Source organism: Oncorhynchus mykiss, chromosome 28 (assembly GCF_013265735.2).
Source record: "Oncorhynchus mykiss isolate Arlee chromosome 28, USDA_OmykA_1.1, whole genome shotgun sequence".
NCBI lineage: Eukaryota > Metazoa > Chordata > Actinopteri > Salmoniformes > Salmonidae > Oncorhynchus > Oncorhynchus mykiss.
Genome location: NC_048592.1, coordinates 36,589,366 through 36,733,544, shown reverse-complemented (window position 1 = coordinate 36,733,544; position 144,179 = coordinate 36,589,366). Strand labels below are relative to the sequence as shown.

The following is a 144,179-nucleotide window of genomic DNA, read 5'->3' as shown; positions in this document are numbered from 1 at the left end:
TGTATAAGGGTAAGTTGACTAGACAGGATCAGGATATATGATTAACAGAGTAGCAGCAGCGTACAGTACATTCGGAAAGTATTCAGGCCCCTTGACTTTTTCCACATTTTGTTACATTACAGCCTTATTCTAATATGGATTAAATAAAACATGTTCCTCATCAATCTACACACAATACCCCATAATGGCATCACAATACCCCATAATGACATCACAATACCCCATAATGACATCACAATACCCCATAATGACAAAGTGAAAACAGGTGTTTAGAAATGTTTACTGAAATACCTTAGTTACATATCTATTCAGACCCTTTGCTATGAGACATTAAATTGAGCTCAAGTGCATCCATTTTTCATTGATCATCCTTGAGATGTTCCTACAACTTGATTGGAGTCTACCTGTGGCAAATTCAATTGATTGGATGTGATTTGGGAAGGTACACACCTGTCTATATAAGGTCCCCCAGTTGACAGTGCATGTCAGAGCAGAAATAAAGCCATGAGGTGGAAGGAATTGTCCCTGGAACTCCGAGACAGGATTGTGTTCAGTGTACAGATCTGGAGAAGGGTGCCAAAAAATGTTGGTAGCATTGAAGGTCCCCAAGAAGGCAGAGACCTCCATCATTATTAAATGGAAGAAGTTTGGAACTACCAACACTCTTCCTAGAGCTGGCCGTCCGGCCAAACTGAGCAACCGGGGGAGAAGGGCCTTGGTCAGGGAGGTCACCAAGAACCCGTTGGTCACTCTGACAGAGCTCTAGAGTTCCTCTGTGGAGATGGGAGAATCTCAGAAGGACAACCATCTCCCCAGCACTCCACCAATCAGGACTTCATGGTAGAGTGGCCAGATGGAAGCCACTCCTCAGTAAAAGGCACATGACAGCCCGCTTGGAGTTTGCCAAAAGGCACCTAAAGACTCTCAGAGACCAAGAGAAACAAGATTCTCTGGTCTGATGAAACCAAGATTGAACTATTTGGCCTGAATGCCAAGTGTCACATCTGGAGGAAACCTGGTGCCATCCCTACGGTGAAGAATGGTGGTGGCAGCACCATGCTGTGGGGATGTTTTTCAGCGACAGAGACTGGGAGACTAATCAGGATCGAGGGGAAGATGAACAGAGCAAAGTATAGAGAGATCCTTGATGAAAATCTGCCCAAAAAGCGCTCAGGATTTCAGACTCGAGCGAAGGCTCACCATCCATCAGAACAACGACCCTAAGCACACAACCAAAACAAGGAAGGAGTGGCTTCGGGACTTGTCTCTGAATGTCCTTGAACGGTCCAGACAGAGCTCGGACTTGAACCCGATCAAACATCTCTGGAGAGACCTGAAAATAGCTGTGCAGGGAGGCTTCTCATCCAACATGACAGAGCTTGAGAGGATCTGCAGAGAAGAATGGGAGAAACTCCACAATTATAGGCATGCCAAGCAAAATACTGAGTAAAGTGTCTGAATATCTATGTAAATGTAAATGTGAAAAGTTATTTTTTTGCAAACATTTAAAAATATATATTTTTGCTTCGTCATTATGTGGTATTTTGATTAGATTGATGAGGGAAAATACTATTTAATCCATTTTAGAATAAGGCTGTAACGTAACAAAATGTGTGTGTGTGTGTGTGTGTGTGTGTGTGTGTGTGTGTGTGTGTGTGTGTGTGTGTGTGTTGGAGTGTCATTGTGCGTGAGTGTGTAGAGTCCTGTGAGTGTAGGTAGATACAGTGCAAAAAAAATACAAGGGTCAACTCAGTCCTTGTTAGCTATTTAGCAATCTAAATAGCTAAAGAGAATAGTCTATGGGTAGTTGGAGTCTTTAACAATTTTCCGTGCCTTCCTTTATAGAGGTCCTGGATGTCAGGGAGCTCGGCCCCAGTGACATACTGGGCTGTTACCATACCAAGCAGTTATGCAGCCAGTCAAGAAGCTCTCAATGGTGCAGCTGTAGACATTTTTGAGGATTTGAGGGCCCACCTTTTCAGCCTCCTGACGGGAAAGAGGCGCCATCACACCTTCTTCACAACTGTGCGTATGTCTGTGGATCATTTTAAGTCCTTAAACAAGTCTACAAGTTGTGACCGGAAATTACATCTGATTGATGCCAATATTCCTCTTATCTAGGTGGGCGAGGGCAGTATGGAGTGCAATTGAGATTGCGTCATCTATATATCTGTTTGGGCGGTATGCGTCATTGGAGAGGGTCTAAGGTGTCTGGGTTGATGAAGTTGATGTGTGCCATAACCAGCCTTTCAAACCACTTCATGATTACAGATGTGAGTGCTACAGGGCAGTAGTCATTGTGGGGATTACACACCGGGACAAGGAGATTTTAAAATGACCTGGCAGCTGGTCTGCGCATGCTCTGAGAGCACGCCCTGGAATACCCCTTTGCGAGCGTTGACCTGATTTAAGACCTTAGTCACATAGGCCTCGCAGAGCGAAATCACCCAGTCCTCTAGATCAGTGGGGGGGAGGGGCCTTCACACTCAACACAGTGTTGTTATTGTCGAAGGGTGTATAAAATACATTGAGTTCGTCTGGTAGACAGGCATCGTTGGGCAGGTCCCGGATGGGTCTTCCTTTGTAATCTGTAATGGACTGTAGCCCTTGCCACATGCGGCGTGCTTCGGAGTCTGACTAATATGATTCCACCTTATTCCTATATTGTCCTTTTGCTCATTTGATGACTCTGTGGAGGACGTAGCGGGACTTCTTGAATTTGTTCCTGTCCTCAGCTATAGCCTCAGGGTTGTCTGCGTTACCCTGTGTGTGGTAGCCCTGTCCTTTAGTTTAGTGCCAACCACTGTGTTAATCCAGGGCTTTTCATTGGGGAAACAGTGAACCTTCACCGTGGGGGACCACGGCGCTGATGCATTTCCTAATGAAGCCGGTGATGGAGTTGTTTAGCGCGTCGATGTTATCGGTAGAGTCTCAGCGCTAGCAAAGTAGTCCTGTAGCATATTCTCTGATTTCGATGACCATTTTTCAACGGAGCGAGGAATCAGGAGTGCGGATTCATGATCTGATTTGTCGAATGGGGAAGAGGAAGGGGTTGCTCCCTTGTAAGGAACAGTGGTCTATGACTTTATCCCCCCTAGTGGTGAAGAAGACGTGTTGATGGAAGTAGGGCACCATGTGTCTTAAATCGCTGGCAGCAAGGAAAGCAGCCTCCGGGTGAGAGTTTTCCTGCTTCTTTATAGTCTTGTATAGTTTGCTTGATTTTTTTTCTTGTCCTGAGGTGATATGTATACAACGATAATAGCTGAAAACTCCCTCGGGAGTTTTCAGCATTGAAAGGTCAGCATTTGGCCATCAGGTATTCCAAGACAGGTGAACAATGGGTTGAGAATTCCACTGCGCTCGAGTCAGCATACCATTTATTGTTGATGAAGAGGCAAACCCATCCCCCTCTTGATTTGCCTGACTCCACTGCCTTGGTGAATGGAGAATCCATCAAGTTTCATCAAGCAAGGCGACACAGGCCAGCATTTTATCTTGTGATACCTCATCAGTAGACAACAATAGATTATACCAAGCACTGCGCATGGACGGATTCAAATGGCAATTTTCTGGTTCAGTATCAAATGTAACAGGGCAGGGCCTAATTATGTTGTAAATTGGTGGGCAGTATGGTGATGACTTCTGATTGGCTGGTTGGTTTTTATTGGATGTTCTTTCCCAATGGATAACCAGGTTGGCTAAGTGTGATAAAGTCACTAGATGCTGTACAATATCTGCCTTGCATGAACGCATCGAACATTCCACAAAAGGTTGTTGAATTTAACGATGTATTTATGCGTGGATTTTCATTTTAACGGAATGCACTACTACTCTCTGCTACACTGATGGCCTTTCTGTCGCTTTAACACTCTACAAGACATGCATACTGTAAGGGATTTCCTCCTCTTCTTCCGAAAAAGGAGAGGCGAGAAGGATCGGTGGACCAATATGCGGCGTGGTAAGTGTCCATGGTTCTTTTAATAAGAAGTAGTACACATGAACAACTTAATACAAAAACAATAAACATGGAATGACCAAAACCCAAAACAGTACAGTGTGGTGAAAAAACACAGACACAGAAACAAACACCCACCAACGCACAGTGAAACCCAGGCTACCTAAGTATGATTCTCAATCAGAGACAACTAATGACACCTGCCTCTGATTGAGAACCATACTAGGCCGAAACATAGAAATCCCCAAAATCGTAGAAAAACAAACATAGACTGCCTTCCCCAACTCACGCCCTGACCATACTAAATAATGACAAAACAAAGGAAATAAAGGTCAGAACGTGAATGGCGTAGAAAGAGAGCATTTATTTTTCTTTACCCACCCAAAAAATGTACATACAATTACAATTAACTTCAAAATTAAAAATATATATATATTGCTCACGTACACATTGTGTCATTGGCCATAGAGGCTTTTTATTCTCTATTTTGGTTAGGCCAGGGTGTGCGTTCTATGTTCTTTTTTTCTATGTTTTTGTTTTTGTTCTATGTTTTGTTCTATGTTTTGTATTCTATGTGTTTGGCCTGGTATGGTTCCCAATCAGAGGCAGCTGTTAATCGTTGTCTCTGATTGAGAACCATACTTAGGCAGCCTGTTTTCTCACTATGGGTTGTGGGTAGTTATTTTCTGTTTAGTGTGTTTTGCACCTGACTGAGCTGTTTTGGTTGTTTCTTTTTTGTTCTTTGTTGTAGTTGGTGTTCAGTTTATTAAAATAATGATGAACACTTACCCACGTTGCATCTTGGTCCTCACCTTCTTCCACCTACGGTCGGTACACATTGTTAGTAGATGTTAATGCGAGATGCTTGTGCTTCTAGTTCCGACGGTGCAGTAATATCTTATAGCAATCACCTTGCCATCTGTAGATCTCACCCTGGTCAAATCATGTAGACTAAACGGGGTAATTTGTTTTATTTATTTATTTGCACCAATGAAAAACAAGCGATAGACAATACAGATAAAAAAACACAAACATTTTGTTTTAAAGGTTTGTTAAAACATAACAAAACCTACTAATTATAAATGTATTGAGCAGTAATCACGATGACAAAAAAATCTACTTGTTTTGTTTAAATATGTGTGCATGTGAGTGTCAGACTGTATGAAGGAGATTACTGAGTAGTTTGGTTCATCAGGCTGACCCCCAGTCTACATGGATCAGATTACTGAGTAGTTTGGTTCATCAGGCTGACCCCCAGTCTTCATGGAGGAGATTACTGAGTAGTTTGGTTCATCAGGCTGACCCCCAGTCTACATGGATCAGATTACTGAGTAGTTTGGTTCATCAGGCTGACCCCCAGTCTTCATGGAGGAGATTACTGAGTAGTTTGGTTCATCAGGCTGACCCCCAGTCTTCATGGATCAGATTACTGAGTAGTTTGGTTCATCAGGCTGACCCCCAGTCTCCATGGAGGAGATTACTGAGTAGTTTGGTTCATCAGGCTGACCCCCAGTCTCCATGGAGGAGATTACTGAGTAGTTTGGTTCATCAGGCTGACCCCCAGTCTCCATGGAGGAGATTACTGAGTAGTTTGGTTCATCAGGCTGACCCCCAGTCTCCATGGAGGAGATTACTGAGTAGTTTGGTTCATCAGGCTGACCCCCAGTCTCCATGGAGGAGATTACTGAGTAGTTTGGTTCATCAGGCTGACCCCCAGTCTCCATGGAGGAGATTACTGAGTAGTTTGGTTCATCAGGCTGACCCCCAGTCTCCATGGAGGAGATTACTGAGTAGTTTGGTTCATCAGGCTGACCCCCAGTCTCCATGGAGGAGATTACTGAGTAGTTTGGTTCATCAGGCTGACCCCCAGTCTCCATGGATCAGATTACTGAGTAGTTTGGTTCATCAGGCTGATCCCCAGTCTCCATGGAGGAGATTACTGAGTAGTTTGGTTCATCAGGCTGACCCCCAGTCTCCATGGAGGAGATTACTGAGTAGTTTGGTTCATCAGGCTGACCCCCAGTCTTCATGGATCAGATTACTGAGTAGTTTGGTTCATCAGGCTGACCCCCAGTCTCCATGGATCAGATTACTGAGTAGTTTGGTTCATCAGGCTGACCCCCAGTCTCCATGGAGGAGATTACTGAGTAGTTTGGTTCATCAGGCTGATCCCCAGTCTCCATGGAGGAGATTACTGAGTAGTTTGGTTCATCAGGCTGACCCCCAGTCTACATGGAGGAGATTACTGAGTAGTTTGGTTCATCAGGCTGACCCCCAGTCTCCATGGAGGAGATTACTGAGTAGTTTGGTTCATCAGGCTGACCCCCAGTCTCCATGGATCAGATTACTGAGTAGTTTGGTTCATCAGGCTGACCCCCAGTCTACATGGAGGAGATTACTGAGTAGTTTGGTTCATCAGGCTGACCCCCAGTCTCCATGGAGGAGATTACTGAGTAGTTTGGTTCATCAGGCTGACCCCCAGTCTCCATGGAGGAGATTACTGAGTAGTTTGGTTCATCAGGCTGACCCCCAGTCTCCATGGATCAGATTACTGAGTAGTTTGGTTCATCAGGCTGACCCCCAGTCTACATGGAGGAGATTACTGAGTAGTTTGGTTCATCAGGCTGACCCCCTAGTCTTCATGGAGGAGATTACTGAGTAGTTTGGTTCATCAGGCTGACCCCCAGTCTCCATGGATCAGATTACTGAGTAGTTTGGTTCATCAGGCTGACCCCCAGTCTCCATGGATCAGATTACTGAGTAGTTTGGTTCATCAGGCTGACCCCCAGTCTCCATGGAGGAGATTACTGAGTAGTTTGGTTCATCAGGCTGACCCCCAGTCTCCATGGATCAGATTACTGAGTAGTTTGGTTCATCAGGCTGACCCCCAGTCTCCATGGATCAGATTACTGAGTAGTTTGGTTCATCAGGCTGACCCCCAGTCTCCATGGATCAGATTACTGAGTAGTTTGGTTCATCAGGCTGACCCCCAGTCTCCATGGAGGAGATTACTGAGTAGTTTGGTTCATCAGGCTGACCCCCAGTCTCCATGGATCAGATTACTGAGTAGTTTGGTTCATCAGGCTGACCCCCAGTCTCCATGGATCAGATTACTGAGTAGTTTGGTTCATCAGGCTGACCCCCAGTCTCCATGGAGGAGATTACTGAGTAGTTTGGTTCATCAGGCTGACCCCCAGTCTCCATGGATCAGATTACTGAGTAGTTTGGTTCATCAGGCTGACCCCCAGTCTACATGGATCAGATTACTGAGTAGTTTGGTTCATCAGGCTGACCCCCTAGTCTCCATGGAGGAGATTACTGAGTAGTTTGGTTCATCAGGCTGACCCCCAGTCTACATGGATCAGATTACTGAGTAGTTTGGTTCATCAGGCTGACCCCCAGTCTCCATGGATCAGATTACTGAGTAGTTTGGTTCATCAGGCTGACCCCCAGTCTCCATGGAGGAGATTACTGAGTAGTTTGGTTCATCAGGCTGACCCCCTAGTCTTCATGGTTCATCAGGCTGACCCCCAGTCTTCATGGATCAGATTACTGAGTAGTTTGGTTCATCAGGCTGACCCCCAGTCTCCATGGAGGAGATTACTGAGTAGTTTGGTTCATCAGGCTGACCCCCTAGTCTTCATGGTTCATCAGGCTGACCCCCAGTCTTCATGGATCAGATTACTGAGTAGTTTGGTTCATCAGGCTGACCCCCTAGTCTTCATGGTTCATCAGGCTGACCCCCAGTCTTCATGGATCAGATTACTGAGTAGTTTGGTTCATCAGGCTGACCCCCAGTCTTCATGGAGGAGATTACTGAGTAGTTTGGTTCATCAGGCTGACCCCCAGTCTCCATGGAGGAGATTACTGAGTAGTTTGGTTCATCAGGCTGACCCCCAGTCTCCATGGAGGAGATTACTGAGTAGTTTGGTTCATCAGGCTGACCCCCAGTCTACATGGAGGAGATTACTGAGTAGTTTGGTTCATCAGGCTGACCCCCAGTCTTCATGGAGGAGATTACTGAGTAGTTTGGTTCATCAGGCTGACCCCCAGTCTTCATGGAGGAGATTACTGAGTAGTTTGGTTCATCAGGCTGACCCCCAGTCTTCATGGAGGAGATTACTGAGTAGTTTGGTTCATCAGGCTGACCCCCAGTCTCCATGGAGGAGATTACTGAGTAGTTTGGTTCATCAGGCTGACCCCCTAGTCTCCATGGAGGAGATTACTGAGTAGTTTGGTTCATCAGGCTGACCCCCTAGTCTCCATGGAGGAGATTACTGAGTAGTTTGGTTCATCAGGCTGACCCCCAGTCTCCATGGAGGAGATTACTGAGTAGTTTGGTTCATCAGGCTGATCCCCTAGTCTCCATGGAGGAGATTACTGAGTAGTTTGGTTCATCAGGCTGACCCCCTAGTCTCCATGGAGGAGATTACTGAGTAGTTTGGTTCATCAGGCTGATCCCCTAGTCTCCATGGAGGAGATTACTGAGTAGTTTGGTTCATCAGGCTGACCCCCTAGTCTCCATGGAGGAGATTACTGAGTAGTTTGGTTCATCAGGCTGACCCCCAGTCTCCATGGAGGAGATTACTGAGTAGTTTGGTTCATCAGGCTGACCCCCAGTCTCCATGGATCAGATTACTGAGTAGTTTGGTTCATCAGGCTGACCCCCAGTCTCCATGGAGGAGATTACTGAGTAGTTTGGTTCATCAGGCTGACCCCCAGTCTCCATGGAGGAGATTACTGAGTAGTTTGGTTCATCAGGCTGACCCCCAGTCTCCATGGATCAGATTACTGAGTAGTTTGGTTCATCAGGCTGACCCCCAGTCTTCATGGATCAGATTACTGAGTAGTTTGGTTCATCAGGCTGACCCCCAGTCTCCATGGAGGAGATTACTGAGTAGTTTGGTTCATCAGGCTGACCCCCAGTCTCCATGGATCAGATTACTGAGTAGTTTGGTTCATCAGGCTGACCCCCAGTCTCCATGGATCAGATTACTGAGTAGTTTGGTTCATCAGGCTGACCCCCAGTCTCCATGGAGGAGATTACTGAGTAGTTTGGTTCATCAGGCTGACCCCCTAGTCTCCATGGATCAGATTACTGAGTAGTTTGGTTCATCAGGCTGACCCCCAGTCTTCATGGTTCATCAGGCTGACCCCCAGTCTCCATGGTTCATCAGGCTGATCCCCTAGTCTTCATGGATCAGATTACTGAGTAGTTTGGTTCATCAGGCTGACCCCCAGTCTCCATGGTTCATCAGGCTGACCCCCAGTCTTCATGGTTCATCAGGCTGACCCCCAGTCTTCATGGTTCATCAGGCTGACCCCCTAGTCTTCATGGTTCATCAGGCTGACCCCCAGTCTTCATGGTTCATCAGGCTGACCCCCTAGTCTTCATGGTTCATCAGGCTGACCCCCAGTCTTCATGGTTCATCAGGCTGACCCCCAGTCTTCATGGTTCATCAGGCTGACCCCCAGTCTTCATGGTTCATCAGGCTGACCCCCTAGTCTTCATGGTTCATCAGGCTGACCCCCAGTCTTCATGGTTCATCAGGCTGACCCCCAGTCTTCATGGATCAGATTACTGAGTAGTTTGGTTCATCAGGCTGACCCCCAGTCTCCATGGATCAGATTACTGAGTAGTTTGGTTCATCAGGCTGACCCCCTAGTCTTCATGGTTCATCAGGCTGACCCCCTAGTCTTCATGGATCAGATTACTGAGTAGTTTGGTTCATCAGGCTGACCCCCAGTCTACATGGATCAGATTACTGAGTAGTTTGGTTCATCAGGCTGACCCCCTAGTCTCCATGGAGGAGATTACTGAGTAGTTTGGTTCATCAGGCTGACCCCCAGTCTACATGGATCAGATTACTGAGTAGTTTGGTTCATCAGGCTGACCCCCAGTCTCCATGGATCAGATTACTGAGTAGTTTGGTTCATCAGGCTGACCCCCAGTCTCCATGGAGGAGATTACTGAGTAGTTTGGTTCATCAGGCTGATCCCCTAGTCTTCATGGTTCATCAGGCTGACCCCCAGTCTTCATGGATCAGATTACTGAGTAGTTTGGTTCATCAGGCTGACCCCCAGTCTCCATGGAGGAGATTACTGAGTAGTTTGGTTCATCAGGCTGACCCCCTAGTCTCCATGGATCAGATTACTGAGTAGTTTGGTTCATCAGGCTGACCCCCAGTCTTCATGGTTCATCAGGCTGACCCCCAGTCTCCATGGTTCATCAGGCTGACCCCCTAGTCTTCATGGATCAGATTACTGAGTAGTTTGGTTCATCAGGCTGACCCCCAGTCTCCATGGTTCATCAGGCTGACCCCCAGTCTTCATGGTTCATCAGGCTGACCCCCAGTCTTCATGGTTCATCAGGCTGACCCCCTAGTCTTCATGGTTCATCAGGCTGACCCCCAGTCTTCATGGTTCATCAGGCTGACCCCCTAGTCTTCATGGTTCATCAGGCTGACCCCCAGTCTTCATGGTTCATCAGGCTGACCCCGAGTCTTCATGGTTCATCAAGCTGACCCCCAGTCTTCATGGTTCATCAGGCTGACCCCCTAGTCTTCATGGTTCATCAGGCTGACCCCCAGTCTTCATGGTTCATCAGGCTGACCCCCAGTCTTCATGGATCAGATTACTGAGTAGTTTGGTTCATCAGGCTGACCCCCAGTCTCCATGGATCAGATTACTGAGTAGTTTGGTTCATCAGGCTGACCCCCTAGTCTTCATGGTTCATCAGGCTGACCCCCTAGTCTTCATGGATCAGATTACTGAGTAGTTTGGTTCATCAGGCTGACCCCCAGTCTACATGGATCAGATTACTGAGTAGTTTGGTTCATCAGGCTGACCCCCTAGTCTCCATGGAGGAGATTACTGAGTAGTTTGGTTCATCAGGCTGACCCCCTAGTCTTCATGGTTCATCAGGCTGACCCCCTAGTCTTCATGGTTCATCAGGCTGACCCCCAGTCTTCATGGATCAGATTACTGAGTAGTTTGGTTCATCAGGCTGACCCCCAGTCTTCATGGAGGAGATTACTGAGTAGTTTGGTTCATCAGGCTGACCCCCAGTCTACATGGAGGAGATTACTGAGTAGTTTGGTTCATCAGGCTGACCCCCAGTCTACATGGAGGAGATTACTGAGTAGTTTGGTTCATCAGGCTGACCCCCAGTCTCCATGGAGGAGATTACTGAGTAGTTTGGTTCATCAGGCTGACCCCCAGTCTACATGGAGGAGATTACTGAGTAGTTTGGTTCATCAGGCTGACCCCCAGTCTTCATGGAGGAGATTACTGAGTAGTTTGGTTCATCAGGCTGACCCCCAGTCTTCATGGAGGAGATTACTGAGTAGTTTGGTTCATCAGGCTGACCCCCAGTCTTCATGGAGGAGATTACTGAGTAGTTTGGTTCATCAGGCTGACCCCCAGTCTCCATGGAGGAGATTACTGAGTAGTTTGGTTCATCAGGCTGACCCCCTAGTCTCCATGGAGGAGATTACTGAGTAGTTTGGTTCATCAGGCTGACCCCCTAGTCTCCATGGAGGAGATTACTGAGTCGTTTGGTTCATCAGGCTGACCCCCAGTCTCCATGGAGGAGATTACTGAGTAGTTTGGTTCATCAGGCTGATCCCCTAGTCTCCATGGAGGAGATTACTGAGTAGTTTGGTTCATCAGGCTGACCCCCTAGTCTCCATGGAGGAGATTACTGAGTAGTTTGGTTCATCAGGCTGACCCCCTAGTCTCCATGGAGGAGATTACTGAGTAGTTTGGTTCATCAGGCTGACCCCCAGTCTCCATGGAGGAGATTACTGAGTAGTTTGGTTCATCAGGCTGACCCCCAGTCTCCATGGATCAGATTACTGAGTAGTTTGGTTCATCAGGCTGACCCCCAGTCTCCATGGAGGAGATTACTGAGTAGTTTGGTTCATCAGGCTGACCCCCAGTCTCCATGGAGGAGATTACTGAGTAGTTTGGTTCATCAGGCTGACCCCCAGTCTTCATGGTTCATCAGGCTGACCCCCAGTCTCCATGGTTCATCAGGCTGACCCCCTAGTCTTCATGGATCAGATTACTGAGTAGTTTGGTTCATCAGGCTGACCCCCAGTCTCCATGGTTCATCAGGCTGACCCCCAGTCTTCATGGTTCATCAGGCTGACCCCCAGTCTTCATGGTTCATCAGGCTGACCCCCTAGTCTTCATGGTTCATCAGGCTGACCCCCAGTCTTCATGGTTCATCAGGCTGACCCCCTAGTCTTCATGGTTCATCAGGCTGACCCCCAGTCTTCATGGTTCATCAGGCTGACCCCCAGTCTTCATGGTTCATCAGGCTGACCCCCAGTCTTCATGGTTCATCAGGCTGACCCCCTAGTCTTCATGGTTCATCAGGCTGACCCCCAGTCTTCATGGTTCATCAGGCTGACCCCCAGTCTTCATGGATCAGATTACTGAGTAGTTTGGTTCATCAGGCTGACCCCCAGTCTCCATGGATCAGATTACTGAGTAGTTTGGTTCATCAGGCTGACCCCCTAGTCTTCATGGTTCATCAGGCTGACCCCCTAGTCTTCATGGATCAGATTACTGAGTAGTTTGGTTCATCAGGCTGACCCCCAGTCTCCATGGATCAGATTACTGAGTAGTTTGGTTCATCAGGCTGACCCCCTAGTCTTCATGGTTCATCAGGCTGACCCCCTAGTCTTCATGGATCAGATTACTGAGTAGGTTGGTTCATCAGGCTGACCCCCAGTCTCCATGGATCAGATTACTGAGTAGTTTGGTTCATCAGGCTGACCCCCTAGTCTTCATGGTTCATCAGGCTGACCCCCTAGTCTTCTCTTGAAGTTATTGAGGGATGTGAAGATAAGAATTGCGGAGTATGGTACAGTACCTCTGTATCTGAAAGATAATTGACTATGTGAGGTGCGGCAGTGGGGAGGGTGAAGGTTATCACAGTGTCTTGTGTTATGTAGAAGGATTTAAGAATTAACCTGGAAGAATCTATTGAAGGGTTTAGGTCAACTGTCTGGCAGGTATGAGTACTTGTAGATGGAAAGTGCATAATTGGTGTACATTTATGTCATAATTACACAGGATATATATATTTGTCTTTACCTTCATTTAACTAGGCAAGTGAGTTTAAAACAAATTCTTATTTTCAATGATGGCCTAGGAATAGTGGGTTAACTGCCTTGTTCAAGGGCAGAACAACAGATAACCTTGTCAGCTCAGAGATTTGATCTTGCAACCTTTTCAGTTACTAGTCCAACACTCTGACCACTAGGCTACCTGCCACCCAATGGAGCCTGGTAATTAGAGGAGATGGTTAGTCTTGCAAATGTATTTTGTTTGAGTAATTTGTGTAGTTGGGAGAAAAATGTACTGGCCCAGACAATATTACAGTAAATGAGATATGGGCAAATGAAGCTATAGTATAGAGTTAGGAAGCAAGCTTGATGAACCAAACCACTAATCTTTCTGATGACACCAACAGATTTCATCACTTTGCTGCAGACAAATGTAATGTGATCTTTCCAGGATACCTTTTCAAATATTAGAACTCTAGTGGCTGTGACTTGTTCCATTTCATTCCCACCACTTGAGATTCTGGCTCTGCTTTTTTTTAAAAAATGTTTTACAATATTTCTCATTCTTACTAGTGAATACAATAAAGCGATAATTTGTTTATCTGGAACCATTCAGAAAATGTGTCTATGCCTGAGTTGGCTTCATTAATTAGTGAATCAAAATTATTGTGTGATAAAATCTAATTGGTTTCATCAGCAAAGAGAAGGGGAAGTACGGTAAATGACCCAGCAGTAAGGTTATTGATATAGATTAGTATGGTACGGTAGAAGACCCAGACAGCAGCAAGGTTATTGATATTGATTAGGGATAACAAAGGTCCAATTATCCAACCCTGTGGGACGCCACAGGATATCTTGGTCCTGGTAGATGCACCGCTGTTTGCATGAACAAATTGTTCTCTATCATAAACATAACTATAACTATATAGCCAATTATATGTATAATCATAAAAATGGGTTATTATACTTTTTGTAATATGTACTGTAGAATTCAGGGGAGATGGATTTGTGCGAAATTTTCCATACAACTTCTTTGGAAACCCGAGGTTTCCAGAACCCTTCTGCAACTCTCAGACGTGATTTAACTAAGGGAAAGCAGTGGTGAAATACAGAGTTGAAAGATGTGAGAAACGTTCGGTAAGCAGACTCCACATCGGCCATGAATATAAAAATGTTGCCATGAAATTTCATCAATCAACATCTTAAAGCCCTCATAATTACTTTTGTTAAATATTCTACATTTAATGCTTCTAATCATTTTTCATCTGTTCATTTCCAGCTGCTAAAGAGAAGTGGAACATTGGAAAGTGGTCAGAAATGTCAGTATAAAGTATACCTGTATTAGCCACATTATTCAAAGGATTTGTACCAAATATTATCAATAAGGGTGGCAGATGAACAGGGTCACTCTTGTGGGCTTATAGATGAGGGGACACAGATAGCTGGATAAGTTTATGTTCTAATCACCCAATAGAAAACACATTTTTATCATCATTATTAATTAAATCCAAGGTTGGTGCAAGGATATCAATAAAACTACTAGAATTGTCAGAATTGGATAGCCGATAGATGCATCCAATTACCATTATTTTAACCAACAAAAAATGAACAGGAGGGAATTTCTATGACAAAAAGTTTCAACGTCAATGTTAAAAGAAACATTGAATTTAAAACATTTATGAACAAAAATGGACCCTCCTATTCTACAGTGGTGAACAACATTAGACAAGTCAGAACAACTTATTATCAATGATGGTGTCGGAACAGGGAGTTAACAGGGGAAGAATACCAGATTTTCACCTTGTCAGCTAGTGGGTTCAATCTTGCAACCTTCCGGTTACGAGTCCAACGCTCTAACCACTACACTACCTGCCACCCCATGCCATAAAGCATGCTTGTCGCTTCAGTCATTCATGTTTCTGAAAGGGCAACAATGGAACGTTCATGATTAATTGATGTGTTGTTTTGTCTAAATTCTGTTAGCTGTACTGCACGATTACACCACACCTATTCAGAGACATGTTCTAGAACACATTGTACATGTCCTCAATAATCATTTCAAGTGAATTATTACACCACACCTATTCAGAGACATGTTCTAGAACACATTGTACATGTCCTCAATAATCATTTCAAGTGAATTATTACACCACACCTATTCAGAGACATGTTCTAGAACACATTGTACATGTCCTCCAATAATCATTTCAAGTGAATTATTACACCACACCTATTCAGAGACATGTTCTAGAACACATTGTACATGTCCTCCAATAATCATTTCAAGTGAATTATTACACCACACCTATTCAGAGACATGTTCTAGAACACATTGTACATGTCCTCCAATAATCATTTCAAGTGAATTATTACACCACACCTATTCAGAGACATGTTCTAGAACACATTGTACATGTCCTCCAATAATCATTTCAAGTGAATTATTACACCACACATTTGAACCTTTTCTAGTATGATCTCTTACATGCTGACCAGACTGGACACGTTGCGTGTGCGAGCGTCACAATATAAATGTAGAAATCCACGTTATTCAATTATTGCACCCACACTGCTCCTGCGCGCCAACGAGCGTCTGAGATGCCAAGGGCTAAATTAGAACTCCTTACTATTTTATGATGCAGATCGCGCTGAAAGTCCTGCCTCTCCCATCTCCTCATGGGTTTATAGAAGCAGGTACCCACGTGCCATCTCCTCATTGGTTATACCCACGTGGGTGATTGAAAGATGAACTGTTTTGCCGGTCATCGCGGTAATACTATGAAAGTGTAGATGCCGATCGCCATTTAAGTTCAAAGATGAAAAAGCCTGGAAAGAGGAGAGATGACTAGAAACGATTCGGTTGGCCGTTTTATGTGTGGATTAATTGTCGGAGTAGAGGACTTTGTGCATTTCAGGTAAAATAACAACTCAATTTATATCCCCAGGACAAATTAGCTAGCAACAGCAAGCTAGCTAAATAGAACAAATTAGCTAGGAAGTGCAAGCTAACGAGCTAAATTGCCATGCATGTTTAATGCTTTTCGACCTGTCCCCAAATTAATGTCATTGGTTCAGAGTTTGTTATGATATTTTAACCTGCGTGTAATGATCGCGTTTGGTGTAGGGGGACAAAATACATTTATGCACGATAGCGCAAGATAGCGCACGAGCGCAGCGGTTTGGGTCCGTGTTATTGGCTACTGTGCATTAAGTGGCCACTGCATGTACCCTGAAAAAACGAACAAAGTGCTTACGTTTTCTACTAACTATGTAGGCTACTAGTACCGAAAGATCATTTGTTGTTGGGACCATATCTGCAGTTACCTGCACAGCAGACCAATTGCGTTATACACTAAGTATTTACAACTACTTCCCATCCTTATTCAAATTCATCCCTTTAGTCAAATTCATTACAGGAAATATATTGAACTTCACAGATGATACTACACTGGGAAAAGAGAAAAACAGAGAAGAAGTCATTCTAATGGCTATCAATTATCCAGTTGGGAATTTCAGCTTGTCTAACTTGAGCGCAAGCCAACAAAGAAAATGACCCTATGGGACAGGTGCAGCACAAATCATCCACCATTATTACCCTATGGGACAGGTGCAGCACAAATCATCCATCGTTATTACCCTATGGGACAGGTGCAGCACGTATCATCCATCGTTATTACCCTATGGGACAGGTGCAGCACAAATCATCCATCATTATTACCCTATGGGACAGGTGCAGCACAAATCATCCATCATTATTACCCTATGGGACAGGTGCAGCACGTATCATCCATCGTTATTACCCTATGGGACAGGTGCAGCACAAATCATCCATCGTTATTACCCTATGGGACAGGTGCAGCACAAATCATCCATCGTTATTACCCTATGGGACAGGTGCAGCACAAATCATCCATCGTTATTACCCTATGGGACAGGTGCAGCACAAATCATCCATCGTTATTACCCTATGGGACAGGTGCAGCACGTATCATCCATCGTTATTACCCTATGGGACAGGTGCAGCACAAATCATCCATCGTTATTACCCTATGGGACAGGTGAAGCACGTATCATTCAACATTACCCTATGGGTAAGGGGAAGCGCGTATCATCCATTATTACCCTATGGGACGGGTGAAGCACGTATCATCCATTATTACCCTATGGGACGGGTGAAGCACGTATCATCCTACTAAACCATTTCTCTAATTCCGACTTGCCAAGAGAGAAGCCTCCTGGAAACAAACGAGTTTTAAAGCTGTGAACAATTTTTAAAAAAAGATAATCTAACAATCAGTATTAAACAGACATTTCTTATGACGTTTCAACTACATATTTAGAACAAATTGTCCCATATACTTTATTTAGACAGCATTTTGTTTACTTCTATTTGTTTGTTTTTTAGGCAGTGGATGTAAAACTGATTTGTGGTTCTGTTTTGAATGCTGACTGACAGTTCCTCTATTATAATAATAAACTATTGTTCTAATGAATACCAGATTATTTTATGAATATCACGTTATGATAAATATTGTATTCAATAAATGAAGTCCTCTGTATGTTTCAAAGGAATCCCAAGCAGGTGGGATACCTGATTTCTAAATTCTCTGCTGCACTTTTAGGGTCAGTTACCCGGACAGAGATTAAACCTAGTCCTGGACTAAGAAGCACTCTCAGTAAAGACTACTGTAGGTTTAATCTGTGTCTGGGAAACTGGCCCTTATAGTTAACCAAAAGGTAAGTGTATCTGATACATCAGTACACCAACACATCACCATCCATTCATTTTTCATGACCTATATCGTTCCTTTTTTTAAAATATATTTCAGTTTTTGGGAAATGTAAATTCTATTCACAATTATTCAGCATGTCCCTGTCGCTGCCACTGGCACAATGTTCTGTTGAAAAACAGTTCAACATTTTTGCTACACTGCATTTGAGCTGTTGGCCGTTGACGGTATGCCGATCTTGTTGGCAATCAAGAGTCTGGCAAAGCAACCGTCTATCACACAGTGTATTCAAAAAGCATTTTATTGAACTACAGTTGAAGTCGGAAGTTTACACACACCTTAGGCAAATACATTTAAACTCCGTATTTCACAATTCCTGACATTTAATCCTAGTAAAAACTCCCTGTTTTAGGTCAGTCAGGATCACCACTTTATTTTAAGAATGTGAAATGTCAGAATAATAGTAGAGAGAATTATTTATTTCAGCTTTTATTTCTTTCATCACATTCCAGGGGGGCAGAAGTCTACATACACTCAACTAGTATTTGGTAGCAGTGCCTTTAAATTGTTTAACTTGGGTCAAACGTTTCGGGTAGCCTCCACAAGCTTCCCACAATAAGTTGGGTGAATTTTGGCCCATTCCTCCTGACAGAGCTGGTGTAACTGAGTCAGGTTTATAGGCCTTGCTAGCACATGCTTCTTCAGTTCTGCCCACAAATGTTCTATAGGATTGAGGTCAGGGCTTTGTGATGGTCACTCCAATACCTTGACTTTGTTGTCCTTAAGCCATTTTGCCATAACTTTGGAAGTATGGTCATATGGTCAAATGGTCATTGTCCATTTGGACGACCCATTTGCGACCAAGCTTTAACTTCCTGACTGATGTCTTGAGATGCTGCTTCAATATATCCACATAAATGTCCATCCTCATGAGGCCATCTATTTTGTGAAGTGCACCAATCCCTCCTGCACAAAGCACCCTCACAGCATGATGCTGCCACCCCTGTGGTCAGCCAGGTCATTGTGGTGCAACAGGCAAAGTTGTATGGTTGTTACTGTTTTTAATTATGTTTTAATGGGCTCCAGAGTGGCACAGCGGTCTAAGGAACTGCATTTCAGTGCTAGAACCCCTCACGGTTGGGATGGTGTTCTTCGGCTTGCAAACCTCCCCCTTGTTCCTTCAAACATAATGATGGTCATTATGGCCAAACAGTTCTATTTTTGTTTTGTCAGACCAGAGGACATTTCTCCAAAAAGTACGATCTTTGTACCGATAACCATAGTCTGGCTTTTTAATGGCGGTTTTGGAGCAGTGGCTTCTTCCTTGCTGAGCGGCCTTTCAGGTTATGTCGATAAAGGACTCATTTTACTGTGGATATAGATACTTTTGTACCTGTTTCCTCCAGCATCTTCACAAGGTCCTTTGCTGTTGTTCTGGGATTGATTTGCACTTTTCGCACCAACGTATGTTCATCTCTAGGAGACAGAACGTGTCTCCTTCCTGAGCGGTATGATGGCTGCGTTGTCCCATGGAGTTAATACTTGGATAATATTGTTTGTTCAGATGAACGTGGAAACTTCAGGGGTTTGGAAATCACTCCCAAGGATGAACCAGACTTGTGAAGGTCCACAATTTGTTTCTGAGGTCTTGGCTGATTTCTTGTGATTTTCCCATTATGTCAAGCAAAGAGACACTGAGTTTGAAGGTAGGCCATGAAATACATCCACAGGTACAGCTCCAATTGAATCAAATGATGTCCATTAGCCTATCAGAAGCTTCTAAAGCCATGACATCCTTTTCTGGAATTTTCCAAGCTATTTAAAGGCACAGTCAACTAAGTGCATTTAAACTTCTGACCCACTGGAATTGTGATAGTGAATTATAAGTGAAATAATCTGTCTGTAAACAATTGTTGGAAAAATTACTTGTGTCATGGACATAAGTAGATGTCCTAACTGACTTGCCAAAACTATAGTTTGTTAATTAACAAGAAATTTGTGGAGTGGTTGAAAAACAAGTTTTAACGACTCCAACCTAACTTCAACTGTAGGTATTTATGGAATATGTCAACCAGCTGTATTGTGCCTCAGGACACACTTTGGTCCAGAGAAGTTCTACATGAACCACGCCGAAATCCCCTGAGTCTTTGGTCCAGGGAAGGTCTACAAGGACCAGACTGAGATATCCTGAGTCTAAGGCTATCACTTGTCCACACAAAGTTAAGTGTGATTGATCTCTGGCACATTCATAGATTTGTCAACCAATCAATACATTGGTTGTCCTAGTGCTGTCAGGGTGACAACATAATTTTTTATTTTTTTTACATTTTATTTAACTAGGCAAGTCAGTTAAGAACAAATTCTTATTTACAATGGCAGCCTACACAAACCTGTACGACGCTGGGCCAATTGTGGGCAGCCCTATTGGATTCAAAACAGGGTGTCTGTAGTGACACCTCTTGCACTGAAATGCAGTGCCTTAGACCGCTGTGCCACTCTGCAGCCCATTAAAACATAATTAAAAACAGTAACAACCATACAACTTTGCCTGTTGCACCACGATGACCTTGCTGACCACCTTTACGACCCTGTTTAACCTGTTCTTGTTGCCGATATGTAACAAAAACAAAATATACATTGATTTGCTAAAACTCCTGTAAAACATTTTAATGGAATCCAATGGGCTGCTTTAACATGATCTAGCCTAGGATGTTTGGCATTGTGGGATAATTAGGAGTACAGTGACACATTCCATGCTGGGATTGAGGTACGTTTTCATACCCGTTTGACCTATATTCGTTACGACTAGAAGCATTATTTACCATAACATACGCTGAATGTTCTGGATGGTCTTTCTCAACATCCTGTAGTGCACTGAGCAACATGCTATGAAGAGGTCAGTTGTGGACATTAGATTTCTCTGCTTGTTTTTTCATTTGAGTCATGAAGCTTTATGTAGGCTTGATGCAAGCTTTCAGTTATGATGCAATTTCTGTCATATTTGATTGTAATACAGTTAACTCAGTAGAGTCCCTGCACCAAGCAGAACCTAACTGGGAGTTTAGGGTTAAGTAAGTCAGGATTAGGGTTAGGTAGGTCAAAGCAGGGTTAGGGTTAGGTAGGTCAAAGCAGGGTTAGGGTTAGGTAGGTCAGAGTAGGGTTAGGGTTAGGTAGGTCAGAGTAGGGTTAGGGTTAAGTAAGTCAGAGCAGGATTAGGGTTAGGTAGGTCAAAGCAGGGTTAGGGTTAGGTAGGTCAGAGTAGGGTTAGGGTTAGGTAGGTCAAAGCAGGGTTAGGGTTAGGTAGGTCAGAGTAGGGTTAGGGTTAAGTAAGTCAGAGCAGGATTAGGGTTAGGTAGGTCAAAGCAGGGTTAGGGTTAGGTAGGTCAGAGTAGGGTTAGGGTTAGGTAGGTCAAAGCAGGGTTAGGCTTAAGTAAGTCAGAGCAGGGTTAGGGTTAGGTAGGTCAGAGCAGGGTTAGGGTTAAGTAAGTCAGATCAGGGTTAGGGTTAAGTAAGTCAGAGCAGGGTTAGGGTTAGGTAGGTCAGAGTAGGGTTAGGGTTAGGTAGGTCAAAGCAGGGTTAGGGTTAAGTAAGTCAGAGCAGGGTTAGGGTTAGGAAGGTGAGAGGCCTTAGGGTTAGGTGAACATTAAATAAAATTGATATTGGATGTGTTGTATAATGCTTTAAAAAAAACATTTTCAGTGGGAGCACCCTGCTTTCAAACTTTTAACAGAATAAAATACATATATGAACCACATAATGTGGTAAGGAAACCACAGAACGGCCTCTCTCTCATTTTACCGAGCAACGGGATTGTCAATTGATGTTAGTGGCAAGTGGATGACAAATTGTAATCCAATTAAAGGGGGAAATAACTATAATTATAACACTCCATACTGATCGATTTAATGGCTACACGTCTGGTCACCGTCATAGATCTGGGGATCAGCCTGATGAACCAAATTACTCAGTAATCTCCTCCAAGACTGGGGATCAGCCTGATGAACCAAACTACTCAGTAATCTCCTCCATATAGCCTAACTCTCACACACTCACATGCACACACATATTTAAACAAAACTAATATACATTTTTTTGTGATTACCGATGTCACGCCCTGACCTTAGTTATCTTTGTTTTCCTTATTATTTTGGTTAGGTCAGGGTGTGACAAGGGTGGTTTGTTTAGTCTTTGTATTGTCTAGGGGTTTTTGTATGTCTAGGGGTTTTTGTATTGTCTAGGGGTTTTTGTATGTCATGGGGTTTTTGTATTGTCTAAGGGTTTTTGTATTGTCTAGGGGTTTTTGTATTGTCTAGGGGTTTTTGTATTGTCTAGGGGTTTTTGTATTGTCTAGGGGTTTTTGTATGTCTAGGGGTTTTTGTATTGTCTAGGGGTTTTTGTATTGTCTAGGGGTTTTTGTATTGTCTAGGGGTTTTTGTATGTCTAGGGGTTTATATGTCTATGTTTGCCTAGATTGGTTCCCAATCAGAGGCAGCTGTTTATCGTTGTCTCTGATTGGGGACCATATTTAGGTAGCCATATTCCTTTGGTTATTTTGTGGGTTGTTATTCTATGTTAAGTTGCCTGTTCTGCACTAGCCATTTTGCGTCACGTTTTTGTTCAGTGTTCTCTCTTTCATTAAAGAGTTATGTAAGCTTACCACGCCGCTGCCTTGGTCTCCGGTTTATGACGACCGTGACAACCGATCTATACATTTATAATTAGTGGATTTTGTTATCTGTTTAAAAAAAAAACTTTTTTATTGTTTTACTTTATATCGCTTTTTTTGTGGTGTGGTTTTCATATCAACCCCTGGGCTTCCAACCACACCTGCACACATGTTTTTATATATTTTATCTGTTTTTGTTGGTGCAAGTAAATCAAAGAAATTAAAGATCAGTCATTGCAATGGAAGAAGTTACAAGTTGTGTGTGTGGGGGGTGCATCTATCATCGCATTTACGTAGCGGTATAGAGTTGAGCAGAGGCGTTTCTAGGATTTGCACATATGGTGAAAGACGTAAGAGGCGGAAAGTGAAAGTGTTTGGCCTTTTATAAACACATTTCATGCAATTCTTCGTAATTTTAGCAGAATATTTTTTTAATACCACACAAATAACCGTAATTACGGGCTGCTCTTGACAAACTGAGATCAATAAAAATGACCTCATCTTGAATGTATAGCCTAGGCCAACGAAAAGAGAGGAGACACACAGATTGTACGATATGAGGAGGAAATTATAGTCCGAAAATAACTTTACAATTTCCCTGACTCACCCAATGCACAGGTGTCGAACTTATTCTATGGAGGGCCAAGTGTCTGCACGTTTTCGCTAGTGATGGCCATTTTTTAGTATTTTCAGTGAAATATATCATTTTGCTCCGGTTACCTAAAAGAGCTGTTCATTTGGCTACTCATTGGCTCTTCGTTCAGAGGTGCTTTAAAAATAGACTTTAGAAACATGAAAAAAAAAAGCTCATCTCTAATGTAAGGCCTAAAAAGTAACCTACCGGTACACCAATATGTCAGATCGTTAAACGTGAGTTCATATACATTTTTACCTGGCCAAAGTATTAGATGCACTATTTGTGGAACAGATCTGAGACACTTTCCCCACTATGTATTGTTCCTGCACTGAGATTTCACCCTCTTCAGAGAATGTTTTAATCAGTGTCTGGAGCTCAAAATGCAATAGGAACAGTACACGAATCAGGGAGCCAAAATAAATGTCTCTTTCATGCCGTGCTTGATGGACACTCCCCTGTGAGGCTATATACTGTAGATGACTCACACCTTTTTCCTACCCAAGGCTCTGATGAAAGCGATTACTTCAAATCATAAGCCTCTTTGTAAATGAGTTTTGTCACTCAGTGTGGGCTGATAAAACAAATATATAAAAAAAATAAAAAAATACAGAAATGCAATTGAAATAACTTTTTTGAGCTTTAACTCTTTTAGGTGAACGGAGCACTGAAAAGACTCATCACTAAAGCCTGAGCAAAGCAGATCCATCAGTCGAATCGACATGTCACACAGACATGATTATTTACCCATGTCACAGGATTACCTATGTAACGACAGCTAAGTCTCACCCTCTGTCACATTCACTTCTAATAAACGTGACACAGAGAAGTCTTTCACCTGACAAAAAAAATGTAGTTTGCTATGACTGGTTTTGATTGTATTGATTGAAGGAAATGCCAGTTGCTACTTTCCTCCTCAGGGAGCGCATGAAACAGGACTCGACAGAGCCTTAAGTGGTTTTCTAATTATTGTTGTTTTTTTCAACCTGGTAGGTTCCATCCTCGACTAATAAGAGGTGGTTCTGTTGTGGCTCGGTTTTGCTTGGTCACATATCATAAAAGAGCCATTTGTCATGGCGATGGTCCAAGCAGTATCAATGAGAATGGCATGTTCAGGGTAATGTGTAATTAACACATGTTCAGGGTTGTGTGTAATTAACACATGTTCAGGGTAATGTGTATTTAACACATGTTCAGGGTAATGTGTAATTAACACATGTTTAGGGTAATGTGTATTTAACACATGTTCAGGGTAATGTGTAATTAACACATGTTCAGGGTCGTGTGTAATTAACACATGTTCAGGGTAATGTGTAATTAACACATGTTCAGGGTAATGTGTAATTAACACATGTTCAGGGTAATTGTTCAGGGTAATGTGTAATTAACACATGTTCAGGGTAATGTGTAATTAACACATGTTCAGGGTAATGTGTAATTAACACATGTTCAGGGTAATGTGTAATTAACACATGTTCAGGGCAATGTGTAATTAACACATGTTCAGGGTAATGTGTAATTAACACATGTTTAGGGTAATGTGTAATTAAGATATGTTCAGGGTAATGTGTAATTAACACATGTTCAGGGTAGTGTGTAATTAACACATGTTTAGGGTAATGTGTAATTAACACATGTTCAGGGTAATGTGTAATTGACACATGTTTAGGGTAATGTGTAATCAACACATGTTTAGGGTAATGTGTAATTAAGATATGTAATTAACACATGTTCAGGGTAATTGTTCAGGGTAATGTGTAATTAACACATGTTCAGGGTAATGTGTAATTAACACAGGTTCAGGGTAATGTGTAATTAACACATGTTCAGGGTAATGTGTAATTAACACATGTTCAGGGTAATGTGTAATCAACACATGTTTAGGGTAATGTGTAATTAAGATATGTTCAGGGTAATGTGTAATTAAGATATGTTCAGGGCAATGTGTAATTAACACATGTTCAGGGTAGTGTGTAATTAACACATGTTCAGGGTAATGTGTAATTAACACATGTTCAGGGTAATGTGTAATTAACACATGTTCAGGGAGTGTGTAATTAACACATGTTTAGGGTAATGTGTAATTAAGATATGTTCAGGGTAATGTGTAATTAACACATGTTCAGGGTAATGTGTAATTAACACATGTTCAGGGTAGTGTGTAATTAACACATGTTCAGGGTAATGTGTATTTAACACATGTTCAGGGTAATGTGTAATTAACACATGTTCAGGGAGTGTGTAATTAACACATGTTTAGGGTAATGTGTATTTAACACATGTTCAGGGTAATGTGTCATTAACACATGTTCAGGGTAATGTGTAATTAACACATGTTCAGGGTAATGTGTAATTAACACATGTTTAGGGTAATGTGTAATCAACACATGTTTAGGGTAATGTGTAATTAAGATATGTTCAGGGTAGTGTGTAATTAACACATGTTCAGGGTAGTGTGTAATTAAGATATGTTCAGGGTAGTGTGTAATTAACACATGTTCAGGGTAGTGTGTAATCAACACATGTTTAGGGTAATGTGTAATTAAGATATGTTCAGGGTAGTGTGTAATTAACACATGTTCAGGGTAGTGTGTAATTAACACATGTTCAGGGTAATGTGTAATTAAGATATGTTCAGGGTAGTGTGTAATTAAGTGGGCTGTACACTCAGCACAGAGCACAACAAGTCCAGCAGCCAGCGGCTAAAGACAACACAGCCGCGCAACAGCTTAGTGCTCTTAAACTCCAACCTCCTCATGCTGACCCTTTAGTTGAGTGGCTCACCTATATGTTTGTTTGGGAAAAGTACTGTCTGCATTGTCTGGGTTTGACCTCTAATGTCTGCATTTTCTGGATTTGACCTCTGTACTGTAACAAATATGACAAAGGAAAGAGACAGTGACTTGATACTCCTGTCAAATGTATTACCATGCCTCTCTTCCACACTAGCACTCTCCCACAAACATTTAAACAGCTGTAGCTCATTATCTAATTTAGTGGGAGGGGCCTACAACTGCCTCTTTAGCCAACACCAATTCAGACACAAACATTCAATTACTAGACACTTAACTGGTTCAGGTAAAATGGTGGAATGAGATCTCAACTATGGCATGATGATGGCAGATGGCTGCCGTTTTAAGGGCCACCAACAAATCATGCTAACCTGTGTGTTTTTTCAGGTTATGTGTAACATTTTTTGTACTGTTTATGCCACCATCTCTTATGACCGAAAAGAGCTTCTGGAAATCAGAACAGCGATTACTTACCTCGGACTGAACAAATGTTTTTTTCTTTAACCTATTGGAGACAAAAGATTTACGTCTCCTCCCGGACCAGGCCCACATCCCCGTCATTGGCAGGAAGAGGATACGCCGATACAGGGGGACCGGGTGACGGTGAGAATTTGTCGGTGAGTCGATAATCTGCCTCTACCATCCATCCTACTTGCGAACGTGCATTCGCTGGAGAATAAACTGGGTGAGCTCCGTTCGAGACTGTCTTACCAATGGGACATTAAAAACTAAAATATCTTATGTTTCACCGGGTCGTGGATGAACGAGGACATGGGCAATATACAGTTGGCTGGGTTTTCTGTGCATTGGCAAGACAGAAGAGCAAAGGCAAGGGGTGGTGGTCTGTGTCTATTTGTAAACAACAGCTGTGCGCAACCTCTAATATTAAGTAAGTCTCTAGGTTTTGCTCACCTGAGGTAGAGTACCTTATGATAAGCTGTAGGTCACACTATTTACCAAGAGAGTTTATCTATATTTTTCGTAGCTGTCTCTTTACCACCACAAACTGATGCAGGCCCTAAGACCGCAATCAACAAGCTGTATAAGGCCATAAGCAAACAAGAGATTGCTCACCCAGAAGCCTGCGCTCCTAGTGGCCAAGGACTTTAATGCAGGTAAACTTACATCCGTTATTCATCATTTCTACTAGCATGTCACATGTGCAACCAGAGGAGCGAAAACTCTAGACCACCTTTACTCCACAGAGAGTACTCCATAGAGACATGTACAAAGCTCTCCCTCGCCCTCCATGGGTCAAATCTGATCGTAATTCTATCCTCCTGATTCCTGCTTACAAGCAAAAACTCAAGCAGGAAGTACCAGTGACTCGCTCAATACGGAAGTGGTCTGATGACGTGGATGCTAAGCTACAGGACTGTTTTGCTAGCACAGACTGGAATTGAAGAAACTTCCACATCAGTCACCGGCTTCAACAATTAGTGCATCCACTTGTTATGGCAACTGTTAGGCATCCGACTCCAAGGCGCTACAGCGGGTAGTGCGTACGGCCCAGTACATCACTGGGGCCAAGCTTCCTGCCATCCAGGACCTCTATACCAGGAAGTGTCTGAGGAAGGCCCCTGACAATTGACAAAGAATCCAGCCACCCTAGTCATAAACTGTTCTCTCTGCTATTGCACTGCACATGATACAGGAGAGCCAAGTCTAGGTCCAAGAGGCTCCTTAATTTATGGATTGGATTGGATTTTTGACATACCCAAATCTTACTGCCTGTAGCTCAGGACCTGAAGCAAGGATATGCATATTCTTGATACCATTTGAAAGGAAACACTTTGCAGTTTGTGGAAATGTGAAATTAATGTAGGAGAATATAACACATTAGATCTGGTAAAATACAATACAAACAAAAAAACATGCGTTTTCTATATATATTATCTATATATTTTTTAGTTCCATCTTTGAAATGCAAGAGAAAGGCCATAATATAATATTGCAATTTAGGCACAATGTGGATTTTGGCCACTAGATGGCAGCAGTGTGTGTGCAAAGTTTAAGATTGATCCAGTCTGCCCAAATGTGGCGAATTGGTCAATTGATACATTTTCAAGTACATAACTATGATATGGTAAAACAAAATGTATGTTTACACACTCCCAGGAATGTCATACATGATGGATCATTAGCATTCACACATCTAAATGTGTTGGTGTGGAGACAGAGACAGCAGGGGTTCAAACTGAAGAACCTAGTTCCTACATTTGAATATAAAAATACATTTTATCAAACTATGCAACATTTTATCTCTGGGACCCTCAGGATGACAAATCAGAGCAAGATTACTGAATGTAAGTTCATTATTTACCTTCATAGGTGAATTTATCATACCAGTTGCCATGATATAGGTTTTTTGTTGTTGTGCACTCTCCTCAAACAATAGCATGGTATTTTTTCACTGTAATAGATACAGTAAATTGGACAGTGCAGTTAGCTTAACAAGAATTGAAGCTTTCTACCCATTTTAAGACATGTCTATGTCCCAGAAAGTTTGCTGTTACATTAGTCACGTTAGCGCACGTCAGCATCAACCGTCCACACACCTTGTCTAGATTATTTTCTGAGGGGGACAACTGAAACTGCAGTGTGAGACAGGGTTCAGATTGAGTCCTTGCTGGAATGTTTTATGGAAGCTATATAATCATTTATTACGGTGAACAGACAAAGGAATCGAACAAGGTACCGTTGTTTTACAAGACCAAGGTCTTTATTATGACAGGATTAGTATCCAATCCCTTCATCAGTCTTCTCTCAGGTGTATTTTTTATTCCAGGAATTCCGGTTGGATTTATAGGATCATTCAGGTGGAAAATATGCACTGTTAAGTTCTCTCTCAGGGGAATTCAATCACATTCCCAAATCCCTTCTCGGTCATCTTTCTCTTTGTGCACCGGTATATATCTCAATTCACAATGAGTTTTAATTCCTCTTCGGAATTGGCCAGGAGAAAATAACCTCCCCTGAAAATCATTACTTCCTGTAATCCCTTACCCGGCTTTCCGTATGTTTGTATTAGGAAAGGTGGATGTAGCTGGAGCGATAGGACAGTTGACCGTGAAATAAGATTAATTGGATTACAATAAGTGAAAAGGATACAGCCAAAGATTCAATTCCAGGTCCTTGCCGTTGAAGGTCTTTTTCACTGCCCAGCAATGTCTAGCACTATCATTGAGAGAGATTGAGAGGTTTTGGATCCCATTTCACCTGCAGTCATTTAACTACGCATCCTCAGAGACCAACAAACGGCTTGATGGCCTACTCTATACTATAGTAGGTCTGATATATCTGACTAAAGCCAGATGGGACCTGAACCTATTTTTTGGATAAAATTCCCTATCCTCATTCTGCTCACCCATTTTGCATTAGTAGTCTTAGATATAATCCATTCAATTGGCTGTCACGACAACCAGGAAATTGTATACATTCACATCCAAAATAATTTATACAGATGAGCAAAAAATACAACAAAATAAATAATACAAATACTGAGCTATATGCAAAATTATATTATTTTATACTAATACAATTTCTCTGAAAAATGTACTTTTATTCTGCATTAACATTCTACTTTTTAAAGTTAATCTCTTCCAAAGAAACTGTATTGTGGCCTTTCATGGCTTCCTGTTTCACTGGGGTATAAAAATGAGGCAACCGGCATGTAATATCCATTTGTCATCCATCACCATAGGGAAAGGCAAAGAACTCACAAATGAAAAGAGATACATAGTTGTTGACTATCGGGCAATGGGTACAAACCAAAAACAACATACAAACCACAAAATATATATATATATATATATATATATATATATATATATATATATATATATACCACTATTAGGGTAAGTGGCTGGTAGAGGACCCATGTGTATCTTGTTCCCACAGTGAGGAAGATTGTTCTGGAGGTAAAGAAAAGTCTAAGGAACACAATTGGAGAATTCCAGAACTTGGTAACTTCTTGGGGTCACCAAGTTTCCAAATCTACAATTAGACACCACCTATGCCAACATGCCATTTGGAAGGGTTGCCATAAAATAATGACTTTATTGAGAGAAACCCAAAAATGTTACTGCCTGGAGTTTGTTAAATGGCATTGGCACTTGAATTGGAACTAGGTGCTATGGTCAGATGAGACGAAAAATAGAGCTCTTTGGCAATGCAAACCAGCGGTGGGCTTGGCCTTCGAAAGAATGATGCATTCGCAGAGAAGAACCCCATACCTACACTGAAATCTGGTGGTGAATCGTTGATGTTATGGGGCTGTTTTGCATCCATTGGTCCATGAGCCCTTATTATTTTATTTAACTTGGCAAGTCAGTTAAGAACAAATTCTTAATAACAATGACGGCCCACAGCAGCCAAACGTCACTGGGCCAATTGTGCACCGCCCTATGGGACTCCCAATCACAGCCGGTTGTGATACAGTATGGAATCAAACCAGGGTCTGTAGTGACACCTCCAGCACTGAGAAGCCGTGCCTTAGACCACTGTGCCACTCGGGAGATTATTAAGGTCAACGGCATCATGAACTCTATCAAGTACCAAGACAACCTAGTTTCCTCTTCCAGGATGCTGAACTTGGCCGCAAGTGGATCTTCCAGCAAGACAATGACCTCATGCACATTTCAAAATCTACAAAGAAATGGTTAATTGAAAACAATCAATATTTTTCAATGGCCATCTCAGTCTCCGGACTTGAACCCCATTGAAAACCTGTGGTTTGATTGAGGAGAAGAGGGCAGTCCATAAGAGCAGACCGAAGGATACCAAGGATCTGGAAGTTTATGTATGGATGAATGGTCATAAGATCCCTTCCAATGTGTCCAGGCTCTGGCTGGGCCATTCAAGGACATTCAGATAATTATCCCGAAGCCCATCCTGCATTGTCTTGGCTGTGTGCTTCGGGTCGTTGTCCTATTGAAAAGTGAACCTTCGCCCCAGTCTGAGGTCCTGAGCACTCTGGAGCAGGTTTTCATCAAGGATCTCTCTGTACTTTGCTCTCCATCTCCAGCTCAGACACTCCATCTTTCCTTTGATCCTGACTAGTCTCCCAGTCCCTACCTCTGTAAAAAATCCCAACAGCATGATGCTGCCACCACCATGCTTCACCATTGGGATGGTGCCAGGATTCCTTCAGACGTGACGCTTGGCATTCGGGCCAAAGAGTTCAGTCTTGGTTTCATCAGACCAGAGAATCTTGTTTCTCATGGTCTGAGAGTCCTTCAGGTGCCTTTTGACAAACTCCAAGCGGGCTGTCATGTGCCTTTTACAGAGGAGTGGCTTCCGTCTGGCCACTCTATCATAAAGGCCTGATTGGTGGAGTGCTGCAGAGATGGTTGTCCTTCTGGAAGTTTCTCCTATCTCCACAGAGGAACTATCGAACTCTGTCAGAGTGACCATTGGGTTCTTGGTCAAATCAAATCAAATGTCACATACACATGGTTAGCAGATGTTAATGCGAGTGTAGCGAAATGCTTGTGCTTCTAGTTTTGACAATGCAGTAATATCTAACAAGTAATCTAACAATTTCACAACAACTACCTTATACACACAAGTGTAAAGGAATGAATATGAATATGTACATAAAGATATATGAATGAGCGATGGCCAAACGGCATAGGCAATATGCAGTAGATGGTATAGAGTACAGTATATACATGTGAGATGAGTAATGTAGGGTATGCTTAAAGTGGCTAGTGATACATTTATTACATAGATTTTTCATTATTAAAGTGGCTAGAGATGAGTCAGTATGTTGGCAGCAGACACTCAAAGTAAGTGGTGGCTGTTTAACAGTCTGATGGCCTTGAGATAGAAGCTGTTTTTCAGTCTCTCGGTCCCCACTTTGATGCACCTGTACTGACCTCGCCTTCTGGATGATAGCGGGGTGAACAGGCAGTGGCTCGGGTGGTTGTTAGCCTTGATGATATTTTGGCCTTCCTGTGAAATCGGGTGGTGTAGGTGTCCTGGAGGGCAGGTAGTTTGCCCCCGGTGATGCGTAGTGCAGACCTCACTACCCTCTGGAGAGCATCTGTAAAAGTTTGTGAGTGCTTTTTGTGACAAGCCAAATTTCTTCAGCCTCCTGAGGTGGAAGAGGAGCTGCTGCGCCTTCTTCACCATGCTGTCTGTATGGGTGGACCATTTCAGTTTGTCCATGATGTGTACGCCGAGGAACTTAAAACTTTCCACCTTCTCCACTACTGTCCCGTCAATGTTGATAGGGGCTGCTCCCTCTGCTGTTTCCTGAAGTCCACAATCATCTCCTTTGTTATGTTGACATTGAGTGTGAGTTTATTTTCCTGACACCACACTTCGAGGACCCTCACCTCCTCCCTGTAGGCCGTCTCGTCGTTGTTGGTAATCAAACCTACCACTGTAGTGTCGTCTGCAAACTTAATGATTGAGTTGGAGGCGTGCATGGCCATGCAGTCATGGGTGAACAGTGAGTACAGGAGAGGGCTGAGAACGCACCCTTGTGGGGCCCCAGTGTTGAGGATCAGCGGGGTGGAGATGTTGTTTCTTACCCTCACCACCTGGGGGCAGCCCGTCAGGAAGTCCAGGACCCAGTTGCACAGGGCGGGGTCAAGACCCAGGGTCTCAAGCTTAATGACGAGTTTGGAGGGTACCATGGTGTTGAATGCTGAGCTGTAGTCGATGAACCGCATTCTTACATAGGTATTCCTCTTGTCCAGATGGGTTAGGGCAGTGTGCAGTGTGATTGCGATTGCATAGTCTGTGGACCTATTGGGGCGGTAAACAAATTGGAGTTGGTCTAATGTGTCTCTCAAAGCACTTCACGATGACGGAAGTGAGTGATGACGGAAGTAGTCATTTAGCTCAGTTACCTTTGCTTTCTTGGGAACAGGAGCAATGGTGGTCCTCTTGAAGCATATGGGAACAGCAGACTGTGATAAGGAAATCTTGAAGCATGGAATCCGATTGGTCGGACCAGCGTTGAACAGAACTGAGCACGGGAGCTTCCTGTTTAAGTTTCTGTCTATAGGCTGGGAGCAACAAAATGGAGTTGTCGTTTCCGAAAGGAGGACGGGGTCACCTCCCTGATGCTGCCACCACCATGCTTCACCATAGGGATGGTGCCAGGTTTCCTCCAGACGTGACGCGTGGCATTCAGGCCAAAGAGTTCAATCTTGGTTTCATCAGACCAGAGAATCTTGTTTCCCATGGTCTGAGAGTCTTTAGGTGCCTAAACTCCAAGCGGGCTGTCATGTGCCTTTTACTGAAGAGTGGCTTTTGTCTTGTCTATTCTACCATAAAGGCCTGATTGGTGTAGTGCTACAGTGATGGTTGTCCTTCTGGAAAGCTCACCCATCTCAACAGAGGAATTCTTGAGCTCTGTCAGAGTGACCATAGTTTTTGGTCACCTCCCTGACCAAGGCCCTTCTCCCCCAATTGCTCAGTTTGGCCGGGCGGCCAGCTCTAGGAAGAGTGTTGGTGGTTCCAAAGTTCTTGCATTTAAGAATTATGGAGGCCATTGAGTTCTTGGGGACCTTCAATGCTACAGAAAGGTTTTGGTTACCCTTCCCCAGATCTGTGCCTCGACACAATCCTGTCTTGGAGCTCTATGGACAATTCCTTCCACCTCATGGCTTTATTTCTGCTCTAGAATGGCCTGTGAACTGTGGGACCTTATATAGGCAGGTGTGTACCTTTTCAAATCATGTCCAATCAATTGAATTTGCCACAGGTGGACTCCAATCAAGTTGTAGAAACATCTCAAGGATGATCAATGGAAACAGGACGCACCTGAGCTCAATTTCGAGTCTCAGCTCCATGACAAAATGTGTAGAATTGCAGGAAATTTGCTTTAAAACAGCAAAATGTCTCTTCAGCCAAGAGGGCCTCCAAAACTGTGCCATTGGCCACGTCTACTACCATCCTATTGGAAGCACTGTTCTGGGTATCTTGGTTAGCTATTTTAATCTAATTTTCAACTGACTGTGCCTTTAAACAGCTTGGGAAATTCCAAAAAATGATGTCATGGCTTTAGAAGCTTCTGATAGGGTAATTGACATCATTTTAGTCAATTGGAGGTGTACCTGTGAATGTATTTCAAGGCCTACCTTCAAACTCAGTGCCTCTTCGCTTGACATCATGGGAAAATCAAAAGAAATCAGCCAAGATCTCAGAAAAAAAATTGTAGACCTCCACAGGTCTGGTTCATCCTTGGGAGCAATTTCCAAACGCCTGAAGGTACCACGTTTATCTGTACAAACAATAGTACACAAGTATAAACAACATGGGACCCCACAGCCATCATACCGCTCAGGAGGGAGACGCGTTCTGTCTCCTAGAGATGAACGTACTTTGGTGCAAAAAGTGCAAATCAATCCCAGAACAACAGCAAAGGACCTTCTGAATATTCTGGAGGAAACAGGTACAAAAGTATCTATATTCACAGTCAAACGAGTCCTATATCGACATAACCTGAAAGGCCGCTCAGCAAGGAAGAAGCCACTGCTCCAAAACTGCCATAAAAAAGCCAGACTACGGTTTGCAACAGCACATGGGGACAAAGATCTTTCATTTTGGCCGTAATGACCATCGTTATGTTTGGAGGAAAAAGGGGGAGGCTTGCAAGCTGAAGAAAACCATCCCAACCGTGAAGCACAGGGGTGGAAGCATCATGTTGTGGGGGTGCTTTGCTGCAGGAGGGACTGGTGCACTTCACAAAATAGATGGCATCATGAGGTAGGAAAATGATGTTGATATGATGAAGCAACATCTCAAGACATCAGTCAGGAACTAGTATAGTAACACTAGTATAGTCACACTCACTCCTTTCTAAAACATTAATGACAGTTGCTCCAGTTACCTACGATGCATGGCTCTTCCTTACAGAACCGCTCATCCAAGAGAGACGTTGCTCGCCCTGTGACCAAAGACTGCCAGCGCCTAAAACAACATAGCGATTGAAATTGCATGAACTTAGAAGGTAGACTGATACCAGAAGACAGTAGGGAATTGGTCACAGAAAGGATTTTATCTCTCAACCTTTGTGGCAAAAGGTTACTGCAACGATCACAGCCATCCTAGAAATAGGCAGGTTTTTAGGTTATATGGGAATGTAGTTCCTCAACAGGTTAGATATCTGGGGTTGGGGGGCGGGGGTGTTTAAAGTGTCCACCGTACAATATATTTATGTCTGGGTCTCCTAACAGAGACCCACACGGTCACATTTTTAAAAAAAAAAGTGGTTTGGCCAGGATCGAACATCCAACCTTCTGACTTCAAAACAGAAACTCTTACCACAAAACGACAGGGTCAGGCTCAATATATGGGAGCAATACCAAAGTACAGGTTGGCTGTCTTCTCTGTTTCATTATTCACCTCCTGCATTTGTCTTTCTGTTCCACTGTCTGTTTCTTAGTGATCTGCCTGGCTTCATGTTAACACTAGGACTATAAGCCTCCTTCTGACCTGGGTATCTGTTGTGATCTGCCTTCGTGTTAACACTAGGACTATAAGCCTCCTTCTGACCTGGGTATCTGTTGTGATCTGCCTTCGTGTTAACACTAGGACTATAAGCCTCCTTCTGACCTGGGTATCTGTTGTGATCTGCCTTCATGTTAACACTAGGACTATAAGCCTCCTTCTGACCTGGGTATCTGTTGTGATCTGCCTTCGTGTTAACACTAGGACTATAAGCCTCCTTCTGACCTGGGTATCTGTTGTGATCTGCCTTCATGTTAACACTAGGACTATAAGCCTCCTTCTGACCTGGGTATCTGTTGTGCTTCCTGGGAAACAACGCAGCTGGAGACAACACAGATGGACAAGGCAGGGACATCAGAAATCAAGTCAGAGGACAAGGAGGGTGGGAGAAAAAAAGCTAAATCTATCCAAATGCAAAAAAAAAAAATGAAGATGAGTCTCTGCTCTCAATGCTCTGCTATGCTCTAAGACACACATCCAAAAAAGCTCTAAGGGATTTTTTGGACATTATACATCTCCATTGTCCAGAGGGGACAAAAGATGTTCCCAACAATCTTTTGACTGTAATGATATTTTTAAAATGCAGTACTTTTGTCCAACATGCCAGTATTTCTTTGGCAGTGAAGTGCCAGATCATTGCACATCGTGTGGTTGCCTCCCTGGGGACATGCCATCTCTTGTCAAGAGTGGATCAGTGTTCATTAAATTATCAGTCAAAACTAAAGGAAAAATTATCAGACCCCAAATTTGGTGAAGCATTAGAATGTAAGTGTTCTAGGTCCCAGATAGTACAAGGAACATTTATGATGGTGCACTATACTATACATTTATGATGGTGCACTATACTATACATTTATGATGGTACCCAATACTATGATGGTGGACTACACATTTATGATGGTGCACTATACTATACATTTATGATGGTACCCTATACTATGATGGTGGACTATACATTTATGATGGTACCCTATACTATACATTTATGATGGTACCCTATGCTATACATTTCTGATGGTACACTATACTATACATTTATGATGGTACCCTATACTATACATTTATGATGGTACCCTATACTATGATGGTGCACTATACTATACATTTATGATGGTGCACTATACTATGATGGTGCACTATACATTTATGATGGTACCCTATACTATACATTTATGATGGTACCCTATACTATACATTTATGATGGTGCACTATACTATACATTTATGATGGTGCACTATCCTATACATTTATGATGGTGGACTATACTATGATGGTGCCCTATACTATACATTTATGATGGTGCCCTATACATTTATGATGGTGGACTATACATTTATGATGGTGCACTATACATTTATGATGGTACCCTATACTATACATTTATGACGGTGCCCTATACTATACATTTATGATGGTACCCTATACTATACAATTATGATGGTGCACTATACTATACATTTATGATGGTGGACTATACTATACATTTATGATGGTACCCTATACTATATATTTATGATGGTACCCTATACTATACATTTATGATGGTGCACTATACTATACATTTATGATGGTGCACTATACTATGATGGTGCCCTATACTATACATTTATGATGGTGCACTATACTATGATGGTGGACTATACTATATATTTATGATGGTGCCCTATACTATACATTTATGATGGTGTACTATACTATACATTTATGATGGTGCACTATACTATACATTGATGATGGTACACTATACTATGATGGTGGACTATACTATACATTTATGATGGTGCCCTATACTATATATTTATGATGGTGCCCTATACTATACATTTATGATGGTGTACTATACTATACATTTATGATGGTGCACTATACATTTATGATGGTGCACTATACTATACATTGATGATGGTACACTATACTATACATTTATGATGGTACACTATACATTTATGATGGTGCACTATACATTTATGATGGTACACTATACTATACATTTATGATGGTGCACTATACTATGATGGTGCCCTATACTATACATTGATGATGGTGCACTATACATTTATGATGGTGGACTATACTATACATTTATGATGGTGCACTATGCTATACATTTATGATGGTGGACTATACATTTATGATGGTGCACTATACTATACATTTATAATGGTGCACTATACTATACATTTATGATGGTGCACTATACTATACATTTATGATGGTGCACTATACTATACATTTATGATGGTACCCTATACTATACATTTATGATGGTGCACTATACTATACATTTATGATGGTGCCCTGTACTATACATTTATGATGGTGCACTATACTATGATGGTGCACTATACATTTATGATGGTACACTATACTATACATTTATGATGGTGCACTATACTATACATTTATGATGGTACCCTATACTATACATTTATGATGGTGCCCTATACTATACATTTATGATGGTGCCCTATACTATACATTTATGATGGTGCACTATACATTTATGATGGTGCACTATACATTTATGATGGTACACTATACTATACATTTATGATGGTACACTATACTATACATTTATGATGGTGCACTATACTATACATTTATGATGGTGCACTATACTATACATTTATGATGGTACCCTATACTATACATTTATGATGGTGCCCTATACTATACATTTATGATGGTGCCCTATACTATACATTTATGATGGTGCACTATACATTTATGATGGTGCACTATACATTTATGATGGTACACTATACTATACATTTATGATGGTACACTATACTATACATTTATGATGGTGCACTATACATTTATAGTACACTATACTATACATTTATGATGGTATACTATACTATACATTTATGATGGTGCCCTATACTATACATTTATGATGGTGCACTATGCATTTATGATGGTGCACTATACATTTATGATGGTACCCTATACTATACATTTATGATGGTACCCTATACTATACATTTATGATGGTGCACTATACATTTATGATGGTACACTATACTATACATTTATGATGGTACACTATACTATACATTTATGATGGTGCACTATACTATACATTTATGATGGTGCACTATACATTTATGATGGTACACTATACTATACATTTATGATGGTACACTATACTATACATTTATGATGGTGTACTATACATTTATGATGGTGCACTATACATTTATGATGGTACACTATACTATACATTTATGATGGTGCACTATACTATACATTTATGATGGTGGACTGTACTATACATTTATGATGGTGGACTACACTATGATGGTGCAGTATACTATGATGGTGCACTATACTATGATGGTGCACTATACTATACATTTATGATGGTGCATTATACTATGATGGTACCCTATACTATACATTTATGATGGTGGACTATACTATGATGGTGCACTACACTATGATGGTGCAGTATACTATGATGGTGCACTATACTATGATGGTGCACTATACTATGATGGTGCACTATACTATGATGGGACCCTATACTATACATTTATGATGGTGCACTATACTATGACGGTGCACTATACTATGATGGTGCACTATACTATGATGGTGGACTATACTATGATGGTGGACTATTAATGTCAATACATGGCCTTATTGGCACTGATTTAATGAACCTTTAACTCTCATGTAATGTTCAAGTTCCAATATTCAAGTCCTCTCCCTTACAAGTCACAGATAATGAACTTGCCCCGAACCTAAGAGTGAAGCACCATCATTCCTGTGGGGCCAAAGAGCCCAAGAAATGAATTATATCCTTTGTGGATGATTGTGTTACGCTTGAGGGTGAGGGCTTGACATGCCAGTTGAGAGGGACACCCACAAATGTATGTGTTGTATACAGTTTACTATGTATTTGGGATTCCCCTGCTCGCTGGAAGAGGACAGAATATCTGTCACGTTGGTATGAATGATTCGGGAGACAGGCGCAGGTATGCATAATATTATTTTTTTATTACACCCAAATTACGGCGTGCCATGTAAAGGCACGGGGACGAAGACCAAACAAACGCGTACACAAAACACAGGGTTGAAACCCAAACAAAATAGTGAGGAGTAGCTCGAATAAGTACACAAGCGCATAATGATTAACACATGGGACGAGACCCGTAATCATCTGCACAATCCACTAGGGCACGAAAGCCCAAACCACACAGCACAGGTACTCACACGCACCAACGGACATTGTAACAATAATCGACCGCCCGATGGACACCAAAGGGCACACTTATACAAGTACTGATCAGTGGGAATTAGGGGACAAGTGTGCGTAATGAAAGTTCCGGAGGAATCCGTGACAATATCAAACAATGCAATGGTGAACAACTGGCGCTATCACAAAGGAGAAGTGGTAGAAAGGGGAAATGGGTTCAATAGAGTGTATATGCTTGAGAGAGCCAGAGCCACGCACAAACACTGAACAGCGCAGAGAGGTTGACCACGTGGTAGAGTCCACCCATCTCCATTCATGTTTATTACTGTTTTCAACATGATTGCAGGGTTTGCTTTTGATTACATGCATGGCATCTTACTTGGCAAATGACTACACTGTGTTTTGAGTCCAAATATCACCCCGAGTCCTTCTACCTTGGAAGAGAAATCGAGTGCGTAAACAAAAGGATGCTTGCCATAAAAACCACGATTAATGTGACAAGACCTCCATGTTCAATTCATTTACAAAAATATTTGAAAGCCACATAGTTCTGACACTTCCTGCTGTTCTATAGATTCCCCTGTTTACATTTTACACAGGCAGTACTTCCACCATTTACTGCTACTGGTGCCTCGCCTGGTTCACCAACTACTTCTTAGATAGAATTCCGTGTGACAAATCGGAGGGCCTGTTGACCTGACCTCTGGCAGGCTGTATGGGGGTATCACAGGGTTCAATTCTCGGGCCGACTCTTTTTTCTGTATATATCAACGATGTCACTCTTGTTGCGGGTGATTCCTTGATCCACCTCTAGGCAGACAACACCATTCGGTATAAATCTGGCCCTTCTTTGGACACTGTGTTAACAAACCTCCAAACGAGCTTCAATGCCATACAACACTCCTTCCGTGGCCTCCAACTGCTCTTTAGTAAAACTAAATGCATGCTCTTCAACCGATTGCTGCCCGCACCCGCCCACCCGACTAGCATCACTACTGTGGACAATTCTGACTTAGACTATTTGGACAATTACAAATACCTAGGTGTCTGGCTAAACTGTATACTCTCCTTACAGACTCATATTAAGCATCTCCAAACCAAAATTAAATCTAGAATGGCTTCATATTTTGCAACAAAGCCTCCTTCACTCACTCTGCCAAACATACCCTCGTCAAACTGACTATCCTACCGATCCTCGACTTCAGCGATGTAATTTACAAAATAGCCTCCAACACTCTACTCAGCAAACTGGATGCAGTCTATCACAGTGCCATCCGTTTTGTCACCAAAGCCCCATATACTACCCACCACTGCGACTTGTTCGGCTGGCCCTCGCTTCATATTCATCGCCAGACCCACTGGCTCCAGGTCATCTATAAGTCTTTGTTAGGTAAAGCTCCGTCTTATCTCAGCTCACTGGTCACCATAACAACACCCACCCGTAGCACGCGCTCCAGCAGGTATATCTCACTGGTCATCCACAAGGCCAAAACCTCATTTGTCCGCCTTTCCTTCCAGTTCTCTGCTGCCAATGACTGGAACAAATTGCACATTTTTTGTTAGAGGCTTATATCTCCCTCACTAACTTTAAGCACCAGCTGTCAGAGCAGCTTACCGATCTCTGCAACTGTACACAGCCCATCTGTAAATAGCCCATCCAACTACCTACCTTATCCCCATATTGTTTTTATTGACTTTTTTGCTCTTTTGCACACCAGTAGTTCTACTTGCACATCATTTTCTGCACATCTATCACTCCAATGTTAATTTACTAAATTGTAATTACTTCGCTACTATGGCCTATTTATTGCCTTACCTCCTTACTCCATTTGCACACACTGTAAAAAGCCCACTTGTGCTTTCTCCCGATTAGTTTCCTTGTATTCCCACGGCTACGATGGTCAAGTGGTTTAAGCGTTGAAATTGAAATCCAATGTAGTCTTCCCGTGCAGTTTTTTAACACTGCTTACAGCGCAATGATAAAATAGTCCTTTCAATATTTGAACTATTTCCTCCGAATTTAAATTGTCCTTATTTTATGGGCTCGTCCAATGATTGAAAGTGCTTAGAAAAAATGTTTATTTTAGTTCGCTTGAAAATTATTTTCAATTATGCTATTGAATTTGGATACTTTAGTTTTTGTGTGAGCTAATTCAGAAAGCTGTGATGGCTGAGTGGTTAAGTCTAGTGGTAGTCTCCCTGCGCCGGTTTGAACCCTGTTTGCATCTTCCTTTACAAACAGTCCAAATAGGCTATGCAGTACAGATACTCTTATTTTTGTCAAGCTGAGATAACCGACTGGTTAATAATACCTTGGACTTGAAATCCAATTAGGTCCCCCTGTGCATATTTGGATCTGACTCTCAGGACATAGCCCACTTTTACTTTCTCTGCACATTTTTTTGTGGACTTGAACAGTAAACTGGCCAACCTTCACAGCTTTGGAAAGGATCGAAATGATTTGGCGCACTTGTCCCATTTGCAATGTCTCACCTGAGCCCCACCACAACTCTTATTATGTCTTGTCCATTTATCAACCAGTATACCATCAACATGAGAAGCTTTGGAACGGATCTCTCTCCACGTGAACTTCTTTTGTACTCCTGAAAGAAAAGGCATGAGAGAATAGGCAGTTGATAGCTTCAACTAGATGCTCTACACCTGTTTCTGGCTTAGACTCTCTCGAAAGAAGTGATGCAGGCCATGTGAGTAATGTGTAAAAACAACACTGCAAATCAAATTCGAATTACTACCCTTAACTCCATCAAAATTGTACCCATAAATTGATTCAAGAAATAAATAAAAATAGACTAGAGACATTTCTATCCTTCTCGTGGTCCTATTAATTATACACTTCTCCGTAATTATCAGTATTTACAAATTACCTTCAAATCATCATCCAACCATCTCCCAGTGAGGGCTTTCAAACCACACTAGAAATTCAGGACAGAGGTCATTCAAACCTTTCAAATGAATGTTTCTTTTTTTTAAATATATTTATTTTACCTTTATTTAACAAGGCAAGTCAGTTAAGAACAAAATCTCATTTACAATGACGGCCTACCAAAAGACAAAAGGCCTCCTGCGGGGACGGGGGCCTGGGATTAAAAAATTTAAATAAAGACAATATAAATATAGGACAAAACATACATCACAACAAGAGACAACACTACATAAATATAGACCTAAGACAACAACATAGAAAGGCAGCAACACATGACCACACAAATTATAGTAGTAACACAACATGGTATCAGCACAAAACATGGTGAAAACATTATTGGGCACAGACAACAGCACAAAGGGCAAGAAGGTAAAGACAACAATACATCACACAAAGCAGCCACAACTGTCAGTAAGAGTGTCCATGATTGAGTCTCTGAATGAAGATATTGAGATAAAACTGTCCAGTTTGAGTGTTTGTTGCAGCTCGTTCCAGTCGCTAGCTGCAGCGAACTGAAAAGAGGAGCGACCCAGGGATGTGTATGCTTTGGGGACCTTTAACAGAATGTGACTGGCAGAAAGGATGTTGTATGTAGAGGATGAGGGCTGCAGTAGATATCTCAGATATGGGGGGTGAGGCCTAAGAGCATTTTATAAATAAGCATCAACCAGTGGCTATAGAGTGCAGTGATGTGTCCTATATGGAACATTGGTGGCAATTCTGATGGCCGAATGGTAAAGAACATCTAGCTGCTCAAGAGCACCCTTACCTGCCGATCTATAATGTATGTCTCCGTAATCTAGCATGGGTCGGATGGTCATCTGAATCAGGGTTAGTTTGGCAGCTGGGGTGAAAGAGGAGTGATTTACGATGGAGGAAACCAAGTCTAGATTTAACTTTAGCCTGCAGGTTTGATGTGTGCTGAGAGAAGGACAGTGAACCATCTAGCCATAATCCCAAATACTTGCATGAGGTGACAACCTCAAGCTCTAAACCCTCAGAGGTAGTAATAACACCTGTGGGAGGAGGGGCATTCTTCTTACCAAACCACATGGTCTTTGTTTTGGAGGTGTTCAGAACAAGGTTAAGGGTAGAGAAAGCTTGTTGGACACTAAGAAAGCTTTGTTGTAGAGCATAACTTCTTTGGGATCGGTGTCCCTTCCACTGGACAGTTGAGCTAACGTAGGCTAATGTGATTAGCATGAGGTTGTAAGTAACAAGAACATTTCCCAGTACATAGACATATCTGATATTGGCAGAATGGCAAAATTATTTTTTATCTAACTGCACTGTCCAATTTACATTAGCTATTAAAGAGAAAGAATACCATGCTATTGTTTGAGGAGAGTGCACAATTTTGAACAGGAAAAGTTATTAATAAACAAATTAGGCACATTTGGGCAGTCTTGATACAACATTTGAACAGAAATTAAATGGTTCATTGGATCAGTCTGAAACTTTGCAAATACACTGCTGCCATCTACTGGCCAAAATCTAAATTGCACCTGGGCTGGAATAATATATTATGGCCTTTCTCTTGCATTTCAAAGATGATGGTAAAAAAAAATACAAAAGAACGGTTGGTAAAGGTTGCAGGACTTTCTCTATTAGACAAATTATTTTAAAACAGTCAAACATTTCATACCTGAATACACTTACATTAAGTTTCTTCAGTACATTTCTTATCAACATAATTCACGTGTTTAATTAAAACTCAGAAAATAAAGACCTCCTGAAAATTCCATGTATGTGCCCCTTTAAAATACCTCACTAGTCTACATCTCTGTTTCCTTAAACTCAGAAATCCCTCTACTATACTCTTCCTCTGTCTTTCCGTCTAACATTACTATACCAGGTGAATTTATTTTCTTCATTATAGTCAAAACAAACAACTTCTGTTCACAGGAAGGCCACTTTAATTACTATGTTCTCTCTTTCCCATATGATGCCTTGTGACCCTGCACTACCAAATAGTTTACTAATGTGGTGATGTTTGGCATACGAGTGAATTTGTCTTTTTACGCCCCCCAAAAATTCACTCCATCTTGTATCAACACAGAACCCTCAAATGTACATCTTTAGCGATTTGTTTAAATGTGGCGTGATACAAAGTTTGACTATTTGTAAACATAATTCGTGCTCTCGCCCATATATACTGCCAATTTTAATATATTACCTAATATCAACTGTCCTTGATTCTGACAAAGATTATTCAACCCCAAAATCTGCTAAGGGGCATCGTTGATCCAAGCTTTCTGATTCATAACGCATAATACTTTTCTTGGCTCGCACAGGCAGTCAAGCATTCAAGCTAACTGGCTAAAGTTGGCTTGCTAACTGGCTAACGCTACTTCCAGACACAAGAGACACGAGAACGCATCTTTACTCTCCATTCTACTCATCCAGCAGAGCTGGTTAGAATTTTTATCATGTTATTCAAAGTGCTGGTGACTAACTGCTGCTGGCAATAATTTATATTATAATATTTTCCCTAACGTTTACTGACACCGGCCATATTCAATGGGTTGAGCATTGGTAAATTCATCAGTCACAACACTGGAGTTCATTTGCAAAGCTTAAACCACTTGGCCATCGCAGCAGTAGGAATCTAAGGAAAGTGATGAGGAGAAAGCAGAAGTGGGCTATACGCTTCGAGCAAGGTAAGAACATGGGTGGGGAGACCCCAGTGAAATTCAGGTCCAACGTCTAAAGAATCGGCCATTGCAGTTGTTGAAACAAGTAAAGGGATTGGGGATTTGGAAACAGACATCATTGGTGTAAAATGGTAAACTTGATGGCACGACATATTGATCTTATTGCGCCAAATCACGTATTAGCCACTCGGCCATCACAACTTTCTCAATTAGCTCACACAAAGACAAAAGTATTCTGAGCACTTGAATCACTGGACAAGTCCATGTCTTAAAGAGATTATCTATATCAAGTCACCAAGGATATGTTCAAAATACTGTTTTGTCATAGCACTGCGAGCAGATTTCAACCCTGCGCAGGAAGACAACATTGGATTTCAAGTCCACTCTGCCATCAAAACTTACTCTGTTACCTTGCAGTCCTTAACAGCTCGACTATCTCACAACCAACAGGATCTGTTCTGAAGAGCCTATTTGAACTCCTTTTTGTCTTGGAAGATATATTCTGAGCACCTGAATCAAAGGACAAGTCCACGGATTAAGGACATTATCCATATCAACTCCCAAATGACATGTTGCAAATAAAGACTTGTTTGTCAAAGCGCCGTGAGCAGGGTTCGAAAATGCGCGGGGAGACCCCATTGGATTTCGAATCCAACGCCTTAACCTCTCGGCCATCACAGCTTCTCCTGTTGGCTACTCTGCCTTAACCAGCCCGCTATCTCGTTCTGATATGTAAAAAAAGAAATGGTTTGTCATAGCGCTGTGAGCAGGGTTCGAACCTGCGCGGGGAGACCCCATTGGATTTCAAGTCCAACGCCTTAACCACTCGGCCATCACAGCTTGCTATGTTAACTACCAGGCCTTAACCAGTCGTTTATCTCATTCTGTCAATTTTACTTCTGTAAAGACGAGACTGTCTACTGAAGAGCCTATTTGAACTGTTATTCAAGGAATACATATTCTGAGCACTTGAATCAAAGGACAAGTCTATGCATTAAGCACTTCATCAATATCAAGTCACCAATGCTATTTTACAAATAAAGACTGGTTTGTCAATGCGATGCAAGCAGTTCTAAAAACTGTACAGGGAGACAACACTGGAGTTCATTTGCAAAGCTTAAACCACTTGGCCATCGCAGCAGTAGGAATCTAAGGAAAGTGATGAGGAGAAAGCAGAAGTGGGCTATACGCTTCGAGCAAGGTAAGAACATGGGTGGGGAGACCCCAGTGAAATTCAGGTCCAACGTCTAAAGAATCGGCCATTGCAGCTGTTGGAACAGTTATAGGGATTGGGGATTTGGAAACAGACATCATTGGTGTAAAATGGTAAACTTGATGGCACGACATATTGATCTTATTGCGCCAAATCACGTATTAACCACTCGGCCATCACAACTTTCTCAATTAGCTCACACAAAGACAAAGACAAAAAGTATTCCGAGCACTTGAATCACTGGACAAGTCCATGTCTTAGATTCCTATCAAGTCATATGTTCAAAATACTGGTTTGTCATAGCGAGCAGATTTCAACCCTGCGCAGGAAGACAACATTGGATTTCAAGTCCACTCCGCCATCAAAACTTACTCTGTTATCTTGCAGTCCTTAACAGCTCGACTATCTCACAACCAACAGGATCTGTTCTGAAGAGCCTATTCATTTTTGTCTTGGAAGATATATTCTGAGCACCTGAATGAAAGGACAAGTCCACGGATTAAGGACATTATCCATATCAACTCCCAAATGACATGTTGCAAATGAAGACTTGTTTGTCAAAGCGCTGTGAGCAGGGTTCGAACCTGCGCGGGGAGACCCCATTGGATTTCGAATCCAACGCCTTAACCTCTCGGCCATCACAGCTTCTCCTGTTGGCTACTCTGCCTTAACCAGCCCGCTATCTCGTTCTGTCCATTTTACCTCTAAAATGACCATATTATCGCTATTGAAGAGCCTACTTTAAATGTTTGTCATGGAAGATAAATTCTGAGCACTTGAATCAAAGGACATGTCCAAGCATTATCCATATCAAGTCCCCAATGATCAGTAACAAATAAAGACTGGATTGTTCAAAACTGCACTGGGCGAACCCAATGGATTTCGAGGTCAACGATTTAACCAGTCTGCAATCACAGCTTGCTGAGTTAGCTCACACAAGGACAAAAGTATCCAAATGCCTAGTTGAAATATTTTTCAAGTCAAATAAGCTATTTTCTGAGCACTTCAATCGTTAGACGAGCCCATAAAGTAAGGACAATTTAAATTCAGAGGAGACAGATCCAATTACTAAAGGTCTACTTTATCATCACCCTGTAAAAACTGTACAGGGAGAACATATTGGATTTTGATTCCAATGCTTAAACCACTTGGCCATCGCAGCAGTAGGAATCTAAGGAAAGTGATGAGGAGAAAGCAGAAGTGGGCTATACGCTTCGAGCAAGGTGAGAACATGGGTGGGGAGACCCCATTGAAATTCAGGTCCAACGTCTAAAGAACTCGGCCATTGCAGCTATTGGAATGCAAGTAAAGGGATTGAGATTTGGAAACAGACATCATTGGTGCAAAATGGTCAACTTGATGGCACGACATATTGATCTAGTAACCTCGGTCCTTTCCAAAGCTGTGAAGGTTGGAAGTTTAATGTGCAAGTCAAAAAACTATGTGCAGAGAAAGTACAAGTGGACTATTCACTGAGAATAAGATTTTAAAAAGAGCAGGGAGACGCAATTGGGTTTCAAGTTTGAAGACTTAACCACTTGGCTCTCAGATTTTCCATCGCAAATCTAACACAAACAACAGTATCTGTACTGAAGAGCCTATTTGAACTGTTTGTCAAGGCAGATATATTCTGAGCACTTGAATCAAAGTCGTTTATCTCATTCTGTCAATTTTACTTCTGTAAAGACGAGACTGTCTACTGAAGAGCCTATTTGAACTGTTATTCAAGGAATACATATTCTGAGCACTTGAATCAAAGGACAAGTCTATGCATTAAGCATTTCATCAATATCAAGTCACCAATGCTATTTTACAAATAAAGACTGGTTTGTCAATGCGATGCAAGCAGTTTTAAAAACTGTACAGGGAGACAACACTGGAGTTCATTTGCAAAGCTTAAACCACTTGGCCATCGCAGCAATAGGAATCTAAGGAAAGTGAAAGCAGAAGTGGGCTATACGCTTCGAGCAAGGTAAGAACATGGGTGGGGAGACCCCAGTGAAATTCAGGTCCAACGTCTTGAATCAAAGGACAAGTCTATGCATTAAGCACTTCATCAATATCAAGTCACCAATGCTATTTTACACTTGAATCAAAAGACAAGTCAAAGGACAACTCCCAAATGACATGTTGCAAATAAAGACTTGTTTGTCAAAGCGCTGTGAGCAGGGTTCGAACCTGCGCGGGGAGACCCCATTGGATTTCAAATCCAACGCCTTAACCTCTCGGCCATCACAGCTTCTCCTGTTGGCTACTCTGCCTTAACCAGCCCGCTATCTCGTTCTGTCCATTTTACCTCTAAAATATTATCGCTATTGAAGAGCCTACTTTAAATGTTTGTCATGGAAGATAAATTCTGAGCACTTCAATCAAAGGACATGTCCAAGCATTATCCATATCAAGTCCCCAATGATCAGTAACAAATAAAGACTGGATTGTTCAAAACTGCACTGGGCGAACCCAATGGATTTCGAGGTCAACGATTTAACCAGTCTGCAATCACAGCTTGCTGAGTTAGCTCACACAAGGACAAAAGTATCCAAATGCCTAGTTGAAATATTTTTCAAGTCAAATAAGCTATTTTCTGAGCACTTCAATCGTTAGACGAGCCCATAAAGTAAGGACAATTTAAATTCAGAGGAGACAGATCCAATTACTAAAGGTCTACTTTATCATCACCCTGTAAAAACTGTACAGGGAGAACATATTGGATTTTGATTCCAATGCTTAAACCACTTGGCCATCGCAGCAGTAGGAATCTAAGGAAAGTGATGAGGAGAAAGCAGAAGTGGGCTATACGCTTCGAGCAAGGTGAGAACATGGGTGGGGAGACCCCATTGAAATTCAGGTCCAACGTCTAAAGAACTCGGCCATTGCAGCTATTGGAATGCAAGTAAAGGGATTGAGATTTGGAAACAGACATCATTGGTGCAAAATGGTCAACTTGATGGCACGACATATTGATCTAGTAACCTCGGTCCTTTCCAAAGCTGTGAAGGTTGGAAGTTTAATGTGCAAGTCAAAAAACTATGTGCAGAGAAAGTACAAGTGGACTATTCACTGAGAATAAGATTTTAAAAAGAGCAGGGAGACGCAATTGGGTTTCAAGTTTGAAGACTTAACCACTTGGCTCTCAGATTTTCCATCGCAAATCTAACACAAACAACAGTATCTGTACTGAAGAGCCTATTTGAACTGTTTGTCAAGGCAGATATATTCTGAGCACTTGAATCAAAGTCGTTTATCTCATTCTGTCAATTTTACTTCTGTAAAGACGAGACTGTCTACTGAAGAGCCTATTTGAACTGTTATTCAAGGAATACATATTCTGAGCACTTGAATCAAAGGACAAGTCTATGCATTAAGCATTTCATCAATATCAAGTCACCAATGCTATTTTACAAATAAAGACTGGTTTGTCAATGCGATGCAAGCAGTTTTAAAAACTGTACAGGGAGACAACACTGGAGTTCATTTGCAAAGCTTAAACCACTTGGCCATCGCAGCAATAGGAATCTAAGGAAAGTGAAAGCAGAAGTGGGCTATACGCTTCGAGCAAGGTAAGAACATGGGTGGGGAGACCCCAGTGAAATTCAGGTCCAACGTCTTGAATCAAAGGACAAGTCTATGCATTAAGCACTTCATCAATATCAAGTCACCAATGCTATTTTACACTTGAATCAAAGGACAAGTCAAAGGACAACTCCCAAATGACATGTTGCAAATAAAGACTTGTTTGTCAAAGCGCTGTGAGCAGGGTTCGAACCTGCGCGGGGAGACCCCATTGGATTTCAAATCCAACGCCTTAACCTCTCGGCCATCACAGCTTCTCCTGTTGGCTACTCTGCCTTAACCAGCCCGCTATCTCGTTCTGTCCATTTTACCTCTAAAATATTATCGCTATTGAAGAGCCTACTTTAAATGTTTGTCATGGAAGATAAATTCTGAGCACTTCAATCAAAGGACATGTCCAAGCATTATCCATATCAAGTCCCCAATGATCAGTAACAAATAAAGACTGGATTGTTCAAAACTGCACTGGGCGAACCCAATGGATTTCGAGGTCAACGATTTAACCAGTCTGCAATCACAGCTTGCTGAGTTAGCTCACACAAGGACAAAAGTATCCAAATGCCTAGTTGAAATATTTTTCAAGTCAAATAAGCTATTTTCTGAGCACTTCAATCGTTAGACGAGCCCATAAAGTAAGGACAATTTAAATTCAGAGGAGACAGATCCAATTACTAAAGGTCTACTTTATCATCACCCTGTAAAAACTGTACAGGGAGAACATATTGGATTTTGATTCCAATGCTTAAACCACTTGGCCATCGCAGCAGTAGGAATCTAAGGAAAGTGATGAGGAGAAAGCAGAAGTGGGCTATACGCTTCGAGCAAGGTGAGAACATGGGTGGGGAGACCCCATTGAAATTCAGGTCCAACGTCTAAAGAACTCGGCCATTGCAGCTATTGGAATGCAAGTAAAGGGATTGAGATTTGGAAACAGACATCATTGGTGCAAAATGGTCAACTTGATGGCACGACATATTGATCTAGTAACCTCGGTCCTTTCCAAAGCTGTGAAGGTTGGAAGTTTAATGTGCAAGTCAAAAAACTATGTGCAGAGAAAGTACAAGTGGACTATTCACTGAGAATAAGATTTTAAAAAGAGCAGGGAGACGCAATTGGGTTTCAAATCGGAAGACTTAACCACTTGGCTCTCAGATTTTCCATCGCAAATCTAACACAAACAACAGTATCTGTACTGAAGAGCCTATTTGAACTGTTTGTCAAGGCAGATATATTCTGAGCACTTGAATCAAAGTCGTTTATCTCATTCTGTCAATTTTACTTCTGTAAAGACGAGACTGTCTACTGAAGAGCCTATTTGAACTGTTATTCAAGGAATACATATTCTGAGCACTTGAATCAAAGGACAAGTCTATGCATTAAGCATTTCATCAATATCAAGTCACCAATGCTATTTTACAAATAAAGACTGGTTTGTCAATGCGATGCAAGCAGTTTTAAAAACTGTACAGGGAGACAACACTGGAGTTCATTTGCAAAGCTTAAACCACTTGGCCATCGCAGCAATAGGAATCTAAGGAAAGTGAAAGCAGAAGTGGGCTATACGCTTCGAGCAAGGTAAGAACATGGGTGGGGAGACCCCAGTGAAATTCAGGTCCAACGTCTTGAATCAAAGGACAAGTCTATGCATTAAGCACTTCATCAATATCAAGTCACCAATGCTATTTTACACTTGAATCAAAGGACAAGTCAAAGGACAACTCCCAAATGACATGTTGCAAATAAAGACTTGTTTGTCAAAGCGCTGTGAGCAGGGTTCGAACCTGCGCAGGGAGACCCCATTGGATTTCAAATCCAACGCCTTAACCTCTCGGCCATCACAGCTTCTCCTGTTGGCTACTCTGCCTTAACCAGCCCGCTATCTCGTTCTGTCCATTTTACCTCTAAAATGACCATATTATCGCTATTGAAGAGCCTACTTTAAATGTTTGTCATGGAAGATAAATTCTGAGCACTTGAATCAAAGGACATGTCCAAGCATTATCCATATCAAGTCCCCAATGATCAGTAACAAATAAAGACTGGATTGTTCAAAACTGCACTGGGCGAACCCAATGCATTTCGAGGTCAACGATTTAACCAGTCTGCAATCACAGCTTGCTGAGTTAGCTCACACAAGGACAAAAGTATCCAAATGCCTAGTTGAAATATTTTTCAAGTCAAATAAGCTATTTTCTGAGCACTTCAATCGTTAGACGAGCCCATAAAGTAAGGACAATTTAAATTCAGAGGAGACAGATCCAATTACTAAAGGTCTACTTTATCATCACCCTGTAAAAACTGTACAGGGAGAACATATTGGATTTTGATTCCAATGCTTAAACCACTTGGCCATCGCAGCAGTAGGAATCTAAGGAAAGTGATGAGGAGAAAGCAGAAGTGGGCTATACGCTTCGAGCAAGGTGAGAACATGGGTGGGGAGACCCCATTGAAATTCAGGTCCAACGTCTAAAGAACTCGGCCATTGCAGCTATTGGAATGCAAGTAAAGGGATTGAGATTTGGAAACAGACATCATTGGTGCAAAATGGTCAACTTGATGGCACGACATATTGATCTAGTAACCTCGGTCCTTTCCAAAGCTGTGAAGGTTGGAAGTTTAATGTGCAAGTCAAAAAACTATGTGCAGAGAAAGTACAAGTGGACTATTCACTGAGAATAAGATTTTAAAAAGAGCAGGGAGACGCAATTGGGTTTCAAGTTTGAAGACTTAACCACTTGGCTCTCAGATTTTCCATCGCAAATCTAACACAAACAACAGTATCTGTACTGAAGAGCCTATTTGAACTGTTTGTCAAGGCAGATATATTCTGAGCACTTGAATCAAAGGACAAGTCCATGCATTAAGCACATTATCCATATCAAGTCACCAAGGATATGTAAAAAAAAGAAATGGTTTGTCATAGCGCTGTGAGCAGGGTTCGAACCTGCGCGGGGAGACCCCATTGGATTTCAAGTCCAACGCCTTAACCACTCGGCCATCACAGCTTGTTATGTTAACTACCAGTCGTTTATCTCATTCTGTCAATTTTACTTCTGTAAAGACGAGACTGTCTACTGAAGAGCCTGTTTGAACTGTTATTCAAGGAATACATATTCTGAGCACTTGAATCAAAGGATAAGTCTATGCATTAAGCACTTCATCAATATCAAGTCACCAATGCTATTTTACAAATAAAGACTGGTTTGTCAATGCGATGCAAGCAGTTCTAAAAACTGTACAGGGAGACAACACTGGAGTTCATTTGCAAAGCTTAAACCACTTGGCCATCGCAGCAGTAGGAATCTAAGGAAAGTGATGAGGAGAAAGCAGAAGTGGGCTATACGCTTCGAGCAAGGTAAGAACATGGGTGGGGAGACCCCAGTGAAATTCAGGTCCAACGTCTAAAGAATCGGCCATTGCAGCTGTTGGAACAGTTATAGGGATTGGGGATTTGGAAACAGACATCATTGGTGTAAAATGGTAAACTTGATGGCACGACATATTGATCTTATTGCGCCAAATCACGTATTAACCACTCGGCCATCACAACTTTCTCAATTAGCTCACACAAAGACAAAGACAAAAAGTATTCCGAGCACTTGAATCACTGGACAAGTCCATGTCTTAGATTCCTATCAAGTCATATGTTCAAAATACTGGTTTGTCATAGCGAGCAGATTTCAACCCTGCGCAGGAAGACAACATTGGATTTCAAGTCCACTCTGCCATCAAAACTTACTCTGTTATCTTGCAGTCCTTAACAGCTCGACTATCTCACAACCAACAGGATCTGTTCTGAAGAGCCTATTCATTTTTGTCATGGAAGATATATTCTGAGCACCTGAATCAAAGGACAAGTCCACGGATTAAGGACATTATCCATATCAACTCCCAAATAACATGTTGCAAATAAAGACTTGTTTGTCAAAGCGCTGTGAGCAGGGTTCGAACCTGCGCGGGGAGACCCCATTGGATTTCGAATCCAACGCCTTAACCTCTCGGCCATCACAGCTTCTCCTGTTGGCTACTCTGCCTTAACCAGCCCGCTATCTCGTTCTGTCCATTTTACCTCTAAAATGACCATATTATCGCTATTGAAGAGCCTACTTTAAATGTTTGTCATGGAAGATAAATTCTGAGCACTTGAATCAAAGGACATGTCCAAGCATTATCCATATCAAGTCCCCAATGATCAGTAACAAATAAAGACTGGATTGTTCAAAACTGCACTGGGCGAACCCAATGGATTTCGAGGTCAACGATTTAACCAGTCTGCAATCACAGCTTGCTGAGTTAGCTCACACAAGGACAAAAGTATCCAAATGCCTAGTTGAAATATTTTTCAAGTCAAATAAGCTATTTTCTGAGCACTTCAATCGTTAGACGAGCCCATAAAGTAAGGACAATTTAAATTCAGAGGAGACAGATCCAATTACTAAAGGTCTACTTTATCATCACCCTGTAAAAACTGTACAGGGAGAACATATTGGATTTTGATTCCAATGCTTAAACCACTTGGCCATCGCAGCAGTAGGAATCTAAGGAAAGTGATGAGGAGAAAGCAGAAGTGGGCTATACGCTTCGAGCAAGGTGAGAACATGGGTGGGGAGACCCCATTGAAATTCAGGTCCAACGTCTAAAGAACTCGGCCATTGCAGCTATTGGAATGCAAGTAAAGGGATTGAGATTTGGAAACAGACATCATTGGTGCAAAATGGTCAACTTGATGGCACGACATATTGATCTAGTAACCTCGGTCCTTTCCAAAGCTGTGAAGGTTGGAAGTTTAATGTGCAAGTCAAAAAACTATGTGCAGAGAAAGTACAAGTGGACTATTCACTGAGAATAAGATTTTAAAAAGAGCAGGGAGACGCAATTGGGTTTCAAATCGGAAGACTTAACCACTTGGCTCTCAGATTTTCCATCGCAAATCTAACACAAACAACAGTATCTGTACTGAAGAGCCTATTTGAACTGTTTGTCAAGGCAGATATATTCTGAGCACTTGAATCAAAGTCGTTTATCTCATTCTGTCAATTTTACTTCTGTAAAGACGAGACTGTCTACTGAAGAGCCTATTTGAACTGTTATTCAAGGAATACATATTCTGAGCACTTGAATCAAAGGACAAGTCTATGCATTAAGCATTTCATCAATATCAAGTCACCAATGCTATTTTACAAATAAAGACTGGTTTGTCAATGCGATGCAAGCAGTTTTAAAAACTGTACAGGGAGACAACACTGGAGTTCATTTGCAAAGCTTAAACCACTTGGCCATCGCAGCAATAGGAATCTAAGGAAAGTGAAAGCAGAAGTGGGCTATACGCTTCGAGCAAGGTAAGAACATGGGTGGGGAGACCCCAGTGAAATTCAGGTCCAACGTCTTGAATCAAAGGACAAGTCTATGCATTAAGCACTTCATCAATATCAAGTCACCAATGCTATTTTACACTTGAATCAAAGGACAACTCCCAAATGACATGTTGCAAATAAAGACTTGTTTGTCAAAGCGCTGTGAGCAGGGTTCGAACCTGCGCGGGGAGACCCCATTGGATTTCAAATCCAACGCCTTAACCTCTCGGCCATCACAGCTTCTCCTGTTGGCTACTCTGCCTTAACCAGCCCGCTATCTCGTTCTGTCCATTTTACCTCTAAAATATTATCGCTATTGAAGAGCCTACTTTAAATGTTTGTCATGGAAGATAAATTCTGAGCACTTCAATCAAAGGACATGTCCAAGCATTATCCATATCAAGTCCCCAATGATCAGTAACAAATAAAGACTGGATTGTTCAAAACTGCACTGGGCGAACCCAATGGATTTCGAGGTCAACGATTTAACCAGTCTGCAATCACAGCTTGCTGAGTTAGCTCACACAAGGACAAAAGTATCCAAATGCCTAGTTGAAATATTTTTCAAGTCAAATAAGCTATTTTCTGAGCACTTCAATCGTTAGACGAGCCCATAAAGTAAGGACAATTTAAATTCAGAGGAGACAGATCCAATTACTAAAGGTCTACTTTATCATCACCCTGTAAAAACTGTACAGGGAGAACATATTGGATTTTGATTCCAATGCTTAAACCACTTGGCCATCGCAGCAGTAGGAATCTAAGGAAAGTGATGAGGAGAAAGCAGAAGTGGGCTATACGCTTCGAGCAAGGTGAGAACATGGGTGGGGAGACCCCATTGAAATTCAGGTCCAACGTCTAAAGAACTCGGCCATTGCAGCTATTGGAATGCAAGTAAAGGGATTGAGATTTGGAAACAGACATCATTGGTGCAAAATGGTCAACTTGATGGCACGACATATTGATCTAGTAACCTCGGTCCTTTCCAAAGCTGTGAAGGTTGGAAGTTTAATGTGCAAGTCAAAAAACTATGTGCAGAGAAAGTACAAGTGGACTATTCACTGAGAATAAGATTTTAAAAAGAGCAGGGAGACGCAATTGGGTTTCAAATCGGAAGACTTAACCACTTGGCTCTCAGATTTTCCATCGCAAATCTAACACAAACAACAGTATCTGTACTGAAGAGCCTATTTGAACTGTTTGTCAAGGCAGATATATTCTGAGCACTTGAATCAAAGTCGTTTATCTCATTCTGTCAATTTTACTTCTGTAAAGACGAGACTGTCTACTGAAGAGCCTATTTGAACTGTTATTCAAGGAATACATATTCTGAGCACTTGAATCAAAGGACAAGTCTATGCATTAAGCATTTCATCAATATCAAGTCACCAATGCTATTTTACAAATAAAGACTGGTTTGTCAATGCGATGCAAGCAGTTTTAAAAACTGTACAGGGAGACAACACTGGAGTTCATTTGCAAAGCTTAAACCACTTGGCCATCGCAGCAATAGGAATCTAAGGAAAGTGAAAGCAGAAGTGGGCTATACGCTTCGAGCAAGGTAAGAACATGGGTGGGGAGACCCCAGTGAAATTCAGGTCCAACGTCTTGAATCAAAGGACAAGTCTATGCATTAAGCACTTCATCAATATCAAGTCACCAATGCTATTTTACACTTGAATCAAAGGACAAGTCAAAGGACAACTCCCAAATGACATGTTGCAAATAAAGACTTGTTTGTCAAAGCGCTGTGAGCAGGGTTCGAACCTGCGCAGGGAGACCCCATTGGATTTCAAATCCAACGCCTTAACCTCTCGGCCATCACAGCTTCTCCTGTTGGCTACTCTGCCTTAACCAGCCCGCTATCTCGTTCTGTCCATTTTACCTCTAAAATGACCATATTATCGCTATTGAAGAGCCTACTTTAAATGTTTGTCATGGAAGATAAATTCTGAGCACTTGAATCAAAGGACATGTCCAAGCATTATCCATATCAAGTCCCCAATGATCAGTAACAAATAAAGACTGGATTGTTCAAAACTGCACTGGGCGAACCCAATGCATTTCGAGGTCAACGATTTAACCAGTCTGCAATCACAGCTTGCTGAGTTAGCTCACACAAGGACAAAAGTATCCAAATGCCTAGTTGAAATATTTTTCAAGTCAAATAAGCTATTTTCTGAGCACTTCAATCGTTAGACGAGCCCATAAAGTAAGGACAATTTAAATTCAGAGGAGACAGATCCAATTACTAAAGGTCTACTTTATCATCACCCTGTAAAAACTGTACAGGGAGAACATATTGGATTTTGATTCCAATGCTTAAACCACTTGGCCATCGCAGCAGTAGGAATCTAAGGAAAGTGATGAGGAGAAAGCAGAAGTGGGCTATACGCTTCGAGCAAGGTGAGAACATGGGTGGGGAGACCCCATTGAAATTCAGGTCCAACGTCTAAAGAACTCGGCCATTGCAGCTATTGGAATGCAAGTAAAGGGATTGAGATTTGGAAACAGACATCATTGGTGCAAAATGGTCAACTTGATGGCACGACATATTGATCTAGTAACCTCGGTCCTTTCCAAAGCTGTGAAGGTTGGAAGTTTAATGTGCAAGTCAAAAAACTATGTGCAGAGAAAGTACAAGTGGACTATTCACTGAGAATAAGATTTTAAAAAGAGCAGGGAGACGCAATTGGGTTTCAAGTTTGAAGACTTAACCACTTGGCTCTCAGATTTTCCATCGCAAATCTAACACAAACAACAGTATCTGTACTGAAGAACCTATTTGAACTGTTTGTCAAGGCAGATATATTCTGAGCACTTGAATCAAAGGACAAGTCCATGCATTAAGCACATTATCCATATCAAGTCACCAAGGATATGTAAAAAAAAGAAATGGTTTGTCATAGCGCTGTGAGCAGGGTTCGAACCTGCGCGGGGAGACCCCATTGGATTTCAAGTCCAACGCCTTAACCACTCGGCCATCACAGCTTGTTATGTTAACTACCAGTCGTTTATCTCATTCTGTCAATTTTACTTCTGTAAAGACGAGACTGTCTACTGAAGAGCCTGTTTGAACTGTTATTCAAGGAATACATATTCTGAGCACTTGAATCAAAGGATAAGTCTATGCATTAAGCACTTCATCAATATCAAGTCACCAATGCTATTTTACAAATAAAGACTGGTTTGTCAATGCGATGCAAGCAGTTCTAAAAACTGTACAGGGAGACAACACTGGAGTTCATTTGCAAAGCTTAAACCACTTGGCCATCGCAGCAGTAGGAATCTAAGGAAAGTGATGAGGAGAAAGCAGAAGTGGGCTATACGCTTCGAGCAAGGTAAGAACATGGGTGGGGAGACCCCAGTGAAATTCAGGTCCAACGTCTAAAGAATCGGCCATTGCAGCTGTTGGAACAGTTATAGGGATTGGGGATTTGGAAACAGACATCATTGGTGTAAAATGGTAAACTTGATGGCACGACATATTGATCTTATTGCGCCAAATCACGTATTAACCACTCGGCCATCACAACTTTCTCAATTAGCTCACACAAAGACAAAGACAAAAAGTATTCCGAGCACTTGAATCACTGGACAAGTCCATGTCTTAGATTCCTATCAAGTCATATGTTCAAAATACTGGTTTGTCATAGCGAGCAGATTTCAACCCTGCGCAGGAAGACAACATTGGATTTCAAGTCCACTCTGCCATCAAAACTTACTCTGTTATCTTGCAGTCCTTAACAGCTCGACTATCTCACAACCAACAGGATCTGTTCTGAAGAGCCTATTCATTTTTGTCATGGAAGATATATTCTGAGCACCTGAATCAAAGGACAAGTCCACGGATTAAGGACATTATCCATATCAACTCCCAAATAACATGTTGCAAATAAAGACTTGTTTGTCAAAGCGCTGTGAGCAGGGTTCGAACCTGCGCGGGGAGACCCCATTGGATTTCGAATCCAACGCCTTAACCTCTCGGCCATCACAGCTTCTCCTGTTGGCTACTCTGCCTTAACCAGCCCGCTATCTCGTTCTGTCCATTTTACCTCTAAAATGACCATATTATCGCTATTGAAGAGCCTACTTTAAATGTTTGTCATGGAAGATAAATTCTGAGCACTTGAATCAAAGGACATGTCCAAGCATTATCCATATCAAGTCCCCAATGATCAGTAACAAATAAAGACTGGATTGTTCAAAACTGCACTGGGCGAACCCAATGGATTTCGAGGTCAACGATTTAACCAGTCTGCAATCACAGCTTGCTGAGTTAGCTCACACAAGGACAAAAGTATCCAAATGCCTAGTTGAAATATTTTTCAAGTCAAATAAGCTATTTTCTGAGCACTTCAATCGTTAGACGAGCCCATAAAGTAAGGACAATTTAAATTCAGAGGAGACAGATCCAATTACTAAAGGTCTACTTTATCATCACCCTGTAAAAACTGTACAGGGAGAACATATTGGATTTTGATTCCAATGCTTAAACCACTTGGCCATCGCAGCAGTAGGAATCTAAGGAAAGTGATGAGGAGAAAGCAGAAGTGGGCTATACGCTTCGAGCAAGGTGAGAACATGGGTGGGGAGACCCCATTGAAATTCAGGTCCAACGTCTAAAGAACTCGGCCATTGCAGCTATTGGAATGCAAGTAAAGGGATTGAGATTTGGAAACAGACATCATTGGTGCAAAATGGTCAACTTGATGGCACGACATATTGATCTAGTAACCTCGGTCCTTTCCAAAGCTGTGAAGGTTGGAAGTTTAATGTGCAAGTCAAAAAACTATGTGCAGAGAAAGTACAAGTGGACTATTCACTGAGAATAAGATTTTAAAAAGAGCAGGGAGACGCAATTGGGTTTCAAGTTTGAAGACTTAACCACTTGGCTCTCAGATTTTCCATCGCAAATCTAACACAAACAACAGTATCTGTACTGAAGAGCCTATTTGAACTGTTTGTCAAGGCAGATATATTCTGAGCACTTGAATCAAAGGACAAGTCCATGCATTAAGCACATTATCCATATCAAGTCACCAAGGATATGTAAAAAAAAGAAATGGTTTGTCATAGCGCTGTGAGCAGGGTTCGAACCTGCGCGGGGAGACCCCATTGGATTTCAAGTCCAACGCCTTAACCACTCGGCCATCACAGCTTGTTATGTTAACTACCAGTCGTTTATCTCATTCTGTCAATTTTACTTCTGTAAAGACGAGACTGTCTACTGAAGAGCCTGTTTGAACTGTTATTCAAGGAATACATATTCTGAGCACTTGAATCAAAGGATAAGTCTATGCATTAAGCACTTCATCAATATCAAGTCACCAATGCTATTTTACAAATAAAGACTGGTTTGTCAATGCGATGCAAGCAGTTCTAAAAACTGTACAGGGAGACAACACTGGAGTTCATTTGCAAAGCTTAAACCACTTGGCCATCGCAGCAGTAGGAATCTAAGGAAAGTGATGAGGAGAAAGCAGAAGTGGGCTATACGCTTCGAGCAAGGTAAGAACATGGGTGGGGAGACCCCAGTGAAATTCAGGTCCAACGTCTAAAGAATCGGCCATTGCAGCTGTTGGAACAGTTATAGGGATTGGGGATTTGGAAACAGACATCATTGGTGTAAAATGGTAAACTTGATGGCACGACATATTGATCTTATTGCGCCAAATCACGTATTAACCACTCGGCCATCACAACTTTCTCAATTAGCTCACACAAAGACAAAGACAAAAAGTATTCCGAGCACTTGAATCACTGGACAAGTCCATGTCTTAGATTCCTATCAAGTCATATGTTCAAAATACTGGTTTGTCATAGCGAGCAGATTTCAACCCTGCGCAGGAAGACAACATTGGATTTCAAGTCCACTCTGCCATCAAAACTTACTCTGTTATCTTGCAGTCCTTAACAGCTCGACTATCTCACAACCAACAGGATCTGTTCTGAAGAGCCTATTCATTTTTGTCATGGAAGATATATTCTGAGCACCTGAATCAAAGGACAAGTCCACGGATTAAGGACATTATCCATATCAACTCCCAAATAACATGTTGCAAATAAAGACTTGTTTGTCAAAGCGCTGTGAGCAGGGTTCGAACCTGCGCGGGGAGACCCCATTGGATTTCGAATCCAACGCCTTAACCTCTCGGCCATCACAGCTTCTCCTGTTGGCTACTCTGCCTTAACCAGCCCGCTATCTCGTTCTGTCCATTTTACCTCTAAAATGACCATATTATCGCTATTGAAGAGCCTACTTTAAATGTTTGTCATGGAAGATAAATTCTGAGCACTTGAATCAAAGGACATGTCCAAGCATTATCCATATCAAGTCCCCAATGATCAGTAACAAATAAAGACTGGATTGTTCAAAACTGCACTGGGCGAACCCAATGGATTTCGAGGTCAACGATTTAACCAGTCTGCAATCACAGCTTGCTGAGTTAGCTCACACAAGGACAAAAGTATCCAAATGCCTAGTTGAAATATTTTTCAAGTCAAATAAGCTATTTTCTGAGCACTTCAATCGTTAGACGAGCCCATAAAGTAAGGACAATTTAAATTCAGAGGAGACAGATCCAATTACTAAAGGTCTACTTTATCATCACCCTGTAAAAACTGTACAGGGAGAACATATTGGATTTTGATTCCAATGCTTAAACCACTTGGCCATCGCAGCAGTAGGAATCTAAGGAAAGTGATGAGGAGAAAGCAGAAGTGGGCTATACGCTTCGAGCAAGGTAAGAACATGGGTGGGGAGACCCCATTGAAATGCAGGTCCAACGTCTAAAGACCTCGGCCATTGCAGCTGTTGGAATGCAAGTAAAGGGATTGGGATTTGGAAACAGACATCGTTGGTGCAAAATGGTCAACTTGATGGCACGACATATTGATCTAGTAACCTCGGTCCTTTCCAAAGCTGTGAAGGTTGGAAGTTTAATGTGCAAGTCAAAAAACTATGTGCAGAGAAAGTACAAGTGGACTATTCACTGAGAATAAGATTTTAAAAAGAGCAGGGAGATGCAATTGGGTTTCAAGTCTGAAGACTTAACCACTTGGCTCTCAGATTTTCCATTGCAAATCTAACACAAACAACAGTATCTGTACTGAAGAGCCTATTTGAACTGTTTGTCAAGGCAGATATATTCTGCGCACTTGAATCAAAGGACAAGTCCATGCATTAAGCACATTATCCATATCAAGTCACCAAGGATATGTAAAAAAATAAATGGTTTGTCATAGCGCTGTGAGCAGGGTTCGAACCTGCGCGGGGAGACCCCATTGGATTTCAAGTCCAACGCCTTAACCACTCGGCCATCACAGCTTGTTATGTTAACTACCAGTCGTTTATCTCATTCTGTCAATTTTACTTCTGTAAAGACGAGACTGTCTACTGAAGAGCCTATTTGAACTGTTATTCAAGGAATACATATTCTGAGCACTTGAATCAAAGGACAAGTCTATGCATTAAGCACTTCATCAATATCAAGTCACCAATGCTATTTTACAAATAAAGACTGGTTTGTCAATGCGATGCAAGCAGTTTTAAAAACTGTACAGGGAGACAACACTGGAGTTCATTTGCAAAGCTTAAACCACTTGGCCATCGCAGCAGTAGGAATCTAAGGAAAGTGATGAGGAGAAAGCAGAAGTGGGCTATACGCTTCGAGCAAGGTAAGAACATGGGTGGGGAGACCCCAGTGAAATTCAGGTCCAACGTCTAAAGAATCAGCCATTGCAGCTGTTGGAACAAGTAAAGGGATTGGGGATTTGGAAACAGACATCATTGGTGTAAAATGGTAAACTTGATGGCACGACATATTGATCTTATTGCGCCAAATCATGTATTAACCACTCGGCCATCACAACTTTCTCAATTAGCTCACACAAAGACAAAGACAAAAAGTATTCCGAGCACTTGAATCATCGTTTATTTTTTATTTTTTTCCTACTCAACTTTTTCACTCCGGACGCTTTATCAGGACACGGTTCGTCAGGACCTCCAACAGCCGAAGCTAAGTAGTAACATTAACATGATGCCTTCTAATTGCAGTCGCTGTACTCGCCTTACGGCGAGGATAGCTGTGCTACAAGCCCAGCTTCAGACGCAATCGCTAGGCAAGGGTAATTTCAGTGTAGGAAAGGATGAGACCGCGTCTGTGCCACCAGTAAGTACAGATAGTAGTATAAATCCCCTGGCACAGTCCCCGCAGCCGGACAACTTTCTCACGGTTTCTGGAAGGAAATGCTGTAGGAACGCTCAACCGGTGTCGCTCATTCAGCTGACAGAAACTTTCAACCGGTTTTCCCCATTAAGCAGCGGGTCGGAGTCAGAGGCCGAGTCTTCTCTGGTCTCTACTCCTCCCGTTACGGGGTCTGAGACGCCGAAGCTTCCCACCATTAGCTCTGACAAATTGAAAACTCTAGTCATTGGCGACTCCATTACCCGCAGTATTAGACTTGAGAATCATCCAGCGATCATACACTGTTTACCGGGGGGCAGGGCTACCGACGTTAAGGCTAATCTGAAGATGGTGCTGGCTAAAGCTAAAACTGGCGAGTGTAGAGAGTATAGAGATATTGTTATCCACGTCGGCACCAACGATGTTAGGATGAAACAGTCAGAGATCACCAAGCGCAACATAGCTTCTGCGTGTAAATCAGCTAGAAAGATGTGTCGGCATCGAGTAATTGTCTCTATAGCCCCCTCCCAGTTAGGGGGAGTGATGAGCTCTACAGCAGAGTCTCACAACTCAATCGCTGGTTGAAAACTGTTTTCTGCCCCTCCCAAAAGATAGAATTTGTAGATAATTGGCCCTCTTTCTGGGACTCACCCACAAACAGGACCAAGCCTGACCTGCTGAGGAGTGACGGACTCCATCCTAGCTGGAGGGGTGCTATCATTTTATCTACCAACATAGACAGGGCTCTAACTCCTCTAGCTCCACAATGAAATAGGGTGCAGGCCAGGCAGCAGGCTGTTAGCCAGCCTGCCAGCATAGTGGAGTCTGCCACTAGCACAGTCAGTGTAGTCAGCTCAGCTATCACCATTGAGACCGTGTCTGTGCCTCGACCTGGGTTGGGCAAAACTAAACATGGCGGTGTTCGCCTTAGCAATCTCACTAGGATAAAGACCACCTCCATTCCTGTCATTATTGAAAGAGATCATGATACCTCACATCTCAAAATAGGGCTACTTAATGTTAGATCCCTTACTTCAAAGCCAATTATAGTCAATGAACTAATCACTGATCATAATCTTGATGTGATTGGCCTGACTGAAACATGGCTTAAGCCTGATGAATTTACTGTGAATTTACGTTTTCGTCTTTTGAGCTTCTAGTCATGAAATCTATGCAGCCTACTCAATCACTTTTTATAGCTACTGTTTACAGGCCTCCTGGGCCATATAACATTTTATCATATTACTCCAGTGCTAGCCTCTCTACACTGGCTTCCTGTCAAAGCAAGGGCTGATTTCAAGGTTTTACTGCTAACCTACAAAGCATTACATGGGCTTGCTCCTACCTATCTCTCTGATTTGGTCCTGCCGTACATACCTACACGTACGCTACGGTCACAAGACGCAGGCCTCCTAATTGTCCCTAGAATTTTTAAGCAAACAGCTGGAGGCAGGGCTTTCTCCTATAGAGCTCCATTTTTATGGAACGGTCTGCCTACCCATGTCAGAGACGCAAACTCGGTCTCAACCTTTAAGTCTCTACTGAAGACTCATCTCTTCAGTGGGTCATATGATTGAGTGTAGTCTGGCCCAGGAGTGGGAGGGTGAACGGAAAGGCTCTGGAGCAACGAACCGCCCTTGCTGTCTCTGCCTGGTCGGTTCCCCTCTTTCCACTGGGATTCTCTGCCTCTAACCCTATTACAGGGGCTGAGTCACTGGCTTTACTGGGGCTCTCTCATGCCGTCCCTGGAGGGGGTGCGTCAACTGAGTGGGTTGAGTCACTGATGTGGTCATCCTGTCTGGGTTGGCGCCCCCCCCCCCCCCCCCCCCCCCCCTTGGGTTGTGCCGTGGCGGAGGTCTTTGTGGGCTATACTCAGCCTTGTCTCAGGATGGTAAGTTGGTGGTTGAAGATATCCCTCTAGTGGTGTGGGGGCTGTGCTTTGGCAAAGTGGGTGGGGTTATATCCTTCCTGTTTGGCCCTGTCCGGGGGTGTCCTCGGAGTGGGCCACAGTGTCTCCTGACCCCTCCTGTCTCAGCCTCCAGTATTTATGCTGCAGTAGTTTATGTGTCGGGGGGCTAGGGTCAGTTTGTTATATCTGGAGTACTTCTCCTGTCCTATTCGGTGTCCTGCGTGAATCTAAGTGTGCGTTCTCTAATTCTCTCCTTCTCTCTTTCTCTCTCTCGGAGGACCTGAGCCCTAGGACCATGCCCCAGGACTACCTGACATGATGACTCCTTGCTGTCCCCAGTCCACCTGGCTGTGCTGCTGCTCCAGTTTCAACTGTTCTGCCTTATTATTTATTATTCGACCATGCTGGTCATTTATGAACATTTGAACATCTTGGCCATGTTCTGTTATAATCTCCACCCGGCACAGCCAGAAGAGGACTGGCCATCCCACATATGCTCTCTCTAATTCTCTCTTTCTTTCTCTCTCTCGGAGGACCTGAGCCCTAGGACCATGCCCCAGGAATACCTGACATGATGACTCCTTGCTGTCCCCAGTCCACCTGACTGTGCTGCTGCTCCAGTTTCAACTATTCTGCCTTATTATTATTCGACCATGCTGGTCATCTATGAACATTTGAACATCTTGACCATGTTTTGTTATAATCTCCACCCGGCACAGCCAGAAGAGGACTGGCATCCCAACATAGCCTGGTTCCTCTCTAGGTTTCTTCCTAGGTTTTTGGCCTTTCTAGGGAGTTTTTCCTAGCCACCGTGCTTCTACACCTGCATTGCTTGCTGTTTGGGGTTTTAGGCTGGGTTTCTGTACAGCACTTTGAGATATCAGCTGATGTACGAAGGGCTATATAAATAAATTTGATTTGATTTGATTTGAATCACTGGACAAGTCCATGTCTTAGATTCCTATCAAGTCATATGTTCAAAATACTGGTTTGTCATAGCAGTGCGAGCAGATTTCAACCCTGCGCAGGAAGACAACATTGGATTTCAAGTCCACTCTGCCATCTGCCATTTACTCTGTTATCTTACAGCTCGACTATCTCACAACCAACAGGATCTGTTCTGAAGAGCCTATTTGAACTCATTTTTGTCTTGGAAGATATATTCTGAGCACCTGAATCAAAGGACTAGTCCACAGATTAAGGACATTATCCATATCAACTCCCAAATGACATGTTGCAAATAAAGACTGGTTTGTCAATGCGCTGTGAGCAGGGTTCGAACCTGCGCGGGGGGAGACTCCATTGGATTTCAAATCCAACGCCTTAACCTCTCGGCCATCACAGCTTCTCCTGTTTGCTGTGATGCCTTAACCAGTCCGCTATCTCGTTCTGTCCATTTTACCTCTAAAATGACCATATTATCGCTATCGAAGAGCCTACTTTAAATGTTTGTCATGGAAGATAAATTCTGAGCACTTGAATCAAAGGACATGTCCAAGCATTATCCATATCAAGTCCCCAATGATCAGTAACAAATAAAGACTGGATTGTTCAAAACTGCACTGGGCGAACCCAATGGATTTCGAGGTCAACGATTTAACCAGTCTGCAATCACAGCTTGCTGAGTTAGCTCACACAAGGACAAAAGTATCCAAATGCCTAGTTGAAATATTTTTCAAGTCAAATAAGCTATTTTCTGAGCACTTCAATCGTTAGACGAGCCCATAAAGTAAGGACAATTTAAATTCAGGGGAGACAGATCCAATTACTAAAGGTCTACTTTATCATCACCCTGTAAAAACTGTACAGGGAGAACATATTGGATTTTGATTCCAATGCTTAAACCACTTGGCCATCGCAGCAGTAGGAATCTAAGGAAAGTGATGAGAAGAAAGCAGAAGTGGGCTATACGCTTCGACCAAGGTGAGAACATGGGTGGGGAGACCCCATTGAAATTCAGGTCCAACGTCTAAAGAACTCGGCCATTGCAGCTATTGGAATGCAAGTAAAGGGATTGAGATTTGGAAACAGACATCATTGGTGCAAAATGGTCAACTTGATGGCACGACATATTGATCTAGTAACCTCGGTCCTTTCCAAAGCTGTGAAGGTTGGAAGTTTAATGTGCAAGTCAAAAAACTATGTGCAGAGAAAGTACAAGTGGACTATTCACTGAGAATAAGATTTTAAAAAGAGCAGGGAGACGCAATTGGGTTTCAAGTCTGAAGACTTAACCACTTGGCTCTCAGATTTTCCATCGCAAATCTAACACAAACAACAGTATCTGTACTGAAGAGCCTATTTGAACTGTTTGTCAAGGCAGATATATTCTGAGCACTTGAATCAAAGGACAAGTCCATGCATTAAGCACATTATCCATATCAAGTCACCAAGGATATGTAAAGAAAATAAATGGTTTGTCATTGCGCTGTGAGCAGGGTTCGAACCTGCGCGGGGAGACCCCATTGGATTTCAAGTCCAACGCCTTAACCACTCGGCCATCACAGCTTGCTATGCTAACTACCAGTCGTTTATCTCATTCTGTCAATTTTACTTCTGTAAAGACGAGACTGTCTACTGAAGAGCCTATTTGAACTGTTATTCAAGGAATACATATTCTGAGCACTTGAATCAAAGGACAAGTCTATGCATAAAGCATTTCATCAATATCAAGTCACCAATGCTATTTTACAAATAAAGACTGGTTTGTCAATGCGATGCAAGCAGTTTTAAAAACTGTACAGGGAGACAACACTGGAGTTCATTTGCAAAGCTTAAACCACTTGGCCATCGCAGCAGTAGGAATCTAAGGAAAGTGATGAGGAGAAAGCAGAAGTGGGCTATACGCTTCGAGCAAGGTAAGAACATGGGTGGGGAGACCCCATTGAAATTCAGGTCCAACGTCTAAAGAACTCGACCATTGCAGCTGTTGGAATGCAAGTAAAGGGATTGAGATTTGGAAACAGACATCATTGGTGCAAAATGGTCAACTTGATGGCCCGACATATTGATCTTAAGTAACCTCGTGAACCTCGTAAGCTGTGAAGGTTGGAAGTCAAAAAACTATGTGCAGAGAAAGTACAAGTGGACTATTCACTGAGAATAAGATTTTAAAAAGAGCAGGGAGACGCAATTGGGTTTCAAGTCTGAAGACTTAACCACTTGGCTCTCAGATTTTCCATCGCAAATCTAACACAAACAACAGTATCTGTACTGAAGAGCCTATTTGAACTGTTTGTCAAGGCAGATATATTCTGAGCACTTGAATCAAAGGACAAGTCCATGCATTAAGCACATTATCCATATCAAGTCACCAAGGATATGTAAAAAAAATAAATGGTTTGTCATAACGCTGTGAGCAGGGTTCGAACCTGCGCGGGGAGACCCCATTGGATTTCAAGTCCAACGCCTTAACCACTCGGCCATCACAGCTTGCTATGCTAACTACCAGTCGTTTATCTCATTCTGTCAATTTTACTTCTGCAAAGACGAGACTGTCTACTGAAGAGCCTATTTGAACTGTTATTCAAGGAATACATATTCTGAGCACTTGAATCAAAGGACAAGTCTATGCATAAAGCATTTCATCAATATCAAGTCACCAATGCTATTTTACAAATAAAGACTGGTTTGTCAATGCGATGCAAGCAGTTTTAAAAACTGTACAGGGAGACAACACTGGAGTTCATTTGCAAAGCTTAAACCACTTGGCCATCGCAGCAGTAGGAATCTAAGGAAAGTGATGAGGAGAAAGCAGAAGTGGGCTATACGCTTCGAGCAAGGTAAGAACATGGGTGGGGAGACCCCATTGAAATTCAGGTCCAACGTCTAAAGAACTCGACCATTGCAGCTGTTGGAATGCAAGTAAAGGGATTGAGATTTGGAAACAGACATCATTGGTGCAAAATGGTCAACTTGATGGCCCGACATATTGATCTTAAGTAACCTCGTGAACCTCGTAAGCTGTGAAGGTTGGAAGTCAAAAAACTATGTGCAGAGAAAGTACAAGTGGACTATTCACTGAGAATAAGATTTTAAAAAGAGCAGGGAGACGCAATTGGGTTTCAAGTCTGAAGACTTAACCACTTGGCTCTCAGATTTTCCATCGCAAATCTAACACAAACAACAGTATCTGTACTGAAGAGCCTATTTGAACTGTTTGTCAAGGCAGATATATTCTGAGCACTTGAATCAAAGGACAAGTCCATGCATTAAGCACATTATCCATATCAAGTCACCAAGGATATGTAAAAAAAATAAATGGTTTGTCATAACGCTGTGAGCAGGGTTCGAACCTGCGCGGGGAGACCCCATTGGATTTCAAGTCCAACGCCTTAACCACTCGGCCATCACAGCTTGCTATGCTAACTACCAGTCGTTTATCTCATTCTGTCAATTTTACTTCTGCAAAGACGAGACTGTCTACTGAAGAGCCTATTTGAACTGTTATTCAAGGAATACATATTCTGAGCACTTGAATCAAAGGACAAGTCTATGCATTAAGCACTTCATCAATATCAAGTCACCAAAGCTATTTTACAAATAAAGACTGGTTTGTCAATGCGATGCAAGCAGTTCTAAAAACTGTACAGGGAGACAACACTGGAGTTCATTTGCAAAGCTTAAACCACTTGGCCATCGCAGCAGTAGGAATCTAAGGAAAGTGATGAGGAGAAAGCAGAAGTGGGCTATACGCTTCGAGCAAGGTAAGAACATGGGTGGGGAGACCCCAGTGAAATTCAGGTCCAACGTCTAAAGAATCGGCCATTGCAGTTGTTGAAACAAGTAAAGGGATTGGGGATTTGGAAACAGACATCATTGGTGTAAAATGGTAAACTTGATGGCACGACATATTGATCTTATTGCGCCAAATCACGTATTAACCACTCGGCCATCACAACTTTCTCAATTAGCTCACACAAAGACAAAAGTATTCTGAGCACTTGAATCACTGGACAAGTCCATGTCTTAAAGAGATTATCCATATCAAGTCACCAAGGATATCTTCAAAATACTGGTTTGTCATAGCACTGCGAGCAGATTTCAACCCTGCGCAGGAAGACAACATTGGATTTCAAGTCCACTCTGCCATCAAAACTTACTCTGTTATCTTGCAGTCCTTAACAGCTCGACTATCTCACAACCAACAGGATCTGTTCTGAAGAGCGTATTTGAACTCCTTTTTGTCTTGGAAGATATATTCTGAGCACCTGAATCAAAGGACAAGGAATACATATTCTGAGCACTTGAATCATTAAAGCATTAAGCACTTCATCAATATCAAGTCACCAATGCTATTTTACACTTGAATCAAAGGACAAGTCAAAGGACAACTCCCAAATGACATGTTGCAAATAAAGACTTGTTTGTCAAAGCGCTGTGAGCAGGGTTCAAACCTGCGCGGGGAGACCCCATTGGATTTCGAATCCAACGCCTTAACCTCTCGGCCATCACAGCTTCTCCTGTTGGCTACTCTGCCTTAACCAGCCCGCTATCTCGTTCTGTCCATTTTACCTCTAAAATGACCATATTATCGCTATTGAAGAGCCTACTTTAAATGTTTGTCATGGAAGATAAATTCTGAGCACTTGAATCAAAGGACATGTCCAAGCATTATCCATATCAAGTGCAAGGACAAGTCCATGCATTAAGCACATTATCCATATCAAGTATCAAGTAAAAAAAGAAATGGTTTGTCATAGCACTGTGAGCAGGGTTCAAACCTGCGCGGGGAGCACCCATTGGATTTCAAGTCCAACGCCTTAACCACTCGGCCATCACAGCTTGCTATGTTAACTACCAGGCCTTAACCAGTCGTTTATCTCATTCTGTCAATTTTACTTCTGTAAAGACTGGAGAGAGACTGTCTACTGAAGAGCCTATTTGAACTGTTATTCAAGGAATACATATTCTGAGCACTTGAATCAAAGGACAAGTCTATGCATTATCCATATCAAGTCCCCAATGATCAGTAACAAATAAAGACTGGATTGTTCAAAACTGCACTGGGCGAACCCAATGGATTTCGAGGTCAACGATTTAACCAGTCTGCAATCACAGCTTGCTGAGTTAGCTCACACAAGGACAAAAGTATCCAAATGCCTAGTTGAAATATTTTTCAAGTCAAATAAGCTATTTTCTGAGCACTTCAATCGTTAGACGAGCCCATAAAGTAAGGACAATTTAAATTCAGAGGAGACAGATCCAATTACTAAAGGTCTACTTTATCATCACCCTGTAAAAACTGTACAGGGAGAACATATTGGATTTTGATTCCAATGCTTAAACCACTTGGCCATCGCAGCAGTAGGAATCTAAGGAAAGTGATGAGAAGAAAGCAGAAGTGGGCTATACGCTTCGACCAAGGTGAGAACATGGGTGGGGAGACCCCATTGAAATTCAGGTCCAACGTCTAAAGAACTCAGCCATTGCAGCTATTGGAATGCAAGTAAAGGGATTGAGATTTGGAAACAGACATCATTGGTGCAAAATGGTCAACTTGATGGCACGACATATTGATCTAGTAACCTCGGTCCTTTCCAAAGCTGTGAAGGTTGGAAGTTTAATGTGCAAGTCAAAAAACTATGTGCAGAGAAAGTACAAGTGGACTATTCACTGAGAATAAGATTTTAAAAAGAGCAGGGAGACGCAATTGGGTTTCAAGTCTGAAGACTTAACCACTTGGCTCTCAGATTTTCCATCGCAAATCTAACACAAACAACAGTATCTGTACTGAAGAGCCTATTTGAACTGTTTGTCAATATTCTGAGCACTTGAATCAAAGGACAAGTCCATGCATTAAGCACATTATCCATATGTATGTAAAAAAAGAAATGGTTTGTCATAGCGCTGTGAGCAGGGATCGAACCTGCGCGGGGAGACCCCATTGGATCTCAAGTCCAACGCCTTAACCACTCGGCCATCACAGCTTGCTGTCTACTGAAGAGACTATTTGAACTGTTATTCAAGGAATACATATTCTGAGCACTTGAATCAAAGGACAAGTCTATGCATTAAGCACTTCATCAATATCAAGTCACCAATGCTATTTTACAAATAAAGACTGGTTTGTCAATGCGATGCAAGCAGTTTTAAAAACTGTACAGGGAGACAACACTGGAGTTCATTTGCAAAGCTTAAACCACTTGGCCATCGCAGCAGTAGGAATCTAAGGAAAGTGATGAGGAGAAAGCAGAAGTGGGCTATACGCTTCGAGCAAGGTAAGAACATGGGTGGGGAGACCCCATTGAAATTCAGGTCCAACGTCTAAAGAATCGGCCATTGCAGCTGTTGGAACAAGTAAAGGGATTGGGATTTGGAAACAGACATCATTGGTGTAAAATGGTAAACTTGATGGCACGACATATTGATCTTATTGCGCCAAATCACGTATTAACCATTCGGCCATCACAACTTTCTCAATTAGCTCACACAAAGACAAAAGTATTCTGAGCACTTGAATCACTGGACAAGTCCATGTCTTAAAGAGATTATCCATATCAAGTCACCAAGGATATGTTCAAAATACTGGTTTGTCATAGCACTGCGAGCAGATTTCAACCCTGCGCAGGAAGACAACATTGGATTTCAAGTCCACTCTGCCATCAAAACTTACTCTGTTATCTTGCAGTCATTAACAGCTCGACTATCTCACAACCAACAGGATCTGTTCTGAAGAGCCTATTTGAACTCCTTTTTGTCTTGGAAGATATATTCTGAGCACCTGAATCAAAGGACAAGTCCACTATCCATATCAACTCCCCAATGACATGTTGCAAATAAAGACTTGTTTGTCAATGCGCTATGAGCAGGGTTCGAACCTGCGCGGGGAGACCCCATCAGATTTCGAATCCAACGCCTTAACCTCTCGGCCATCACAGCTTCTCCTGTTAGCTGCAATGCCTTAACCAGTCCGCTATCTCGTTCTGTCCATTTTACCTCTAAAATGACCATATTATCGCTATTGAAGAGCCTACTTTAAATGTTTGTCATGGAAGATAAATTCTGAGCACTTGAATCAAAGGACATGTCCAAGCATTATCCATATCAAGTACCCAATGATCAGTAACAAATAAAGACTGGTTTGTCAATGCGATGCAAGCAGTTCTAAAAACTGTACAGGGAGACAACACTGGAGTTCATTTGCAAAGCTTAAACCACTTGGCCATCGCTGCAGTAGGAATCTAAGGAAAGTGATGAGGAGAAAGCAGAAGTGGGCTATACGCTTCGAGCAAGGTAAGAACATGGGTGGGGAGACCCCAGTGAAATTCAGGTCCAACGTCTAAAGAATCGGCCATTGCAGCTGTTGGAACAGTTATAGGGATTGGGGATTTGGAAACAGACATCATTGGTGTAAAATGGTAAACTTGATGGCACGACATATTGATCTAGTAACCTCGGTCCTTTCCAAAGCTGTGAAGGTTGGAAGTTTAATGTGCAAGTCAAAAAACTATGTGCAGAGAAAGTACAAGTGGACTATTCACTGAGAATAAGATTTTAAAAAGAGCAGGGAGACGCAATTGGGCTTCAAGTCTGAAGACTTAACCACTTGGCTCTCAGATTTTCCATCGCAAATCTAACACAAACAACAGTATCTGTACTGAAGAGCCTATTTGAACTGTTTGTCAAGGCAGATATATTCTGAGCACTTGAATCAAAGGACAAGTCCATGCATTAAGCACATTATCCATATCAAGTATCAAGTAAAAAAATAAATGGTTTGTCATAGCGCTGTGAGCAGGGTTCGAACCTGCGCGGGGAGACCCCATTGGATTTCAAGTCCAACGCCTTAACCACTCGGCCATCACAGCTTGCTATGTTATCTACCAGGCCTTAACCAGTCGTTTATCTCATTCTGTCAATTTTACTTCTGTAAAGACGAGACTGTCTACTGAAGAGCCTATTTGAACTGTTATTCAAGGAATACATATTCTGAGCACTTGAATCAAAGGACAAGTCTATGCATTAAGCACTTCATCAATATCAAGTCACCAATGCTATTTTACAAATAAAGACTGGTTTGTCAATGCGATGCAAGCAGTTTTAAAAACTGTACAGGGAGACAACACTGGAGTTCATTTGCAAAGATTAAACCACTTGGCCATCGCAGCAGTAGGAATCTAAGGAAAGTGATGAGGAGAAAGCAGAAGTGGGCTATACGCTTCGAGCAAGGTAAGAACATGGGTGGGGAGACCCCAGTGAAATTCAGGTCCAACGTCTAAAGAATCGGCCATTGCAGCTGTTGGAACAGGTAAAGGGATTGGGGATTTGGAAACAGACATCATTGGTGTAAAATGGTAAACTTGATGGCACAACATATTAATCTTATTGCGCCAAATCACGTATTAACCACTCGGCCAACACAACTTTCTCAATTAGCTCACACAAAGACAAAGACAAAAAGTATTCCGAGCACTTGAATCACTGGACAAGTCCATGTCTTAGATTCCTATCAAGTCATATGTTCAAAATACTGGTTTGTCATAGCACTGCGAGCAGATTTCAACCCTGCGCAGTAAGACAAGATTTCAAGTCCACTCTGCCATCAAGACTTACTCTGTTATCTTGCAGTCCTTAACAGCTCGACTATCTCACAACCAACAGGATCTGTTCTGAAGAGCCTATTTGAACTCCTTTTTGTCTTGGAAGATATATTCTGAGCACCTGAATCAAAGGACAAGTCCACGGATTAAGGACATTATCCATATCAACTCCCAAATGACATGTTGCAAATAAAGACTGGTTTGTCAATGCGATGCAAGCAGTTTTAAAAACTGTACAGGGAGACAACACTGGAGTTCATTTGTAAAGTTTAAACCACTTGGCCATCGCAGCAGTAGGAATCTAAGGAAAGTGATGAGGAGAAAGCAGAAGTGGGCTATACGCTTCGAGCAAGGTAAGAACATGGGTGGGGAGACCCCATTGAAGTTCAGGTCCAACGTCTAAAGAATCGGCCATTGCAGCTGTTGGAACAAGTAAAGGGATTGGGATTTGGAAACAGACAGGGTTCGAACCTGCACGGGGAGACCCCATTGGATTTCGAATCCAACGCCTTAACCTCTCGGCCATCACAGCTTCTCCTGTTAGCTACGATGCCTTAACCAGCCCACTATCTCGTTCTGTCCATTTTACCTCTAAAATGACCATATTATCGCTATTGAAGAGCCTACTTTAAATGTTTGTCATGGAAGATAAATTCTGAGCACTTGAATCAAAGGACATGTCCAAGCATTATCCATATCAAGTCCCCAATGATCAGTAACAAATAAAGACTGGATTGTCAAAGCGCTGCGCGCAGGGTTCAAAATTGAACTGGGCGAACCCAATGGATTTCGAGGTCAACAATTTAACCACTCTGCAATCACAGCTTGCTGAGTTAGCTCACACAAGGACAAAAGTATCCAAATGCCTAGTTGAAATATTTTTCAAGTCAAATAAGCTATTTTCTGAGCACTTCAATCGTTAGACGAGCCCATAAAGTAAGGACAATTTAAATTCAGAGGAGACAGATCCAATTACTAAAGGTCTACTTTATCATCACCCTGTAATAACTGTACAGGGAGAACATATTGGATTTTGATTCCCATGCTTAAACCACTTGGCCATCGCAGCAGTAGGAATCTAAGGAAAGTGATGAGGAGAAAGCAGAAGTGGGCTATACGCTTCGAGCAAGGTAAGAAGATGGTGGTGGGGAGACCCCATTGAAATTCAGGTCCAACGTCTAAAGAACTCGGCCATTGCAGCTGTTGGAATGCAAGTAAAGGGATTGAGATTTGGAAACAGACATCATTGGTGCAAAATGGTCAACTTGATGGCACGACATATTGATCTAGTAACCTCGGTCCTTTCCAAAGCTGTGAAGGTTGGAAGTTTAATGTGCAAGTCAAAAAACTATGTGCAGAGAAAGTACAAGTGGACTATTCACTGAGAATAAGATTTTAAAAAGAGCAGGGAGACGCAATTGGGTTTCAAGTCTGAGGACTTAACCACTTGGCTCTCAGATTTTCCATCGCAAATCTAACACAAACAACAGTATCTGTACTGAAGAGCCTATTTGAACTGTTTGTCAAGGCAGATATATTCTGAGCACTTGAAACAAAGGACAAGTCCATGCATTAAGCACATTATCCATATCAAGTCACCAAGGATATGTAAAAAAAATCAATGGTTTGTCATAGCGCTGTGAGCAGGGTTCGAACCTGCGCGGGGAGACCCCATTAAGGAAAGTGATGAGGAGAAAGCAGAAGTGGGCTATACGCTTCGAGCAAGGTAAGAACATGGGTGGGGAGACCCCAGTGAAATTCAGATCCAACGTCTAAATAATCGGCCATTGCAGCTGTTGGAACAGTTATAGGGATTGGGGATTTGGAAACAGTTGGTGTAAAATGGTAAACTTGATGGCACGACATATTGATCTTATTGCGCCAAATCAATTAGCTCACACAAAGACAAAGACAAAAAGTATTCCGAGCACTTGAATCACTGGACAAGTCCATGTCTTAGATTCCTATCAAGTCATATGTTCAAAATACTGGTTTGTCATAGCACTGCGAGCAGATTTCAACCCTGCGCAGGAAGACAACATTGGATTTCAAGTCTACTCTGCCATCAAAACTTACTCTGTTATCTTGCAGTCCTTAACAGCTCGACTATCTCACAACCAACAGGATCTGTTCTGAAGAGCGTATTTGAACTCCTTTTTGTCTTGGAAGATATATTCTGAGCACCTGAATCAAAGGACAAGTCCACAGATTAAGGACATTATCCATATCAACTCCCCAATGATCAGTAACAATTAAAGACTGGATTGTCAAAGCGCTGCGCGCAGGGTTCAAAACTGCACTGGGCGAACCCAATGGATTTCGAGGTCAACGATTTAACCACTCTGCAATCACAGCTTGCTGAGTTAGCTCACACAAGGACAAAAGTATCCAAATGCCTAGTTGAAATATTTTTCAAGTATAATAAGCTATTTTCTGAGCACTTCAATCGTTAGACGAGCCCATAAAGTAAGGACAATTTAAATTCAGAGGAGACAGATCCATTTACTAAAGGTCTACTTTATCATCACCCTGTAAAAACTGTCCAGGGAGAACATATTGGATTTTGATTCCAATGCTTAAACCACTTGGCCATCGCAGCAGTAGGAATCTAAGGAAAGTGATGAGGAGAAAGCAGAAGTGGGCTATACGCTTCGAGCAAGGTAAGAACATGGGTGGGGAGACCCCATTGAAATTCAGGTCCAACGTCTAAAGAACTCGGCCATTGCAGCTGTTGGAATGCAAGTAAAGTGATTGGGATTTGGAAACAGACATCATTGGTGTAAAGTGGTCAACTTGATGGCACGACATAATGATCTTATTGCGCCAAGTAACCTCGGTCCTTTCCAAAGCTGTGAAGGTTGGAAGTTTAATGTGCAAGTCAAAAAACTATGTGCAGAGAAAGTACAAGTGAACTATTCACTGAGAATAAGATTTTAAAAAGAGCAGGGAGTCAAGTCTGAGGACTTAACCACTTGACTCTCAGATTTTCCATCGCAAATCTAACACAAACAGCAGTATCTGTACTGAAGAGCCTATTTGAACTGCTTGTAAAGGCAGATATATTCTGAGCACTTGAATCAAAGGACAAGTCCATGCATTAAGCACATTATCCATATCAAGTCACCAAGGATATGTAAAAAAAGAAATGGTTTGTCATAGCGCTGTGAGCAGGATTCGAACCAGCGCGGGGAGACCCCATTGGATTTCAAGTCCAACGCCTTAACCACTCGGCCATCACAGCTTGCTCTATTAACTACCAGGCCTTAACCAGTCGTTTATCTCATTCTGTCAATTTTAGTTCTGTAAAGACGAGACTGTCTACTGAAGAGCCTATTTGAACTGTTATTCAAGGAATACATATTCTGAGCACTTGAATCAAAGGACAAGTCTATGCATAAAGCATTTCATCAATATCAAGTCACCAATGCTATTTTACAAATAAAGACTGGTTTGTCAATGCGATGCAAGCAGTTTTAAAAACTGTACAGGGAGACAACACTGGAGTTCATTTGCAAAGTTTAAACCACTTGGCCATCGCAGCAGTAGGAATCTAAGGAAAGTGATGAGGAGAAAGCAGAAGTGGGCTATACGCTTCGAGCAAGGTAAGAACATGGGTGGGGAGACCCCATTGAAATTCAGGTCCAACGTCTAAAGAACTCGACCATTGCAGCTGTTGGAATGCAAGTAAAGGGATTGAGATTTGGAAACAGACATCATTGGTGCAAAATGGTCAACTTGATGGCCCGACATATTGATCTTAAGTAACCTCGGTCCTTTCCAAAGCTGTGAAGGTTGGAAGTCAAAAAACTATGTGCAGAGAAAGTACAAGTGAACTATTCACTGAGAATAAGATTTTAAAAAGAGCAGGGAGACGCAATTGGGTTTCAAGTCTGAGGACTTGGCTCTCAGTCTATGCATTAAGCACTTCATCAATATCAATATCAATATCAAGTCACCAATGCTATTTTACAAATAAAGACTGGTTTGTCAATGCGATGCAAGCAGTTTTAAAAACTGTACAGGGAGACAAAACTGGAGTTCATTTGCAAAGCTTAAACCACTTGGCCATCGCAGCAGTAGGAATCTAAGGAAAGTGATGAGGAGAAAGCAGAAGTGGGCTATACGCTTCGAGCAAGGTAAGAACATGGGTGGGGAGACCCCATTGAAATTCAGGTCCAACGAACAAGTAAAGGGATTGGGATTTGGAAACAGACATCATTGGTGTAAAATGGTAAACTTGATGGCACGACATATTGATCTTATTGCGCCAAATCACGTATTAACCATTCGGCCATCACAACTTTCTCAATTAGCTCACACAAAGACAAAAGTATTCCTTTTTGTCTTGGAAGATATATTCTGAGCACCTGAATCAAAGGACAAGTCCACGGATTAAGGACATTATCCATATCAACTCCCCAATGACATGTTGCAATTAAAGACTGGTTTGTCAATGCGCTATGAGCAGGGTTCAAACCTGCGCGGGGAGACCCCATCGGATTTCGAATCCAACGCCTTAACCTCTCGGCCATCACAGCTTTCTCAACTAGCTCACAAAAAGACAAAAGTATTCTGAGCACTTGAATCACTGGACAAGTCCATGTCTTAAAGAGATTATCCATATCAAGTCACCAAGGATATGTTCAAAATACTGGTTTGTCATAGCACTGCGAGCAGATTTCAACCCTGCGCAGGAAGACAACATTGGATTTCAAGTCTACTCTGCCATCAAAACTTACTCTGTTATCTTGCAGTCCTTAACAGCTCGACTATCTCACAACCAACAGGATCTGTTCTGAAGAGCGTATTTGAACTCCTTTTTGTCTTGGAAGATATATTCTGAGCACCTGAATCAAAGGACAAGTCCACAGATTAAGGACATTATCCATATCAACTCCCCAATGATCAGTAACAATTAAAGACTGGATTGTCAAAGCGCTGCGCGCAGGGTTCAAAACTGCACTGGGCGAACCCAATGGATTTCGAGGTCAACGATTTAACCACTCTGCAATCACAGCTTGCTGAGTTAGCTCACACAAGGACAAAAGTATCCAAATGCCTAGTTGAAATATTTTTCAAGTATAATAAGCTATTTTCTGAGCACTTCAATCGTTAGACGAGCCCATAAAGTAAGGACAATTTAAATTCAGAGGAGACAGATCCATTTACTAAAGGTCTACTTTATCATCACCCTGTAAAAACTGTCCAGGGAGAACATATTGGATTTTGATTCCAATGCTTAAACCACTTGGCCATCGCAGCAGTAGGAATCTAAGGAAAGTGATGAGGAGAAAGCAGAAGTGGGCTATACGCTTCGAGCAAGGTAAGAACATGGGTGGGGAGACCCCATTGAAATTCAGGTCCAACGTCTAAAGAACTCGGCCATTGCAGCTATTGGAATGCAAGTAAAGGGATTGAGATTTGGAAACAGACATCATTGGTGCAAAATGGTCAACTTGATGGCACGACATATTGATCTTATTTCGCCAAGTAACCTCGGTCCTTTCCAAAGCTGTGAAGGTTGGAAGTTTAATGTGCAAGTCAAAAAACTATGTGCAGAGAAAGTACAAGTGGACTATTCACTGAGAATAAGATTTTAAAAAGAGCAGGGAGACGCAATTGGGTTTCAAGTCTGAGGACTTAACCACTTGGCTCTCAGATTTTCCATCGCAAATCTAACACAAACAGCAGTATCTGTACTGAAGAGCCTATTTGAACTGCTTGTAAAGGCAGATATATTCTGAGCACTTGAATCAAAGGACAAGTCCATGCATTAAGCACATTATCCATATCAAGTCACCAAGGATATGTAAAAAAAGAAATGGTTTGTCATAGCGCTGTGAGCAGGATTCGAACCTGCGCGGGGAGACCCCATTGGATTTCAAGTCCAACGCCTTAACCACTCGGCCATCACAGCTTGCTCTATTAACTACCAGGCCTTAACCAGTCGTTTATCTCATTCTGTCAATTTTACTTCTGTAAAGACGAGACTGTCTACTGAAGAGCCTATTTGAACTGTTATTCAAGGAATACATATTCTGAGCACTTGAATCAAAGGACAAGTCTATGCATAAAGCATTTCATCAATATCAAGTCACCAATGCTATTTTACAAATAAAGACTGGTTTGTCAATGCGATGCAAGCAGTTTTAAAAACTGTACAGGGAGACAACACTGGAGTTCATTTGCAAAGTTTAAACCACTTGGCCATCGCAGCAGTAGGAATCTAAGGAAAGTGTTGAGGAGAAAGCAGAAGTGGGCTATACGCTTCGAGCAAGGTAAGAACATGGGTGGGGAGACCCCATTGAAATTCAGGTCCAACGTCTAAAGAACTCGACCATTGCAGCTGTTGGAATGCAAGTAAAGGGATTGAGATTTGGAAACAGACATCATTGGTGCAAAATGGTCAACTTGATGGCCCGACATATTGATCTTAAGTAACCTCGGTCCTTTCCAAAGCTGTGAAGGTTGGAAGGCAAAAAACTATGTGCAGAGAAAGTACAAGTGAACTATTCACTGAGAATAAGATTTTAAAAAGAGCAGGGAGACGCAATTGGGTTTCAAGTCTGAGGACTTAACCACTTGGCTCTCAGATTTTCCAACGCAAATCTAACACAAACAACAGTATCTGTACTGAAGAGCCTATTTGAACTGTTTGTCAAGGAATATATATTCTGAGCACTTGAATCAAAGGACAAGACCATGCATTAAGTACATTATCCATATCAAGTCACCAAGGATATGTAAAAAAAGAAATGGTTTGTCATAGCGCTGTGAGCAGGATTCGAACCTGCGCGGGGAGACCCCATTGGATTTCAAGTCCAACGCCTTAACCACTCGGCCATCACAGCTTGCTCTATTAACTGCCAGTCGTTTATCTCATTCTGTCAATTTTACTTCTGTAAAGACGAGACTGTCTACTGAAGAGCCTATTTGAACTGTTATTCAAGGAATACATATTCTGAGCACTTGAATCAAAGGACAAGTCTATGCATAAAGCATTTCATCAATATCAAGTCACCAATGCTATTTTACAAATAAGGACTGGTTTGTCAATGCGATGCCAGCAGTTTTAAAAACTGTACAGGGAGACAACACTGGAGTTCATTTGCAAAGTTTAAACCACTTGGCCATCGCAGCAGTAGGAATCTAAGGAAAGTGATGAGGAGAAAGCAGAAGTGGGCTATACGCTTCGAGCAAGGTAAGAACATGGGTGGGGAGACCCCATTGAAGTTCAGGTCCAACGTCTAAAGAACTCGACCATTGCAGCTGTTGGAATGCAAGTAAAGGGATTGAGATTTGGAAACAGACATCATTGGTGTAAAATGGTAAACTTGATGGCACGACATATTGATCTTATTGCGCCAAATCACGTATTAACCATTCGGCCATCACAACTTTCTCAATTAGCTCACACAAAGACAAAAGTATTCTGAGCACTTGAATCACTGGACAAGTCCATATCTTAAAGAGATTATCCATATCAAGTCACCAAGGATATGTTCAAAATACTGGTTTGTCATAGCACTGCGAGCAGATTTCAACCCTGCGCAGGAAGACAACATTGGATTTCAAGTCTACTCTGCCATCAAAACTTACTCTGTTATCTTGCAGTCCTTAACAGCTCGACTATCTCACAACCAACAGGATCTGTTCTGAAGAGCGTATTTGAACTCCCTTTTGTCTTGGAAGATATATTCTGAGCACAAGTCCACAGATTAAGGACATTATCCATATCAACTCCCCAATGACATGTTGCAAATAAAGACTGGTTTGTCAATGCGCTGTGAGCAGGGTTCGAACCTGCGCGGGGAGACCCCATTGGATTTCGAATCCAACGCCTTAACCTCTCGGCCATCACAGCTTGCTGAATTAGCTCACACAAGGACAAAAGTATCCAATTGCCTAGTTGAAATATTTTTCAAGTATAATAAGCTATTTTCTGAGCACTTCAATCGTTAGACGAGCCCATAAAGTAAGGACAATTTAAATTCAGAGGAGGCAGATCCATTTACTAAAGGTCTACTTTATCATCACCCTGTAAAAACTGTCCAGGGAGAACATATTGGATTTTGATTCCAATGCTTAAACCACTTGGCCATCGCAGCAGTAGGAATCTAAGGAAAGTGATGAGGAGAAAGCAGAAGTGGGCTATACGCTTCGAGCAAGGTAAGAACATGGGTGGGGAGACCCCATTGAAATTCAGGTCCAACGTCTAAAGAACTCGGCCATTGCAGCTGTTGGAATGCAAGTAAAGGGATTGAGATTTGGAAACAGACAACATTGGTGCAAAATGGTCAACTTGATGGCACGACATATTGATCTTATTGCGCCAAGTAACCTCGGTCCTTTCCAAAGCTGTGAAGGTTGGAAGTTTAATGTGCAAGTCAAAAAACTATGTGCAGAGAAAGTACAAGTGAACTATTCACTGAGAATAATATTTTAAAAAGAGCAGGGAGACGCAATTGGGTTTCAAGTCTGAGGACTTAACCACTTGGCTCTCAGATTTTCCAACGCAAATCTAACACAAACAACAGTATCTGTACTGAAGAGCCTATTTGAACTGCTTGTCAAGGCAGATATATTCTGAGCACTTGAATCAAAGGACAAGTTCATGCATTAAGTACGTTATCCATATCAAGTCACCAAGGATATGTAAAAAAAAGCAATGGTTTGTCATAGCGCTGTGAGCAGGGTTCGAACCTGCGCGGGGAGACCACATTTGATTTCAAGTCCAACGCCTTAACCACTCTGCCATCACAGCTTGCTATGTTAACTACCAGGCCTTAACCAGTCGTTTATCTCATTCTGTCAATTTTACTTCTGTAAAGACGAGACTGTCTACTGAAGAGCCTATTTGAACTGTTATTCAAGGAATACATATTCTGAGCACTTGAATCAAAGGACAAGTCTATGCATTAAGCACTTCATCAATATCAAGTCACCAATGCTATTTTACAAATAAAGACTGGTTTGTCAATGCGATGCAAGCAGTTTTAAAAACTGTACAGGGAGACAACACTGGAGTTCATTTGCAAAGCTTAAACCACTTGGCCATCGCAGCAGTAGGAATCTAAGGAAAGTGATGAGGAGAAAGCAGAAGTGGGCTATACGCTTCGAGCAAGGTAAGAACATGGGTGGGGAGACCCCATTGAAATTCAGGTCCAACGTCTAAAGAATCGGCCATTGCAGCTGTTGGAACAAGTAAAGGGATTGGGATTTGGAAACAGACATCATTGGTGTAAAATGGTAAACTTGATGGCACGACATATTGATCTTATTGCGCCAAATCACGTATTAACCATTCGGCCATCACAACTTTCTCAATTAGCTCACACAAAGACAAAAGTATTCCTTTTTGTCTTGGAAGATATATTCTGAGCACCTGAATCAAAGGACAAGTCCACGGATTAAGGACATTATCCATATCAACTCCCCAATGACATGTTGCAAATAAAGACTGGTTTGTCAATGCGCTATGAGCAGGGTTCGAACCTGCGCGGGGAGACCCCATCGGATTTCGAATCCAACGCCTTAACCTCTCGGCCATCACAGCTTTCTCAACTAGCTCACAAAAAGACAAAAGTATTCTGAGCACTTGAATCACTGGACAAGTCCATGTCTTAAAGAGATTATCCATATCAAGTCACCAAGGATATGTTCAAAATACTGGTTTGTCATAGCACTGCGAGCAGATTTCAACCCTGCGCAGGAAGACAACATTGGATTTCAAGTCTACTCTGCCATCAAAACTTACTCTGTTATCTTGCAGTCCTTAACAGCTCGACTATCTCACAACCAACAGGATCTGTTCTGAAGAGCGTATTTGAACTCCTTTTTGTCTTGGAAGATATATTCTGAGCACCTGAATCAAAGGACAAGTCCACAGATTAAGGACATTATCCATATCAACTCCCCAATGATCAGTAACAATTAAAGACTGGATTGTCAAAGCGCTGCGCGCAGGGTTCAAAACTGCACTGGGCGAACCCAATGGATTTCGAGGTCAACGATTTAACCACTCTGCAATCACAGCTTGCTGAGTTAGCTCACACAAGGACAAAAGTATCCAAATGCCTAGTTGAAATATTTTTCAAGTATAATAAGCTATTTTCTGAGCACTTCAATCGTTAGACGAGCCCATAAAGTAAGGACAATTTAAATTCAGAGGAGACAGATCCATTTACTAAAGGTCTACTTTATCATCACCCTGTAAAAACTGTCCAGGGAGAACATATTGGATTTTGATTCCAATGCTTAAACCACTTGGCCATCGCAGCAGTAGGAATCTAAGGAAAGTGATGAGGAGAAAGCAGAAGTGGGCTATACGCTTCGAGCAAGGTAAGAACATGGGTGGGGAGACCCCATTGAAATTCAGGTCCAACGTCTAAAGAACTCGGCCATTGCAGCTGTTGGAATGCAAGTAAAGGGATTGGGATTTGGAAACAGAAGTGGGCTATACGCTTCGAGCAAGGTAAGAACATGGGTGGGGAGACCCCATTGAAATTCAGGTCCAACGTCTAAAGAATCGGCCATTGCAGCTGTTGGAATAAGTAAAGGGATTGGGATTTGGAAACAGACATCATTGGTGTAAAATGGTAAAGTTGATGGCACGACATATTGATCTTATTGCGCCAAATCACGTATTAACCATTCGGCCATCACAACTTTCTCAATTAGCTCACACAAAGACAAAAGTATTCCTTTTTGTCTTGGAAGATATATTCTGAGCACCTGAATCAAAGGACAAGTCCACGGATTAAGGACATTATCCATATCAACTCCCCAATGACATGTTGCAAATAAAGACTGGTTTGTCAATGCGCTATGAGCAGGGTTCGAACCTGCGCGGGGAGACCCCATCGGATTTCAAATCCAACGCCTTAACCTCTCGGCCATCACAGCTTTCTCAACTAGCTCACAAAAAGACAAAAGTATTCTGAGTACTTGAATCACTGGACAAGTCCATGTCTTAAAGAGATTATCCATATCAAGTCACCAAGGATATGTTCAAAATACTGGTTTGTCATAGCACTGCGAGCAGATTTCAACCCTGCGCAGGAAGACAACATTGGATTTCAAGTCTACTCTGCCATCAAAACTTACTCTGTTATCTTGCAGTCCTTAACAGCTCGACTATCTCACAACCAACAGGATCTGTTCTGAAGAGCGTATTTGAACTCCTTTTTGTCTTGGAAGATATATTCTGAGCACCTGAATCAAAGGACAAGTCCACAGATTAAGGACATTATCCATATCAACTCCCCAATGATCAGTAACAATTAAAGACTGGATTGTCAAAGCGCTGCGCGCAGGGTTCAAAACTGCACTGGGCGAACCCAATGGATTTCGAGGTCAACGATTTAACCACTCTGCAATCACAGCTTGCTGAGTTAGCTCACACAAGGACAAAAGTATCCAAATGCCTAGTTGAAATATTTTTCAAGTATAATAAGCTATTTTCTGAGCACTTCAATCGTTAGACGAGCCCATAAAGTAAGGACAATTTAAATTCAGAGGAGACAGATCCATTTACTAAAGGTCTACTTTATCATCACCCTGTAAAAACTGTCCAGGGAGAACATATTGGATTTTGATTCCAATGCTTAAACCACTTGGCCATCGCAGCAGTAGGAATCTAAGGAAAGTGATGAGGAGAAAGCAGAAGTGGGCTATACGCTTCGAGCAAGGTAAGAACATGGGTGGGGAGACCCCATTGAAATTCAGGTCCAACGTCTAAAGAACTCGGCCATTGCAGCTGTTGGAATGCAAGTAAAGGGATTGGGATTTGGAAACAGACATCATTGGTGCAAAATGGTCAACTTGATGGCACGACATATCGATGTTATTGCGCCAAGTAACCTCGGTCCTTTCCAAAGCTGTGAAGGTTGGAAGTTTAATGTGCAAGTCAAAAAACTATGTGCAGAGAAAGTACAAGTGAACTATTCACTGAGAATAAGATTTTAAAAAGAGCAGGGAGACGCAATTGGGTTTCAAGTCTGAGGACTTAACCACTTGGCTCTCAGATTTTCCATCGCAAATCTAACACAAACAGCAGTATCTGTACTGAAGAGCCTATTTGAACTGCTTGTCAAGGCAGATATATTCTGAGCACTTGAATCAAAGGACAAGTCCATGCATTAAGAACATTATCCATATCAAGTCACCAAGGATATGTAAAAAAAGAAATGGTTTGTCATAGCGCTGTGAGCAGGGTTCAAACCTGCGCGGGGAGACCCCATTGGATTTCAAGTCCAACGCCTTAACCACTCGGCCATCACAGCTTGCTATATTAACTGTCAGGCCTTAACCAGTCGTTTATCTCATTCTGTCAATTTTACTTCTGTAAAGACGAGACTGTCTACTGAAGAGCCTATTTGAACTGTTATTCAAGGAATACATATTCTGAGCACTTGAATCAAAGGACAAGTCTATGCATTAAGCACTTCATCAATATCAAGTCACCAATGCTATTTTACAAATAAAGACTGGTTTGTCAATGCGATGCAAGCAGTTTTAAAAACTGTACAGGGAGACAACACTGGAGTTCATTTGCAAAGCTTAAACCACTTGGCCATCGCAGCAGTAGGAATCTAAGGAAAGTGATGAGGAGAAAGCAGAAGTGGGCTATACGCTTCGAGCAAGGTAAGAACATGGGTGGGGAGACCCCATTGAAATTCAGGTCCAACGTCTAAAGAATCGGCCATTGCAGCTGTTGGAACAAGTAAAGGGATTGGGATTTGGAAACAGACATCATTGGTGTAAAATGGTAAACTTGATGGCACGACATATTGATCTTATTGCGCCAAATCACGTATTAACCATTCGGCCATCACAACTTTCTCAATTAGCTCACACAAAGACATAAGTATTCCTTTTTGTCTTGGAAGATATATTCTGAGCACCTGAATCAAAGGACACGTCCACGGATTAAGGACATTATCCATATCAACTCCCCAATGACATGTTGCAAATAAAGACTGGTTTGTCAATGCGCTGTGAGCAGGGTTCGAACCTGCGCGGGGAGACCCCATTGGATTTCGAATCCAACGCCTTAACCTCTCGGCCATCACAGCTTGCTGAGTTAGCTCACACAAGGACAAAAGTATCCAAATGCCTAGTTGAAATATTTTTCAAGTATAATAAGCTATTTTCTGAGCACTTCAATCGTTAGACGAGCCCATAAAGTAAGGACAATTTAAATTCAGAGGAGGCAGATCCATTTACTAAAGGTCTACTTTATCATCACCCTGTAAAAACTGTCCAGGGAGAACATATTGGATTTTGATTCCAATGCTTAAACCACTTGGCCATCGCAGCAGTAGGAATCTAAGGAAAGTGATGAGGAGAAAGCAGAAGTGGGCTATACGCTTCGAGCAAGGTAAGAACATGGGTGGGGAGACCCCATTGAAATTCAGGTCCAACGTCTAAAGAACTCGGCCATTGCAGCTGTTGGAATGCAAGTAAAGGGATTGAGATTTGGAAACAGACATCATTGGTGCAAAATGGTCAACTTGATGGCACGACATATCGATGTTATTGCGCCAAGTAACCTCGGTCCTTTCCAAAGCTGTGAAGGTTGGAAGTTTAATGTGCAAGTCAAAAAACTATGTGCAGAGAAAGTACAAGTGAACTATTCACTGAGAATAAGATTTTAAAAAGAGCAGGGAGACGCAATTGGGTTTCAAGTCTGAGGACTTAACCACTTGGCTCTCAGATTTTCCATCGCAAATCTAACACAAACAGCAGTATCTGTACTGAAGAGCCTATTTGAACTGCTTGTCAAGGCAGATATATTCTGAGCACTTGAATCAAAGGACAAGTCCATGCATTAAGAACATTATCCATATCAAGTCACCAAGGATATGTAAAAAAAGAAATGGTTTGTCATAGCGCTGTGAGCAGGGTTCAAACCTGCGCGGGGAGACCCCATTGGATTTCAAGTCCAACGCCTTAACCACTCGGCCATCACAGCTTGCTATATTAACTGTCAGGCCTTAACCAGTCGTTTATCTCATTCTGTCAATTTTACTTCTGTAAAGACGAGACTGTCTACTGAAGAGCCTATTTGAACTGTTATTCAAGGAATACATATTCTGAGCACTTGAATCAAAGGACAAGTCTATGCATTAAGCACTTCATCAATATCAAGTCACCAATGCTATTTTACAAATAAAGACTGGTTTGTCAATGCGATGCAAGCAGTTTTAAAAACTGTACAGGGAGACAACACTGGAGTTCATTTGCAAAGCTTAAACCACTTGGCCATCGCAGCAGTAGGAATCTAAGGAAAGTGATGAGGAGAAAGCAGAAGTGGGCTATACGCTTCGAGCAAGGTAAGAACATGGGTGGGGAGACCCCATTGAAATTCAGGTCCAACGTCTAAAGAATCGGCCATTGCAGCTGTTGGAACAAGTAAAGGGATTGGGATTTGGAAACAGACATCATTGGTGTAAAATGGTAAACTTGATGGCACGACATATTGATCTTATTGCGCCAAATCACGTATTAACCATTCGGCCATCACAACTTTCTCAATTAGCTCACACAAAGACAAAAGTATTCTGAGCACTTGAATCACTGGACAAGTCCATATCTTAAAGAGATTATCCATATCAAGTCACCAAGGATATGTTCAAAATACTGGTTTGTCATAGCACTGCGAGCAGATTTCAACCCTGCGCAGGAAGACAACATTGGATTTCAAGTCTACTCTGCCATCAAAACTTACTCTGTTATCTTGCAGTCCTTAACAGCTCGACTATCTCACAACCAACAGGATCTGTTCTGAAGAGCGTATTTGAACTCCTTTTTGTCTTGGAAGATATATTCTGAGCACCTGAATCAAAGGACAAGTCCACAGATTAAGGACATTATCCATATCAACTCCCCAATGACATGTTGCAAATAAAGACTGGTTTGTCAATGCGCTGTGAGCAGGGTTCAAACCTGCGCGGGGAGACCCCATTGGATTTCGAATCCAACGCCTTAACCTCTCGGCCATCACAGCTTGCTGAGTTAGCTCACACAAGGACAAAAGTATCCAAATGCCTAGTTGAAATATTTTTCAAGTATAATAAGCTATTTTCTGAGCACTTCAATCGTTAGACGAGCCCATAAAGTAAGGACAATTTAAATTCAGAGGAGGCAGATCCATTTACTAAAGGTCTACTTTATCATCACCCTGTAAAAACTGTCCAGGGAGAACATATTGGATTTTGATTCCAATGCTTAAACCACTTGGCCATCGCAGCAGTAGGAATCTAAGGAAAGTGATGAGGAGAAAGCAGAAGTGGGCTATACGCTTCGAGCAAGGTAAGAACATGGGTGGGGAGACCCCATTGAAATTCAGGTCCAACGTCTAAAGAACTCGGCCATTGCAGCTGTTGGAATGCAAGTAAAGGGATTGAGATTTGGAAACAGACATCATTGGTGCAAAATGGTCAACTTGATGGCACGACATATCGATGTTATTGCGCCAAGTAACCTCGGTCCTTTCCAAAGCTGTGAAGGTTGGAAGTTTAATGGGCAAGTCAAAAAACTATGTGCAGAGAAAGTACAAGTGAACTATTCACTGAGAATAAGATTTTAAAAAGAGCAGGGAGACGCAATTGGGTTTCAAGTCTGAGGACTTAACCACTTGGCTCTCAGATTTTCCATCGCAAATCTAACACAAACAGCAGTATCTGTACTGAAGAGCCTATTTGAACTGCTTGTCAAGGCAGATATATTCTGAGCACTTGAATCAAAGGACAAGTCCATGCATTAAGAACATTATCCATATCAAGTCACCAAGGATATGTAAAAAAAGAAATGGTTTGTCATAGCGCTGTGAGCAGGGTTCAAACCTGCGCGGGGAGACCCCATTGGATTTCAAGTCCAACGCCTTAACCACTCGGCCATCACAGCTTGCTATATTAACTGTCAGGCCTTAACCAGTCGTTTATCTCATTCTGTCAATTTTACTTCTGTAAAGACGAGACTGTCTACTGAAGAGCCTATTTGAACTGTTATTCAAGGAATACATATTCTGAGCACTTGAATCAAAGGACAAGTCTATGCATTAAGCACTTCATCAATATCAAGTCACCAATGCTATTTTACAAATAAAGACTGGTTTGTCAATGCGATGCAAGCAGTTTTAAAAACTGTACAGGGAGACAACACTGGAGTTCATTTGCAAAGTTTAAACCACTTGGCCATCGCAGCAGTAGGAATCTAAGGAAAGTGATGAGGAGAAAGCAGAAGTGGGCTATACGCTTCGAGCAAGGTAAGAACATGGGTGGGGAGACCCCATTGAAATTCAGGTCCAACGTCTAAAGAATCGGCCATTGCAGCTGTTGGAACAAGTAAAGGGATTGGGATTTGGAAACAGACATCATTGGTGTAAAATGGTAAACTTGATGGCACGACATATTGATCTTATTGCGCCAAATCACGTATTAACCATTCGGCCATCACAACTTTCTCAATTAGCTCACACAAAGACAAAAGTATTCCTTTTTGTCTTGGAAGATATATTCTGAGCACCTGAATCAAAGGACAAGTCCACGGATTAAGGACATTATCCATATCAACTCCCCAATGACATGTTGCAAATAAAGACTGGCTTGTCAATGCGCTGTGAGCAGGGTTCGAACCTGCGCGGGGAGACCCCATTGGATTTCGAATCCAACGCCTTAACCTCTCGGCCATCACAGCTTGCTGAGTTAGCTCACACAAGGACAAAAGTATCCAAATGCCTAGTTGAAATATTTTTCAAGTATAATAAGCTATTTTCTGAGCACTTCAATCGTTAGACGAGCCCATAAAGTAAGGACAATTTAAATTCAGAGGAGGCAGATCCATTTACTAAAGGTCTACTTTATCATCACCCTGTAAAAACTGTCCAGGGAGAACATATTGGATTTTGATTCCAATGCTTAAACCACTTGGCCATCGCAGCAGTAGGAATCTAAGGAAAGTGATGAGGAGAAAGCAGAAGTGGGCTATGCGCTTCGAGCAAGGTAAGAACATGGGTGGGGAGACCCCATTGAAATTCAGGTCCAACGTCTAAAGAACTCGGCCATTGCAGCTGTTGGAATGCAAGTAAAGGGATTGAGATTTGGAAACAGACATCATTGGTGCAAAATGGTCAACTTGATGGCACGACATATCGATGTTATTGCGCCAAGTAACCTCGGTCCTTTCCAAAGCTGTGAAGGTTGGAAGTTTAATGGGCAAGTCAAAAAACTATGTGCAGAGAAAGTACAAGTGAACTATTCACTGAGAATAAGATTTTAAAAAGAGCAGGGAGACGCAATTGGGTTTCAAGTCTGAGGACTTAACCACTTGGCTCTCAGATTTTCCATCGCAAATCTAACACAAACAGCAGTATCTGTACTGAAGAGCCTATTTGAACTGCTTGTCAAGGCAGATATATTCTGAGCACTTGAATCAAAGGACAAGTCCATGCATTAAGAACATTATCCATATCAAGTCACCAAGGATATGTAAAAAAAGAAATGGTTTGTCATAGCGCTGTGAGCAGGGTTCAAACCTGCGCGGGGAGACCCCATTGGATTTCAAGTCCAACGCCTTAACCACTCGGCCATCACAGCTTGCTATATTAACTGTCAGGCCTTAACCAGTCGTTTATCTCATTCTGTCAATTTTACTTCTGTAAAGACGAGACTGTCTACTGAAGAGCCTATTTGAACTGTTATTCAAGGAATACATATTCTGAGCACTTGAATCAAAGGACAAGTCCATGCATTAAGCACATTATCCATATCAAGTCACCAAGGATATGTTAAAAATAAAAAATGGTTTGTCATAGAATGGCTTACTGAATAGCTCAGTGACTTTCAACGTGGTACCGTCACAGGATGTCACCTTTCCAACAATTCAGTTCGTCAAATTTCTGCCCTGCTGTCAACCGTATGTCCTGTTATTGTGAAGTGGAAACATCTAGGAGCAACAACGCCTCAGCTGCGATGTGGTAGGCAACACAAGCTCACAGAATGTGACCGCCAAGTGCTGAAGCGCATAGTGCATAAAAATTGTCTGTAACACTCACTACCGAGTTCCAAACTGCCTCTGAAAGCAATTTCAGGACAATAACTGTTTGTTGGGAGCTTCATGAAATGGGTTTCCATGGCCGAGCAGCTGCACACAAGCTTAAGATCACCATACACAATACCAAGCATCGGCTGGTGTGGTGTAAAGCTCACTGCCATTGGACTCTGGAGCCGTGGAAATTAATTATCTGGAGTGATGAATCACGCTTTACCATCTGGCAGTCCAACGGACGAATCTGGGTTTGGCGGATGCCAGGATAACTCTACTTGCCTGAATGCATAGTGTCATTTGAAAAGTTTGGTGGAGGAGGAATAATGATCTGTTTTTCATGGATCGGGCCCCTTAGTTCCAGTGAAGATAAATCTTAACACTGCAGCATAAAATTACATTCTAGATATTCAGTTATTGCAGCTTGTTTGGTAAATATTTCACACGGCTGTGTTGGCTGAATGGTTCATGTGTTGGACTTGAATCACTGAAAATTTGGAAACTTGACGGCATCACATGTTGAGCCTATCACTACAAAATCTATAAATTCTATACAAAGCTGTGAAGGTTGGCCGGATTAAACTTCCAGTCAAAAAACAAGGTGTGGAGAAGTGCTCAAAACTAATGCACTACTGCACAGAATTCCTGCAATTTTTCAGACATTGACAGTGACTTTATATCTACAATTTTTTGGATCACAATGGGGCACTTTTTCGGGTTTGAACTCTGTGTGAACTCAATGTGACCTTATCACAATCTCAGTGCCTTCACAACAGACCCCCTGGAACACACCTAGTGTCTTCCCGCATCCTATGCTTCTTACCCTTTGGCAGATAGATCTGTACCTTGGAGAGTAAAAAACATTGCTACTGAAATGAAAACCAACTGCTCCCCCAGAATTACAACCATCTTCCACCACCTAGGGGAGTCTCGCCTCAAGCTTCCTGAACTCCTGCAGAGACAAAGTGGCTGCATCTGGACACAAGCACCTTGGCTAACTCATCAAACCCTGCAAACTAGACAACTCAAATGTCAGCATGTCCGGCCAAGGATTGAGGTTAGGCCTGTCAGCAACCATTCATCTCCCCCTCAATCCCACCTCCTAAATAGCAACCCCAGTCACACAGTCGAAAACAGAATGGTATTATGTTCAGTAAATACTATTACAAGACTAAATACATTTTTATTCTGTGCGAGTTATTATTTTGTTTACCTTTTTTTGTATTATGAATCATCAGTTTAATGGTTTATGGTTTTTGTTGTTGTAATTGTCATAACACACCAACATATCCCCAGTTCCTGTTGTATTAAATGCCATAATCCTAACTTTAATTAAATAATCATGACTTAACATATCAGAGGTACAGTATTTCTTTACTTAAACTCAGCCTCCCCTAACCGGAGAATGTACTGAACTCACACTATGGATGTGCAAAGTACAAGGTAAGCAGCTTTTAAAAAAGAATAATAATTTCAAAGTGCTAGGGATACAGTTTTGCACAGTTTTATGATGGATGTTTTTAATGTTTCACTGATGATAAGAGGCAAAGGGAAATCATGTCTTAGTCTTCACAGGAACCCAAGCAATTATTTCTGCAATATGATGATAGCCGGTATGATGGGCAGGGTGTGAAATGAAATCATTAGAAGCCATAGTCCCCACTGTGCACTCAAAGATTTGCTGGAGACAGACAAGTCACAATTATTCCACTCCAACCTCTGTCGCAACTCTTGTTAAAACATGTTAATACTTCTATTCATTAAATGCAATACTGAAGTAGTGGTTGAACTGGTGTTGTGGGATTACTATTCTGCCCTACCAAGCAAAAAGACAGTAACTGCTCGTAGCGTGGAACTGAGAAAAAAATGGCTTTTATTTACCTTGGTTTCACAGTAACTTTATACAGTTACTGCTAACATGACCCACATTTTCTCCAAATCACAATACGATAGAGGCAGGATACTTGTCCACATGATTTAGCATGTATTTAATGTAGCAAAAATGACATGAACTAATTTTCGACCAAATGAGGAGTTACTGCCTTTTTGCTTGGTAGGACAGTATTGCTGTGCTAGTTGTGTGATAATACTAGTGATTGTAGTAGTAGGTAAAACTACGTAGCGTGGTAATAATGATGAAAAATATTGGAAGAGTATCTGTGTAGTAAATTGACCTCATCCACAGGAGAAAATCTGTGAAGTAAAGACAGAGATAATAAACTCTTCCTATGCACACGTTCAACTCAAAGTGCAGCAATCCCCAAAGTAGCTTCACTTTTAAAATCAGTCGGAGCAACAGTCTTAAATTCGTAACTGGGTCATTGTGAGTTTTTGTTTTGTGGGCACTTCATCACTCTGTGGGGAGCGTGACAATGATGACCATAGGGCCTGCGTCACATGATTTACAAGGATGATAGCGGTGCATGTGATAATACTAATAATACCGTTTTATTGGACATTTAAGTAGGTCAACCTGAACAGAGTTATTCCGTGTCAGACAAAGGGAGGCCTTCAGAGAGCACAAACAAACACACTCATCCATCAAACCCATACACCCTGAAGTTGAGCCGCTGTCTTCCGCTGTGGAGATATAATTTAGGTGCGGAAATGGCTATTGACTTGGCATGAATGCATTTTCATCCAATTCAACTTTTCACTGTCAGTGTGAAGGTGCCGTTGTCAGATCTTAACTTGACCACTCTTTTGTTGCGTATAATTTTCCTGATGCATCAAGAAATTCAAATGAGCCTTGTGATTTGCCAAAAATGTGCCCGTTTTCTTTCTCTCCGTTCGGGGGCAATTAAGTCATTGGGATCAGGGCTCGCTATCTTAAAATAATGTTCTCTCTCGCTCGCTCAAACGCTATAGACCAGGGTCCTATTACTGCAACATTCAAATGTACAAAAATGTATTTGAAATTCATCCATACACATCAACAACCATCGTTATATATGAAGTTGAAGTTGGAAATTTGCATACACCTTAGCCAAATACATTTAACTTGTTTTTAAACTACATTTAAACTAAGTTTTTCACAATTTCTGACATTTAATCCTAGTAAAAAATTCCCTGTCTTAGGTCAGTTAGGATCATCACTTTATTTTAAGAATGTGAAACGTCAGAATAATAGTAGAGATAATGATATATTTCAGCTTTTATTTCTTTCATCACATTCCCAGTGGGTCAGAAGTTTACATACACTCAATTAGTATTTGGTAGCATTGCCTTTAAATTGTTTAACGTGGGTCAAACGTTTCGTGTAGCCTTCCACAAGCTTCCGACAATAAGTTGGGTGAGTTCCTTTGGGCCCATTCCTCCTGACAGAGCTGGTGAAACTGAGTCGGATTTGTAGGCCTCCTTGCTCGCATACACTTTTTCAGTTCTGCACACACATTTTCTATAGGATTGAAGTCAGGGCTTTGTGATGGCCACTCCAATACCTTGACTTTGTTGTCCTTAAGCCATTTGGAAGTATGCTTGGGGTCATTGTCCATTTGGAAGACCCATTTGCGACCATGCTTTAACTTCCTGACTGATGTCTTGAAATGTTGCTTCAATATATCCACATAATTTTCCTCCCTCATGATGCCATCTATTTTTGAAGTGCACCAGTCCCTCCTGCAGCAGGTGTTCTTTGGCTTGCAAGTCTCCCCCTTTTTCCTCCAAACATAACAATGGTCATTATAGCCAAACAGTTCTATTTTTGTTTCATCAGACCAGAGGGCATTTCTCCAAAAAGTGCTATCTTTGTCACCATGTGCAGTTGCAAACTGTAGTCTGGCTATTTTATGGCGGTTTTGGAGCAGTGGCTTATTCCTTACTGAGTGGCTATTCAGGTTATGTCGATATAGGACTCGTTTTTACTGTGGATATAGATACCTTTGTACCTATTTCCTCCAGCATCTTCACAAGGTCCTTTGCTGTTGTTTCTGGGATTGATTTGCACTTTTCCACCAAAGTACGTTCATCTCTAGGAGACAGAACGCGTCTCCTTCCTGAGCGGTATGGTGTGTATACTTGCGTACTATTGTTTGTACAGATGAACATGGTACCTTCAGGCGTTTGGAAATTGCTCCCAAGGATGAACCAGACTTGAGGAGGTCTACATTTTTTGCGCTGATTTCTTTTTATTTTCCCATGATGTCAAGGTAGGCCTTGAAATACATCTTCAAGTACACCTCCAATTGACTCAAAAGTTTCAGAATGAACAGGTAAGTGTTCCAACAGTCGAACAATGAAAACCAACATGTCACTATCAATCATGGTACTAGTATGCTAGTATGCAAATCTGACACATTTCATCATAGAATGTAATTGACGTCAAAAGTACATTTTTTGTTGTTGAATTTTAGCTAATCTGAACCCTTTTCCTAACCTTAACCTACTCCTCCTGACTTAAATCACCTAACCTGCTACGAAAAGCCATTTTTGACAAAAAGCTGTATCCCTTCTAGACAAAACCAGATTTACATTCCATCCTCCTTCTCTTCTGAACCTCTCCTTTCCAATTTGAAGGGTGTTTTATTTACATCCCCTCCCCCTCAGTTGTGTAGCTACATGCTGTAACTAAAAAGAGACACACACAATTTTTTTGTTGATTTTTAGTATGTGGCACAAAACGCTTACTGAGATTGTACACTGACAGTATGACAGATGTACTTATAGGCCTTGTCATAAAAACAGAATGACATTTAGACACACAAATCCAGAATGAGAGAGAGCAATGGAATGGGAGGATACTGCACTGGACTAACCGGTTTATTTAGCTAAAGTTAGCTAGCTATATAGTTGACACTGCAGCTACTTAGATAGCTTATCCAGCCTATCTAGTGGCAATAAAATGTGATAGCTAGCTATTGCCACACACATCTGATTAATATATTTACTCTTTATGCCAATGGCAAGGTGGCTAGTTGGCCAACAAACAGAAATCATATGGGGAGCTAAAATCAGGAATATTTCTAAGGCTTGTGCTCGGCCATGGAAACCCATTTCATGAAGATCTGGACAAACGGTTATTGTGCTGACGTTGCAATTTGGAACTCGGTAATGAGTGTTACAACTGAGGACTTTTTACGTGCTACGCACTTCACCACTCGGCAGTCTCGTTCTGTGAGTTTGTCTGGCCTACCAATTCGAGCCGTTTGTAATGCTCCGGGTGTCGTGGGTGTGGAGTCAAATGCAGGAGACAGAGAGTTCAATGCTGCGCGTCTTTTAATCGCACCAATGCACCACAGGGTGCTCACAAAAACGTTACGTTCCCAAAACACAGGGAATCAAAATGTACAATGGGAAACAATCCCGACCGGACACTAACACGTGCCTATACCACAGAGCCGAAGGTTTACATAGAAATAATCCCGCACAACAACCAGGCGGGCCGGCTGTCTAATAAAGACAAACTAATTAAACATCCACAGGTGCTCCCACTCAGCATACAAGGAGGGGAAGGAAAAACAATCAGTGGCAGCTAATAGGCCGGTGACGACGACCGCCGAGCGCCACCTGCCCGGGAAAGGGAAACACCCTCGGTCGGACTCGTGACACCGTTGCTGCTCCTAGACGTTTCCACTTTACAATAACAGCACTTACAGTTGACCGGGGCAGCTCTAGCAGATCAGATTGCAGCCCAAAAAAAGTAACAGACACATCTCAACATATACTGTTACACTTAGTGGGAGTACATTTTGGTGTGTTTAAACTTCTGACTGGTATTGTACATTTGCATAAATTTGCATAAACTGTTCCATAAACTCTTGAGCTGTTTAAGCTAGAGACACCAAACCAACTTTCAAATGTTCAAGCAATCCTAACTTCAAATTCTTAAAAATATTTTGATCCACTATAACTATATAAATGTGCATACATTAGCATAAATTAACTCACTAGCAAACGTTCACATGTTCAGGCAAACCCAACTTCAAATTCTTAAAAACTTGTATCAACTATAAATCACCAACAGTAACTTTTGAACAGTAACTCTTCAAGCTTGAGACACCGAACCAACTTTCACATGTTCAGGCTGTCCTATCTTAACATATCCAATCAACCAATCAATCAATCTTTCCATCTACATCTACATACTATTTAAACTATAACCAGTACCATTACTAGTGCAGTCACTACCACAACAATAATTTATTTCACAAATGATAAATACTTTAAAACAAGCTAGCAAGCACACCATATTTTCTTCAGGAAATGTACTTTCCTTGTTTTCAATTACTTTCTTATCTGCCTTAAAGGCAGAGTTTGCCAGCCCAAGACAGAAAATAGAATTGTTCAGACATAATAACACAATGATAACCCTAAATTACAATGCATGAGATTGTTGTGTGATGTGGCCCTCACTGTTTGAATGCTAAAGAGGGTCCTCAACATCAAAACGACAACTTAGAGAGGCCTCTTTAGAGGTGTGGTTGAGAATAACTAAATCTCGAGAGTTCCTTGTAAAAGTTATGTAGTGCACTATTTTTGACCAGGGACCATAAAGCTCTGGTCATAAATTGTGCCCTACATAGGAAACAGGATGCCATTTTGGTGCCAAAGTCTCTGCAATAGTGTGTGATTTCATATTTTTATGTTTGAATCATTTTCATTTAGATTTTTAAGGTTAACCACATTACAATGGTTTTGAGATGCAAAGATGATATTGTAATATTTGTAGAAATATATATTTTTTCTTCTTCACGAGTTTGGAAATTCTCCCATTTTCATATCAGGCGACCCCACGTGGGGCCACTTCCCCTAGTTTGGGAACCGCTGGTTTAGGCTGGCATTCTGTAGGTTGTTTGGAAGGTAAGCAAAGATACTGTATAACTTGGCGTTGCACATACATTGTATAGGCCTACAGTGACAGAAACAAAGGAGTATGCTCTTAGGAATACGTGTCAGTGTTACAAATAATCCACTGAGAAACAAATGGAAACCCTTTCTACTCAGTCGACGCACTTTCCACACCGTCAATTATTTATTCATACCATGGGGCAGCCTACATATTTCAGGTTCAGCAAGAATTGTTTCGCAAATCGAAGGAGACATATTCTATTTCCACCCCTGAGTCCCCCACAACACATTAATTTCATTTTGTGGCTAGGCTCCTAGGCTTCTGCAGTGATAAATCTAATTAACAGGTCTCGGAGCCAATGTCCGCAACCATTTTTCCCGCGGTTAAACTTGCACTCTGACAGGACATCCGCCTGAACACGGCGACTCGTGGTTTTGAATTAGTACTCTCCAGCCAGTGAATCAGGGGGTTAGGTGAGGAAGCTAATGAGGTGGAATGGGAGATGTGATTATATGTATAATTCACTCACCGTAATGGGCAGTAACTCGGGGCATTGTGTATGAGTGATGCATGGGCGAGAAACAGGCAGGGGACAGCTCTCTTTATGGAACCAAAATCTAAGTAGTAAAATACATAGGACCAGGTAGATATGGTAGACATAATGCAGCTGTATCAAATAAGTATGTTAAATCTATTAGGGCCTGTTTCAGAGACACAGATAAAGCCTAGTCCTGTACTAAAATGTTATTTCAGTGGTGAATCTCAACTGAAATAGCTGTTTAGTCCAATACTAATAATTTAGGGGGTGCTTATATTGATCCTGTTACAAACTTGTACAAGAGTGTAATGGAAATGTTTCTTGCATAACCCATCTCCGCCTGAGACACCCACAGGGAGGGAGCTCACCAATGCCCAGTGCCCCTGGAGCAATTGGGGTTAAGCGCCTTGCTCAAGGGCACAGCAACAGATTATTTCAACTGTTCAGCTCAAGGATTCAAACCAGTGACCTGTTGGTTACTGGCCCAAAGCTCTAGGCTTAATTAATCTGTGTGCAGGGTAACCGGGAGTTTTAAAGATATATTATTAAAACTAGTTGGGAATAAAGACAGGTCAGGGAAAAACATATAGCAATGGAATCTTAATTATGAGGGCATTGGTTCATTTACATTACTCTATATGGGACTTAATCAAGATGAGTGGCAGTCACTCGAAGGCCCTATTTCATATTGAAGTATTGGGTGGAATTTGTCACCTTTCTTAGAAAATCATTCCCCCCCCACCCCCATTTCATTCCATTGCAGAACTTTCGCCAACATTGATGTCTCTTTGTCCTGCAGCGAAATGTAATCCCGATTTCAGGCGACAGCCATCATGTCAGTTATTACACTCAAGTCTGGAGGTAATTAATTTTTATTGGAGCGGGTAATCGATTCCTGATGAAAGGAGAGATTGAACAGATACTGTAGCTTACCTCCTGCATTCTCTTTGGACTGGCATTCCTTTACTTCCCATTCAGAAAGGGCTAACTTTGGCTAAGCCATTAGCTCTAAAGGAAATAGTAGCATGTCCCAGGCCCGAAGCCAGCCCGATAAACCCAAAGAGCCTTTTAGCTTGTGCTCTTTGGCATTGTACCATGACAATACAGTGCTGCTTTCCACTGAATACCCCGCGGTGTCTGAGTGAACACTATCAGAACAAAAAATCATTTTATCAAGACAATATCTATTGTGTAATGGGAATCGTAGCAGACTGCAGATCATTTCTCTTGGAGGGCTATCCGACAGCCGGTGTCTATAGGAATTCTTTGTGTATAACTTTTTTGTAAAAAAAAGGTCAATATTTCAAGTGAAGGACTATGCCACATTTCTCTCTAGATGCTTTAGTAAAATAAGCTGTAGCTGGAAGTTGATTTTGTGCTCCTGAGTGGTGCGGTGGTCTAAGGCACTGTATCTCAGTGCTGGAGGCTACAGATGCCCAGGTTCAAATCCTGGCTCTATCACAACCGGCTGTATTTGGGGAGTCTCATAGGCTGCTGCTTAATTGGCCCACTGTCAACCGGGTTTGGCTGGTGTAGGCTGTCATTGTAAATAAGAGTTCTTACTTCTGTTATTAAATTTAAAAAAATGTAATGTCAGCAAACTCCGCAAAGGAATGCCAGAGAGAATTTGAAAGTTTTTCTAACTGCCATTATAAACTGGGTGGTTCGAGGCCTGAATTCTGATTGGCTGACATATACATTTGTATTGCTCTAATTACGTTGGTAACCAGTTTATAATAGCAATAAGGCACCTCGGGGGTTTGGAGTATATGGCCAATATACCACTGCAAAGGGTTTTGAGTCGTGCCTAAGAACAGCCCTTAGCCATGGTATATTGGCCATATACCACACCCCCTCGGGCCTTATTGCTTAATAACAGCACACAAATGAGGCTTAACATTTCCAAAGACAGAGGAGGGGAAATATGAATTGGGTTGATATGTGAGAGCATGAATGAATGCGTGGCCTTCGGCAGTCCTGTATAACCTACTAAAAATGAGCTGACATTTTGCATTCGAAATCTTACCACAAAAAAAAAATCCCATCACCTAATGCTTGGCAAATTCGGAAGCATGTTGTGGTCAAAATCGAACACCTTCTGCTGGAGTTATCTATCTGGAAATGTGTTTTTTTGTGGACTAAATTAGGTCTCTACTTTTGAAAAGCTCTATTCGGGGCAGTCCTGAGTTAATAAGGTTGATGTCTGCGCCTCCGGGGGAAATCTAATTAGCATCATTTTAAAAAATCCCCATAAAAGTCTGTCAGTTTAAGTTAGAGATATCTGTTTTTCTGCACTAGATGCATCTCAATCCAACGCATCCGTCTATGTCGCACTTCCACACCTGTGGTGAAAGGTCAGATCCAGAGAGGTGTTTGTCAGACCATGAGACATCTGTGGTGAAAGGTCAGAGCCAGAGAGGTGTTTGTCAGACCATGAGACATCTGTGATTAAAGGTCAGAGCTTGAGATTGGTGTTTGTCAGACCATGAGACACCTGTGGTGAAAGGTCAGAGCTAGAGATTGGTGTTTGTCAGACCATGAGACATCTGTGGTGAAAGGTCAGAGCTAGAGATTGGTGTTTGTCAGACCATGAGACATCTGTGATGAAAGGTCAGAGCTAGAGAGGTGTTTGTCAGACCATGAGACATCTGTGGTGAAAGGTAGAGCTAGAGATTGGTGTATGTCAGACCATGAGACATCTGTGGTGAAAGGTCAGAGCTAGAGAGGTGTTTGTCAGACCATGAGACATCTGTGGTGAAAGGTCAGAGCTAGAGATTGGTGTTTGTCAGACCATGAGACATCTGTGGTGAAAGGTAGAGCTAGATATTGGTGTTTGTCAGACCATTAGACATCTGTGATGAAAGGTCAGAGCTAGAGAGCGGTGTTTGGCAGACCATGAGACAACTCTAAAATTGGTCTTCTCACGAAAACGTCTGTAGTGTCCAAACGGGTTTGGCCTAAAATGGATGAGACTCTTACGAACATGATGGTGTTCTCTGTTTTACTCTACAACCCCTACAAGCGTCTTGGGACTCGTCTGCAGTCGGTACAGCCCATCTGCCAACTTCTGTCTATAACGTCCGAACAGTTTGGGCTACACACTAATATGACCCCTCTGTTGAAAGACTCTCACAAACACATACATTCGGAAAGTATTCAGACCCCTTGACTTTTTCCACATTTTGTTACATTACAGGTTATGAATTTTTGCAAATTTATGAAACAAAAAAAATTGAAATATTACATTTACATAACTATTCAAACTCTTTACTTAGTACTTTGTTAAAGCACCTTTGTCAGCATTTACAGCCTCAAATCTTCTTGGGTACAGTATAAGCTTGCCACAAGTTTGCCACACCTGTATTTGGGGAGTTTCTCCCAATCTTCTCTGCAGATCCTCTCAAGCTCTGTCAGGTTTGATGTGGAGCGTCACTGCACAGCTATTTTCAGGTCTCTCCAGAGATGTTCGATCGGGTTCAAGTCCGGATTCTGTCTGGGCCACTCAAGAACATTCAGAGACTTGTCCCGAAGCCACTCCTGCATTGTCTTGGCTGGGTGCTTAGGGTCGTTGTCCTGTTGGAAGGTGAACCTTCACCCCAGTCTGAGGTCCTGAGCGCTCTGGAGCAGGTTTTCATCAAGGATCTCTCTGTACTTTGCTCCGATCTTCTTTCCCTCGATCCTGTCTAGTCTCGCAGTCCCTGCTGCTGAAAAACATTCCCACAGCATGATGCTGCCACCACCATGCTTCACCATTGGGATGGTGACAGGTTTCTTCCAGACGTGACGCTTGGCATTCAGGCCAGAGAATCATGTTTCTCCTGGTCTGAGAGTCTTTAGGTGAAGTGGGCTGTCATGTGCCTTTTACTCAGGAGTGGCTTCCGTCTGGCCACTATACCATAAAGGCCTGATTGGTGGACTGCGTGAGTTTACATGTCAACAAAATAACAAATGTTTTCTGATCTTTCTCAGGTATAGGAGAGATGCTTCAGAACAAATTTCCTTTTGATATTTTCGGGGAATTATTTGTTGTTCCATGTAGGGAATCTGTTTCTTCAATGTGTTTGTATTGGCTAATAGCAGTAAGGATTATCTGTTGTTCCATGTGGTGAATCTGTTTCTTCAATGTGTTTGTATCGGTTAATAGCAGTAAGTAATATCTGTTGATCCATGTAGGGAGTCTGTTATTCAATGCGTTTGTATGGGGTAATAGCAGTAAGGCAAAATAAAAATGGTAATCAAATAATTTTGTTATATATATTTTTTATACTTCAAGGGTTCTTCAAATAGCAAAATTATCCTTCGTATGACCTTCTTAAAACAATTCCATATAGTTTAGTAGAACCCCCAATCCCAGTTTAGACAGGGCTTAGACTCTTATGGGTTAACATGTTCTCATAATTTCTCCTCTTACTCGGTAAACAAATAGCAACAATACAGAGTAAGATTCTGGCTCATCTTAGGTTAGTTCCATTGATCAGAGGTTGATGATGGATCTCTCACATTTCCAGTAGAGGAATTCTCAGTTCCTGGCAGTGGGATTTAATACTATACCAGATATAAGACATCAAACATTTGCATATTTGTTATTTATTTTGTTATAGAGTAGGTTGACTAAAGTCAATCCCCTAAAATAGTGAATGCAATGCCCTAAGATACGGAACACAATGTCCTAAGATAGTGAACACCATGCCCTAAGATAGTGAACACAATGCCCTAAGATTGTGTTCACTATCTTAGGGCATTGTGTTCACTATGTCCTAAGATAGTGAACACAATGCCCTAAGATAGTGAACACAATGTCCTAAGATAGTGAACACAATGCCCTAAGATAGTGAACACAATGCCCTAAGATAGTGAACACAATGTCCTAAGATAGTGAACACAATGCCCTAAGATAGTGAACACAATGTCCTAAGATAGTGAACACAATGCCCTAAGATACTGAACACAATGCCCTAAGATAGTGAACACAATGCCCTAATATAGTGAACACAATGCCCTAAGATAGTGAACACAATGCCCTAAGATAGTGAACACAATGCCCTAAGATAGTGAACACAATGCCCTAATATAGTGAACACAATGCCCCAAGATAGTGAACACAATGCCCTAAGATAGTGAACACAATGCCCTAAGATAGTGAACACAATGCCCTAAGTGCCCTAAGATAGTGAACACAATGCCCTAAGATAGTGAACACAATGCCCTAAGATAGTGAACACAATGCCCTAAGATAGTGAACACAATGCCCTAAGATAGTGAACACAATGCCCTAATATAGTGAACACAATGCCCTAAGATAGTGAACACAATGCCCTAAGATAGTGAACACAATGCCCTAAGATAGTGAACACAATGCCCTAAGTGCCCTAAGATAGTGAACACAATGCCCTAGGATAGTGAACACAATGCCCTAAGATAGTGAACACAATGCCCTAAGATAGTGAACACAATGCCCTAAGATAGTGAACACAATGCCCTAATATAGTGAACACAATGCCCTAAGATAGTGAACACAATGCCCTAAGATAGTGAACACAATGCCCTAAGATACTGAACACAATGCCCTAAGATAGTGAACACAATGCCCTAAGATAGTGAACACAATGCCCTAAGATAGTGAACACAATGCCCTAATATAGTGAACACAATGCCCTAAGATAGTGAACACAATGCCATAAGATAGTGAACACAATGCTCTAAGATAGTTAACACAATGCCCTAAGTGCCCTAAGATAGTGAACACAATGCCCTAAGATAGTGAACACAATGCCCTAAGATAGTGAACACAATGCCCTAAGATAGTGAACACAATGCCCTAAGATACTGAACACAATGCCCTAAGATACTGAACACAATGCCCTAAGATAGTGAACACAATGCCCTAAGATAGTGAACACAATGCCCTAAGATAGTGAACACAATGCCCTAAGATAGTGAACACAATGCCCTAAGATAGTGAACACAATGCCCTAAGATAGTGAACACAATGCCATAAGATAGTGAACACAATGCCCTAAGATAGTTAACACAATGCCCTAAGTGCCCTAAGATAGTGAACACAATGCCCTAAGATAGTGAACACAATGCCCTAATATAGTGAACACAATGCCCTAAGATAGTGAACACAATGCCCCAAGATAGTGCACACAATGCCCTAAGATACTGAACACAATGCCCTAAGATAGTGAACACAATGCCCTAAGATAGTGAAAACAATGCCCTAAGATAGTGAACACAATGCCCTAAGATAGTGAACACAATGCCCTAAGATAGTGAACACAAAGCCCTAAGATAGTGAACACAATGCCCTAAGATAGTGAACACAATGCCCTAAGATAGTGAACACAAAGCCCTAAGATAGTGAACACAATGCCCTAAGATAGTGAACACAATGCCCTAAGATAGTGAACACAATGCCCTAAGATAGTGAACACAATGCCCTAAGATAGTGAACACAATGCCCTAAAGAATTTTGGAAAGTTAGTCCTTCTCTATGTGTAGTTCCCAATTGCTATTTTATAGTATTTTTTATTTAACATTTAGATTTTTTCTACCATAAGTATATTATTATTATTATTATTATTATTATTATTATACACATTTGTATACTATACCTCAGATGGAGAGCATTAAACAATGAACCATCACAAAAAGGTATAAGATAACAAATGTACTTGTTAATTATGGCAAAAAATGAATATCCCATTCTGAAATTATACTACATATGTTCAACGTGTTATTTACCCTCACAAAGTGATTCATAATGATAGGAAAGCAGAATTGATAAAATGGTCCACTTTTGACTTCACAGTGTTGCTTTGCCAAAATGTTGTCAAACTGATATTGATGGCAAAGGTGCCTCTGTGATTTGCAGGGTACAGCAGGTAAATATGCCTGTGTGATTTGCAGGGTACAGCAGGTAAATATGCCTGTGTGATTTGCAGGGTACAGCAGGTAAATATGCCTGTGTGATTTGCAGAGTACAGCAGGTAAATATGCCTGTGTGATTTGCAGAGTACAGCAGGTAAATATGCCTGTGTGATTTGCAGGGTACAGCAGGTAAATATGCCTGTGTGATTTGCAGAGTACAGCAGGTAAATATGCCTGTGTGATTTGCAGGGTACAGCAGGTAAATATGCCTGTGTGATTTGCAGAGTACAGCAGGTAAATATGCCTGTGTGATTTGCAGAGTACAGCAGGTAAATATGCCTGTGTGATTTGCAGAGTACAGCAGGTAAATATGCCTGTGTGATTTGCAGAGTACAGCAGGTAAATATGCCTGTGTGATTTGCAGAGTACAGCAGGTAAATATGCCTGTGTGATTTGCAGGGTACAGCAGGTAAATATGCCTGTGTGATTTGCAGAGTACAGCAGGTAAATATGCCTGTGTGATTTGCAGAGTACAGCAGGTAAATATGCCTGTGTGATTTGCAGAGTACAGCAGGTAAATATGCCTGTGTGATTTGCAGGGTACAGCAGGTAAATATGCCTGTGTGATTTGCAGAGTACAGCAGGTAAATATGCCTGTGTGATTTGCAGAGTACAGCAGGTAAATATGCCTGTGTGATTTGCAGAGTACAGCAGGTAAATATGCCTGTGTGATTTGCAGGGTACAGCAGGTAAATATGCCTGTGTGATTTGCAGAGTACAGCAGGTAAATATGCCTGTGTGATTTGCAGAGTACAGCAGGTAAATATGCCTGTGTGATTTGCAGAGTACAGCAGGTAAATATGCCTGTGTGATTTGCAGAGTACAGCAGGTAAATATGCCTGTGTGATTTGCAGGGTACAGCAGGTAAATATGCCTGTGTGATTTGCAGAGTACAGCAGGTAAATATGCCTGTGTGATTTGCAGAGTACAGCAGGTAAATATGCCTGTGTGATTTGCAGAGTACAGCAGGTAAATATGCCTGTGTGATTTGCAGGGTACAGCAGGTAAATATGCCTGTGTGATTTGCAGGGTACAGCAGGTAAATATGCCTGTGTGATTTGCAGGGTACAGCAGGTAAATATGCCTGTGTGATTTGCAGGGTACAGCAGGTAAATATGCCTGTGTGATTTGCAGAGTACAGCAGGTAAATATGCCTGTGTGATTTGCAGGGTACAGCAGGTAAATATGCCTGTGTGATTTGCAGAGTACAGCAGGTAAATATGCCTGTGTGATTTGCAGGGTACAGCAGGTAAATATGCCTGTGTGATTTGCAGGGTACAGCAGGTAAATATGCCTGTGTGATTTGCAGGGTACAGCCATCACGTCTCTGTACACACTGTATACAGTAAATGTATTCTACTGTCGGCATCAGTTTAAAGTTAGTAGAAATTTATTGTGCCTATTGTAGTTATGTATATTCTCAAAACCAATACCACATTTATAGTAAGAGTCGTGCTTCTAATGTCAAAACCAATACCACATTTATAGTAAGAGTCGTGCTTCTAATGTCAAAACCAATACCACATTTATAGTAAGAGTCGTGCTTCTAATGTCAAAACCAATACCACATTTATAGTAAGAGTAGTGCTTCTGATGTCATAATTGCCTTGTTAATTAAAGGTAGACTCAGCAATATGACGTAACCATACCAAGGCCCAACACGAAAAAAATGGTACGACGCAAATGTGGCTAACAACGTCTGTGACTCCCTATTTCCTACGACGTACACTACTTTGGACCGGAGTTTACATTCTAACAACGTCCGTGACTCCCTATTTCCTACGACGTGCACTACTTTGGACCGGAGTTTACATTCTAACAACGTCCGTGACTCCCTATTTCCTACGACTGCACTACTTTGGGACCGGAGTTTACATTCTAACAACGTCCGTGACTCCCTATTTCCTACAACGTGCACTACTTTGGACCGGAGTTTACATTCTAACAACGTCCGTGACTCCCTATTTCCTACAACGTGCACTACTTTGGACCGGAGTTTACATTCTAACAACGTCCGTGACTCCCTATTTCCTACAGCGTGCACTACTTTGGACCGGAGTTTACATTCTAACAACGTCCGTGACTCCCTATTTCCTACGACGTGCACTACTTTGGGACCGGAGTTTACATTCTAACAACGTCCGTGACTCCCTATTTCCTACGACGTGCACTACTTTGGGACCGGAGTTTACATTCTAACAACGTCCGTGACTCCCTATTTCCTACAACGTGCACTACTTTGGACCGGAGTTTACATTCTAACAACGTCCGTGACTCCCTATTTCCTACGACTGCACTACTTTGGGACCGGAGTTTACATTCTAACAACGTCCGTGACTCCCTATTTCCTACAACGTGCACTACTTTGGACCGGAGTTTACATTCTAACAACGTCCGTGACTCCCTATTTCCTACAGCGTGCACTACTTTGGACCGGAGTTTACATTCTAACAACGTCCGTGACTCCCTATTTCCTACGACGTGCACTACTTTGGGACCGGAGTTTACATTCTAACAACGTCCGTGACTCCCTATTTCCTACAGCGTGCACTACTTTGGACCGGAGTTTACATTCTAACAACGTCCGTGACTCCCTATTTCCTACGACGTGCACTACTTTGGGACCGGAGTTTACATTCTAACAACGTCCGTGACTCCCTATTTCCTACGACTGCACTACTTTGGGACCGGAGTTTACATTCTAACAACGTCCGTGACTCCCTATTTCCTACAACGTGCACTACTTTGGACCGGAGTTTACATTCTAACAACGTCCGTGACTCCCTATTTCCTACAACGTGCACTACTTTGGACCGGAGTTTACATTCTAACAACGTCCGTGACTCCCTATTTCCTACAACGTGCACTACTTTGGGACCGGAGTTTACATTCTAACAACGTCCGTGACTCCCTATTTCCTACGACGTGCACTACTTTGGACCGGAGTTTACATTCTAACAACGTCCGTGACTCCCTATTTCCTACGACTGCACTACTTTGGGACCGGAGTTTACATTCTAACAACGTCCGTGACTCCCTATTTCCTACAGCGTGCACTACTTTGGACCGGAGTTTACATTCTAACAACGTCCGTGACTCCCTATTTCCTACAACGTGCACTACTTTGGACCGGAGTTTACATTCTAACAACGTCCGTGACTCCCTATTTCCTACAGCGTGCACTACTTTGGACCGGAGTTTACATTCTAACAACGACCGTGACTCCCTATTTCCTACAACGTGCACTACTTTGGGACCGGAGTTTACATTCTAACAACGTCCGTGACTCCCTATTTCCTACAACGTGCACTACTTTGGACCGGAGTTTACATTCTAACAACGACCGTGACTCCCTATTTCCTACGACGTGCACTACTTTGGACCGGAGTTTACATTCTAACAACGACCGTGACTCCCTATTTCCTACGACGTGCACTACTTTGGACCGGAGTTTACATTCTAACAACGTCTGTGACTCCCTATTTCCTATGACGTGCACTACTTTGGACCGGAGTTTACATTCTAACATTTGCATTTTAGTCATTTGGCAGACGCTCTTATCCAGAACGACTAACCATTTTCGTACTTGTTTTGTTTGGTTTTTTTCGTACAGGTCCCTCCCGTACGGAACCCAAATGGCTCAGTTTAAATAATAGTGCAATATATAGTGAATAGGATGCCGTCAGGGCCATTGTTTTCTACAGACAGCCATTGTTTTAGGGTCCCTTTTTACCTAATGAGCTTCTAGGAAGTATTATGAATAATGGATAACGTACCGTGTTCTATTTGTCTTTCTATCTGGGGGACGCATAGCTAATTTAATTACTTTTTTGAAGAGACCGGACCCAAGTAATACAATTGCATTTCATAAAGCACCCTGAATACTAAGACTGTCACGGCACCTGGCGATCTAATCTGTGACACCGTGGTCTGTGCTTTGAGTGATATTAAAGGCCTTGGTGGTCTAACAGTGAGTAGAATGGTGGGCCCCTGTAGGTGATCTTGGCTGTGTGCGAGTGACCTACAGTAGCATGCATGACCCATTTGTGCTAAGGCAAATAGCAACGCGTCACATCCATCTTTTGGACCAGCATATATTTTATCACCCGGCTGTCACCTTATGGTGACCTTTGCTCAGGCTCTCACTTCATCAATATGTTGACTGCATACCAAATAGCACCCTATTCCCTATGTAGTGCTCTACTTTTGACCAATGCCCTATGCGCTCTGGTCAAAAGTAGTGCACTACATAGGGAATAAGGTGCTATTTGGGACGCAAAATCCCTGCGACAGCCAGGAATAGAGCTTTTACTCCCAATGTGAAGTCATTCTGACAGAGTTGTCAGAAGAGCTATAATTTGTGATAAGTTCAGTTACACAACAGGAATTCTTTATTAAAAGGTTAACAAATTCATGGGGAGACCGGTTAGTAACTGGTTTCAATAATGCAAATTTACCAATGTGAGCAAATCGTTTGAATTAAAAGACTTTAAAGTACCATTAAATGACCTGTTCTTGTGGACGATGTTTATAGCGATGTATCAGTGTCAATATGACGCTACAGATAAAATAGCTTAATGCTCTGAAGATAGTAGTATAGCTTCAGATCTCCAGAAAGATGACGTCACTACATCGAAGATTATGGATCTACTGACAAGATGTCTCTCCGCCCTAACAATAGAAGTTGTTTGTCCACAAAGCGGCACGGCGAGGATGTCTATCTCCCGCCTATCCTTTCGTTTGGATTGGTGGATACATATCATTATTGTAATAATTTAAAAAATAATATTCTATGAGGGTTGTTGACATCAACCGCTGGTATTAAATAGAGAGAGATGCTATGCTACTAGCCTCGTGTCATGAATATGCATAGCCGTTTCTCAAAGTTGCAGGGATGTCACATGTCCTACTTATTTTTTTATTTAACTTGTCAAGTCAGTTAAGAACAAATTTGTATTTGCAATGACGGCCTACCCAGGCCAAACCCTAACCCGGAAGATGCTGGTTCAATTGTGCACCACCCTATGGGACTCCCAATCCCAGCCGGTTGTGATACAGCCTGGAATCGAACCACTGAGACGCAGTGCCTTAAACCACTTGGGCGTAGCGGGTGCAACAATTTAAGCATTACGAAACTTCTATTAGATCAAATAAACCTCACGTAGCAAATGAATCATACATTTTTTTGTAGTTGACCAAATTCGACACTCTCTTATTGACCTCTGTACAAAACCTCATTGCTTGGTGGAAGAAACAACAAAAAACAACACCTGCTGGATGGAGTTGGGCCTCTCTCTTACCTCACCTGCTGGATGGAGTTGGGCCTCTCTCTTCCTCTTCCTCTCCGACCACATGATGCTTTGCTATCCTACCAACATCTGTCACTACACAATCAATCAAATGTGTTTATAAAGCCCTTTCTACTTCAGCCGATGTCACAAAGTGCTGTACAGAAACCCAGCCTAAAACCCAAAACAGCAAGCAATGCAGATGTAGAAGCACAGTGGATAGGAAAAACTCCCCTAGAAAGGCGAGAACCTAGGAAGAAACCTAGAGAAGAACCGGGCTCTGAGTCCTCTTCTGGCTGTGACGGGTGGAGATTATAACAGCACATGGCCAAGATGTTCAAACGTTCACAGATGACCAGCAGGGTCAAATTATTAATAATCACAGTAGTTGTAGAGGGTGCAACAGGTCAGCACCTCAGGAGTAAATGTCAGTTGGATTTTCATAACCGATCATTCAGTTAGAGACAGCAGGTGCAGTAGAGAGAGAGAGTCGAAAACAGCAGGTCCGGGACAAGGTAGCACGTCCGGTGAACAGGTCAGGGTTCCATAGCCGCAGGCAGAACAGTTGAAACTGGAGCAGCAGCACGACCAGGTGGACTGGGGACAGCAAGGAGTCATCAGGCCAGGTAGTCCTGAGGCATTGTCCTAGGACTCAGGTCCTCCGAGAGAAGAGAAAGGTAAAGAGAGAGAGAGGGAGAATTAGAGGAAGCATACATAAATTCACACAGGACACCGGATTAAACAAGATAATCACTTCTCCAAGTCAATGCAGTGCAATAGCACTCTGTGTAAACCTTCCATGGTTGTAGCTATGCTAGTACTACAAGTATTTTGCCTTGTTTTTTGTTTTGTTTTTCGCAGCGCATGCAGGCGGCGAGGTGAAGGGAGCTCATTTGAATTTGAACCCAAGCCAGGGGGAATTTGATGGGCAGAGACATCCAAACACACTAATGCAGTGTGATAGGTGAGCTTCCAGCAAGATGGGATATGAAGTGGCGTATAAATAACTTATGAGCTCACATACGCCCAGAGTCTCTCCTTTCTTGACATGCACCGGAGCGAACATCTAATACATATTCCCACATATATTCAGACCACGTATTTGAACAAACAGAAAACCACTATGCTGTGTTAGTAGTGCTAATTCACATTCAGTGAGTTTTTTTTTTTTTTTTACATAAGTCTGCATTTCTAAATACATTGGTGTAAACTTCTTGTATTGTACATTCTCTGGCTACTCATTGTCTCCATGTTATCTCTGTGTGGTTGTCTGGCTACTCATTGTCTCCATGTAATCTCTCTGTGGTTGTCTGGCTACTCGTTGTCTCCATGTGATCTCTGTGTGGTTGTCTGGCTACTCATTGTCTCCATGTAATCTCTCTGTGGTTGTCTGGCTACACATTGTCTACACGTGATCTCTGTGTGGTTGTCTGGCTACACATTGTCTCCATGTGATCTCTGTGTGGTTGTCTAGCTACTCATTGTCTCCATGTGATCTCTGTGTAGTTGACTGGCTACTCATTGTCTCCATGTGATCTCTGTGTGGTTGTCTGGCTACACATTGTCTCCATGCAATCTCTGTGTGGTTGTCTGGCTACTCACTGTCTCCATGTGATCTCTGTGTGGTTGTCTGGCTACTCATTGTCTCCATGTGATCTCTGTGTGGTTGTCTGGCTACTCATCTCTTCCCCTTCTTTCTCTTTCTAGGGCTTCCCCTCCTCTCTCTTTCTAGGGCTTCCCCTCCTCTCTCTTTCTAGGGCTTCCCCTCCTCTCTCTTTCTAGGGCTTCCCCACTCTCTGGCTAACAGTGGGAATCAAAGACTGAGCTCATAGATGTCAAATAAACCATGTGATCTGAAGAGAATGGGGTGTATAAGGGCATGAAACGGGAAGCCCTAGAAAGAGAGGAGGGGAAGAGACGGAAAGAGAGAGGAGAGGAAGAGACAGAAAGAGAGAGGAGAGGAAGAGACGGAAACAGAGAGGAGGGGAAGAGACGGAAAGAGAGAGGGGAGGAAGAGACGGAAAGAGAGAGGAGGGGAAGAGACGGAAAGAGAGAGGAGCGGAAGAGACGGAAAGAGAGAGGAGAGGAAGAGACGGAAAGAGAGAGGAGAGGAAGAGACGGAAAGAGAGAGGAGAGGAAGAGACGGAAAGAGAGAGGAGGGGAAGAGACGGAAAGAGAGTGCAGAGGAAGAGACGGAAAGAGAGAGGAGAGGAAGAGACGGAAAGAGAGAGGAGAGGAAGAGACGGAAAGAGAGAGGAGAGGAAGAGACGGAAAGAGAAGGAAGAGGAAGAGACGGAAAGAGAGAGGAGGGGGAGAGACGGAAAGAGAAGGAAGAGGAAGAGACGGAAAGAGAGAGGAGGGGGAGATACGGAAAGAGAGAGGAGAGGAAGAGACGGAAAGAGAAGGAAGAGGAAGAGACGGAAAGAGAGAGGAGGGGAAGAAACGGAAAGAGAAGGAAGAGGAAGAGATGGAAAGAGAGAGGAGGGGAAGATACGGAAAGAGAGAGGAGAGGAAGAGACGGAAAGAGAAGGAAGAGGAAGAGACGGAAAGAGACGGAAAGAGAGAGGAGGGGAAGAGACGGAAAGAGAAGGAAGAGGAAGAGACGGAAAGAGAGAGGAGGGGAAGATACGGAAAGAGAGAGGAGAGGAAGAGACGGAAAGAGAAGGAAGAGGAAGAGACAGAAAGAGAGAGGAGAGGAAGAGACAGAAAGAGAGAGGAGAGAAAGAGACAGAAAGAGAGAGGAGAGGAAGAGACGTAAAGTAAAATAAAGAAGGACGAGAGAAGTAGAGGCAGTGATGAGAGAGCTATATAGCAAGGGGCAAGGTGAGTGGGGTATGAGAAAACACACAGGGACACACAGAAAAGAGAAAAATCTGTAAGAGGGAGGGACAGAGAGAGAATAGAAATAAGAGAAATGAAGGAAAAAAAGAAAGAAGAATGGCAAGAATAAAATAGAGTGTGTGTGTGTGAGAGAGAGAGAGAGAGAGAGAGAGAGAGAGAGAGAGAGAGAGAGAGAGAGAGACAAAGAGACAAAGAGACAGAGAATGACTCTAAAGGACGTTTCAATTCGTAGACAAACACCCCACTCCGCACTGGACAGAGGACTACCCCAGAGACCCTCACCAGACCATCACACCACCAAGGAGCCCCAGGACCCCTCAATGCCACACCAGACCCAGTGCACCCCCAGGCCCCCTCAATGCCACACCAGACACAGCGCACCCCCAGGCCCCCTCAATGCCACACCAGACCCAGCGCACCCCCAGGCCCCCTCAATGCCACACCAGACCCAGCGCACCCCCAGGCCCCCCCAATGCCACACCAGACCCAGCACACACCCAGGCCCCCTCAATGCCACACCAGACCCAGCGCACCCCCAGGCCTCCTCAATGCCACACCAGACCCAGCGCACTCACAGGCCCCCTCAATGCCACACCAGACCCAGCGCACTCCCAGGCCCCCTCAATGCCACACGAGACCCAGCGCACACCCAGGTCCCAGGGTTTTTATTTTTAATGCCCATAAAAATTGGGCTAAAACTAATTGAATGTGTCATTGAACCAAATGCACTTCATGGCAGGTGTGGGGTCCACTTGCAAAACAAGATTTCACCCAATGGGACAAACACCCCAATGAAACCATGTATGCAAAGTTCTGAAAGATTCCCCTACATACAGAGGAAAACTACAAAGAATGCATAGAGGGGCAGAATTAAGCCTATATCCACTAATAATAAAAACTCAAGAAAGGGCGATTACGTTTTGGAAACATAAATACATAAATCTCATATCATTACCAAGCCCTGCAATGCCAAGAGCTAGGCAAAGAAAAGAGTCCCCTCATCCAGCTGGTCCTGGGGCAGAGTTCACAAACCCGTTCTACTAACACACTGAAGCCTAACACACAGAACATCCAATCAATCAGAATAAACCAAATTACAACACAGTTAAACAAAACTATATTACCTATTGGGAAGCACAAGCACAAAGCAAAATGCAGTGCTAGCTGGCCCTAAATCGACAGTACACCAATGGCAAACTATTTGGCCATGGTTACTGATCCAAGACCGTAGAAAAACCTTGACAAAGTACAGGCTCAGTGAGCAGAGCCTTTCTGGGTAGACATAGGAAAACCTGGCTCCCTGTAGAGGAAAGGCTGTGCAACCACTGCACCACAGCAGAACCCGAGATGGAGCTGAATTTCCTGACAACATGTAAAAGAAATATATAAAACAATTAGAGAGAGTCATTTTCCAAAGGTTTCAAAGACCTCTCTGATGAGGATAGGCTACCCGTCCTGTTGGGGGAGGACGCAGAGAGCTGTGGGTTGGCAGTGCACTACAGAAAGAGACAAAGAGAGAGAGAGAGATACAAAGAGAGAGAGAGAGACAGAAAGATGGAGAGAGGCGGGGGGAGAGTGGAAATACATCTGGAGAAGGAGGGAAAGAAGGATGAGAAGAATGAAAGAAAGAGAGAGAGAGAGAGAGAAAAAAAAGAGGGAGAATGGGATGATGATGGCCACAGGGCCCCCAGCAGAGATCAGTAGCTTTTCATACTTCATTAGTTTTCAGTCCATTATGAGGAATATTTATCATACTCTCTCTACTCCCGGTTACTTTACAAAGCCACCTGATAAAAATAAGTATCTGACTTCAACATGGAACTGATCCTGGTTGATATTCAGTTGGATAATTTAATAAGTAGGCTTTGATGTTACCGATGGCAACTGTGTGGACCCTCTGGCATTACTGCATAGTTCAGAGATGGAAGGCTTTGACATGGGGTCGTAGTCACAATGACAGGAAGGATATTCTGGTTTCTCTAATGAAAGGCGTCATTTCTTTAATCAATCCATGTCACAAAGGGACTGAGTTTTTCTGGTCATTGTGTGTGTGTGTGTGTGTGTGTATGCGTGTGTGTGTGCGTGTGTGTAGGTGTAGGTGTGTGTGTAGGTGCGTGTGTGTGTGTATGCGTGTGCGTGTGTGTATACATGTGTGTCCCTTATAGAAAATTATAATCTTTTCACATGTAAATAAATATGTTCACATGTGAAATGTCAAAAGACAACATTGGCGCCACACTCCACGCCACACTCCACTCCTACATGAAGCAATGACCAGGAATCAAAACACATCTCATGTTTTAATAATCTAAAGGCCTCTGTTACTGTCTCCCCCGGATGGTTAGCAAATTCATCCACCAAATAAATCATCATGACATCATTTGCTTCTGTCCCCATTGATCTATATGACGTAGTGGGACATACTGTAGATGAAGAGACATCATTTGTTCATAGACACATGTATGAGCAGCAATATAACATTTATAACAGTCATAACAGTTATTTATAATTTAATTTATTTTCCCTCTGAGTAGGCTACCACTGCATATTAGAATTGGCATTGTTATACATCGCTCTGGATAAGAGCATTTGCTAAATGACTGAAATGTCAATGTAATGAGCATGTATAACATTTCTAAGCAACAATGTTTATTAGTGAGCTTATACAACACCTAGCTATCCCATGAAGAGATGTGAAACTCTTGATGTTCCGTCATGTCCCAGGGACATCTTAGGGACTGATGCTCCTTCACGTCCCAGGGACATCTTAGGGACTGATGCTCCATCACGTCTCAGGGACATCTTAGGGCCTGATGCTCCGTCACGTCTCAGGGACATCTTAGTGACTAATGCTCCGTCACGTCTCAGGGACAGATATTCCCACGTCAGGAATTGAGTGTTTGACAGTTCGAAAATAAGTAGTAATTAAATTGTACTTTTTCTCTTTTTACCTCCTTTTTTCTCCCCAATTTCGTAGTATCCAATTGGTAGTTACAGTCTTGTCTCATTGCAGCAACTCCTATAAGGACTCGGGAGAGACGAAGGTCGAGAGCCATGCGTCCTCCAAAACACAGCCCAACCAACCCGCACTGCTTTTTTGACACAATGCCCATGCAACCCGGAAGCCAGCCGCACCAATGTGTCGGAGGACACACCGTACACCTGGCGACCACAGGAGTGGTCCCGGCACGCCACAGGAGTCGCTGGTGCGCGATGAGACAAGGATGCCGACCAAACCCTCCCTAACCCGGACGACGCTGGGCCAATTGTGCGCCGCGCCATTGGCCTCCCGAGCCTGGACTCGAACCCAGGATCTCTGGTGGCACAGCTAGCACTGTGATGCAGTGCCCTAGAACACCTGTGAGTTTTTCTCTACTTTTTATGTATATTTTATGACGATGAGGATTCTAAATATATTCACACAGGGACAGGCAACTTTGGTGCGGTTTGGGGTTTGGGGCCACAAATGTCAATTGATGGATCTGGCAAATTCTGAGCCATTCACGTGCACATCATGTATTCAGGTAAACAAAAGTTCCATGTAATATGTGATATTATCCTATGTAAACATCCTACAGTCCCATTTCCCCCCATAGGGCCCTATAGAGCCACATTTACCACCATGGAGCCCCATAGAGCCACATTTCCCACAGTAGAGCCCCATTTCCCTCCCATAGAGCCCCATAGAACCGCCTGGAGCTACATTTCCCCCAAAGAGCCCTATAGAGACCCATTTCCCCCCATAGAACCCCATAAAGTCCCATTCCCACCTAGAGTCCCATTTCCCCCATAGAGTCCCATTTCCCCCCCTAGAGTCCCATACCCCCCCCTAGAGTCCCATTTCCCACCCCTTAGAGTCCCATTTCCCCCCATAGAGTCCCATTTCCTTCCATAGAGTCCCACAGAGCCCCATAGAGTCCCATTTTCCCCACAGAGGCCCATTTCCCCCATAGAGCCCAATTTCTCCCCCCTAGAGTCCCATCCACCCAGAGGCCCATTTCCCCCATAGAGCCCCATTTCTCCCCCTAGAGGCCCACCAAGCCCCATAGAGTCCTATTTCCCCCCATAGTCCCATTTCCTTCCATAGAGTCCCACAGAGCCCCATAGAGTCCCATTTTCCCCCACAGAGCCCCATTTTCCCCACAGAGGCCCATTTCCCCCATAGAGCCCCATTTCTCCCCCCTAGAGTCCCATCCCCCCCAGAGGCCCATTTCCCCCATAGAGCCCCATTTCTCCCCCCTAGAGTCCCATCCCCCCCAGAGTCCCATTTTCCCCCATAGAGTCCCACCAAGCCCCATAGAGTCCTATTTCCCCCCATAGAGTCCCATTTCCTCCAATAGAGCCCAATTGAGCTCCATTTTCCCCAATAAACCCACATAGAGCCCTATTGTCTCTGAGGTCAAGTTCATGTACAGTTGCACCTCCTCCTTTCCCATAGCTGTTCCCATAGTGACGGAAAAGAATAAGAGAAAGTATGACAGAAAGAGAGAGAAGGTGAGAAAGAGTAACCAATGTTACTCACAACATTCCATCTTCGAGTCGCTCTTACTTTTATTGTGTGGGTCTTATTATGGGTGGTTGGATTGAAGATGGTTTGGGGCAACAGGGGCGAGTTTCAGGGGTCAGGGTTGTGGTGATAATGGGGCGAGAGGTAATCCATGTTCTGAGGACCAGATTTGGGTGTGGGGAACAGATACCCTCTTTGTCACGTTCTGACCTTTATTTCCTTTGTTTTGTCGTTATTTAGTATGGTCAGGGCGTGAGTTGGGGTGGGCAGTTTATGTTTGCTTTTCTATGATTTTGGGATTTCTATGTTTCGGCCTAGTATGGTTCTCAATCAGAGGCAGGTGTCATTAGTTCTCTCTGATTGAGAATCATACTTAGGTAGCCTGGGTTTCACTGTGTGTTTGTGGGTGTTTGTTTCCGTGTCTGTATTTGTTCACCACACGGTACTGTTTTCGCTTTCGGTTATTCACGTTACGTTTATTGTTTTTGTATTTTAGTGTTCAGTTTGTCTTTAAAATAAACATCATGAACACTTACCACACCGCATCTTGGTCCGATCCATGCTATACACCTCCTCTTCCAACAAAGAGGAGGACAACCTTTACACTCTTTATCCAATGTGAAAGTGGTAGAGATGAAATGTGCAGACAGTGGCAAGTCACGTAGTGTCTTCCTAATAACTATGTGCAGTGTTCCTGAGTAATAGCCAGGAGAGTTCCATGTGTGGAAACCCTTAGATTGAGGTTGCTTTCAATCTCTCCCTTGTTCAGCAGTGTAGTGTGTTGGGTTAGAGTGGACTACATTTCCCAGATGACACATGTCATTATTAAACCTTTATTTTACAAGGCAAGTCAGTTAAGAACAAATTCTTATTTACAATGACAGTGGGTTAACTGCCTTGGTCAGGGGTAGAACGACAGCTTGGGGATTCGATCTAGCAACCTTTCGGTTACTGGCCCAAAGCTCTAACCACTAGGCTTCCGGCTGCCCTAAATATGGTAACAGACAGGGCTAGTAGGTCAAAGTTACAGGGTGGTAGGTCAATGTTACAGGGTGGTAACAGACAGGGGTGGTAGGTCAATGTTACAGGGTGGTAACAGACAGGGGTGGTAGGTCAATGTTACAAGGTGGTAGGTCAATGTTACAGGGTGATAACAGACAGGGGAGGTAGGTCAATGTTACAGGGTGGTAGGTCAATGTTACAGGGTGGTAACAGACAGGGGTGGTAGGTCAATGTTACAGGGTGGTAACAGACAGGGGTGGTAGGTCAATGTTACAGGGTGGTAGGTCAATGTTACAGGGTGGTAACAGACAGGGGTGGTAGGTCAATGTTACAGGGTGGTAACAGACAGGGGTGGTAGGTCAATGTTACAGGGTGGTAGGTCAATGTTACAGGGTGGTAACAGACAGGGGTGGTAGGTCAATGTTACAGGGTGGTAGGTCAATGTTACAGGGTGGTAACAGACAGGGCTAGAAGTTCAATGTTACAGGGTGATAACAGACAGGGGTGGTAGGTCAATGTTACAGGGTGGTAACAGAAAGGGGTGGTAGGTCAATGTTACAGGGTGGTAACAGACAGGGGTGGTAGGTCAGTGTTACAGGGTGGTAACAGACAGGGGTGGTAGGTCAGTGTTACAGGGTGGTAACAGACAGGGGTGGTAGGTCAGTGTTACAGGGTGGTAACAGACAGGGGTGGTAGGTCAGTGTTACAGGGTGGTAACAGACAGGGGTGGTAGGTCAGTGTTACAGGGTGATAACAGTTGTATTGCACCATACTCAAGCAAGTGGTGTTCATTTTTAAGTATGAATTATGAAGTATGAAACCAATATGATTCCAGGTCCCAGTATGGCTAAACAGAAATCAGTACCAGGGAAAGCCTCATCATATTTAGCTTACGTTGACTGGACTAATTCGTTTTTGGTATCTTTTAGTTTTCACTGTATTAGACTAAGAATAGATGATTTGGTGATGTTGAAATGTTGAGGTTGAAATGTTGCTGGAATAGTGGAGGCAGCTCCTGTTTTCTTTGTGACTTGCGGTAACTCTCAGTGGTTCTAAATCAATAGTTGTTTAGTAGCCCAAAAACGTCAGAATCATTAACTTGCTTGACCATACTATAGGTAATGTAAATGGAAAAGATGGCGCCGGAGGGGATGGCAGCTGTCTTATCGGCTCTTAACCAACCATGTTATGTTGCTGCTACCGTCTCTTACGACTGAAAAGAGCTTCTGGACATCAGAACTGCGATTACTCACCTCAGATTAAACAAATAGTTTTTCTTCAATGTCGGACGGGAGGGAATACCCGACCAGGCCCAGATCACCGTCATTCGCTGGAGGAGATCAGGGTGCCTTGTGAGGATCAGGTGACGGGTGACTAATCTGCCTTTGCCTTCCACCCTGCTAGCTAACGTTCAACCGCTGGAAAATAAATGGGATGAACTGAAAGCACGTATATCCTACCAACGGGACATTAAAAACTGTAATATCTTCTGTTTCACCGAGTCGTGGCTGAACGACGACATTAAGAACATACAGCTGGCGGGTTATACACTCTATCGGCAGGATATAACAACAGCCTCTGGTTAAGACACGGGGAGGGGGCCTGTGCATATATGTAAACAAAAGCTGGTGCACGATATCTAAGGAAGATTCAACATTTTGCTTGCCTGAAATTGAATATATCATGATAAGCTGTAGAGTTTTCAGCAGTATTTTTTGTAGCTGTCTACATACCACAACAGACTGATGCTGGCACTAAAATCGCACTCATTGAGCTGTACACCGCCATAAGCAAACAGGAAAACACTCATCCAGAGGCGGCGCTCCTAGTGGCCGGGGACTTTATTGCAGGGAAACTTAAATCAGTTTTACCTCATTTCTATCAGCATGCCAAATGTGCAACCAGAGGGAAAAAAAATCTAGACCACCTTTACTCCACACACAGAGCAAAGCTCTCCCTCGCCCTCCGTTTGGAAAATCTGACCATAATTCTATCCTCCTGATTCCTGCTTTCAAGCAAAAATTAAAGCAGGGAGCACCAGTGACTCGGTCTATAAAACAGTGGACATATGAAGCAGATGCTAAACTACAGGACTGTTTTTCTAGCACAGACTGGAATATGTTCCAGGATTCTGATGGCATTGAGGAGTACACCACATCAGTCACTGGCTTTATCAATAAGCGCATCGAGGACGTCGTCCCCACAGAGACCATACTTACATACCCCAACCAGAAGCCATGGATTACAGGCAACATATGCACCGAGCTAAATGGTAGAGATGCCGCTTTCAAGGAGCGGGACTCTAACCCGGAAGCTTATAAGAAACCCTGCTATGCCCTCCGACGGACCATCAAACAGGCGAAGCGTCAATACAGGACTAAGATCAAATCGTACTACACCGGCTCTGACGCTCATCGGATGTGGCAGGGCTTGCAAACTATTACACACTACAAAGAGCTGCCCAGTGACACAAGACTACCAGATGAGCTAAATAACTTCTATGCTCGCTTCGAGGCAAGTAACACTGAAATATGCATGAGAGCATAAGCTGTTCCCGACGACTGCGTGATCACGCTCTCCGCAGCCGATGTGGGTAAGACCTTTAACAGGTCAACATTCACAAGACCGCAAGGCCAGATGGATTACCAGGATGTGTACTGGTAACTGGCAAGTGTCTTCACTGACTTTTTCAACCTCTCCCTGTCTGAGTCGCCAATATCAACATGTTTCAAGCAGACCACCATAGTCCCTGTGCCCAAGAACACTAAGGTAACCTGCCTAAATGACTACCGACCTGTAGCACTCACGCCTGATGACACAAAATGCTTTGACAGGTTGGTCATGGTTCACATCAACACCAGTATCCCAGAAACCCTAGACCCACTCCAATTTGCATACCGTACGAACAGATCCACACCTGGACAAAAGGAGCACCTATGTGAGAATGCAATTAATTGACAACAGCTCAGCGTTCAACACCATTGTGCCCTCAAAGCTCATCACTAAGCTAAGGACCCTAGGACTAAACACCTCCCCCTGCAACTGGATCCTGGACTTCCTGACGGGCCGCCCCCAGGTGGTAAGGGTAGGCAACAACACATCCGCCATGGTGATCATCAACCCAGGGGCCCCTCAGGGGTGCGTGCTCAGTCCCCTCCTGTACTCCCTGTTCAATCATGACTGCACGGCCAGGCACGACTCCAACATCATCATAAATTTAGCTGATGACACAACAATGATGAGACAGCCTATATGGAGGAGGTCAGAGACCTGACCGTATGGTGCCAGGACAACAACCTCTCCCTCAACGTGATCAAGACAAAGGAGATGATTGTGGACTGGGGCGGCAGGGTAGCCTAGTGGTCAGAGCGTTGGACTAGTAACTGGAAGGTTGCAAGTTCAAACCCCCGAGCTGACAAGGTACAAATCTGTCGTTCTGCCCCTGAACAGGCAGTTAACCCACTGTTCCTAGGCCGTCATTGAAAATAAGAATTTGTTCTTAACTGACTTGCCTAGTAAAATAAAGGTAAAAAAAAAAAAAAAAAAAAAAAAAAAAAAAAAAAAGGAGCAACGAGCACGCCCCCATTCTCATCGACGGGGCTGCAGTGTTGCAGATTGAGAGTTTCAAGTTCCGTGGTGTCCACATCACCAACAAACTATCATGGTCCAAGCACACCAAGACAGTCGTGAAGAGGGCACGACAAAACATATTCCCCCTCAAGAGAAGATTTGGCATGGGTCCTCAGATCCTCAAAAGGTTTTACAGCTGCACCATCGAGAGCATCACTCGATGGTTGCATCACTGCCTGGTATGGCAACTGCTCAGTCTCCGACTGCAAGGCACTACAGAGGGTAGTGCGTATGGCCCAGTACATCACAGGGGCCAAGCTTCCTGCCATCCAGGACCTCTATACCAGGCGGTCAGAGGAAGGCCCTAAAAATTGTCAAAGACTCCAGCCACCCAAGTCATAGACTGTTCTCTCTGCTACTGCACGGCAACGCCGTGCCGGAGCGCCAAGTCTAGGTCCAAGAGGCTTCTAAACAGCTTCTACCCCCAAGCCATAAGACTCCTGAACAGGTAAACAAATGGCTACCCAGACTATTTGCACCCCCCCCCCCTTCTACGCCCTTCTACGCTGCTGCTACTCTCTGTTATTATCTATGCATAGTCACTTTAATAACTCTACCTACATGTACATATTACCTCAATTACCTCGGCACCGGTGCCCCCGCACATTGACTCTGTACCCGTACCCCCTGTATATAGACTAGCTGTTGTTATTTACTGCTGCTCTTTAATTAGATGTTATTCTTATCTATTATTTTTTAGGTACTTCCTTAAAACTGCGTTGTTGGTTAAGGGCTTGTAAGTAAGCATTTCACTGTACCGTCTGCACCTGTTCAATTCGGCGCATGTGACAAATAACATTTGATTTGATGTAACTGTTTGTTCCATGCAATATGCTTTGTGGACTTCTCCGGTGATGAAGCAAAGGTGTGGTTGAATTTATTCTGCCACTGTCTTCTTAACGTCTCGGGCCTTAGGCCAATATATCACAGTGTCAAGGCATATGAACTAACAGGTTATAGAGCAAACAATGCAATTATCACAACACAGATTGTAATATGGCTTTTATTTCTGGATTGGCATCCCGGTGATTTTATCAACTGGAAATCTGTCCATGTTTGTGGGAAGCCTGACTTCATTTGTCATCCATCCACTGCCAGGGATTGATTCTGTAAAATGGAGTATGGCTTTGTGTTTATCCACTGTTGTTTGTGTGAGGCATTCTCTCACTTCTGATGGATCTACAGTGCTCTCAAGGCCCATAGTGGGAACGTGATGGACACAATATTATTTTAGTGTAGTTCAGGGAGGGGGGGATAACCATAATGTGGATGATTTTTTTAAATATCTTGAACCTAAAAGGGTTCTCGGCTGTCTCAATAGACAAGTAGAAGCCCTTTGGGTTCCAGGTAAAGCCCTTTCCACAGAGGGATCTACATGGAACCCAAAAGGGTTATACCTGGAACCAAAAAGGGTTCTCCCTGGAATCAAAAAGGGTTTTGCTATGGGGACAGCCAAAGAATCCCTTTAGAAGCCTTTTTTCTAAGAGGGAAGTAACTTGTCCCAGTAAATTATCAAAACAGTTTTATGGAATTCTAAATTGAACCCCTGTCTGATGTGAATACATTAGAAACTCCAACTGTTCTATTCCAGTCTGAGGTCTTACATTGAGATATACAGAGCCTTCGGAAAGTATTCAGACCCCTTGACTTTTTTCAAAAAAATATGTACGTTACAGCCTTATTCTAAAAATGATTAAAAAAATAATAATAATCTCAACAATCTACACACAATGCCCCATCATGACAAAGCGAAAACTGGTTCTTAGAAATGTTTGCTCTTTTATTAAAAAGAAGAAACTGAAATATAACATTTACATAATTATTCAGACCCTTTACTCAGTACTTTGTTGAAGCACCTTTGGCAGCGATTACAGCCTTGAGTCTGCTTGGGTATGACGCTACCAGCTTGGCACACCTGTATTTGGGGAGTTTCTCCCATTCTTCTCTGCAGATCCACTCAAGATCTGTCAGGTTGGATGAGGAGAGTTGCTGGACAGCTATTTCAGGTCTCTCCAGAGATGTTCAATCGGGTTCAAGCCTGGGCAGTGGGTGGGCCCCTCAAGAGCATTCAGAGAATTCTCCTGCTTTGTCTTGGCTGTGTGCTTAGGGTCGTTGTCCTGTTGGAAAGTGAACCTTCACCCCAGCCTGAGGTCCTGAGCGCTCTGGAGCAGGTTTTCGTCAAGGATCTCTCTCTATACTTTGCTCAGTTCCAAGTAGAACCCTTTTGGGTTCCAGGCAAAACCCTTTCCACAGAGTGTTCTACATGGAACCCCATATGTGGTAGTATAATCAATACCACTGTATTGAATATATTAACACTGTATTGAATAAGCCACGGGATTCAATAGAGGAACATGTTTCTGTCTGTGCTCAGCCACACAGGGCTAGACATTAGAAAAAAGGGGGAATTGCACACAGTTCGCTGGGTAGTAGGTAAACTTCATTCATCAAAGTCAGTGGCTTAGGTAAATTAATCAAAGGTAAGTTATTCTTTGCATGAATGCGAAAACCACAGCATAGTGGACATTGGACGCTGCAAATGTAACACCCGACACAGAGAATACATCATGGGGAAATGACTTTGAAACTGCTATTTCACATTTTTAAATTACATTTTTAGCAGCCGCTCTTATCCAGAGTAGTAGTTACTATTTAGAGAGAAGTAGTTTTCCATTTTCTAGAGAAGTAGTTTCCATTTCATTTATCCTTTTGGATATATATTTATTTTGGTCTAAATTAGTGATTGGGTCAAAGTTGTTGGAACTGTTTCGAGAGTAAAATAGTTAAAAACGCAGCACTGAAATTACTATGGCTATTACTATGGTTATTACTATGGTTATTACTATGGTTATTACTATGGTTATTACTATGGTTATTACTATGGTTATTACTATGGCTATTACTATGGCTATTACTATGGTCATTACTATGGCTATTACTATGGTTATTACTATGGCTATTACTATGGCTATTACTATGGTTATTACTATGGCTATTACTATGGCTATTACTATGGCTATTACTATGGTTATTACTATGGCTATTACTATGGTTATTACTATGGCTATTACTATGGCTATTACTATGGCTATTACTATGGTTATTACTATGGCTATTACTATGGCTATTACTATGGTTATTACTATGGCTATTACTATGGCTATTACTATGGCTATTACTATGGTAATTTTCAATTAAAGATCATAAAAAGGCACAAAGAAAACGTACTGATTGATGTGTGTTGATATTAGTTTTTGCTTCATCTGTGGGTTCTCTTGTGTTGTGTCGCCATCTACTGGTACATGGAAACAACTGTACATTCAAAGCAGAAGCAGTTAACGTTATCGTTACGTTATCTGGGGATGTTTTCCAGAGGCAGGCACTGGGAGACTAGTCAGGATCGAGGGAAAGATGGATGGAGCAAAGTACAGAGAGATCCTTGATGAACATGTCCAAGAAGACTCAATGCTGTATGTATGTATGGTGCATACGGAAAAGTATTCAGACTCCTCTTCCTTTTTTCCCACATTTTGTTACGTTACAAAAATATATATAAAATATGTCGTTTTCCTCAGCAATCTACACAACATGCCCCATAATGACAAAGCTAGAAAAGGTTTTTAGAATTAAAATATATATATAAAAAATACCTTATTTACATAAGTATTCAGACCATTTGCTATGAGACTAGAAATGGAGGTCAGATGCATCCTGTTTCCATTGATCATCCTTGAGATGTTTCTACAACTTGATTGGAGTCCACCTGCGGTCAATTCAATTGATTGGACATGATTTGGAATGGCACACATCTGTCTATATAAGGTCTCGCAGTTGACAGTCCATGTCAGAGGTAAAACAAAGCCACGAGGTTGAAGCAATAATCCGTAGCGCTCCGAGACAGGATCCTGTCGAGGCACAGATCTGGGGAAGGGCACCAAAACATTTCTGCAGCATTGAAGGTCCCCAAAAACAGTGGCCTCCATCATTCTTAAATGGAGAAGTTGGGAACTACCAAGACTCTTCCTAGAGCTGGCTGCCCGACCAAACTGAGCAATTGGGGAGAAGAGCCTTGGTCAGGGAGGTGACCAATAACCTGATGGTCACTCTGACAGAGCTCCAGAGTTCCTCTGTGGAGATGGGAGAACCTTCCAGAAAGACAACGATCTCTGCAACACTCAACCAATGAGATTTTTAGGGTAGAGTGGCCAGACGGAAGCCACTCCTCAGTAAAAGGCACATGACGGCCCACTTGGAGTTTGCCAAAAGATACCTAAAGGACTCTCAGAACATGAGAAACAAGATTCTCTGGTCTGATGAAACCAAGACTGAACTCTTTGGCCTGAACGCCAAGCATCACATCTGGAGGAAACCTGGCGCCATCCCTACGGTGAAGCATGGTGATGGAAGCATCATGCTCTGGGGATGTTTTCCAGAGGCAGAGACTGGGAGACTAGTCAGGATCAAGGGATAGATGAATGGAGCAAAGTACAGAGAGATCCTTGATGAACACCCCCAAGAAGACTCAATGCTGTAATCACTGCCAAAGGTGCTTCAACAAAGTACTGAGTAAAGTGTCTGAATACTTATGTAAATGTAAAATGTCTTTGTTTAAATATATATATATATATATATATATATATATATATATATATATATATATATATATATACACACACATTTGCAAAATGTGTCATTATGGGGTATTTTGTGTAGAACGATGAGGGGAAAAAACAATTTATTCCATTTTAGAATAAGGCTGTAACATAACAAAATGTGGAAAAAGTCAAGGGGTCTGAATACTTTCTGAATGTGTGTATGTATGCATGCATGCATGTATAGCATGTATGTTTGTGTAAAACCGTTATGATTGTTAGGTAGAATAGGGAATCGTGTTAGATTAGATAGGTACAACTTAAATTATCATAAATAAATAACAAATAAATAAAAAACAAGGACATACAATACTGCAATGTTTGTGAATAAGCATTTAGAAATGGATAATAATGTGTAAAGCATATTCAGGAGTTTTGCTAAACTTGGTGCATTCAAGAGACTTTAGTTAACAAATGCTGTATAGCTTCAAATCATGTTTTTGTTTTTTAAAAGAAATGTTGCTCTCATGGTGTCAATACAAATATAGAAGTGTTATTAAGAAATTAAATTTGCTCTATAGTTTCCATTGTATTGGGTGCTCATTCACTGATGATATCAAATCATCGCATCCTTCAGCAACATTTACAAAACAATTGAGCCTTTTAAGCAGGTGGACTAGCGTTTAAGAGCGTTGGGCTAGTAATCAAGAGTGGCTGGTTTAAATCCCCGAGCCGACTCGGTGGAAAATCTATCAATGTGCCCTTGAGCAAGGCCCTTAAACCTACTTGCTCCTGTAAGTTCCTCTGGAGAAGAATGACTGAAAATGTGTTCTTATTTAAATGTGACACATGGAGCTTTGTACAAGCATTTCGCTACACTCGCATTAACATCTGCTAACCATGTGTATGTGACAAATAAAATTTGATTTGACATATAGCAATTCATAGTGTGTACACTAGATGGACATGTTGCTCTTTTCTAGGGCTATAACGTTTCAAGAACACTGTAAGCAGCTGTAAACTTCGCAAAACACTTTTGCTGTCAATCACCCATTATTCCATTCTTCTTCGTATTCAACTGCATGGCTGAATGTCCGGTTGTACCCTAGATGTACAGTGTTTATATCATGACAGAGTTACCATACTGGTGACCTCGGAACAGCGAGCTGCAAGAAACCACATGCGCAAACCTCCAGAGCTTTGCTGATTTTGTAATAATTTCCATCTCTAAATAAAAGTGTCCTTCATCACGATTCTTCTTCGATGAGTTTGCTGGCAAACACAGTCAACGCTCAACTTCTCCTACCTTCTTCCTGCTACAAGTTCCTGAGGCTTTTTTATTACGAAAACACATAAATAAGCCACTCCCCTCTTAAAGCTGCAATACATAACTATTTGGGCAAGCCGCAAATACACATAGAAATATTTGTTATAGATCTGTCGTTCTCATTGAAAGCAAGTCTAAGGTTTAGCTGGTACAATGATTCTCTACACTATACTTGCTTGTTTTGTCACGTAAACTGAAATTAGGCAAACTATTCGAATTTTAGCAACCAGGAAATGGCGCAGCGATTTCTGCATAGTTCATCTTTAAGTTTAAATTTAATTTGAACCCTTAAGAAAAAAAGATTGCAGTCAGAGTGAAGTATAACTGCAGTCAGAGTGCAGTATAACTGCAGTACGCTACAAATACTGCATCCAAAATAACAATATTTTTTTTTGTACTGCAGTATTTTTGAGAGGTCACTGCAGTTATTCTGCAATTACTGGGTCCAAAATAGCACAGATGACTGCGGTTACTGTATGTTTTTTTGTAAGGGAAGAAAGCAGCAGGTGAGGATACCGTAGATGCATTACGCATGTAATTCCACATTAAGCTGCACTCAAGCTATAAGCCTACAGTGCATCTACAGCTTTCAGAAAGATGTCTAAAGCACCGTACAAACACAATCCAACGCATTCTACAAAGGTATCCCATTTCTGAAGAGCTGTATTAGATTATTTTTTAAAGTCTTGTTAGTTTGTGATAATCCTCTTTTGAATTGTTGTGACATCATAGCATGAAGCACACACACAAATAAATTGTTTTTGGAATAAAGTGACTTTTAAAATATCTGATGAAGACCATCTTCGGGAAAAGGATATTTCATGTCCTATGCTTAGTGCAGTGTTTCGGACGTGACTTACACAACAGTAAAAAAAATATATATGCTGTCTTTTCTAAAGCAATATGAGGCAAGGCTCTTTCTTTGCAGTGAATGTAAATCATTTCTCAATTTAAACGATTGCATATTTTGCATGTTTCAAAGAGTTTGCTATAACTGTATTCACTTCCTGGTTGAAAAAATGTTTTTCTTCCGCAAAATGCATTTACGGATCAGTAAGAGAAGCCTGCTGGGTTGTTGTATCCCACAATGCACTGACAAAAGTACTGCACTGAATTTACAAGCAGGGTTTTACCCCTTACCACTGAAAAAAAATCTACTATCAATAAGAGTGGGGTTTGAAATCAAGTGATCGACAATAGTTTAGAAAATATTTATGACATACTGTAGCAAAATATGTAAATAACACTGTTAAATCCAATCCAGTATTCCAATTACTTTAAAGGGATATTTCACCCCCAAAAAATATATATGTTTAAACTTATTATCGACTGAATGCACCACTATTACAATTGTTCGTGTTTTTCTTGGTATTTGGTATCTCCATTAGTTGTTGTGATAGCAGCAGCTACTTTTTCTGGGGTCCCACACAAAACATGATAGAGAACATTAATAGATAAGAACAGCTAAAAAGACAGAACTACATACATTTACAAGTAAAAAATATAACTAAAATATTCTGCACTGACTCAATACTGAAAAAAAATATCAAGAGAGACCTACTATTCTAGGCCTACATTTATCGTTTCAATGTTGATCATTTAAATGTACAGTCAGTAGGCATCTATCAGTCCATACACGCAACATAATTAGGTCCAATAAGGGAGAGGCGTTCTGTGAGGTGTTGCTTTATCTGGGGGGGAAGAGGAGGAGGGGGGGGGGATTCAAGCCAGGTTTGCTGTTCACTTGAGCTATTTGAGATGGAAGGGAGTTCTATATAATAATGTATGTTTCCTTTCATTCGTTCTGGATTTGGGGACTGTGAAAAGACCCCTGGCGTCATGTCTGGTGGGGTAAGTGTGTGTGTCAGTGCCGTGTGTAAGTTGACTATTCAAACAATGTGGAATTTTCAGCACATAAATGTTTCTTATAAAAATGTCAAAAAGAAGCGATGCAGTCTGTCTCTCCTCTATTTTTAGCCAAGACTGGCCTGCAAAATATTGATATTAGCCCTCTGATTACAGTGAAGAGCAAGATGTGTCGCTCTGTTCTGGGCCAGCTGCAGTTTTTTTTTTAGGTCCTTATTTGCAGCACTTAACCATATAACTGGACCAAAAAAATCAAGACAATATAAAACTAGAGCCTGCGGGACTTGCTTTGTGGAGTGCGGTGTCAAAAAAGCAGAGCATCTCTAAATGATTTGTACCAAATACAATGCTTTTAGTTTTAGAGATGTTCAGGGTCAGTTTAGTACTAGCCACCCATTCTAAAAACAAACTGCAACTCTTTGTTTAGGGTTGCAGAGATTTCACTAGCTGTGGTTGCTGATTTTTTAAATGTTGAATCAACAATCCGTGTGCCCCTAGCATTGCTACATGCTCCAAAAATGCTCGCCAGGAGATTCTGGGCGTGGCTAAATAACCAGCCAACAAACTTCAAAACTGTTTGGATGAAAACACATCACGTTAGTCAGACAAATCATACACTTTAAAAAAGTGTTAATGAGCACTCTGTTCTATTTTATACATCCCAGTCTATAAACAAGGACTGGACAATTAAAAGTATCATAATGGTGGAATGTGCAAAATACAGAACAACAAAGTATACATGTCAACAAACCAAAAGTACGGTGTCCATCGTAGGACATCATACAGCAGCTATTAACTTAAGTACCTTGAGTACCCAAGCCTCTCCATAACCTTTAAGCATGTGTCCTCTATCATTCTGATCTCGTGGATGGGCATTTTTTCTCTCCACACATTGATGCTGACTGGCGATATGTCTCCCTCATACACCAGGTTGTACAGGTTGGTGGAGGTGGCGAACATGAGCTGGTTGAGGGCAGCTGGGGCCACGGGAACCCCGAGAAACGTGTGTATCTTTCCAGCTGTCTCCTCAGGATATTGCACAATGTCCTCAAATTTCACATGGAGGTAAGAGGCGGTGAGGTCGCCGTTGACCTGGAGTGCCGTGGTTGTGTGGGCCAGCCACAGATGGGCCAGTAGCAGCACCGGCTCCATCTCTGGATCAGAGAGGACGCTGTGCAATGTCAAGAATTCCTGGGTGAACCCTAGTGTACACTTGCTTCTCCCGCCGTTCCTCTCTTGCTTAAAAATTGCAGCGACGTGTTTTTGCACATTCTTGCGAGAATAGAGGCTTGGCTCGCTGTTGTAGAGCATAAGGTAAATCCAAGCGCGAGGATCTCGCACCACGTGCAACGCCCGAAATGAGTGACCGACCACCTCTCGGAAAAACGGGAGTTTCAGGGTCCAGCTCCCGCTGCTCAGGCTGAGGACAGGGCGGGCATTAGGGTACTTCTCCATGTGCCGCCTTAGCTCCCGAACATACTCCCCATCTCTATCTGAACTCCCCCTTGACCCTGACTGCCTACGAATTGGCTTCCTCCTCTTGCCAGAAAGCTCCACCTCAATCTCATTCCTGCTGCCCTCGTTGTGCAACTGAATGTTCTGCAGGTGAAGTCTAGGGTTATAGACCAAGGAATGGAACCAGCCCTGGATGGCCTTGTAGTGACCTCTTTCCGCATCTAGTCTGGACCACACGCAGGCATCCACCAGGGGGTCAAAGTTGAACTCAGTGTCCGGGATGACTAGGTGCTCTGTGGGGACTTGGAGATAAACAAAATCAGAGCTGTTATAGAAAAGGGGCTTGAGAACTTCAGCCCCAGACCCTGGCAGGGATGTAACGACGACTGTGGGGAGAGGGTTTGGGGGCAGATCGGACACTGATTGGACACAGACAAGCCAATCACAGCTATTGGAGACAAACAGAAACTCAACAACCCACAGCAGGAGAACAAACGTTAAAGTATAGCGCATGATCTTGCGGAAGCAGAAATAAAACGTGCGTTGCAGGATTAAAAACCCAATGGCGAGACACAGTGTCAGCCCTCCCACTATATTAACCATAAACCCAAAGTCATAGACTGGATCCACAGTGTTTTGTTCAGTCATCGTTTGAACTCCCAGACCGAAGTGGATTATCTGATGCCTGCTTTGCATCTTTGCATATCCCCCAAAGCCCAAGTAGCTATATCTGGCGCCAATGTCATTGTAGTTTGTTACGATGGACACAATGGATTCTGTGCCGTTGACGACAATAGAGAGTCGTACTCCATTTTTACTATTGTCGATGAATCTGCAGTTGGAGATTTTGACATTGGGACTGTGCATCAAATAGGCCACTCTGGTGACCGTGCCCTCCATTGGAAAGGTCACGTTGACAAACTGGGTCCATCGTTTCTTAAACTCAGCAGCCTGCTCTGCCTCCTGTATTCTCGCCACTGGACTATTCCCCTGACTGTCAAACCAAAACATTTGGTAGTGAGCATCCCAAACGTCCATCAGTGCCCCATTGTACCTGTCTAAAGCCCTGTGAGGGACGTATTTAAAATCAATGTCCAAGTTGTGAAAGAAAGCACTCAGAGTACTCAACGGAGACTCCTTGCTTTTTTCCACATGGTCAAACACCAGCAGAATCTGAGAGTTGAGCAAGACAAGGGCACGGTATACGCTCTTCAGCCCCATCACAGAGGAGTAGGCCGATGCCGCTTCTCCACTAACGAACAGAGAATCCCCATGGGATGCAGCTGCAATGACCTCACTGGCTGTGTTGCCGACCTCAGGCTCCGCCCACCGCAGCCACTTGCCGCACTCTCCAAGCTGGCCCTCCCAGGGCTGATTGCACTGGCTTGTGGGAGACGGGGCAAACGTCAAGACATTGTTGAGGTAGCTGTATTTGGGGCCGTACAGTGCCTCTGAAACAAATACCTGTCCATTAGGGGCAAAGGTAAAGGAGTTCTGGTCTGGGTGCTCATGGCCCGGATTGAAATTGCTCCAGCCCTCCAGCCAGGAGTAGGGCTTGGAATGGACAATATCATAGACCGCCCTACCGCCCAGCTTCCCCGATTTGAAGGAGACAAATGTGTTGCCTTGACCATATGATAAACCAGCCCCGTAAGTCACCACACCCCAGTTTGAGAACATGTGCAGTACTGCTTTGCCAAACCCGGCTGGTGGTTGCTTGGAGAGCTCACTATCATACCACAGGAACTCAGTGTGTAAGGTGGCCCAGCGCTGGGCTGCTGACTGCTCCATGGGGCCATCTTTGGGACGATGTTTCCAGATCTGCTGGGCCAGCCAGTTTCCGGTGCCGTCCCGGAGCACAAATGCATCGAGGAACACCAGCTGACTCTCCGGTCCATAGAACCAGTTGTAGTTGGAGTCAGCGATGCCCACTGTCCTCTGGAAGCCTGGCAGAAGTGTGGAGTGGTAGAACCAGAAGTGCGCCCGCAACCAGTTGTTCTGGGTGTTGTCGATGTCGAAGTGGCGGCGCGCCAGGAAAACGTACTGAGTGATGGACTTTGCGGTGTAGCTCCCATAGGCCACACCCTCGTCTAGCGAGCCATCCACTACGTGACTGAGGAGGAACATGGTCTTTTCCATGTAGTTAACGGCCACCTGCTTCCACATCATTGTCTCCGGGTCACTGTGTGCTCCCACCACGAGGGCGCCGGTCAGGATGGCTAAGATGTTGGTAGTCTGATGATTCTGTAAAAACTGCTTCCCCCATCCCCTGTGTTTGGAGAGTTCGTACAGCTCCTCTGTGGCGACACGTATTTTCTTCATGTAGCGTGCCCTTCGCGATGTGTCCAGGAGAGGGTAGATGAAGTCATAGGCTGTGGCAAATCCTGTGAGGGAGTGAGCCATGGGAACCTCGTCGTTGGGAGCGCTGGTCACCGTCCAGTTAGGGTACACTGCCATCTGGTCCATGTATCTCATTAAGAATTGATGGGCAGCTGTATCTTTGGGGCAGAGCAAACAGTACAGAGCGAGAGAGGGGAGATTGTTGCCATAAATTTCATTCCATTTGCTGGAAAATTCCTCATGCTTAACCGGGGGTAGATAGAGAGCAGTATTGGCGAGCATAGTCCCAACAGCAAGCCGGATAACTTTAAAAATATGTCTGTGCGTCGTGGCAGATCTCTGCTGCAGTAAACGTATGTCCACCTGGTGAAAATACAGGTTAGGGTGAAGGTTCGCCGGCCAGTTTTCCGGATGCCCGTTGGTGCTTCCGTCTCCTTGAAATGTGATTTTCTCCAACTCCTCATCAATATTATTTTCCCCTAAAACATCAGTAATTCCTGAGAAGGAAACTACAACGGCCAAGAGTGAGAATAAAACCACAGACCGTCCTGCGCATTTTTCAGCCATGATTCAAAAACCAGATGTGTTTATTTTTATTTTCCTTTTTTAAGCTCTTTTCTAATCTGAAACACTGTTTGTCTTTTCCAAGTTACTACTCCCCTGCTATCTGTCACTTCTCTGTTGCAGTTCATCTTGGGTTACATTCCATTCCTTCACTCTTTCCCATGTGTTCTGTTATTGGAAAAAAAAAGAAGTTTGTTTTTAGTTTTTTTTGGGGGGGTGGAATTCTGTCATAGTAACATCAATCGTAACTTAGTAGACAAAAAAGGGACATCAAGCTGATAGAGAGAAAGAAAGTCAGTTTGATCACCTATTAAATCCACAGGAATGTGAAACAGTGCATGACATTGCTTGGATGGAGAATCATTTGAACATAACTGCATGTGTCTCTTGAGCTATCAACACAGCTCTGTTACCGTCCTTCCAGACTTGTCATCGTCAAGAAAGTACAACAGTACGTTATCCAGAGAGCCTTCGTAAGAAATGAAAAGTACTTCCGTGATTGCAGTCCATCTCCATACAGATTGATAAATCCAAGCGTTAGTTCTTCTTGCTTCAATGAAACGCGTCTGCAAAGTAAGAAGGTTGAAATGGGACCTGCAGCAGCTGTGGTAGCAGATGTGCAATGTAGTCATGTATTGCTTGGAAAAGATTCCTTCAATATGACTCCACATTTACGGCCATAATTTGGTCGAGAGAAAGTTAAAAAAGAAAAGAATGTGAGACAACGTGAGACAACCCTTCTGCACTGTGCTGAGCTCTGCTCTTAATTATTCACACAGATAAGATCACTTCAACTGAGCCAACAATTCTACATTTCATCATCCATTAGCTAACTCACAAGATTGGAATGCTGGCATCTTTCCGTGCTCCCCCCAGGACCCCAGAACGTCATGCCTAATGTGGTGTCATTTTACAATGCAACGAAACTGTGAGACTTCATATTAACATCTCCCACAGAACGCTGAAGTTCAAAGGTGTACTGTCTGAGAGGTGGCAGGTCTCTGTTCATGTCAGTAGCCAGACCAACAATGCTTCATGATTGTCTCCAGTGGTGTAAAGTACTTAAGTAAAAAAATACTTCAAAAGTACTACTTTTAAGTAGTTTTTTTGTGGTATCTGTACTTGACTTTACTATTTATATTTTTGCCAACTTTTACTTTTACTTCACTACATTCCTAAAGAAAATAATGTACTTTTTACTCCATGCATTTTTCCCTGACACCCAAAAGTGCTCGTTACATTTTGACGTGAAAATGGTCCAATTCACACACTTATCAAGATCCCTGGTCATCCCTACTGCCTCTGATCTGAATGACTCTTAAGCACAAATGCTTCATTTGTAAATGATGTCTGAGTGTCTGAGTGTTTGAGTGTCTGAGTGTTTGAGTGTCCCCTGGCTAGCTGTCAATAAAAATATTTTTTTTATTTGTGCCGTCTGGTTTGCTTAATATAAGGAATCCAAATGGTTTATACTTTTACTTTTTCTACTTAAGTACATTTTAGCAATTTCAAGTATATTTAAAACCAAATACTTTTACTGAAGTTGCATTTTACTGGGTGAATTTCACTTTTACTTGAGTAATTATCTATTAAAGTATCTTTACTTTTACTCAAGTATGACAATTGAGTACTTTTTCCACCACTGATCTTCTCTAACTTCTCTAACCTCAGTGATCCCTGTCCCTGTTACTGAGGTCAGCCTGACTACACTGGGCGACGAAGAGGGAAAACCACACCTGAAAAGAAACTTAGACATGCGAAGATGCTAGTTCCTACCACCTCCCATGAGCACAGACCTGAAAGGATGGTGACAAGTGCTCAATGTGGAGGAAGCTCTACTTAGCCTGGTGGAGCTCTACTTAGCCTGATGGAGCTCTACTTAGCCTGGTGGAGCTCTACTTAGCCTGATGGAGCTCTACTTAGCCTGATGGAGCTCTACTTAACCTGATTGAGCTCTACTTAGCCTGGTGGAGCTCTACTTAGCCTGGTGGAGCTCTACTTAACCTGATGGAGCTTTACTTAGCCTGACGGAGCTCTACTTATGGAATTGTGTATTGGCTTCTTCAGAGATAATGTGTATTGGGGTCAGGAAGGCCTGTCGCTTCCTAAAATCCTGGCTTGGGCCCTGTTCCAGTGTTGAGCACATAGACTTCGGCTTCAAGGAAGGAAAACCCTGCCTGATCGTCAAGCTCAACAGAATTGTCAACTTCAGGCCAAGGGTAAATATCCTCAGGATATAGCTTTCAGGCCTTGTCAACCAGGTCATATGCAAAGTTGACCTCTTGTGCAAATAAGGCACTCTGATATTTCCTGTGGCCCCTGGTTGATCGTTTTTGCATATTTTCCCACAAGTAGTAGTACATACTTGAATGCAAAAGTACATGTAGTTTCTTAGTTGAAAGTGTGACTGTTTTTAGCATCGTGAAGAGTAATTTATAGCCATTTTGAGATATTTTGGTGAATTACCTTTTATTGTTTAAAGACGTGAAGAAAGAGATTGGTGTTTTCACTGTGAAACGTGAAACAAAAACAGGCATCAGTGTAAAATAATCCCAATCAGTAACGTTTTCTTGAAGTGTTTATTGCAATAAGATAAATTCTAAGACATTATGCATTAGATCCCCTAGATCAGAGGAAAACACACTGAGAGGTCCCTGTACAGTCAGTACATAAAGGGCCACATTCTGACCTGAGATACACAAACCACAACGTTCAATGAAAGAAGCTGAACTGGTTAAATGGAAGGATGAATGAATGTTGGATGGAAGGATGAATGAATGTTGGATGGAAGGATGAATGAATGTTGGATGGAAGGATGAATGAATGTTGGATGGAAGGATGAATGAATGTTGGATGGAAGGATGAATGAATGTTGGATGGAAGGATGAGTGAATGTTAGATGGAAGGATGAATAAATGAAACAAAGTACTTTTAAAAACAAATATTGATTAAAATGATCAAAGGTTCAATATTTCGTCAAATTTGTGTTCAGGTAATGTTGAGGTATAGAAAGTCAGACGTGTCACTGCTCTAGATACATTCATACAGTGTTTCACAGCGCTTTAATGATGATCCTAAAACACAATCACTATAGTAGAACAAAGACAACATTTCAACTGTAAACCCCTCCTGGTTGTAACTCGCTGTGAGGAAAATTCCAGTTTACATAGGCCCTACAAATTCATTAATGCATTTTTTTAAAGAAAACATTTTTTTTGTTTCTCAAAGTCGTGGGGACGCGGTGGACAGTGCGCACCTCGTCTCTGCTGTCACATCCGGGAATGCTCTGAGGTCGGAATTCTGAGATTTACGAGTTCCCAGGTACAAGTGCCCAGTTGTTTTGAATGTGGCATTAATGCTCAGATGGAGACAGCAGGGTATTCCCTTTGAGTCAGGAACCAAAACTCCTCCGTAGTGACCTGTGCATGCGTTGTCTGCAGTATTCAGTCACATGACAGCTCGATCAGCTGTTCGATTTCACTTACTGGCATGTCAACTGAGCCAAGGATCACAGTCAAACAGATTGGGAAGTAGGTCCCAAAGTGTTCTTCCAAGCATTGGAGGTGAACAGTCATCACTCGTATGGGACAATTACTGATGCTATTTTTTTGTTGAAAACAAGCACATCTGAGGGAAAGGGGAATGGTTCGCTTTTGAAAGAATTTCCAATAAGAATTCTTTCCGAATCCACTGATTCTGTCACTCATCTGTAGAATATTTATTTAGATGTAATCTTTATCTATCCAGGAAGTCCCTTTGAGGTCAGAATACCTAGGGAAACCTGGCCAAGAGGGCAGCTCAATAGAAAAAGGTCAGTTGTCCGTTTCACACTTACTCTACCTTCTTTTCTGCAGTATTTTTCATTTTCGTCTTCTTGTCTCTCCTGGGACCTTTGAGTTGGTTTGGTTCCTCTCTCTCTCTCTCCAGTGATTGGTTCCTCATCCTTCATTCCCAATCTCACCATATGGCAGGTCTTGTACAGGACGTAACAGAAAGCCAAAAACAAAGAAGATGCCAGAGAGAGCGAGAGCGAGAGCGAGAGAGCAAACCGAACATTGAATACTATACATTCGTCAGGGGCGAAGGCAAAGCCGTACTTTGATAATAAATAAAATGCATTCCACAATAATAATAAAAAATAATATCTCAAAGCATTTCTTGAGCGTCAACATGTTCTGTGACATACCGTAACAGTCGTTTTGGTGTTGAACGCCATCCTTATAAAGCGTTGATAGAATCAATTCCCCCCCCTGGGACTAATGAAACAAGATGAACGTTGGCTATGATAAAGCAAGACATGGACTATACAAATGTTGTTGGGTGAAACACAACGTTTCTCTGGACACGTACGCATTGCATCAGACGTATCATATTTAAACGTTCTCTGGATTTGAATCCTTTCAATGTTTGTTTGAGCCTCCCTAAAAAAAAAAAAAACAATAACAGGGCCTGCTTTTTTTCAGAACTCTTCAAATGGTTCTATTGCCTCAGATAAATTATATAAAAATATATATATATTTCAAATACTATTTTAGCTCAGGTCAGACTTTAACTCAGGTTTAGGTAGACTGACCTTTAATCCGGCCCTTCAACTCGCCATCGATGAACTTCAACAGCTGGTCCTTTGTCTCCACTTTGTTGGACGGCAAGAAATATCCATCGTTAGACACGTTGAGCACGGTGATAAAGGGCATGGACACTTACGTGGCAACACACACACACACTGGGTTTTTAGGGTTAGTTGTCAACACGCCATGTGTACTACTAGGCTGGCCAGGTTCTGGAGAACCGTATTTTTCGCCAGAAATAAAGATCCTAATTTCGCTTAACTCAACATTTGCGTATATCATTAATTGTACGCCAATGGCAGATTTGTGCCAAAACTTCTGGCTACTTCAAACAATTAAAGAAGGGGAGAATAGAGAAACGATCACTCACTCCATTATGAGGCCATTGATGTACTCATTTCCGTCCATATGACCGAACTGGAATTCTCTTGAGAACACCAGGATCATGTTCATTAGGGTACAACGTAGAAAAACATATTCCAAAAGAAAACAAAACATTTGAATTTTTCATTGGACAAGTTCAGATATTACCTGTACTGTTTTCACTCTGTTTCAAACCAACTCACTTGCTATAGAAGTCCTTGTATACAGTGGCCACTCTTTTCACCATGGTCTTGTAACTGAGTAGGGTGGAGTATTTGATTAATAAGGATAGACTATTAATATAATGTTTTGAGGATAATATTTGCCACAGGAACAACAGTTGATTTGCAAGGGTGAACTTGGCCATATACAAACTTGAGATCTACAGTAAATGTGTAACTTAAAATGTAGCACAGGTATGAGGTAAATGTGTAATTCAGGCGAACTATCCCTAACATTATATTGGGTTAAAAGAGATACTCATACCGGATGCTCTCCTTAGTGGGGGTTTCCTCCTCCACTACAGCCAGAACCACCAGTTTGTCTATGGTGAGGAACGCACATAAACACCAAAACATTTATTATAGTGAGGAACGCACAAACACCAAAACATTTCTTATAGTGAGGAACGCACATAAACACCAAAACATTTCTTATGGTGAGGAACGCACAAACACCAAAACATTTCTTATGGTGAGGAACGCACATAAAACACCAAAACATTTCCAGACACGGAGGAACACTCATTTAACATCACTTCATACGCATCATTCACAGAGACTTTTATTTCAGCTTGACTCCTTAAAGCCACACTCTGTAGGAAGTGCATTACATTGCTAATACAAAGTCATACACTCACTGAATATTGGACACTGTTGCCTGCCACCTTGTGGTAGACAAGTAGACACACAGAGACATCTATTCTATAATACTTATAATTCCTGAAAAGTTGTTTACTAGTATAGCACATCCTCTACCATGTTCGCAGTGTGTGTGTGTGTGTGTGTGTGTGTGTGTGTGTGTGTGTGTGTGTGTGTGTGTGTGTGAGATGCGTGCGTGTCCATGAGAGAGTGTAACAAAACCTGTATCTCCCATTGCATACAAGGTGTAGCTGTCAATCGGGAGGTAATTGAGGAATAGTTCTCTATTGATCCACGACGTGAGGTCCCCATCCTGTTGTTCTAAAAGACAAGACAAAGAACATACAGTATAACAGATAGTTTCTAGTTAACCAGAGAGTGAATAAACAGGAAAATACACTTAAAAAACGTTATTGATTGATCAAACAACAGCCGAGGTATAGATGGCTTTCGTGACGTTGTCAGTCGAACCGATGTGCGTGCATTCATGGGGCAAAAGTCTGTGTGTTGTTGTGATTCTGGATGGCCAGACCGCTATCAGCAATGACAAGAAACGGCCATGTGGGAGAATCATGACTCGTTTCAGCTACTTTCATCTTGTTCTTGATACCATGTCTTTTTTTGAGGCGTTTGACTGATTTCTTGTCAATGCTAATATGTCCAAATCTAGCTAACCAACAACTGTAATGACATACTTGAGAAGCAACAAGTCCTCATTGTACAAATGTATTTATGTTTTCAATAAGCATTGGAGACTAAATCTAGTTTACATGTTGTCAACAATCTAAGCCAACCTGGTCTGTTTTGCCCCATAGTTGTGCACGTATCGGTTTTGTTGCTAAACAACCAACCCGTCTACAATGAACCCTTTTATTTGTAAACAATCCCTCCAACAAAATTGTAGATGACTATGTACTAGGGCTGTGGTCCAATTCTATACCCTTCTTATTCGGAAGTGTGCACACACACACTTTCCTTCGTGGATTTAAAATGATTGGATTGAGGTAAGGAGTATGGTGAAAACCCTCCGGCCATGGTTGCACCAATCCAATGCTTTTAAATTCACGAGGGGGGAGTGAATGAGTGGTCTGGGTGAAGGGAAAAGAATCCCAAGCGAAAAACTAATTCAAATATTATAAACTGATTGGCTGATTGGCTGAACGCCGTGGTATATCCGACCATATACCACAGGTATGACAAAACATGTATTTTTACTGCTGTAATTACGTTGGTAACCAGTTTATAACGGCAATAAGGCACCTCTGGGGGTTGTGATATATGGCCAATATACCACGGCTAATGTCAAGACTTCCGCCGAAGTCGGTTCCTCTCCTTGTTCGGGCGGTGTTCGGCAGGTCGACGTCACCGGCTTTCTAGCCATCGCAGCTCCATTTTTCATGTATCCATTTGTTTTGTCTTGTTCCCTGCACACCTGGTTTTCATTCCCCAATCAATTTATATGTATTTATTCCTCTGTTCTCCATCATGTCTTTGTGTAGGATTGTTTGTGTTAAGTGTATTTTGTTATTGTGGATATTGTTACGTGCATTACTTTTTGTCTTTGTTCCGTGTTTTGGGCACATTATGTTATTTTGTGCTGTCATTTTGACCGGAATAAAAAGTACGCCTGTTCATTACACTCTCCTGCACCTGACTTCGCCTCCGATACACACCCCTAACAGCTAAGGGCCATGTCCTGGCACTCTGCGTTGCGTCGTGCTATTGGCTATATACCACACCCCCTCGGGCCTGCTTAAATATACTT

General features: G+C 42.4%; 1 protein-coding gene and 40 non-coding genes across 41 annotated transcripts; all 41 read right to left on the bottom strand.

The window, feature by feature from the left end:
- Positions 1 to 45,724: 45,724 nt before the first annotated feature.
- On the bottom strand, positions 45,725 to 45,806 carry trnas-cga. Its single transcript has one exon. It is a non-coding gene; the product is annotated as a tRNA-Ser (tRNA).
- A 77-nt stretch (positions 45,807 to 45,883) lies between these two features.
- On the bottom strand, positions 45,884 to 45,965 carry trnas-uga. Its single transcript has one exon. It is a non-coding gene; the product is annotated as a tRNA-Ser (tRNA).
- A 936-nt stretch (positions 45,966 to 46,901) lies between these two features.
- trnas-cga lies at positions 46,902 to 46,983 on the bottom strand. The gene has a single exon. It is a non-coding gene; the product is annotated as a tRNA-Ser (tRNA).
- Positions 46,984 to 48,495: 1,512 nt separating this feature from the next.
- On the bottom strand, positions 48,496 to 48,577 carry trnas-cga. The gene has a single exon. It is a non-coding gene; the product is annotated as a tRNA-Ser (tRNA).
- Positions 48,578 to 50,083: 1,506 nt separating this feature from the next.
- trnas-cga lies at positions 50,084 to 50,165 on the bottom strand. The gene has a single exon. It is a non-coding gene; the product is annotated as a tRNA-Ser (tRNA).
- Positions 50,166 to 51,671: 1,506 nt separating this feature from the next.
- On the bottom strand, positions 51,672 to 51,753 carry trnas-uga. Its single transcript has one exon. It is a non-coding gene; the product is annotated as a tRNA-Ser (tRNA).
- Positions 51,754 to 52,834: 1,081 nt separating this feature from the next.
- On the bottom strand, positions 52,835 to 52,916 carry trnas-uga. Its single transcript has one exon. It is a non-coding gene; the product is annotated as a tRNA-Ser (tRNA).
- Positions 52,917 to 53,841: 925 nt separating this feature from the next.
- trnas-cga lies at positions 53,842 to 53,923 on the bottom strand. The gene has a single exon. It is a non-coding gene; the product is annotated as a tRNA-Ser (tRNA).
- A 1,500-nt stretch (positions 53,924 to 55,423) lies between these two features.
- trnas-uga lies at positions 55,424 to 55,505 on the bottom strand. The gene has a single exon. It is a non-coding gene; the product is annotated as a tRNA-Ser (tRNA).
- A 1,506-nt stretch (positions 55,506 to 57,011) lies between these two features.
- Positions 57,012 to 57,093, bottom strand: trnas-uga. The gene has a single exon. It is a non-coding gene; the product is annotated as a tRNA-Ser (tRNA).
- A 1,081-nt stretch (positions 57,094 to 58,174) lies between these two features.
- On the bottom strand, positions 58,175 to 58,256 carry trnas-uga. Its single transcript has one exon. It is a non-coding gene; the product is annotated as a tRNA-Ser (tRNA).
- A 925-nt stretch (positions 58,257 to 59,181) lies between these two features.
- On the bottom strand, positions 59,182 to 59,263 carry trnas-cga. The gene has a single exon. It is a non-coding gene; the product is annotated as a tRNA-Ser (tRNA).
- Positions 59,264 to 60,344: 1,081 nt separating this feature from the next.
- trnas-uga lies at positions 60,345 to 60,426 on the bottom strand. The gene has a single exon. It is a non-coding gene; the product is annotated as a tRNA-Ser (tRNA).
- Positions 60,427 to 61,351: 925 nt separating this feature from the next.
- trnas-cga lies at positions 61,352 to 61,433 on the bottom strand. Its single transcript has one exon. It is a non-coding gene; the product is annotated as a tRNA-Ser (tRNA).
- A 1,080-nt stretch (positions 61,434 to 62,513) lies between these two features.
- On the bottom strand, positions 62,514 to 62,595 carry trnas-uga. Its single transcript has one exon. It is a non-coding gene; the product is annotated as a tRNA-Ser (tRNA).
- A 4,029-nt stretch (positions 62,596 to 66,624) lies between these two features.
- On the bottom strand, positions 66,625 to 66,708 carry trnas-cga. The gene has a single exon. It is a non-coding gene; the product is annotated as a tRNA-Ser (tRNA).
- Positions 66,709 to 67,789: 1,081 nt separating this feature from the next.
- trnas-uga lies at positions 67,790 to 67,871 on the bottom strand. The gene has a single exon. It is a non-coding gene; the product is annotated as a tRNA-Ser (tRNA).
- Positions 67,872 to 68,713: 842 nt separating this feature from the next.
- trnas-uga lies at positions 68,714 to 68,795 on the bottom strand. Its single transcript has one exon. It is a non-coding gene; the product is annotated as a tRNA-Ser (tRNA).
- Positions 68,796 to 69,637: 842 nt separating this feature from the next.
- Positions 69,638 to 69,719, bottom strand: trnas-uga. The gene has a single exon. It is a non-coding gene; the product is annotated as a tRNA-Ser (tRNA).
- A 1,019-nt stretch (positions 69,720 to 70,738) lies between these two features.
- trnas-cga lies at positions 70,739 to 70,820 on the bottom strand. The gene has a single exon. It is a non-coding gene; the product is annotated as a tRNA-Ser (tRNA).
- Positions 70,821 to 71,065: 245 nt separating this feature from the next.
- On the bottom strand, positions 71,066 to 71,147 carry trnas-uga. The gene has a single exon. It is a non-coding gene; the product is annotated as a tRNA-Ser (tRNA).
- A 1,063-nt stretch (positions 71,148 to 72,210) lies between these two features.
- trnas-uga lies at positions 72,211 to 72,292 on the bottom strand. The gene has a single exon. It is a non-coding gene; the product is annotated as a tRNA-Ser (tRNA).
- An 870-nt stretch (positions 72,293 to 73,162) lies between these two features.
- trnas-cga lies at positions 73,163 to 73,244 on the bottom strand. The gene has a single exon. It is a non-coding gene; the product is annotated as a tRNA-Ser (tRNA).
- An 847-nt stretch (positions 73,245 to 74,091) lies between these two features.
- Positions 74,092 to 74,173, bottom strand: trnas-uga. Its single transcript has one exon. It is a non-coding gene; the product is annotated as a tRNA-Ser (tRNA).
- Positions 74,174 to 75,355: 1,182 nt separating this feature from the next.
- Positions 75,356 to 75,440, bottom strand: trnas-cga. The gene has a single exon. It is a non-coding gene; the product is annotated as a tRNA-Ser (tRNA).
- A 2,624-nt stretch (positions 75,441 to 78,064) lies between these two features.
- Positions 78,065 to 78,146, bottom strand: trnas-uga. Its single transcript has one exon. It is a non-coding gene; the product is annotated as a tRNA-Ser (tRNA).
- Positions 78,147 to 79,361: 1,215 nt separating this feature from the next.
- trnas-cga lies at positions 79,362 to 79,443 on the bottom strand. Its single transcript has one exon. It is a non-coding gene; the product is annotated as a tRNA-Ser (tRNA).
- A 1,297-nt stretch (positions 79,444 to 80,740) lies between these two features.
- trnas-uga lies at positions 80,741 to 80,822 on the bottom strand. Its single transcript has one exon. It is a non-coding gene; the product is annotated as a tRNA-Ser (tRNA).
- Positions 80,823 to 81,674: 852 nt separating this feature from the next.
- On the bottom strand, positions 81,675 to 81,756 carry trnas-uga. Its single transcript has one exon. It is a non-coding gene; the product is annotated as a tRNA-Ser (tRNA).
- A 931-nt stretch (positions 81,757 to 82,687) lies between these two features.
- On the bottom strand, positions 82,688 to 82,769 carry trnas-cga. Its single transcript has one exon. It is a non-coding gene; the product is annotated as a tRNA-Ser (tRNA).
- Positions 82,770 to 83,587: 818 nt separating this feature from the next.
- Positions 83,588 to 83,669, bottom strand: trnas-uga. Its single transcript has one exon. It is a non-coding gene; the product is annotated as a tRNA-Ser (tRNA).
- A 710-nt stretch (positions 83,670 to 84,379) lies between these two features.
- trnas-cga lies at positions 84,380 to 84,461 on the bottom strand. Its single transcript has one exon. It is a non-coding gene; the product is annotated as a tRNA-Ser (tRNA).
- A 1,267-nt stretch (positions 84,462 to 85,728) lies between these two features.
- On the bottom strand, positions 85,729 to 85,810 carry trnas-uga. Its single transcript has one exon. It is a non-coding gene; the product is annotated as a tRNA-Ser (tRNA).
- Positions 85,811 to 87,107: 1,297 nt separating this feature from the next.
- On the bottom strand, positions 87,108 to 87,189 carry trnas-uga. Its single transcript has one exon. It is a non-coding gene; the product is annotated as a tRNA-Ser (tRNA).
- Positions 87,190 to 87,899: 710 nt separating this feature from the next.
- trnas-cga lies at positions 87,900 to 87,981 on the bottom strand. The gene has a single exon. It is a non-coding gene; the product is annotated as a tRNA-Ser (tRNA).
- Positions 87,982 to 88,798: 817 nt separating this feature from the next.
- Positions 88,799 to 88,880, bottom strand: trnas-uga. Its single transcript has one exon. It is a non-coding gene; the product is annotated as a tRNA-Ser (tRNA).
- Positions 88,881 to 89,833: 953 nt separating this feature from the next.
- Positions 89,834 to 89,915, bottom strand: trnas-cga. The gene has a single exon. It is a non-coding gene; the product is annotated as a tRNA-Ser (tRNA).
- An 817-nt stretch (positions 89,916 to 90,732) lies between these two features.
- On the bottom strand, positions 90,733 to 90,814 carry trnas-uga. The gene has a single exon. It is a non-coding gene; the product is annotated as a tRNA-Ser (tRNA).
- Positions 90,815 to 91,524: 710 nt separating this feature from the next.
- Positions 91,525 to 91,606, bottom strand: trnas-cga. Its single transcript has one exon. It is a non-coding gene; the product is annotated as a tRNA-Ser (tRNA).
- Positions 91,607 to 92,423: 817 nt separating this feature from the next.
- On the bottom strand, positions 92,424 to 92,505 carry trnas-uga. The gene has a single exon. It is a non-coding gene; the product is annotated as a tRNA-Ser (tRNA).
- A 38,380-nt stretch (positions 92,506 to 130,885) lies between these two features.
- Positions 130,886 to 137,446, bottom strand: dsela (dermatan sulfate epimerase like a). Its single transcript, XM_036966847.1, has 2 exons — positions 136,931 to 137,446; positions 130,886 to 136,791 (listed from the first exon to the last, which is right to left on the bottom strand). Exon 2 carries the CDS (start codon positions 136,624 to 136,626, stop codon positions 133,057 to 133,059), a length of 3,570 nt encoding a protein of 1,189 aa, XP_036822742.1. The 5' UTR covers positions 136,627 to 136,791; positions 136,931 to 137,446; the 3' UTR covers positions 130,886 to 133,056.
- Between the last annotated feature and the right edge of the window lie 6,733 nt (positions 137,447 to 144,179).

Coding starts and splice junctions, on each gene's coding strand:
- dsela (XM_036966847.1), bottom strand. CDS start 136,626: ATGGCTGAAAAATGCGCAGGACGGTCTGTGGTTTTATTCTCACTCTTG.